Here is a 144,179-nt window from a genome sequence, read left to right as displayed (position 1 = left end):
CATTTTTGAACTCAGGTCAAAGTCTCACAGCCCTCTATCATAATCCAGAGTTTTGAGAAGATTGGAGAAACTTAATTTTTCGCCCAAAAATGAAAAAAAAAACAAAAGGGGTAACACTGTCGTTTTTTTTTCGGGTCGAAATTTTTAAATTCGATATCTCAGCTCTGGAAGGGTCTAGAGCCTCCATTTTTGAACTCAGGTCAAAGTCTCATAGCCCTCTATTATAATCCAGAGTTTTGAGAAGATTGGAGAAACTTATTTTTTTGCCCAAAAACTAAAAAAACAAAAGGGGTAACACTGTCGTTTTTTTTTCGGGTCGAAATTTTGAAATTCGATATCTCAGCTCTGGAAGGGTCTAGAGCCTCCATTTTTGCACTCAGGTCAAAGTCTCACAGCCCTCTATCATAATCCAGAGTTTTGAGAAGATTGGAGGAGCTTAATTTTTCGCCCAAAAATGAAAAAAAACAAAAGGGGTAACACTGTCGTTTTTTTTTCGGGTCGAAATTTTTAAATTCGATATCTCAGCTCTGGAAGGGTCTAGAGCCTCCATTTTTGAACTCAGGTCAAAGTCTCATAGCCCTCTATTATAATCCAGAGTTTTGAGAAGATTGGAGAAACTTATTTTTTTGCCCAAAAACTAAAAAAACAAAAGGGGTAACACTGTCGTTTTTTTTTTCGGGTCGAAATTTTGAAATTCGATATCTCAGCTCTGGAAGGGTCTAGAGCCTCCATTTTTGCACTCAGGTCAAAGTCTCACAGCCCTCTATCATAATCCAGAGTTTTGAGAAGATTGGAGAAACTTAATTTTTCGCCCAAAAATGAAAAAAAACAAAAGGGGTAACACTGTCGTTTTTTTTTTCGGGTCGAAATTTTGAAATTCGATATCTCAGCTCTGGAAGGGTCTAGAGCCTCCATTTTTGAACTCAGGTCAAAGTCTCACAGCCCTCTATCATAATCCAGAGTTTTGAGAAGATTGGAGAAACTTATTTTTTTGCCCAAAAACTAAAAAAAACAAAAGGGGTAACACTGTCGTTTTTTTTTTCGGGTCGAAATTTTGAAATTCGATATCTCAGCTCTGGAAGGGTCTAGAGCCTCCATTTTTGCACTCAGGTCAAAGTCTCACAGCCCTCTATCATAATCCAGAGTTTTGAGAAGATTGGAGAAACTTAATTTTTCGCCCAAAAATGAAAAAAAACAAAAGGGGTAACACTGTCGTTTTTTTTTCGGGTCGAAATTTTGAAATTCGATATCTCAGCTCTGGAAGGGTCTAGAGCCTCCATTTTTGCACTCAGGTCAAAGTCTCACAGCCCTCTATCATAATCCAGAGTTTTGAGAAGATTGGAGAAACTTATTTTTTCGCCCAAAAACGAAAAAAAACAAAAGGGGTAACACTGTCGTTTTTTTTTCGGGTCGAAATTTTGAAATTCGATATCTCAGCTCTGGAAGGGTCTAGAGCCTCCATTTTTGCACTCAGGTCAAAGTCTCACACCCCTCTATCATAATCCAGAGTTTTGAGAAGATTGGAGAAACTTAATTTTTCGTCCGAAAATGAAAAAAAAACAAAAGGGGTAACACTGTCGTTTTTTTTTTCGGGTCGAAATTTTGAAATTCGATATCTCAGCTCTGGAAGGGTCTAGAGCCTCCATTTTTGCACTCAGGTCAATCTCTCACAGCCCTCTATCATAATCCAGAGTTTTGAGAAGATTGGAGAAACTTAATTTTTCGCCCAAAAATGAAAAAAACGAAAGGGGTAACACTGTCGTTTTTTTTTTCGGGTCGAAATTTTGAAATTCGATATCTCAGCTCTGGAAGGGTCTAGAGCCTCCATTTTTGCACTCAGGTCAAAGTCTCACAGCCCTCTATCATAATCCAGAGTTTTGAGAAGATTGGAGAAACTTAATTTTTTGCCCAAAAAGAAAAAAAACAAAAGGGGTAACACTGTCGTTTTTTTTTTCGGGTCGATATTTTGAAATTATATATCTTAGCTCTGGAAGGGTCTAGAGCCTCCATTTTTGCACTCAGGTCAAAGTCTCACAGCCCTCTATCATAATCCAGAGTTTTGAGAAGATTGGAGAAACTTATTTTTTCGCCCAAAAACGAAAAAAAACGAAAGGGGTAACACTGTCGTTTTTTTTTTCGGGTCGAAATTTTGAAATTCGATATCTCAGCTCTGGAAGGGTCTAGAGCCTCCATTTTTGCACTCAGGTCAAAGTCTCACAGCCCTCTATCATAATCCAGAGTTTTGAGAAGATTGGACGAGCTTAATTTTTCGCCCAAAAACGAAAAAAAACGAAAGGGGTAACACTGTCGTTTTTTTTTCGGGTCGAAATTTTGAAATTCGATATCTCAGCTCTGGAAGGGTCTAGAGCCTCCATTTTTGCACTCAGGTCAAAGTCTCACAGCCCTCTATCATAATCCAGAGTTTTGAGAAGATTGGAGAAACTTAATTTTTCGCCAAAAAATGAAAAAAAACAAAAGAGGTAACACTGTCGTTTTTTTTTTCGGGTCGAAATTTTGAAATTCGATATCTCAGCTCTGGAAGGGTCTAGAGCCTCCATTTTTGCACTCAGGTCAAAGTCTCACAGCCCTCTATCATAATCCAGAGTTTTGAGAAGATTGGAGAAACTTAATTTTTCGCCCGAAAATGAAAAAAAACAAAAGGGGTAACACTGTCGTTTTTTTTTTCGGGTCGAAATTTTGAAATTCGATATCTCAGCTCTGGAAGGGTCTAGAGCCTCCATTTTTGCACTCAGGTCAAAGTCTCACAGCCCTCTATCATAATCCAGAGTTTTGAGAAGATTGGAGAAACTTAATTTTTCGCCCAAAAATGAAAAAAAACAAAAGGGGTAACACTGTCGTTTTTTTTTTCGGGTCGAAATTTTGAAATTCTATATCTCAGCTCTGGAAGGGTCTAGAGCCTCCATTTTTGCACTCAGGTCAAAGTCTCACAGCCCTCTATCATAATCCAGAGTTTTGAGAAGATTGGAGAAACTTAATTTTTCGCCCAAAAATGAAAAAAAACAAAAGGGGTAACACTGTCGTTTTTTTTTCGGGTCGAAATTTTTAAATTCGATATCTCAGCTCTGGAAGGGTCTAGAGCCTCCATTTTTGAACTCAGGTCAAAGTCTCACAGCCCTCTATCATAATCCAGAGTTTTGAGAAGATTGGAGAAACTTAATTTTTCGCCCAAAAATGAAAAAAAAACAAAAGGGGTAACACTGTCGTTTTTTTTTCGGGTCGAAATTTTTAAATTCGATATCTCAGCTCTGGAAGGGTCTAGAGCCTCCATTTTTGAACTCAGGTCAAAGTCTCATAGCCCTCTATTATAATCCAGAGTTTTGAGAAGATTGGAGAAACTTATTTTTTTGCCCAAAAACTAAAAAAACAAAAGGGGTAACACTGTCGTTTTTTTTTCGGGTCGAAATTTTGAAATTCGATATCTCAGCTCTGGAAGGGTCTAGAGCCTCCATTTTTGCACTCAGGTCAAAGTCTCACAGCCCTCTATCATAATCCAGAGTTTTGAGAAGATTGGAGAAACTTAATTTTTCGCCCAAAAATGAAAAAAAAACAAAAGGGGTAACACTGTCGTTTTTTTTTTCGGGTCGAAATTTTGAAATTCGATATCTCAGCTCTGGAAGGGTCTAGAGCCTCCATTTTTGAACTCAGGTCAAAGTCTCACAGCCCTCTATCATAATCCAGAGTTTTGAGAAGATTGGAGAAACTTATTTTTTTGCCCAAAAACTAAAAAAAACAAAAGGGGTAACACTGTCGTTTTTTTTTTCGGGTCGAAATTTTGAAATTCGATATCTCAGCTCTGGAAGGGTCTAGAGCCTCCATTTTTGCACTCAGGTCAAAGTCTCACAGCCCTCTATCATAATCCAGAGTTTTGAGATGATTGGAGAAACTTAATTTTTCGCCCAAAAATGAAAAAAAACAAAAGGGGTAACACTGTCGTTTTTTTTTCGGGTCGAAATTTTGAAATTCGATATCTCAGCTCTGGAAGGGTCTAGAGCCTCCATTTTTGCACTCAGGTCAAAGTCTCACAGCCCTCTATCATAATCCAGAGTTTTGAGAAGATTGGAGAAACTTATTTTTTCGCCCAAAAACGAAAAAAAACAAAAGGGGTAACACTGTCGTTTTTTTTTCGGGTCGAAATTTTGAAATTCGATATCTCAGCTCTGGAAGGGTCTAGAGCCTCCATTTTTGCACTCAGGTCAAAGTCTCACACCCCTCTATCATAATCCAGAGTTTTGAGAAGATTGGAGAAACTTAATTTTTCGTCCGAAAATGAAAAAAAAACAAAAGGGGTAACACTGTCGTTTTTTTTTTCGGGTCGAAATTTTGAAATTCGATATCTCAGCTCTGGAAGGGTCTAGAGCCTCCATTTTTGCACTCAGGTCAATCTCTCACAGCCCTCTATCATAATCCAGAGTTTTGAGAAGATTGGAGAAACTTAATTTTTCGCCCAAAAATGAAAAAAAACAAAAGGGGTAACACTGTCGTTTTTTTTTTTCGGGTCGAAATTTTGAAATTCGATATCTCAGCTCTGGAAGGGTCTAGAGCCTCCATTTTTGCACTCAGGTCAAAGTCTCACAGCCCTCTATCATAATCCAGAGTTTTGAGAAGATTGGAGAAACTTAATTTTTCGCCCAAAAATGAAAAAAAACAAAAGGGGTAACACTGTCGTTTTTTTTTCGGGTCGAAATTTTGAAATTCGATATCTCAGCTCTGGAAGGGTCTAGAGCCTCCATTTTTGCACTCAGGTCAAAGTCTCACAGCCCTCTATCATAATCCAGAGTTTTGAGAAGATTGGAGAAACTTAATTTTTCGCCCAAAAATGAAAAAAAACAAAAGGGGTAACACTGTCGTTTTTTTTTCGGGTCGAAATTTTTAAATTCGATATCTCAGCTCTGGAAGGGTCTAGAGCCTCCATTTTTGAACTCAGGTCAAAGTCTCACAGCCCTCTATCATAATCCAGAGTTTTGAGAAGATTGGAGAAACTTAATTTTTCGCCCGAAAATGAAAAAAAACAAAAGGGGTAACACTGTCGTTTTTTTTTTCGGGTCGAAATTTTGAAATTCGATATCTCAGCTCTGGAAGGGTCTAGAGCCTCCATTTTTGCACTCAGGTCAATCTCTCACAGCCCTCTATCATAATCCAGAGTTTTGAGAAGATTGGAGAAACTTAATTTTTCGCCCAAAAATGAAAAAAAACAAAAGGGGTAACACTGTCGTTTTTTTTTTTCGGGTCGAAATTTTGAAATTCGATATCTCAGCTCTGGAAGGGTCTAGAGCCTCCATTTTTGCACTCAGGTCAAAGTCTCACAGCCCTCTATCATAATCCAGAGTTTTGAGAAGATTGGAGAAACTTAATTTTTCGCCCAAAAACAAAAAAAAAAACAAAAGGGGTAACACTGTCGTTTTTTTTTCGGGTCGAACTTTTGAAATTCGATATCTCAGCTCTGGAAGGGTCTAGAGCCTCCATTTTTGCACTCAGGTCAAAGTCTCACAGCCCTCTATCATAATCCAGAGTTTTGAGAAGATTGGAGAAACTTAATTTTTCGCCCAAAAATGAAAAAAAACAAAAGGGGTAACACTGTCGTTTTTTTTTCGGGTCGAAATTTTTAAATTCGATATCTCAGCTCTGGAAGGGTCTAGAGCCTCCATTTTTGAACTCAGGTCAAAGTCTCATAGCCCTCTATTATAATCCAGAGTTTTGAGAAGATTGGAGAAACTTATTTTTTTGCCCAAAAACGAAAAAAACAAAAGGGGTAACACTGTCGTTTTTTTTTTTCGGGTCGAAATTTTGAAATTCGATATCTCAGCTCTGGAAGGGTCTAGAGCCTCCATTTTTGCACTCAGGTCAAAGTCTCACAGCCCTCTATCATAATCCAGAGTTTTGAGAAGATTGGAGAAACTTAATTTTTCGCCCAAAAACGAAAAAAAACAAAAGGGGTAACACTGTCGTTTTTTTTTCGGGTCGAAATTTTGAAATTCGATATCTCAGCTCTGGAAGGGTCTACAGCCTCCTTTTTTGCACTTAGGTCAAAGTCTCACAGCCCTCTATCATAATCCAGAGTTTTGAGAAGATTGGAGAAACTTAATTTTTCGCCCAAAAATGAAAAAAAACGAAAGGGGTAACACTGTTGTTTTTTTTTCGGGTCGAAATTTTGAAATTCGATATCTCAGCTCTGGAAGGGTCTAGAGCCTCCATTTTTGCACTCAGGTCAAAGTCTCACAGCCCTCTATCATAATCCAGAGTTTTGAGAAGATTGGAGAAACTTAATTTTTCGCCCAAAAACGAAAAAAAACAAAAGGGGTAACACTGTCGTTTTTTTTTCGGGTCGAAATTTTGAAATTCGATATCTCAGCTCTGGAAGGGTCTACAGCCTCCTTTTTTGCACTTAGGTCAAAGTCTCACAGCCCTCTATCATAATCCAGAGTTTTGAGAAGATTGGAGAAACTTAATTTTTCGCCCAAAAATGAAAAAAAACGAAAGGGGTAACACTGTTGTTTTTTTTTCGGGTCGAAATTTTGAAATTCGATATCTCAGCTCTGGAAGGGTCTAGAGCCTCCATTTTTGCACTCAGGTCAAAGTCTCACAGCCCTCTATCATAATCCAGAGTTTTGAGAAGATTGGAGAAACTTAATTTTTTGCCCAAAAAGAAAAAAAACAAAAGGGGTAACACTGTCGTTTTTTTTTTCGGGTCGATATTTTGAAATTCGATATCTCAGCTCTGGAAGGGTCTAGAGCCTCCATTTTTGAACTCAGGTCAAAGTCTCACAGCCCTCTATCATAATCCAGAGTTTTGAGAAGATTGGAGGAGCTTAATTTTTCGCCCAAAAACCAAAAAAAAAAAAACGAAAGGGGTAACACTGTGGTTTTTTTTTCGGGTCGAAATTTTGAAATTCGATATCTCAGCTCTGGAAGGGTCTAGAGCCTCCATTTTTGCACTCAGGTCAAAGTCTCACAGCCCTCTATCATAATCCAGAGTTTTGAGAAGATTGGAGAAACTTAATTTTTCGCCCGAAAATGAAAAAAAAACAAAAGTGGTAACACTGTCGTTTTTTTTTTCGGGTCGAAATTTTGAAATTCGATATCTCAGCTCTGGAAGGGTCTAGAGCCTCCATTTTTGCACTCAGGTCAATCTCTCACAGCCCTCTATCATAATCCAGAGTTTTGAGAAGATTGGAGAAACTTAATTTTTCGCCCGAAAATGAAAAAAAAACAAAAGGGGTAACACTGTCGTTTTTTTTTTCGGGTCGAAATTTTGAAATTCGATATCTCAGCTCTGGAAGGGTCTAGAGCCTCCATTTTTGCACTCAGGTCAAAGTCTCACAGCCCTCTATCATAATCCAGAGTTTTGAGAAGATTGGAGAAACTTAATTTTTCGCCCAAAAATGAAAAAAAACAAAAGGGGTAACACTGTCGTTTTTTTTTCGGGTCGAAATTTTGAAATTCGAAATCTCAGCTCTGGAAGGGTCTAGAGCCTCCATTTTTGCACTCAGGTCAAAGTCTCACAGCCCTCTATCATAATCCAGAGTTTTGAGAAGATTGGAGAAACTTAATTTTTCGCCCAAAAATGAAAAACAAAACAAAAGGGGTAACACTGTCGTTTTTTTTTCGGGTCGAAATTTTGAAATTCGATATCTCAGCTCTGGAAGGGTCTAGAGCCTCCATTTTTGCACTCAGGTCAAAGTCTCACAGCCCTCTATCATAATCCAGAGTTTTGAGAAGATTGGAGAAACTTAATTTTTCGCCCAAAAATGAAAAAAAACAAAAGGGGTAACACTGTCGTTTTTTTTTCGGGTCGAAATTTTGAAATTCGATATCTCAGCTCTGGAAGGGTCTAGAGCCTCCATTTTTGCACTCAGGTCAAAGTCTCACAGCCCTCTATCATAATCCAGAGTTTTGAGAAGATTGGAGAAACTTAATTTTTCGCCCAAAAATGAAAAAAAAACAAAAGGGGTAACACTGTCGTTTTTTTTCGGGTCGAAATTTTGAAATTCGAAATCTCAGCTCTGGAAGGGTCTAGAGCCTCCATTTTTGCACTCAGGTCAAAGTCTCACAGCCCTCTATCATAATCCAGAGTTTTGAGAAGATTGGAGAAACTTAATTTTTCGCCCAAAAATGAAAAAAAACAAAAGGGGTAACACTGTCGTTTTTTTTTCGGGTCGAAATTTTGAAATTCGATATCTCAGCTCTGGAAGGGTCTAGAGCCTCCATTTTTGCACTCAGGTCAAAGTCTCACAGCCCTCTATCATAATCCAGAGTTTTGAGAAGATAGGAGAAACTTAATTTTTCGCCCAAAAATGAAAAAAAAAACAAAAGGGGTAACACTGTCGTTTTTTTTTTCGGGTCGAAATTTAGAAATTCGATATCTCAGCTCTGGAAGGGTCTAGAGCCTCCATTTTTGCACTCAGGTCAAAGTCTCACAGCCCTCTATCATAATCCAGAGTTTTGAGAAGATTGGAGAAACTTAATTTTTCGCCCAAAAATGAAAAAAAAACAAAAGGGGTAACACTGTCGTTTTTTTTTCGGGTCGAAATTTTTAAATTCGATATCTCAGCTCTGGAAGGTTCTAGAGCCTCCATTTTTGCACTCAGGTCAAAGTCTCACAGCCCTCTATCATAATCCAGAGTTTTGAGAAGATTGGAGAAACTTAATTTTTCGCCCAAAAATGAAAAAAAACAAAAGGGGTAACACTGTCGTTTTTTTTTCGGGTCGAAATTTTGAAATTCGATATCTCAGCTCTGGAAGGGTCTAGAGCCTCCATTTTTGCACTCAGGTCAAAGTCTCACAGCCCTCTATCATAATCCAGAGTTTTGAGAAGATTGGAGAAACTTAATTTTTCGCCCAAAAATGAAAAAAAACAAAAGGGGTAACACTGTCGTTTTTTTTTCGGGTCGAAATTTTGAAATTCGATATCTCAGCTCTGGAAGGGTCTAGAGCCTCCATTTTTGAACTCAGGTCAAAGTCTCACAGCCCTCTATCATAATCCAGAGTTTTGAGAAGATTGGAGAAACTTAATTTTTCGCCCAAAAACGAAAAAAAACAAAAGGGGTAACACTGTCGTTTTTTTTGGGGTCGAAATTTTGAAATTTGATATCTCAGCTCTGGAAGGGTCTAGAGCCTCCATTTTTGCACTTAGGTCAAAGTCTCACAGCCCTCTATCATAATCCAGAGTTTTGAGAAGATTGGAGAAACTTAATTTTTCGCCCAAAAATGAAAAACAAAACAAAAGGGGTAACACTGTCGTTTTTTTTTCGGGTCGAAATTTTGAAATTCGATATCTCAGCTCTGGAAGGGTCTAGAGCCTCCATTTTTGCACTCAGGTCAAAGTCTCACAGCCCTCTATCATAATCCAGAGTTTTGAGAAGATTGGAGAAACTTAATTTTTCGCCCAAAAATGAAAAAAAACAAAAAGGGGTAACACTGTCGTTTTTTTTTCGGGTCGAAATTTTGAAATTCGATATCTCAGCTCTGGAAGGGTCTAGAGCCTCCATTTTTGCACTCAGGTCAAAGTCTCACAGCCCTCTATCATAATCCAGAGTTTTGAGAAGATTGGAGAAACTTAATTTTTCGCCCAAAAATGAAAAAAAAACAAAAGGGGTAACACTGTCGTTTTTTTTCGGGTCGAAATTTTGAAATTCGAAATCTCAGCTCTGGAAGGGTCTAGAGCCTCCATTTTTGCACTCAGGTCAAAGTCTCACAGCCCTCTATCATAATCCAGAGTTTTGAGAAGATTGGAGAAACTTAATTTTTCGCCCAAAAATGAAAAAAAACAAAAGGGGTAACACTGTCGTTTTTTTTTCGGGTCGAAATTTTGAAATTCGATATCTCAGCTCTGGAAGGGTCTAGAGCCTCCATTTTTGCACTCAGGTCAAAGTCTCACAGCCCTCTATCATAATCCAGAGTTTTGAGAAGATAGGAGAAACTTAATTTTTCGCCCAAAAATGAAAAAAAAACAAAAGGGGTAACACTGTCGTTTTTTTTTTCGGGTCGAAATTTAGAAATTCGATATCTCAGCTCTGGAAGGGTCTAGAGCCTCCATTTTTGCACTCAGGTCAAAGTCTCACAGCCCTCTATCATAATCCAGAGTTTTGAGAAGATTGGAGAAACTTAATTTTTCGCCCAAAAATGAAAAAAAAACAAAAGGGGTAACACTGTCGTTTTTTTTTCGGGTCGAAATTTTTAAATTCGATATCTCAGCTCTGGAAGGGTCTAGAGCCTCCATTTTTGCACTCAGGTCAAAGTCTCACTGCCCTCTATCATAATCCAGAGTTTTGAGAAGATTGGAGAAACTTAATTTTTCGCCCAAAAATGAAAAAAAACAAAAGGGGTAACACTGTCGTTTTTTTTTCGGGTCGAAATTTTGAAATTCGATATCTCAGCTCTGGAAGGGTCTAGAGCCTCCATTTTTGCACTCAGGTCAAAGTCTCACAGCCCTCTATCATAATCCAGAGTTTTGAGAAGATTGGAGAAACTTAATTTTTCGCCCAAAAATGAAAAAAAACAAAAGGGGTAACACTGTCGTTTTTTTTGGGGTCGAAATTTTGAAATTTGATATCTCAGCTCTGGAAGGGTCTAGAGCCTCCATTTTTGCACTCAGGTCAAAGTCTCACAGCCCTCTATCATAATCCAGAGTTTTGAGAAGATTGGAGAAACTTAATTTTTCGCCCAAAAACGAAAAAAAACAAAAGGGGTAACACTGTCGTTTTTTTTGGGGTCGAAATTTTGAAATTTGATATCTCAGCTCTGGAAGGGTCTAGAGCCTCCATTTTTGCACTTAGGTCAAAGTCTCACAGCCCTCTATCATAATCCAGAGTTTTGAGAAGATTGGAGAAACTTATTTTTTCGCCCAAAAACGAAAAAAAAACAAAAGGGGTAACACTGTCGTTTTTTTTTCGGGTCGAAATTTTGAAATTCGATATCTCAGCTCTGGAAGGGTCTAGAGCCTCCATTTTTGCACTCAGGTCAAAGTCTCACAGCCCTCTATCATAATCCAGAGTTTTGAGAAGATTGGAGAAACTTAATTTTTCGCCCAAAAATGAAAAAAAACAAAAGGGGTAACACTGTCGTTTTTTTTTCGGGTCGAAATTTTGAAATTCGATATCTCAGCTCTGGAAGGGTCTAGAGCCTCCATTTTTGAACTCAGGTCAAAGTCTCACAGCCCTCTATCATAATCCAGAGTTTTGAGAAGATTGGAGAAACTTATTTTTTTGCCCAAAAACTAAAAAAAACAAAAGGGGTAACACTGTCGTTTTTTTTTTCGGGTCGAAATTTTGAAATTCGATATCTCAGCTCTGGAAGGGTCTAGAGCCTCCATTTTTGCACTCAGGTCAAAGTCTCACAGCCCTCTATCATAATCCAGAGTTTTGAGAAGATTGGAGAAACTTAATTTTTCGCCAAAAAATTAAAAAAAACAAAAGGGGTAACACTGTCGTTTTTTTTTTCGGGTCGAAATTTTGAAATTCGATATCTCAGCTCTGGAAGGGTCTAGAGCCTCCATTTTTGCACTCAGGTCAAAGTCTCACAGCCCTCTATCATAATCCAGAGTTTTGAGAAGATTGGAGAAACTTAATTTTTCGCCCGAAAATGAAAAAAAAACAAAAGGGGTAACACTGTCGTTTTTTTTTTCGGGTCGAAATTTTGAAATTCGATATCTCAGCTCTGGAAGGGTCTAGAGCCTCCATTTTTGCACTCAGGTCAAAGTCTCACAGCCCTCTATCATAATCCAGCGTTTTGAGAAGATTGGAGAAACTTAATTTTTCGCCCCAAAAATGAAAAAAAAAAACAAAAGGGGTAACACTGTCGTTTTTTTTTCGGGTCGAAATTTTGAAATTCGATATCTCAGCTCTGGAAGGGTCTAGAGCCTCCATTTTTGCACTCAGGTCAAAGTCTCACAGCCCTCTATCATAATCCAGAGTTTTGAGAAGATAGGAGAAACTTAATTTTTCGCCCAAAAATGAAAAAAAAACAAAAGGGGTAACACTGTCGTTTTTTTTTTCGGGTCGAAATTTAGAAATTCGATATCTCAGCTCTGGAAGGGTCTAGAGCCTCCATTTTTGCACTCAGGTCAAAGTCTCACAGCCCTCTATCATAATCCAGAGTTTTGAGAAGATTGGAGAAACTTAATTTTTCGCCCAAAAATGAAAAAAAACAAAAGGGGTAACACTGTCGTTTTTTTTTCGGGTCGAAATTTTTAAATTCGATATCTCAGCTCTGGAAGGGTCTAGAGCCTCCATTTTTGCACTCAGGTCAAAGTCTCACAGCCCTCTATCATAATCCAGAGTTTTGAGAAGATTGGAGAAACTTAATTTTTCGCCCAAAAATGAAAAAAAACAAAAGGGGTAACACTGTCGTTTTTTTTTCGGGTCGAAATTTTGAAATTCGATATCTCAGCTCTGGAAGGGTCTAGAGCCTCAATTTTTGCACTCAGGTCAAAGTCTCACAGCCCTCTATCATAATCCAGAGTTTTGAGAAGATTGGAGAAACTTAATTTTTCGCCCAAAAATGAAAAAAAACAAAAGGGGTAACACTGTCGTTTTTTTTTCGGGTCGAAATTTTGAAATTCGATATCTCAGCTCTGGAAGGGTCTAGAGCCTCCATTTTTGAACTCAGGTCAAAGTCTCACAGCCCTCTATCATAATCCAGAGTTTTGAGAAGATTGGAGAAACTTAATTTTTCGCCCAAAAACGAAAAAAAAACAAAAGGGGTAACACTGTCGTTTTTTTTGGGGTCGAAATTTTGAAATTTGATATCTCAGCTCTGGAAGGGTCTAGAGCCTCCATTTTTGCACTTAGGTCAAAGTCTCACAGCCCTCTATCATAATCCAGAGTTTTGAGAAGATTGGAGAAACTTATTTTTTCGCCCAAAAACGAAAAAAAACAAAAGGGGTAACACTGTCGTTTTTTTTTCGGGTCGAAATTTTGAAATTCGATATCTCAGCTCTGGAAGGGTCTAGAGCCTCCATTTTTGCACTCAGGTCAAAGTCTCACAGCCCTCTATCATAATCCAGAGTTTTGAGAAGATTCGAGAAACTTAATTTTTCGCCCAAAAATGAAAAAAAACAAAAGGGGTAACACTGTCGTTTTTTTTCGGGTCGAAATTTTGAAATTCGATATCTCAGCTCTGGAAGGGTCTAGAGCCTCCATTTTTGAACTCAGGTCAAAGTCTCACAGCCCTCTATCATAATCCAGAGTTTTGAGAAGATTGGAGAAACTTATTTTTTTGCCCAAAAACTAAAAAAAACAAAAGGGGTAACACTGTCGTTTTTTTTTTCGGGTCGAAATTTTGAAATTCGATATCTCAGCTCTGGAAGGGTCTAGAGCCTCCATTTTTGCACTCAGGTCAAAGTCTCACAGCCCTCTATCATAATCCAGAGTTTTGAGAAGATTGGAGAAACTTAATTTTTCGCCCAAAAACGAAAAAAAACAAAAGGGGTAACACTGTCGTTTTTTTTTTCGGGTCGAAATTTTGAAATTCGATATCTCAGCTCTGGAAGGGTCTAGAGCCTCCTTTTTTGCACTTAGGTCAAAGTCTCACAGCCCTCTATCATAATCCAGAGTTTTGAGAAGATTGGAGAAACTTATTTTTTCGCCCAAAAACTAAAAAAAACAAAAGGGGTAACACTGTCGTTTTTTTTTTCGGGTCGAAATTTTGAAATTCGATATCTCAGCTCTGGAAGGGTCTAGAGCCTCCATTTTTGCACTCAGGTCAAAGTCTCACAGCCCTCTATCATAATCCAGAGTTTTGAGAAGATTGGAGAAACTTAATTTTTCGCCCAAAAATGAAAAAAAACAAAAGGGGTAACACTGTCGTTTTTTTTTCGGGTCGAAATTTTGAAATTCGATATCTCAGCTCTGGAAGGGTCTAGAGCCTCCATTTTTGCACTCAGGTCAAAGTCTCACAGCCCTCTATCATAATCCAGAGTTTTGAGAAGATTGGAGAAACTTTTTTTTCGCCCAAAAACGAAAAAAAACAAAAGGGGTAACACTGTCGTTTTTTTTTCGGGTCGAAATTTTGAAATTCGATATCTCAGCTCTGGAAGGGTCTAGAGCCTCCATTTTTGCACTCAGGTCAAAGTCTCACAGCCCTCTATCATAATCCAGAGTTTTGAGAAGATTGGAGAAACTTATTTTTTTGCCCAAAAACTAAAAAAAACGAAAGGGGTAACACTGTCGTTTTTTTTTTCGGGTCGAAATTTTTAAATTCGATATCTCAGCTCTGGAAGGGTCTAGAGCCTCCATTTTTGAACTCAGGTCAAAGTCTCATAGCCCTCTATTATAATCCAGAGTTTTGAGAAGATTGGAGAAACTTATTTTTTTGCCCAAAAACTAAAAAAAACAAAAGGGGTAACACTATCGTTTTTTTTTTCGGGTCGAAATTTTGAAATTCGATATCTCAGCTCTGGAAGGGTCTAGAGCCTCCATTTTTGCACTCAGGTCAAAGTCTCACAGCCCTCTATCATAATCCAGAGTTTTGAGAAGATTGGAGAAACTTAATTTTTCGCCCAAAAATGAAAAAAAACAAAAGGGGTAACACTGTCGTTTTTTTTTCGGGTCGAAATTTTGAAATTCGATATCTCAGCTCTGGAAGGGTCTAGAGCCTCCATTTTTGAACTCAGGTCAAAGTCTCACAGCCCTCTATCATAATCCAGAGTTTTAAAAAGATTGGAGAAACTTAATTTTTCGCCCAAAAATGAAAAAAAACAAAAGGGGTAACACTGTCGTTTTTTTTGGGTCGAAATTTTTAAATTCGATATCTCAGCTCTGGAAGGGTCTAGAGCCTCCATTTTTGAACTCAGGTCAAAGTCTCATAGCCCTCTATTATAATCCAGAGTTTTGAGAAGATTGGAGAAACTTATTTTTTTGCCCAAAAACTAAAAAAACAAAAGGGGTAACACTGTCGTTTTTTTTTCGGGTCGAAATTTTGAAATTCGATATCTCAGCTCTGGAAGGGTCTAGAGCCTCCATTTTTGCACTCAGGTCAAAGTCTCACAGCCCTCTATCATAATCCAGAGTTTTGAGAAGATCGGAGGAGCTTAATTTTTCGCCCAAAAATGAAAAAAAACAAAAGGGGTAACACTGTCGTTTTTTTTTCGGGTCGAAATTTTGAAATTCGATATCTCAGCTCTGGAAGGGTCTAGAGCCTCCATTTTTGAACTCAGGTCAAAGTCTCACAGCCCTCTATCATAATCCAGAGTTTTGAGAAGATTGGAGAAACTTATTTTTTTGCCCAAAAACTAAAAAAAACAAAAGGGGTAACACTGTCGTTTTTTTTTTCGGGTCGAAATTTTGAAATTCGTTATCTCAGCTCTGGAAGGGTCTAGAGCCTCCATTTTTGCACTCAGGTCAAAGTCTCACAGCCCTCTATCATAATCCAGAGTTTTGAGAAGATTGGAGAAACTTAATTTTTCGCCCAAAAATGAAAAAAAAAACAAAAGGGGTAACACTGTCGTTTTTTTTTCGGGTCGAAATTTTGAAATTCGATATCTCAGCTCTGGAAGGGTCTAGAGCCTCCATTTTTGCACTCAGGTCAAAGTCTCACAGCCCTCTATCATAATCCAGAGTTTTGAGAAGATTGGAGAAACTTATTTTTTCGCCCAAAAACGAAAAAAAACAAAAGGGGTAACACTGTCGTTTTTTTTTCGGGTCGAAATTTTGAAATTCGATATCTCAGCTCTGGAAGGGTCTAGAGCCTCCATTTTTGCACTCAGGTCAAAGTCTCACAGCCCTCTATCATAATCCAGAGTTTTGAGAAGATTGGAGAAACTTAATTTTTCGTCCGAAAATGAAAAAAAAACAAAAGGGGTAACACTGTCGTTTTTTTTTTCGGGTCGAAATTTTGAAATTCGATATCTCAGCTCTGGAAGGGTCTAGAGCCTCCATTTTTGCACTCAGGTCAATCTCTCACAGCCCTCTATCATAATCCAGAGTTTTGAGAAGATTGGAGAAACTTAATTTTTCGCCCAAAAATGAAAAAAAACAAAAGGGGTAACACTGTCGTTTTTTTTTTCGGGTCGAAATTTTGAAATTCGATATCTCAGCTCTGGAAGGGTCTAGAGCCTCCATTTTTGAACTCAGGTCAAAGTCTCACAGCCCTCTATCATAATCCAGAGTTTTGAGAAGATTGGAGGAGCTTAATTTTTCGCCCAAAAACCAAAAAAAAAAACGAAAGGGGTAACACTGTCGTTTTTTTTTCGGGTCGAAATTTTGAAATTCGATATCTCAGCTCTGGAAGGGTCTAGAGCCTCCATTTTTGCACTCAGGTCAAAGTCTCACAGCCCTCTATCATAATCCAGAGTTTTGAGAAGATTGGAGAAACTTAATTTTTCGCCCGAAAATGAAAAAAAACAAAAGTGGTAACACTGTCGTTTTTTTTTTCGGGTCGAAATTTTGAAATTCGATATCTCAGCTCTGGAAGGGTCTAGAGCCTCCATTTTTGCACTCAGGTCAATCTCTCACAGCCCTCTATCATAATCCAGAGTTTTGAGAAGATTGGAGAAACTTAATTTTTCGCCCGAAAATGAAAAAAAAACAAAAGGGGTAACACTGTCGTTTTTTTTTTCGGGTCGAAATTTTGAAATTCGATATCTCAGCTCTGGAAGGGTCTAGAGCCTCCATTTTTGCACTCAGGTCAAAGTCTCACAGCCCTCTATCATAATCCAGCGTTTTGAGAAGATTGGAGAAACTTAATTTTTCGCCCCAAAAATGAAAAAAAAAACAAAAGGGGTAACACTGTCGTTTTTTTTTCGGGTCGAAATTTTGAAATTCGATATCTCAGCTCTGGAAGGGTCTAGAGCCTCCATTTTTGCACTCAGGTCAAAGTCTCACAGCCCTCTATCATAATCCAGAGTTTTGAGAAGATAGGAGAAACTTAATTTTTCGCCCAAAAATGAAAAAAAAACAAAAGGGGTAACACTGTCGTTTTTTTTTTCGGGTCGAAATTTAGAAATTCGATATCTCAGCTCTGGAAGGGTCTAGAGCCTCCATTTTTGCACTCAGGTCAAAGTCTCACAGCCCTCTATCGTAATCCAGAGTTTTGAGAAGATTGGAGAAACTTAATTTTTCGCCCAAAAATGAAAAAAAACAAAAGGGGTAACACTGTCGTTTTTTTTTCGGGTCGAAATTTTTAAATTCGATATCTCAGCTCTGGAAGGGTCTAGAGCCTCCATTTTTGCACTCAGGTCAAAGTCTCACAGCCCTCTATCATAATCCAGAGTTTTGAGAAGATTGGAGAAACTTAATTTTTCGCCCAAAAATGAAAAAAAACAAAAGGGGTAACACTGTCGTTTTTTTTTCGGGTCGAAATTTTGAAATTCGATATCTCAGCTCTGGAAGGGTCTAGAGCCTCCATTTTTGCACTCAGGTCAAAGTCTCACAGCCCTCTATCATAATCCAGAGTTTTGAGAAGATTGGAGAAACTTAATTTTTCGCCCAAAAATGAAAAAAAACAAAAGGGGTAACACTGTCGTTTTTTTTTCGGGTCGAAATTTTGAAATTCGATATCTCAGCTCTGGAAGGGTCTAGAGCCTCCATTTTTGAACTCAGGTCAAAGTCTCACAGCCCTCTATCATAATCCAGAGTTTTGAGAAGATTGGAGAAACTTAATTTTTCGCCCAAAAACGAAAAAAAAACAAAAGGGGTAACACTGTCGTTTTTTTTGGGGTCGAAATTTTGAAATTTGATATCTCAGCTCTGGAAGGGTCTAGAGCCTCCATTTTTGCACTTAGGTCAAAGTCTCACAGCCCTCTATCATAATCCAGAGTTTTGAGAAGATTGGAGAAACTTATTTTTTCGCCCAAAAACGAAAAAAAACAAAAGGGGTAACACTGTCGTTTTTTTTTCGGGTCGAAATTTTGAAATTCGATATCTCAGCTCTGGAAGGGTCTAGAGCCTCCATTTTTGCACTCAGGTCAAAGTCTCACAGCCCTCTATCATAATCCAGAGTTTTGAGAAGATTCGAGAAACTTAATTTTTCGCCCAAAAATGAAAAAAAACAAAAGGGGTAACACTGTCGTTTTTTTTCGGGTCGAAATTTTGAAATTCGATATCTCAGCTCTGGAAGGGTCTAGAGCCTCCATTTTTGAACTCAGGTCAAAGTCTCACAGCCCTCTATCATAATCCAGAGTTTTGAGAAGATTGGAGAAACTTATTTTTTTGCCCAAAAACTAAAAAAAACAAAAGGGGTAACACTGTCGTTTTTTTTTTCGGGTCGAAATTTTGAAATTCGATATCTCAGCTCTGGAAGGGTCTAGAGCCTCCATTTTTGCACTCAGGTCAAAGTCTCACAGCCCTCTATCATAATCCAGAGTTTTGAGAAGATTGGAGAAACTTAATTTTTCGCCCAAAAACGAAAAAAAACAAAAGGGGTAACACTGTCGTTTTTTTTTTCGGGTCGAAATTTTGAAATTCGATATCTCAGCTCTGGAAGGGTCTAGAGCCTCCTTTTTTGCACTTAGGTCAAAGTCTCACAGCCCTCTATCATAATCCAGAGTTTTGAGAAGATTGGAGAAACTTATTTTTTCGCCCAAAAACTAAAAAAAACAAAAGGGGTAACACTGTCGTTTTTTTTTTCGGGTCGAAATTTTGAAATTCGATATCTCAGCTCTGGAAGGGTCTAGAGCCTCCATTTTTGCACTCAGGTCAAAGTCTCACAGCCCTCTATCATAATCCAGAGTTTTGAGAAGATTGGAGAAACTTAATTTTTCGCCCAAAAATGAAAAAAAACAAAAGGGGTAACACTGTCGTTTTTTTTTCGGGTCGAAATTTTGAAATTCGATATCTCAGCTCTGGAAGGGTCTAGAGCCTCCATTTTTGCACTCAGGTCAAAGTCTCACAGCCCTCTATCATAATCCAGAGTTTTGAGAAGATTGGAGAAACTTTTTTTTCGCCCAAAAACGAAAAAAAACAAAAGGGGTAACACTGTCGTTTTTTTTTCGGGTCGAAATTTTGAAATTCGATATCTCAGCTCTGGAAGGGTCTAGAGCCTCCATTTTTGCACTCAGGTCAAAGTCTCACAGCCCTCTATCATAATCCAGAGTTTTGAGAAGATTGGAGAAACTTATTTTTTTGCCCAAAAACTAAAAAAAACGAAAGGGGTAACACTGTCGGTTTTTTTTTCGGGTCGAAATTTTTAAATTCGATATCTCAGCTCTGGAAGGGTCTAGAGCCTCCATTTTTGAACTCAGGTCAAAGTCTCATAGCCCTCTATTATAATCCAGAGTTTTGAGAAGATTGGAGAAACTTATTTTTTTGCCCAAAAACTAAAAAAAACAAAAGGGGTAACACTATCGTTTTTTTTTTCGGGTCGAAATTTTGAAATTCGATATCTCAGCTCTGGAAGGGTCTAGAGCCTCCATTTTTGCACTCAGGTCAAAGTCTCACAGCCCTCTATCATAATCCAGAGTTTTGAGAAGATTGGAGAAACTTAATTTTTCGCCCAAAAATGAAAAAAAACAAAAGGGGTAACACTGTCGTTTTTTTTTCGGGTCGAAATTTTGAAATTCGATATCTCAGCTCTGGAAGGGTCTAGAGCCTCCATTTTTGAACTCAGGTCAAAGTCTCACAGCCCTCTATCATAATCCAGAGTTTTAAAAAGATTGGAGAAACTTAATTTTTCGCCCAAAAATGAAAAAAAACAAAAGGGGTAACACTGTCGTTTTTTTTTCGGGTCGAAATTTTTAAATTCGATATCTCAGCTCTGGAAGGGTCTAGAGCCTCCATTTTTGAACTCAGGTCAAAGTCTCATAGCCCTCTATTATAATCCAGAGTTTTGAGAAGATTGGAGAAACTTATTTTTTTGCCCAAAAACTAAAAAAACAAAAGGGGTAACACTGTCGTTTTTTTTTCGGGTCGAAATTTTGAAATTCGATATCTCAGCTCTGGAAGGGTCTAGAGCCTCCATTTTTGCACTCAGGTCAAAGTCTCACAGCCCTCTATCATAATCCAGAGTTTTGAGAAGATCGGAGGAGCTTAATTTTTCGCCCAAAAATGAAAAAAAACAAAAGGGGTAACACTGTCGTTTTTTTTTCGGGTCGAAATTTTGAAATTCGATATCTCAGCTCTGGAAGGGTCTAGAGCCTCCATTTTTGAACTCAGGTCAAAGTCTCACAGCCCTCTATCATAATCCAGAGTTTTGAGAAGATTGGAGAAACTTATTTTTTTGCCCAAAAACTAAAAAAAACAAAAGGGGTAACACTGTCGTTTTTTTTTTCGGGTCGAAATTTTGAAATTCGTTATCTCAGCTCTGGAAGGGTCTAGAGCCTCCATTTTTGCACTCAGGTCAAAGTCTCACAGCCCTCTATCATAATCCAGAGTTTTGAGAAGATTGGAGAAACTTAATTTTTCGCCCAAAAATGAAAAAAAAACAAAAGGGGTAACACTGTCGTTTTTTTTTCGGGTCGAAATTTTGAAATTCGATATCTCAGCTCTGGAAGGGTCTAGAGCCTCCATTTTTGCACTCAGGTCAAAGTCTCACAGCCCTCTATCATAATCCAGAGTTTTGAGAAGATTGGAGAAACTTATTTTTTCGCCCAAAAACGAAAAAAAACAAAAGGGGTAACACTGTCGTTTTTTTTTCGGGTCGAAATTTTGAAATTCGATATCTCAGCTCTGGAAGGGTCTAGAGCCTCCATTTTTGCACTCAGGTCAAAGTCTCACAGCCCTCTATCATAATCCAGAGTTTTGAGAAGATTGGAGAAACTTAATTTTTCGTCCGAAAATGAAAAAAAAACAAAAGGGGTAACACTGTCGTTTTTTTTTTCGGGTCGAAATTTTGAAATTCGATATCTCAGCTCTGGAAGGGTCTAGAGCCTCCATTTTTGCACTCAGGTCAATCTCTCACAGCCCTCTATCATAATCCAGAGTTTTGAGAAGATTGGAGAAACTTAATTTTTCGCCCAAAAATGAAAAAAAACAAAAGGGGTAACACTGTCGTTTTTTTTTTCGGGTCGAAATTTTGAAATTCGATATCTCAGCTCTGGAAGGGTCTAGAGCCTCCATTTTTGAACTCAGGTCAAAGTCTCACAGCCCTCTATCATAATCCAGAGTTTTGAGAAGATTGGAGGAGCTTAATTTTTCGCCCAAAAACCAAAAAAAAAAACGAAAGGGGTAACACTGTCGTTTTTTTTTCGGGTCGAAATTTTGAAATTCGATATCTCAGCTCTGGAAGGGTCTAGAGCCTCCATTTTTGCACTCAGGTCAAAGTCTCACAGCCCTCTATCATAATCCAGAGTTTTGAGAAGATTGGAGAAACTTAATTTTTCGCCCGAAAATGAAAAAAAACAAAAGTGGTAACACTGTCGTTTTTTTTTTCGGGTCGAAATTTTGAAATTCGATATCTCAGCTCTGGAAGGGTCTAGAGCCTCCATTTTTGCACTCAGGTCAATCTCTCACAGCCCTCTATCATAATCCAGAGTTTTGAGAAGATTGGAGAAACTTAATTTTTCGCCCGAAAATGAAAAAAAAACAAAAGGGGTAACACTGTCGTTTTTTTTTTCGGGTCGAAATTTTGAAATTCGATATCTCAGCTCTGGAAGGGTCTAGAGCCTCCATTTTTGCACTCAGGTCAAAGTCTCACAGCCCTCTATCATAATCCAGAGTTTTGAGAAGATTGGAGAAACTTAATTTTTCGCCCAAAAATGAAAAAAAACAAAAGGGGTAACACTGTCGTTTTTTTTTCGGGTCGAAATTTTGAAATTCGAAATCTCAGCTCTGGAAGGGTCTAGAGCCTCCATTTTTGCACTCAGGTCAAAGTCTCACAGCCCTCTATCATAATCCAGAGTTTTGAGAAGATTGGAGAAACTTAATTTTTCGCCCAAAAAATGAAAAACAAAACAAAAGGGGTAACACTGTCGTTTTTTTTTCGGGTCGAAATTTTGAAATTCGATATCTCAGCTCTGGAAGGGTCTAGAGCCTCCATTTTTGAACTCAGGTCAAAGTCTCACAGCCCTCTATCATAATCCAGAGTTTTGAGAAGATTGGAGGAGCTTAATTTTTCGCCCAAAAACGAAAAAAAACGAAAGGGGTAACACTGTCGTTTTTTTTTTCGGGTCGAAATTTTGAAATTCGATATCTCAGCTCTGGAAGGGTCTAGAGCCTCCATTTTTGCACTCAGGTCAAAGTCTCACAGCCCTCTATCATAATCCAGAGTTTTGAGAAGATTGGAGAAACTTAATTTTTCGCCCAAAAATGAAAAAAAAACAAAAGGGGTAACACTGTCGTTTTTTTTTTTCGGGTCGAAATTTAGAAATTCGATATCTCAGCTCTGGAAGGGTCTAGAGCCTCCATTTTTGCACTCAGGTCAAAGTCTCACAGCCCTCTATCATAATCCAGAGTTTTGAGAAGATTGGAGAAACTTAATTTTTCGCCCAAAAATGAAAAAAAAACAAATGGGGTAACACTGTCGTTTTTTTTTCGGGTCGAAATTTTGAAATTCGATATCTCAGCTCTGGAAGGGTCTAGAGCCTCCATTTTTGCACTCAGGTCAAAGTCTCACAGCCCTCTATCATAATCCAGAGTTTTGAGAAGATTGGAGAAACTTAATTTTTCGCCCAAAAATGAAAAAAAAACAAAAGGGGTAACACTGTCGTTTTTTTTTCGGGTCGAAATTTTGAAATTCGATATCTCAGCTCTGGAAGGGTCTAGAGCCTCCATTTTTGCACTCAGGTCAAAGTCTCACAGCCCTCTATCATAATCCAGAGTTTTGAGAAGATTGGAGAAACTTAATTTTTCGCCCAAAAATGAAAAAAAAACAAAAGGGGTAACACTGTCGTTTTTTTTTCGGGTCGAAATTTTGAAATTCGAAATCTCAGCTCTGGAAGGGTCTAGAGCCTCCATTTTTGCACTCAGGTCAAAGTCTCACAGCCCTCTATCATAATCCAGAGTTTTGAGAAGATTGGAGAAACTTAATTTTTCGCCCAAAAATGAAAAAAAACAAAAGGGGTAACACTGTCGTTTTTTTTTCGGGTCGAAATTTTGAAATTCGATATCTCAGCTCTGGAAGGGTCTAGAGCCTCCATTTTTGCACTCAGGTCAAAGTCTCACAGCCCTCTATCATAATCCAGAGTTTTGAGAAGATAGGAGAAACTTAATTTTTCGCCCAAAAATGAAAAAAAAACAAAAGGGGTAACACTGTCGTTTTTTTTTTCGGGTCGAAATTTAGAAATTCGATATCTCAGCTCTGGAAGGGTCTAGAGCCTCCATTTTTGCACTCAGGTCAAAGTCTCACAGCCCTCTATCATAATCCAGAGTTTTGAGAAGATTGGAGAAACTTAATTTTTCGCCCAAAAATGAAAAAAAACAAAAGGGGTAACACTGTCGTTTTTTTTTCGGGTCGAAATTTTTAAATTCGATATCTCAGCTCTGGAAGGGTCTAGAGCCTCCATTTTTGCACTCAGGTCAAAGTCTCACAGCCCTCTATCATAATCCAGAGTTTTGAGAAGATTGGAGAAACTTAATTTTTCGCCCAAAAATGAAAAAAAACAAAAGGGGTAACACTGTCGTTTTTTTTTCGGGTCGAAATTTTGAAATTCGATATCTCAGCTCTGGAAGGGTCTAGAGCCTCCATTTTTGCACTCAGGTCAAAGTCTCACAGCCCTCTATCATAATCCAGAGTTTTGAGAAGATTGGAGAAACTTAATTTTTCGCCCAAAAACGAAAAAAAACAAAAGGGGTAACACTGTCGTTTTTTTTGGGGTCGAAATTTTGAAATTTGATATCTCAGCTCTGGAAGGGTCTAGAGCCTCCATTTTTGCACTCAGGTCAAAGTCTCACAGCCCTCTATCATAATCCAGAGTTTTGAGAAGATTGGAGAAACTTAATTTTTCGCCCAAAAATGAAAAAAAACAAAAGGGGTAACACTGTCGTTTTTTTTTCGGGTCGAAATTTTGAAATTCGATATCTCAGCTCTGGAAGGGTCTAGAGCCTCCATTTTTGAACTCAGGTCAAAGTCTCACAGCCCTCTATCATAATCCAGAGTTTTGAGAAGATTGGAGAAACTTATTTTTTTGCCCAAAAACTAAAAAAAACAAAAGGGGTAACACTGTCGTTTTTTTTTCGGGTCGAAATTTTGAAATTCGATATCTCAGCTCTGGAAGGGTCTAGAGCCTCCATTTTTGCACTCAGGTCAAAGTCTCACAGCCCTCTATCATAATCCAGAGTTTTGAGAAGATTGGAGAAACTTAATTTTTCGCCCAAAAACGAAAAAAAACAAAAGGGGTAACACTGTCGTTTTTTTTTTCGGGTCGAAATTTTGAAATTCGATATCTCAGCTCTGGAAGGGTCTAGAGCCTTTTTTTTGCACTTAGGTCAAAGTCTCACAGCCCTCTATCATAATCCAGAGTTTTGAGAAGATTGGAGAAACTTAATTTTTCGCCCAAAAATGAAAAAAAACGAAAGGGGTAACACTGTCGTTTTTTTTTTCGGGTCGAAATTTTGAAATTCGATATCTCAGCTCTGGAAGGGTCTAGAGCCTCCATTTTTGCACTCAGGTCAAAGTCTCACAGCCCTCTATCATAATCCAGAGTTTTGAGAAGATTGGAGAAACTTAATTTTTTGCCCAAAAAGAAAAAAAACAAAAGGGGTAACACTGTCGTTTTTTTTTTCGGGTCGATATTTTGAAATTATATATCTTAGCTCTGGAAGGGTCTAGAGCCTCCATTTTTGCACTCAGGTCAAAGTCTCACAGCCCTCTATCATAATCCAGAGTTTTGAGAAGATTGGAGAAACTTATTTTTTCGCCCAAAAACTAAAAAAAACGAAAGGGGTAACACTGTCGTTTTTTTTTCGGGTCGAAATTTTGAAATTCGATATCTCAGCTCTGGAAGGGTCTAGAGCCTCCATTTTTGCACTCAGGTCAAAGTCTCACAGCCCTCTATCATAATCCAGAGTTTTGAGAAGATTGGACGAGCTTAATTTTTCGTCCAAAAACGAAAAAAAACGAAAGGGGTAACACTGTCGGTTTTTTTTCGGGTCGAAATTTTGAAATTCGATATCTCAGCTCTGGAAGGGTCTAGAGCCTCCATTTTTGCACTCAGGTCAAAGTCTCACAGCCCTCTATCATAATCCAGAGTTTTGAGAAGATTGGAGAAACTTAATTTTTCGCCAAAAAATTAAAAAAAACAAAAGGGGTAACACTGTCGTTTTTTTTTTTCGGGTCGAAATTTTGAAATTCGATATCTCAGCTCTGGAAGGGTCTAGATCCTCCATTTTTGCACTCAGGTCAAAGTCTCACAGCCCTCTATCATAATCCAGAGTTTTGAGAAGATTGGAGAAACTTAATTTTTCGCCCGAAAATGAAAAAAAAACAAAAGGGGTAACACTGTCGTTTTTTTTTTCGGGTCGAAATTTTGAAATTCGATATCTCAGCTCTGGAAGGGTCTAGAGCCTCCATTTTTGCACTCAGGTCAAAGTCTCACAGCCCTCTATCATAATCCAGCGTTTTGAGAAGATTGGAGAAACTTAATTTTTCGCCCAAAAATGAAAAAAAAACAAAAGGGGTAACACTGTCGTTTTTTTTTCGGGTCGAAATTTTGAAATTCGATATCTCAGCTCTGGAAGGGTCTAGAGCCTCCATTTTTGCACTCAGGTCAAAGTCTCACAGCCCTCTATCATAATCCAGAGTTTTGAGAAGATTGGAGAAACTTAATTTTTCGCCCAAAAATGAAAAAAAAACAAAAGGGGTAACACTGTCGTTTTTTTTTCGGGTCGAAATTTTGAAATTCGATATCTCAGCTCTGGAAGGGTCTAGAGCCTCCATTTTTGAACTCAGGTCAAAGTCTCACAGCCCTCTATCATAATCCAGAGTTTTGAGAAGATTGGAGAAACTTATTTTTTTGCCCAAAAACTAAAAAAAACAAAAGGGGTAACACTGTCGTTTTTTTTTTCGGGTCGAAATTTTGAAATTCGATATCTCAGCTCTGGAAGGGTCTAGAGCCTCCATTTTTGCACTCAGGTCAAAGTCTCACAGCCCTCTATCATAATCCAGAGTTTTGAGAAGATTGGAGAAACTTAATTTTTCGCCCAAAAATGAAAAAAAAAACAAAAGGGGTAACACTGTCGTTTTTTTTTCGGGTCGAAATTTTGAAATTCGATATCTCAGCTCTGGAAGGGTCTAGAGCCTCCATTTTTGCACTCAGGTCAAAGTCTCACAGCCCTCTATCATAATCCAGAGTTTTGAGAAGATTGGAGAAACTTAATTTTTCGCCCGAAAATGAAAAAAAACAAAAGGGGTAACACTGTCGTTTTTTTTTCGGGTCGAAATTTTGAAATTCGATATCTCAGCTCTGGAAGGGTCTAGAGCCTGCATTTTTGCACTCAGGTCAAAGTCTCACAGCCCTCTATCATAATCCAGAGTTTTGAGAAGATTGGAGAAACTTATTTTTTCGCCCAAAAACTAAAAAAAACGAAAGGGGTAACACTGTCGTTTTTTTTTCGGGTCGAAATTTTGAAATTCGATATCTCAGCTCTGGAAGGGTCTAGAGCCTCCATTCTTGCACTCAGGTCAAAGTCTCACAGCCCTCTATCATAATCCAGAGTTTTGAGAAGATTGGAGAAACTTAATTTTTCGCCCGAAAATGAAAAAAAACAAAAGGGGTAACACTGTCGTTTTTTTTTCGGGTCGAAATTTTGAAATTCGATATCTCAGCTCTGGAAGGGTCTAGAGCCTCCATTTTTGCACTCAGGTCAAAGTCTCACAGCCCTCTATCATAATCCAGAGTTTTGAGAAGATTGGAGAAACTTAATTTTTTGCCCAAAAAGAAAAAAAACAAAAGGGGTAACACTGTCGTTTTTTTTTTCGGGTCGATATTTTGAAATTCGATATCTCAGCTCTGGAAGGGTCTAGAGCCTCCATTTTTGCACTCAGGTCAAAGTCTCACAGCCCTCTATCATAATCCAGAGTTTTGAGAAGATTGGAGAAACTTATTTTTTTGCCCAAAAACTAAAAAAAACAAAAGGGGTAACACTGTCGTTTTTTTTTTCGGGTCGAAATTTTGAAATTCGATATCTCAGCTCTGGAAGGGTCTAGAGCCTCCATTTTTGCACTCAGGTCAAAGTCTCACAGCCCTCTATCATAATCCAGAGTTTTGAGAAGATTGGAGAAACTTAATTTTTCGCCCAAAAATGAAAAAAAACAAAAGGGGTAACACTGTCGTTTTTTTTTCGGGTCGAATATTTGAAATTCGATATCTCAGCTCTGGAAGGGTCTAGAGCCTCCTTTTTTGCACTCAGGTCAAAGTCTCACAGCCCTCTATCATAATCCAGAGTTTTGAGAAGATTTGAGAAACTTAATTTTTCGCCCAAAAATGAAAAAAAAACGAAAGGGGTAACACTGTCGTTTTTTTTTTCGGGTCGAAATTTTGAAATTCGATATCTCAGCTCTGGAAGGGTCTAGAGCCTCCATTTTTGCACTCAGGTCAAAGTCTCACAGCCCTCTATCATTATCCAGAGTTTTGAGAAGATTGGAGAAACTTAATTTTTCGCCCAAAAATGAAAAAAAAAACAAAAGGGGTAACACTGTCGTTTTTTTTTTCGGGTCGAAATTTTGAAATTCGATATCTCAGCTCTGGAAGGGTCTAGAGCCTCCATTTTTGCACTCAGGTCAAAGTCTCACAGCCCTCTATCATAATCCAGAGTTTTGAGAAGATTGGAGAAACTTAATTTTTCGCCCAAAAATGAAAAAAAACGAAAGGGGTAACACTGTCGTTTTTTTTTTCGGGTCGAAATTTTGAAATTCGATATCTCAGCTCTGGAAGGGTCTAGAGCCTCCATTTTTGCACTCAGGTCAAAGTCTCACAGCCCTCTATCATAATCCAGAGTTTTGAGAAGATTGGAGAAACTTAATTTTTTGCCCAAAAAGAAAAAAAACAAAAGGGGTAACACTGTCGTTTTTTTTTTCGGGTCGATATTTTGAAATTCGATATCTCAGCTCTGGAAGGGTCTAGAGCCTCCATTTTTGCACTCAGGTCAAAGTCTCACAGCCCTCTATCATAATCCAGAGTTTTGAGAAGATTGGAGAAACTTAATTTTTCGCCCAAAAATGAAAAAAAACAAAAGGGGTAACACTGTCGTTTTTTTTCTGGTCGAAATTTTGAAATTCGATATCTCAGCTCTGGAAGGGTCTAGAGCCTCCTTTTTTGCACTCAGGTCAAAGTCTCACAGCCCTCTATCATAATCCAGAGTTTTGAGAAGATTGGAGAAACTTAATTTTTCGCCCGAAAACGAAAAAAAACGAAAGGGGTAACACTGTCGTTTTTTTTTTTTCGGGTCGAAATTTTGAATTTCGATATCTCAGCTCTAGAATGGTCTAGAGCCTCCATTTTTGCACTCAGGTCAAAGTCTCGTAGCCCTCTATCAGAATCCAGAGTTTTGAGAAGATTGGAGAAACTTAATTTTTCGCCCAAAAACGAAAAAAAAAACGAAAGGGGTAACACTGTCGTTTTTTTTTTCGGGTCAAAATTTTTAATTTCGATATCTCAGCTCTGGAAGGGTCTAGAGCCTCCATTTTTGCACTCAGGTCAACGTCTCGTGGCCCTCTATAAGAATCCAGAGTTTTGAAAAGATTGGAGAAAATTAATTTTTCGCCCGAAAATGAACAAAAACGAAAGGGGTAACACTGTCGTTTTTTTTTTCGGGTCGAAATTTTGAATGGTCTAGAGCCTCCATTTTTGCACTCAGTCTCGTAGAGGGCCATGAGACTTAGACCTGAGTGCAAAAATTGAGGCTCTAGACCCTTCCAGAGCTGAGATATCGAAACTCAAAAATTCGACCCGAAAAAAAAAAAACGACAGTGGTACCCCTTTCGGGTTTTTTTTTTTCGGGCGAAAAAATACGTTTCTCCAATCTTCTCAAAACTCTGGATTCTGATAGAGGACCATGAGACTTAGACCTGAGTGCAAAAATGGAGGCTCTAGACCCTTCCAGAGCTGAGATATCGAAACTCAAAAATTTGACCCGAAAAAAAAACGAAAGTGGTACCCCTTTCGTTTTTTTTTCGGGCGAAAAATTAAGTTTCTCCAATCTTCTAAAAACCCTGGATTCTGATAGAGGGCCATGAGACTTAAACCTGAGTGCAAAAATGGAGGCTCTAGACCCTTCCAGAGCTGAGATATCGAAACTCAAAAATTCGACCCGAAAAAAACGACAGTGGTACCCCTTTCGTTTTGTTTTTTTCGGACGAAAAATTAAGTTTCTCCAATCATCTCAAAACTCTGGATTCTGATAGAGGGCCATGAAACTTAAACCTGAGTGCAAAAATGGAGGCTCTAGACCCTTCCAGAGCTGAGATATCGAAACTCAAAAATTTGACCCGAAAAAAAAAACGACAGTGGTACCCCTTTCGTTTTTTTTTTTCGGGCGAAAAATTAAGTTTCTCCAATCTTCTAAAAACTCTGGATTCTGATAGAGGGCCATGAGACTTAAACCTGAGTGCAAAAATGGAGGCTCTAGACCCTTCCAGAGCTGAGATATCGAAACTCAAAAATTTGACCCGAAAAAAAAAAACGACAGTGGTACCCCTTTCGTTTTTTTTTTCTAACGAAAAATTAAGTTTCTCCAATCTTTTAAAAACTCTGGATTCTGATAGAGGGCCATGAGACTTAAACCTGAGTGCAAAAATGGAGGCTCTAGACCCTTCCAGAGCTGAGATATCGAAACTCAAAAATTCGACCCGAAAAAAAAAACGACAGTGGTACCCCTTTCGGGGTTTTTTTTGGGCGAAAAATTAAGTTTCTCCAATCTTCTCAAAACTCTGGATTCTGATAGAGGGCCATGAGACTTAGACCTGAGTGCAAAAATGGAGGCTCTAGACCCTTCCAGAGCTGAGATATCGAAACTCAAAAATTCGACCCGAAAAAAACGACAGTGGTACCCCTTTCGGTTTTTTTTTTCGGACGAAAAATTAAGTTTCTCCAATCTTCTAAAAACTCTGGATTCTGATAGAGGGCCATGAGACTTAAACCTGAGTGCAAAAATGGAGGCTCTAGTACCTTCCAGAGCTGAGATATCGAAACTCAAAAATTTGACCCGAAAAAAAAAACGACAGTGGTACCCCTTTCGTTTTTTTTTTCTAGCGAAAAATTAAGTTTCTCCAATCTTTTAAAAACTCTGGATTCTGATAGAGGGCCATGAGATTTAAACCTGAGTGCAAAAAGGGAGGCTCTAGACCCTTCCAGAGCTGAGATATCGAAACTCAAAAATTCGACCCGAAAAAAAAAAAAACGACAGTGGTACCCCTTTCGGGGTTTTTTTTGGGCGAAAAATTAAGTTTCTCCAATCTTCTCAAAACTCTGGATTCTGATAGAGGGCCATGAGACTTAGACCTGAGTGCAAAAATGGAGGCTCTAGACCCTTCCAGAGCTGAGATATCAAAACTCAAAAATTCGACCCGAAAAAAACGACAGTGGTACCCCTTTCGGTTTTTTTTTTCGGGCGAAAAAATAAGTTTCTCCAATCTTCTCAAAACTCTGGATTCTGATAGAGGGCCATGAGACTTAGACCTGAGTGCAAAAATGGAGGCTCTAGACCCTTCCAGAGCTGAGATATCGAAACTCAAAAATTCGACCCGAAAAAAACGACAGTGGTACCCCTTTCGGTTTTTTTTTTTCGGACGAAAAATTAAGTTTCTCCAATCTTCTAAAAACTCTGGATTCTGATAGAGGGCCATGAGACTTAAACCTGAGTGCAAAAATGGAGGCTCTAGTACCTTCCAGAGCTGAGATATCGAAACTCAAAAATTTGACCCGAAAAAAAAAAAACGACAGTGGTACCCCTTTCGTTTTTTTTTTCTAGCGAAAAATTAAGTTTCTCCAATCTTTTAAAAACTCTGGATTCTGATAGAGGGCCATGAGATTTAAACCTGAGTGCAAAAAGGGAGGCTCTAGACCCTTCCAGAGCTGAGATATCGAAACTCAAAAATTCGACCCGAAAAAAAAAAACGACAGTGGTACCCCTTTCGGGGTTTTTTTTGGGCGAAAAATTAAGTTTCTCCAATCTTCTCAAAACTCTGGATTCTGATAGAGGGCCATGAGACTTAGACCTGAGTGCAAAAATGGAGGCTCTAGACCCTTCCAGAGCTGAGATATCAAAACTCAAAAATTCGACCCGAAAAAAACGACAGTGGTACCCCTTTCGGTTTTTTTTTTCGGGCGAAAAAATAAGTTTCTCCAATCTTCTCAAAACTCTGGATTCTGATAGAGGGCCATGAGACTTAGACCTGAGTGCAAAAATGGAGGCTCTAGACCCTTCCAGAGCTGAGATATAGAAACTCAAAAATTCGACCCGAAAAAAAAACGACAGTGGTACTCCTTTCGTTTTTTTTTTCGGGCGAAAAATTAAGTTTCTCCAATCTTCTCAAAACTCTGCATTCTGATAGAGGGCCATGAGACTTAGACCTGAGTGCAAAAATGGAGGCTCTAGACCCTTCCAGAGCTGAGATATCGAAACTCAAAAATTCGACCCGAAAAAAAAAACGACAGTGGTACCCCTTTCGTTTTTTGTTTTTTTTTGGGCGAAAAAATAAGTTTCTCTAATCTTCTAAAAACTCTGGATTCTGATAGAGGGCCATGAGACTTAGACCTGAGTGCAAAAATGGAGGCTCTAGACCGTTCCAGAGCCGAGATATCGAAACTCAAAAATTCGACCCGAAAAAAAAAACGACAGAAAAAAAACGAGTTTTTTTTTTTCGGGCGAAAAATTAAGTTTCTCCAATCTTCTCAAAACTTTGGATTCTGATAGAGGGCCATGAGACTTAGACCTGAGTGCAAAAATGGAGGCTCTAGACCTTTCCAGAGCTGAGATATCGAAACTCAAAAATTCGACCCGAAAAAAAAAACGACAGTGGTACCCCTTTCGTTTTTTTTTTCGGGCGAAAAATTAAGTTTCTCCAATCTTCTAAAAACCCTGGATTCTGATAGAGGGCGATGAGACTTAAACCTGAGTGCAAAAATGGAGGCTCTAGACCCTTCCAGAGCTGAGATATCGAAACTCAAAAATTCGACCCGAAAAAAAAACGACAGTGGTACCCCTTTCGTTTTTTTTTTTTTCGGGCGAAAAATTAAGTTTCTCCAATCATCTCAAAACTCTGGATTCTGATAGAGGGCCATGAGACTTAAACCTGAGTGCAAAAATGGAGGCTCTAGACCCTTCCAGAGCTGAGATATCGAAACTAAAAAAATTGATGCGAAAAAAAAAAACGACAGTGGTACCCCTTTCGTTTTTTTTTTCGGGCGAAAAATTAAGTTTCTCCAATCTTCTCAAAACTCTGGATTCTGATAGAGGGCCATGAGACTTAGACCTGAGTGCAAAAATGGAGGCTCTAGACCCTTCCAGAGCTGAGATATCGAAACTCAAAAATTCGACCCGAAAAAAACGACAGTGGTACCCCTTTCGGTTTTTTTTTTCGGACGAAAAATTAAGTTTCTCCAATCTTCTAAAAACTCTGGATTCTGATAGAGGGCCATGAGACTTAAACCTGAGTGCAAAAATGGAGGCTCTAGTACCTTCCAGAGCTGAGATATCGAAACTCAAAAATTTGACCCGAAAAAAAAAAACGACAGTGGTACCCCTTTCGTTTTTTTTTTCTAGCGAAAAATTAAGTTTCTCCAATCTTTTAAAAACTCTGGATTCTGATAGAGGGCCATGAGATTTAAACCTGAGTGCAAAAAGGGAGGCTCTAGACCCTTCCAGAGCTGAGATATCGAAACTCAAAAATTCGACCCGAAAAAAAAAAAACGACAGTGGTACCCCTTTCGGGGTTTTTTTTGGGCGAAAAATTAAGTTTCTCCAATCTTCTCAAAACTCTGGATTCTGATAGAGGGCCATGAGACTTAGACCTGAGTGCAAAAATGGAGGCTCTAGACCCTTCCAGAGCTGAGATATCAAAACTCAAAAATTCGACCCGAAAAAAACGACAGTGGTACCCCTTTCGGTTTTTTTTTTCGGGCGAAAAATTAAGTTTCTCCAATCTTCTCAAAACTCTGGATTCTGATAGAGGGCCATGAGACTTAGACCTGAGTGCAAAAATGGAGGCTCTAGACCCTTCCAGAGCTGAGATATAGAAACTCAAAAATTCGACCCGAAAAAAAAAACGACAGTGGTACTCCTTTCGTTTTTTTTTTTCGGGCGAAAAATTAAGTTTCTCCAATCTTCTCAAAACTCTGCATTCTGATAGAGGGCCATGAGACTTAGACCTGAGTGCAAAAATGGAGGCTCTAGACCCTTCCAGAGCTGAGATATCGAAACTCAAAAATTCGACCCGAAAAAAAAAACGACAGTGGTACCCCTTTCGTTTTTTGTTTTTTTTTGGGCGAAAAAATAAGTTTCTCCAATCTTCTAAAAACTCTGGATTCTGATAGAGGGCCATGAGACTTAGACCTGAGTGCAAAAATGGAGGCTCTAGACCGTTCCAGAGCCGAGATATCGAAACTCAAAAATTCGACCCGAAAAAAACGACAGTGGTACCCCTTTCGTTTTTTTTTTTTTCAGGTGAAAAATTAAGTTTCTCCAATCTTCTGAAAACTCTGGATTCTGATAGAGGGCCATGAGACTTAGACCTGAGTGCAAAAATGGAGGCTCTAGACCCTTCCAGAGCTGAGATATCAAAACTCAAAAATTCGACCTGAAAAAAACGACAGTGGTACCCCTTTCGGGTTTTTTTTTCAGGCGAAAAATTAAGTTTCTCCAATCTTCTCAAAACTCTGGATTCTGATAGAGGGCCATGAGACTTAGACCTGAGTGCAAAAATGGAGGCTCTAGACCCTTCCAGAGCTGAGATATCAAAACTCAAAAATTCGACCCGAAAAAAACGACAGTGCTACCCCTTTCTTTTTTTATTTCAGGTGAAAAAATAAGTTTCTCCAATCTTCTAAAAACTCTGGATTCTGATAGAGGGCCATGAGACTTAGACCTGAGTGCAAAAATGGAGGCTCTAGACCCTTCCAGAGCTGAGATATCGAAACTCAAAAAGTCGACTCGAAAAAAAAAAACGACAGTGGTACCCCTTTCGTTTTTTTTTTCGGGCGAAAAATTAATTTTCTCCAATCTTCTCAAAACTCTGGATTCTGATTGAGGGCCATGAGACTTAGATCTGAGTGCAAAAATGGAGGCTCTAGACCCTTCCAGAGCTGAGATATCGAAACTCAAAAATTCGACCCGAAAAAAAAACCGACAGTGGTACCCCTTTCGTTTTTTGTTTTGTTTTGGGCGAAAAAATAAGTTTCTCCAATCTTCTAAAAACTCTGGATTCTGATAGAGGGCCATGAGACTTAGACCTGAGTGCAAAAATGGAGGCTCTAGACCGTTCCAGAGCCGAGATATCGAAACTCAAAAATTCGACCCGAAAAAAAAAACGACAGAAAAAAAACGAGTTTTTTTTTTTCGGGCGAAAAATTAAGTTTCTCCAATCTTCTCAAAACTTTGGATTCTGATAGAGGGCCATGAGACTTAGACCTGAGTGCAAAAATGGAGGCTCTAGACCTTTCCAGAGCTGAGATATCGAAACTCAAAAATTCGACCCGAAAAAAAAAACGACAGTGGTACCCCTTTCGTTTTTTTTTTCGGGCGAAAAATTAAGTTTCTCCAATCTTCTAAAAACCCTGGATTCTGATAGAGGGCCATGAGACTTAAACCTGAGTGCAAAAATGGAGGCTCTAGACCCTTCCAGAGCTGAGATATCGAAACTCAAAAATTCGACCCGAAAAAAAAACGACAGTGGTACCCCTTTCGTTTTTTTTTTTTCGGGCGAAAAATTAAGTTTCTCCAATCATCTCAAAACTCTGGATTCTGATAGAGGGCCATGAGACTTAAACCTGAGTGCAAAAATGGAGGCTCTAGACCCTTCCAGAGCTGAGATATCGAAACTAAAAAAATTGATGCAAAAAAAAAAAACGACAGTGGTACCCCTTTCGTTTTTTTTTTCGGGCGAAAAATTAAGTTTCTCCAATCTTCTCAAAACTCTGGATTCTGATAGAGGGCCATGAGACTTGGACCTGAGTGCAAAAATGGAGGCTATAGACCCTTCCAGAGCTAAGATATTGAAACTCAAAAATTCAACCCGAAAAAAAAAACGACAGTGGTACCCCTTTCGTTTTTTTTTTCGTGCGAAAAAATAAGTTTCTCCAATCTTCTCAAAACTCTGGATTCTGATAGAGGGCCATGAGACTTAGACCTGAGTGCAAAAATGGAGGCTATAGACCCTTCCAGAGCTGAGATATCCAAACTCAAAAATTAGACCCGAAAAAAAAAACGACAGTGGTACCCTTTTCGTATTTATTTTTTTCGGGCGAAAAAATAAGTTTCTCCAATCTTCTCAAAACTCTAGATTCTGATAGAGGACCATGAGACTTAAACCTGGGTGCAAAAATGGAGGCTCTAGACCCTTCCAGACCTGAGATATCGAAACTCAAAAATTCGACCCGAAAAAAAAACGACAGTGGTACCCCTTTCGTTTTTTTTTTCGGGCGAAAAATTAAGTTTCTCCAATCTTCTCAAAACTCTGGATTCTGATAGAGGGCCATGAAACTTAGACCTGAGTGCAAAAATGGAGGCTCTAGACCCTTCCAGAGCTGAGATATCAAAACTCAAAAATTCGACCTGAAAAAAACGACAGTGGTACCCCTTTCGGTTTTTTTTTTCAGGCGAAAAATTAAGTTTCTCCAATCTTCTCAAAACTCTGGATTCTGATAGAGGGCCATGAGACTTAGACCTGAGTGCAAAAATGGAGGCTCTAGACCCTTCCAGAGCTGAGATATCAAAACTCAAAAATTCGACCCGAAAAAAACGACAGTGCTACCCCTTTCTTTTTTTATTTCAGGTGAAAAAATAAGTTTCTCCAATCTTCTAAAAACTCTGGATTCTGATAGAGGGCCATGAGACTTAGACCTGAGTGCAAAAATGGAGGCTCTAGACCCTTCCAGAGCTGAGATATCGAAACTCAAAAAGTCGACTCGAAAAAAAAAAAACGACAGTGGTACCCCTTTCGTTTTTTTTTTCGGGCGAAAAATTAATTTTCTCCAATCTTCTCAAAACTCTGGATTCTGATTGAGGGCCATGAGACTTAGATCTGAGTGCAAAAATGGAGGCTCTAGACCCTTCCAGAGCTGAGATATCGAAACTCAAAAATTCGACCCGAAAAAAAAACGACAGTGGTACCCCTTTCGGGTTTTTTTTTCGGGCGAAAAAATAAGTTTCTCCAATCTTCTCAAAACTCTAGATTCTGATAGAGGGCCATGAGACTTAGACCTGAGTGCAAAAATGGAGGCTCTAGACCCTTCCAGAGCTGAGATATAGAAACTCAAAAATTCGACCCGAAAAAAAAAACGACAGTGGTACTCCTTTCGTTTTTTTTTTCGGGCGAAAAATTAAGTTTCTCCAATCTTCTCAAAACTCTGCATTCTGATAGAGGGACATTAGACTTAGACCTGAGTGCAAAAATGGAGGCTCTAGACCCTTCCAGAGCTGAGATATCGAAACTCAAAAATTTGACCCGAAAAAAAACCCGACAGTGGTAGCCCTTTCGTTTTTTTTTTTTTGGGCGAAAAAATAAGTTTCTCCAATCTTCTCAAAACTCTAGATTCTGATAGAGGACCATGAGACTTAAACCTGGGTGCAAAAATGGAGGCTCTAGACCCTTCCAGACCTGAGATATCGAAACTCAAAAATTCGACCCGAAAAAAAAACGACAGTGGTACCCCTTTCGTTTTTTTTTTTCGGGCGAAAAATTAAGTTTCTCCAATCTTCTCAAAACTCTGGATTCTGATAGAGGGCCATGAAACTTAGACCTGAGTGCAAAAATGGAGGATCTAGACCCTTCCAGAGCTGAGATATCGAAACTCAAAAATTCGACCCGAAAAAAACGACAGTGGTACCCCTTTCGTTTTTTTTTTTTCAGGTGAAAAATTAAGTTTCTCCAATCTTCTGAAAACTCTGGATTCTGATAGAGGGCCATGAGACTTAGACCTGAGTGCAAAAATGGAGGCTCTAGACCCTTCCAGAGCTGAGATATCAAAACTCAAAAATTCGACCTGAAAAAAACGACAGTGGTACCCCTTTCGGTTTTTTTTTTCAGGCGAAAAATTAAGTTTCTCCAATCTTCTCAAAACTCTGGATTCTGATAGAGGGCCATGAGACTTAGACCTGAGTGCAAAAATGGAGGCTCTAGACCCTTCCAGAGCTGAGATATCAAAACTCAAAAATTCGACCCGAAAAAAACGACAGTGCTACCCCTTTCTTTTTTTATTTCAGGTGAAAAAATAAGTTTCTCCAATCTTCTAAAAACTCTGGATTCTGATAGAGGGCCATGAGACTTAGACCTGAGTGCAAAAATGGAGGCTCTAGACCCTTCCAGAGCTGAGATATCGAAACTCAAAAAGTCGACTCGAAAAAAAAAAAACGACAGTGGTACCCCTTTCGTTTTTTTTTTCGGGCGAAAAATTAATTTTCTCCAATCTTCTCAAAACTCTGGATTCTGATTGAGGGCCATGAGACTTAGATCTGAGTGCAAAAATGGAGGCTCTAGACCCTTCCAGAGCTGAGATATCGAAACTCAAAAATTCGACCCGAAAAAAAAACGACAGTGGTACCCCTTTCGGGTTTTTTTTTCGGGCGAAAAAATAAGTTTCTCCAATCTTCTCAAAACTCTAGATTCTGATAGAGGGCCATGAGACTTAGACCTGAGTGCAAAAATGGAGGCTCTAGACCCTTCCAGAGCTGAGATATAGAAACTCAAAAATTCGACCCGAAAAAAAAAACGACAGTGGTACTCCTTTCGTTTTTTTTTTCGGGCGAAAAATTAAGTTTCTCCAATCTTCTCAAAACTCTGCATTCTGATAGAGGGACATTAGACTTAGACCTGAGTGCAAAAATGGAGGCTCTAGACCCTTCCAGAGCTGAGATATCGAAACTCAAAAATTTGACCCGAAAAAAAACCCGACAGTGGTAGCCCTTTCGTTTTTTTTTTTTTTGGGCGAAAAAATAAGTTTCTCCAATCTTCTAAAAACTCCGGATTCTGATAGAGGGCCATGAGACTTAAACCTGGGTGCAAAAATGGAGGCTCTAGACTCTTCCAGAGCTGAGATATCGAAACTCAAAAATTCGACCCGAAAAAAAAAAACGACAGTGGTACCCCTTTCGTTTTTGTTTTCGGGCGAAAAATTAAGTTTCTCCAATCTTCTAAAAACCCTGGATTCTGATAGAGGGCCATGAGACTTAAACCTGAGTGCAAAAATGGAGGCTCTAGACCCTTCCAGAGCTGAGATATCGAAACTCAAAAATTCGACCCGAAAAAAAAACGACAGTGGTACCCCTTTCGTTTTTTTTTTTTCGGGCGAAAAATTAAGTTTCTCCAATCATCTCAAAACTCTGGATTCTGATAGAGGGCCATGAGACTTAAACCTGAGTGCAAAAATGGAGGCTCTGGACCCTTCCAGAGCTGAGTTATCGAAACTCAAAAATTTGACCGGAAAAAAAAAAACGACAGTGGTACCCCTTTCGTTTTTTTTTTTTCGGGCGAAAAATTAAGTTTCTCCAATCTTCTAAAAACTCTGGATTCTGATAGAGGGCCATGAGACTTAAACCTGAGTGCAAAAATGGAGGCTCTAGTACCTTCCAGAGCTGAGATATCGAAACTCAAAAATTTGACCCGAAAAAAAAAACGACAGTGGTACCCCTTTCGTTTTTTTTTTTCTAGCGAAAAATTAAGTTTCTCCAATCTTTTAAAAACTCTGGATTCTGATAGAGGGCCATGAGACTTAAACCTGAGTGCAAAAATGGAGGCTCTAGACCCTTCCAGAGCTGAGATATCGAAACTCAAAAATTTGACCCGAAAAAAAAAAACGACAGTGGTACCCCTTTCGGGGTTTTTTTTGGGCGAAAAATTAAGTTTCTCCAATCTTCTCAAAACTCTGGATTCTGATAGAGGGCCATGAGACTTAGACCTGAGTGCAAAAATGGAGGCTCTAGACCGTTCCAGAGCCGAGATATCGAAACTTAAAAATTCGACCCGAAAAAAAAAACGACAGAAAAAAAAACAAGGTTTTTTTTTTCGGGCGAAAAATTAAGTTTCTCCAATCTTCTCAAAACTCTGGATTCTGATAGAGGGCCATGAGACTTAGACCTGAGTGCAAAAATGGAGGCTCTAGACCCTTCCAGAGCTGAGATATCGAAACTCAAAAATTTGACCCGAAAAAAAACCCGACAGTGGTAGCCCTTTCGTTTTTTTTTTTTTGGGCGAAAAAATAAGTTTCTCAAATCTTCTAAAAACTCCGGATTCTGATAGAGGGCCATGAGACTTAAACCTGGGTGCAAAAATGGAGGCTCTAGACTCTTCCAGAGCTGAGATATCGAAACTCAAAAATTCGACCCGAAAAAAAAAAACGACAGTGGTACCCCTTTCGTTTTTGTTTTCGGGCGAAAAATTAAGTTTCTCCAATCTTCTAAAAACCCTGGATTCTGATAGAGGGCCATGAGACTTAAACCTGAGTGCAAAAATGGAGGCTCTAGACCCTTCCAGAGCTGAGATATCGAAACTCAAAAATTCGACCCGAAAAAAAAACGACAGTGGTACCCCTTTCGTTTTTTTTTTTCGGGCGAAAAATTAAGTTTCTCCAATCATCTCAAAACTCTGGATTCTGATAGAGGGCCATGAGACTTAAACCTGAGTGCAAAAATGGAGGCTCTAGACCCTTCCAGAGCTGAGTTATCGAAACTCAAAAATTTGACCCGAAAAAAAAAAACGACAGTGGTACCCCTTTCGTTTTTTTTTTTCTAGCGAAAAATTAAGTTTCTCCAATCTTTTAAAAACTCTGGATTCTGATAGAGGGCCATGAGACTTAAACCTGAGTGCAAAAATGGAGGCTCTAGACCCTTCCAGAGCTGAGATATCGAAACTCAAAAATTTGACCCGAAAAAAAAAAAACGACAGTGGTACCCCTTTCGGGGTTTTTTTTGGGCGAAAAATTAAGTTTCTCCAATCTTCTCAAAACTCTGGATTCTGATAGAGGGCCATGAGACTTAGACCTGAGTGCAAAAATGGAGGCTCTAGACCGTTCCAGAGCCGAGATATCGAAACTCAAAAATTCGACCCGAAAAAAAAAACGACAGAAAAAAAAACGAGGTTTTTTTTTTCGGGCGAAAAATTAAGTTTCTCCAATCTTCTCAAAACTTTGGATTCTGATAGAGGGCCATGAGACTTAAACCTGAGAGCAAAAATGGAGGCTCTAGACCCTTCCAGAGCTGAGATATCGAAACTCAAATATTTGACCCGAAAAAAAAAAACGACAGTGGTCCCCTTTTCGTTTATTTTTTCGGGCGAAAAATAAAGTTTCTCCAATCTTCTCAAAACTCTGGATTCTGATAGAGGGCCATGAGACTTAGACCTGAGTGCAAAAATGGAGGCTCTAGACCCTTCCAGAGCTGAGATATCGAAACTCAAAAATTCGACCCGAAAAAAAAAACGACAGTGGTACCCCTTTTGTTTTGTTTTTTTCGGGCGAAAAATTAAGTTTCTCCAATCGTCTCAAAACTCTGGATTCTGATAGAGGGCCATGAGACTTAGAACTGAGTGCAAAAATGGAGGCTCTAGACCCTTCCAGAGCTGACATATAGAAACTCAAAAATTCGACCAGAAAAAAAAAACGACAGAAAAAAAACCGAGTTGTTCTTTTTTCGGGCGAAAAAATAAGTTTCTCCAATCTTCTCAAAACTTTGGATTCTGATAGAGGGCCATGAGACTTAAACCTGAGTGCAAAAATGGAGGCTCTAGACCCTTCCAGAGCTGAGATATCGAAACTAACAAAATTGATGCGAAAAAAAAAACGACAGTGGTACCCCTTTTGGGTTTTTTTTCGGGCGAAAAATTAAGTTTCTCCAATCTTTTCAAAACTCTGGATTCTGATAGAGGGCCATGAGACTTGGACCTGAGTGCAAAAATTGAGGCTCTAGACCCTTCCAGAGCTGAGATATTGAAACTCAAAAATTCGACCCGAAAAAAAAAACGACAGTGGTACCCCTTTCGTTTTTTTTTTTCGTGCGAAAAAATAAGTTTCTCCAATCTTCTCAAAACTCTGGATTCTGATAGAGGGCCATGAGACTTAGACCTGAGTGCAAAAATAGAGGCTCTAGACCCTTCCAGAGCTGAGATATCCAAACTCAAAAATTAGACCCGAAAAAAAAACGACAGTGGTACCCCTTTCGTTTTTTTTTTTCAGGTGAAAAATTAAGTTTCTCCAATCTTCTCAAAACTCTGGATTCTGATAGATGGCCATGAGACTTAGACCTGAGTGCAAAAATGGAGGCTCTAGACCCTTCCAGAGCTGAGATATCGAAACTCAAAAATTAGACCCGAAAAAAAAAACGACAGTGGTACCCCTTTTGTTTTGTTTTTTTCGGGCGAAAAATTAAGTTTCTCCAATCGTCTCAAAACTCTGGATTCTGATAGAGGGCCATGAGACTTAGACCTGAGTGCAAAAATGGAGGCTCTAGACCCTTCCAGAGCTGACATATAGAAACTCAAAAATTCGACCAGAAAAAAAAAACGACAGAAAAAAAAACCAGTTGTTTTTTTTCGGGCGAAAAATTAAGTTTCTCCAATCTTCTCAAAACTTTGGATTCTGATAGAGGGCCATGAGACTTAAACCTGAGTGCAAAAATTGAGGCTCTAGACCCTTCCAGAGCTGAGATATCGAAACTCAAAAAGTCGACTCGAAAAAAAAAACGACAGTGGTACCCCTTTCGTTTTTTTTTTTCGGGCGAAAAATTAAGTTTCTCCAATCTTCTCAAAACTCTGGATTCTGATAGAGGGCCATGAGACTTAAACCTGAGTGCAAAAATGGAGGCTCTAGACCCTTCCAGAGCTGAAATATTGAGATCCCACATAGCATTTATGCCATTATAAAAATCTTAATATCTCAAAATGACTGCTTTTGTGTAATGTTTGTGCATTTTTGTAGGATCTGAAATGTCTGCAGACTGGTCTGAGCACTGAGGATGAGGAGCCCAGAGCTGAATCCTGGAAGTGGTCCCATGGATGAGACCCTTCATCTCTCCTTCTGCCCTTATGAGTCCCTCCATCTCTCCACCTGCCCTTACGAGAACCTCTATCGCTCCATCTGCCCTTATTGCCTCAGATTGTGAAGCGCTTGCAGTAGGATGTGGTGTTCAGCGCCTGTAAATACATGCTTGTAGTTTGAATAAAGCTTTGTTTCATGTTGTTGATATGCATTTGTTTGTGATGGTTACTTTTATTTGTTTTTTTTTGGACATTTTAATTAAAGTTTCCTTCATGAAAAAACTATTTTACTGCACTCAGCTGGGGCCCCTGAGTCCGTAGCACCAAGCGACATCCCATAATTCCACGAACCCACTATTTTTATAATGGCATAAATGCTACGTGGGATCTCAATATCTCAGCTCTGGAAGGGTCTACTCTAGAGCCTCCATTTTTGCACTCAGGTCTTAGTCCCATGGCCCATTTTGAGTTTCTCTGATCTTGAAACTCTGGATTCTGATAAAGGGCCATGGGATTTAGACCTGAGTGCAAAAATGGAGGCTCTAGACCTTTCCAGAGCTGAGATATTGAGATATTTATAAATTCATAAATGCTACGTGGGATCTCAATATCTCAGCTCTGGAAGGGTCCAGAGCCTCCATTTTTGCACTCAGGTCTAAATCCCATGGCCCTCTATCAGAATCCAGAGTTTCAAGAAGATCAGAGAAAGTCAAAATTTCGATCCCGGAAAAAAAAACGACAGTGGTACCCCTTTAGTTTTTTTTTAGTTTTTTGGTGCGAAAAAATAAGTCTCTCCAATCTTTTGAAAGTCCCATGGCCCTCTATCAGAAAACAGAGTTTCAAGAACATTGGAGAAACTTATTTTTTCGCACCAAAAAAAACGAAAGGGCCACTGTCGTTTTTTTTTTTTTTTGGGTCAAAATTTTGAGTTTCTCTGATCTTCTTGAAACTCTGGATTCTGATAGAGGGCCATGAGACTTAGACCTGGGTGCAAAAATGGAGGCTCTAGACCCTTCCAGAGCTGAGATATTGAGATCCCACATAGCATTTATCACATTACAAACATCTCAATATCTCAGCTCTGGAAGGGTCTAGAGCCTCCATTTTTGAACTCAGGTCTAAGTCTAGTGGCCCTCTATCAGAATCCTGAGTTTCAAGAAACTCAAAATTTAGAAAGGAAAATAAATTTTTTCAAAATTAAAGGATTGATTATCAATTAAAACAATATTTCCCTCCAAAACTTGAAACATTTGGAGAAAGTATAAAATGAGGAAACACATGGAATGAATACGTGCCATTTCATTTATTCATTCATTCCATTTCTTTCATTTATACTGTGAACTGTAATGAAAGAAAACTCCAATATGCTTTCCATCTTTAAAGACTGTATAAAGAGTCATAATATTCTAAATAGTCCTGCAGTGTGATGGAATGTTAAACCCTGCTTATAGGATGCCGCAGTCTGGAACATTACAACAATTTACACTGAGCTGAACAGTTACAAATCCCTGACATTTTTTGCTGGTAAATAGTACAAATTCTGGAAAGACAGATTTAAATTCGATACTGTCAGAACGTGTGCAGGAATTAACCTGTTTGAGCTGTCAGCTCATCCTTACATCCTCACAACAAGCCTGGTCCTTGTGAGAACCCCAAAAAGAAAATAAGATGAATTCTGATGAAATGATTCCTCATTGAATTTCTCATTTTCTGTTTTGAGATAAGACTACAGTTCATCAAATGACATTGACTGTTTAAGCTAGCTGTCTCCATGCAGGAGGAAGTATTCTGTCTAGTTGATCTAGTGCACTGTTGTTTTATCTCAGAGCTTGTGCACTCTCGTTCATTGCACACCCTAAAAGTTCAGGTTTTTTATCAATATTTTGAGATCTGGATACATTTATTCCATTGTTTCTATTCTCACTTGAATCAATAAAAAATTTATTTCCTAAAATGTATTATTTCCCGTCATACCGTACTGTCACATTATCAATGGAGCAGTTTGCTCAAATGCACAATGACGGTTAAAAAGAGACTGTTTGGGCTTTTCAAGGAATCATATTCCTCACACCACATTTTTTTCTAGCCCATTTTATAATGTTACATTTTTTGAAACCAGTACCCACTTTATCAATAGCTTAAAAACAAAACCAAATCTTTAAACTCTTTATCCATTTTTAATGAGAATGAGTCCTCTATGTGCCTACCTGGTAAAATAAAGGTTAAAAGAAAAAGAAAAAACACTAATCAGAGAACACCTGACTCTCCTGGCAAAATCAAACAATTGCCTCATAACAAAGACATGTCTGTCTTGGTTAATGTCAAGTTGTCATAATCAAGACATTTTTGTCTTGGTTAATGTCAAGTTGTCATATCAAAAACATTTTAAACAATGTCAACTTTGCATGAAAAGTGTCATAATTTACCGAATGACACTTAATGACATAAGTCATGAACATTCAGAAAGACTCCTTCATGTTCATGACAAGTGCTATGTCATGTTTATAATAACAGTGTCATGTCAGTCTTATGCACACCCCTTCAAATAAAGTGTTACCTTTCCACTGCACAAAAGATTAGTGAATAAAGGCACTTTAGATAAAAAGGTTATTCACACTGAGAAAAACAATATTTCTATTAAGAACGGTTCACTGAATGTTCTAAATATGGATCTTCTGTGGCATCACTGCAAAACCCCCCTTTTGGAATCTTTATTTGTAATTAATGTCCTAAAGTTATGGTTGAATAATGATTTCTTAAAACACCATTTTTTGTGTTTTTATCTGTCTAGGTAAAGAACTTTGCACTGTGAGATATTCCCCATTTAATACTTTTTTTTTAAATGGGACATTATTCATTTACAGCCCATTCTCACCCCCAAGGCGTCACCTAACTGACGCCTTGGGAAGCATTTGGACATGCTTCAATATCTGACGCTTTAGGCGCCCTTTAGCGTCAGTAAGATGACGCCCTAGGATCGCGTGTACCCTACCCCCACCCCACACCTAAAGCCTAGTTCACACTACGTGATTTTAAGCCCGATTTAAGCCCGATTTGCAAATCGTTGAGTCGCCGACAAGTCAGGGTGTTATCGCGTGCAAATCGCGGGCGATTAGCGGACGATTAACGCTCGCCAATCAGTTAGTGTGAAAGAGCCAACAACGCATCAAAGACAGCTCGCAGACAGCTCGCAGACAGGTCACAGAGCTCAGAAAAATATCTAGCCTGCTAGATATCTCGAGCAGTCGCGCGACTCAATCTCAGTGATGTCATGAGTACAGCCAATCATAGCAACGCGTGGGTTGAGGACACCAGGTAAATCTTACTTTTTCTTTTTTGCATTTTTTTTTCTCAGAGCAGATCGTTGAGCAAACAGTGTGCAGCACTAGTTTCTGTCTGACGTCCATATCCGCGTGTTGTGTTCTTCTCTGCAGTTTCGCGTCATTTCTGGTTCGTTTTATTGCGTGGTTTTTCGTTACAAAACATGGTTTCTAGACCAGATAGAATCGTGTTGTTGTCAACTCGTTATTTGTTTGATTATTTTCAGGATTTAGACCGTACTATAGTACTGAAACAGCTCTCATTGAGTCACAAATGATATGCTCTTATCATCCGATCGTGGTTGTATCTCTATGTAGTGCGTTGTTAACTCGTGTAGTGAGTTACCTCCTGTTGTGGATCAATCACGTTGTGTTGTGTGGTGTGAACAGCTAAACAACTTGAACACTCATGATTTCACTGAGAGCAAGTCATGTAGTGTGAACTGCACAGTTCAGCCCGACATTTTAAAATCATGTAGTGTGAACTAGGCTTAAACCTAACCGCGTCTTCTAACTGACGCTTTCCTTTAGCGTCAGTTAGATGACGCCGTAGGATCGCGTCATGTAAGTGACGCTAAAGGGCGCCTAAAACGTCAAATATTGAAGCATGGTCAAAGGTGACGCCTTGGGGTGAGAATGCGTTGTCACTTAAATGATAAGTGAAATGGTTCATATGATAGGGTTGACATACACTGGAACACTCATGAATGGTGGCAGCAGTGCCTATAAAGCTGAGCCATTTAAACAGTAAATATATGCACAGCAATATAACTAGACATTCAGACACCGACCCCCCCCCCCCCCCCCCAATAGTAAAAATCCAGACATGATAAAAATCCCTGAACATTGCAGTTGACAGAGCACCTCTCAAAGCCTTTTCCATGTGTTAGCTCCAACTCACCAGATGCCAGACATCAGACACGCTTCTTCACTGTCACAGCAACGGCCCTCATATGCGGTGTATAAGACAGGGGCTTCGTCGTTTTGTCTGCATCTCTGCTGCTGGGGACAGATTTGTGCAGGAAAGAACCCCTGTGACATCTGGCCCTTATGTCGACGGTGGGTCTGGCTGCCTAATGAAGGGACATGCTTGTGCTTGGCACTGCACTGCACATCATTTATTACCGTCAGAGAAAGTCACACAAGGGTCTGCTGCACACTTTAATGATGGCACACTCAAGCTCACAGTGTTCGCAAGCATTTGTGTGAGAAAGCTAGTCCTGTCAGACCAGCTTACACTTCATACATGCTCCCCTGTCCTTGAGTGCTTGTATAAATTTGTTCCTAGAAGATGTAGATCCTCAAAATATAGATCCAACGTAATATTTATCATTTTAATTGCAAAATTATTCATTATTTTCAATGAATAAACTATTCCAGAAGTGTTTAATTTTTTTTAAATGCTTTATAAGTCCAGCAGTTCTTTGCCTTGTTCTCAGTTAACAGTTATTGTGTACTATAGTATTCTTCCATGTTTTTGCATGTTAACCATTTCACTATTCAGAATTTCACTCCACTTTTAATAATTTTTGAAAGTAGAGGGCTGTGTGAATGCAAGTTTCACACAAATTGGCACACAAAACCCAGGCATACATTTTCTAAATATAAAATTTTGGATGAGGGGCATATTTTAAACATCTGTTAAATTTGTCTACACCCTTGGAAACAATTTTGATCCAAAATTGAAAGTACTGAAAACAGGCATTTGCTAATATTAAATAAGGCCTTGGGATCTGCTTTCATGCAGTTTACATCTTGCTCCTGCACACCTGCCAGTGATTTCCATGTGAACCTGTAAAGCCTGATGGGGTTCAGGTGTGTTTTATTAGTGTTGAAGCAGAACAATGCATGATGGGAACAGTTGCGTAAAGATCCCAGCCCAAAGCCCACGTCTAGGGGGCCATTAATTAAAAACGGAAATTGTATGGTTGTTAATTTGCACAACAAATTGGGGTTCAAAGTGGATGTTTTTTAAAACTATACTGTTATCGTGTAAACTACAAAACTGCATTTGTGAAAACTGTGACATGCTTATTACATGTTTAGTCTATAGGCGCTTGGTGTTTCTTTACAAAAGGACATCGCCAACAACTGGCATGGCATGCATTACACAACGCTTTTAGATGTTTTCAAGGATCCGTCTGAACAGGTGATGATTTTGACAAAGTTGTTGTCTGTATGTGAAAAAAAAAGCAAAATTTTTTGTACATTGTTGTCATGTAAACATACCATTGAACTGAAATAAAGACGTCATAAGACATACATTGGTGTGTTGTAACGTTTTATTAAATACTTTGACATATAAAAACTGTTTCTGGTGGTCAGGATCTTATCAACTTTACTTCTATGCATTACATTACATGAGAGAATTCACTTTTTAAAGGGGTGGTTGATTGCGATTTCACTTTTTTCATTTTTGCTGTTGGTGCATGAACAGTATCTGCAAAGTTGCAGCGCTGAAAGTTGTAAATGTAAGCAGAGATATCGTCTTTTAAAAATCAGGACGTTTAATGCCTACAAAATGACTCGATTGGGACTACAACTGGGTTTTACACGTCACTAACCCACACATTTACATCAACCCTCCCTCCGGAATATGCAAAAAAGGGCATGCGCATATTTCTTCGGTTCGTCGAAAGTGTGTTATTTTCATCCTTCTGTCAGGTCTTCTGTGTTCAGGCTTCCCACGGACGTTATAGTTCGTCAACAATGGATACAACTTGTGTTTTTGATTATGTTCCTGAAAATTATAATCGTAATTTAGCTCTCTGTGCTCCGCATTTAAGGAAGACAGCTTCCAGAATCTCCACGAATTCAACACTGGATTCAACAAGAAACTGTTACTAAAACATGAAGCAGTTCCAACTTTAAAACCAGAGGCAGCTGTTGTTGGGCCACAACCTGTAAGTAAGCTAAGACTTAATCATTTTAAATGTATTTCAGACGTAATGTTTTAGCGCTGGCTTTATAGCCACTTAGTTATGCTATTTTGTGTCTACGAAAAACACGTACAAACATTTTGGACCAGAATTTGTATATATAGTAATTTTGTAAATGTATTTTTCATGTATAACTTTATGACATTATTTTTCGATTTGATCAAGAACGTAAACCATTGCCAACGTTGTTTGTGTATATAGTTGCCAGTCAGTTCGATGCTATTGTGTAAAACAAATGTGTCTAAAGTTTGAAAAAATATAGGCAAATTACCATTCAGAAACGTTTTGTAAGAGCCGTGTTTAGGGAGGTTCCGCTTGACTCTCTTCATCGTCGCTTTCTCGGTCTGATGCTGGCTCATACTGATACTGCAGTATCAACACCACTATTTACATTTGACATGAACAACACATGTGAACAACACATGCAAATTCGCCCAAACTAACCAATCTGAGCCCACTGCCTGTTTCTGAGGGAGTGGTTTCATAGACTCAGGAAGTCAATTGGTCGTTCAAATGACAGAGGAGAAAGCAGCTTACAATAAAGGTGAAATTTATGAAAAATAAGACTTTAAAAAAGAAAAACCACGAATACATGTTATATTACACCCCATAAACACAATCATGCAAAGAAAAAAAGCAGTAAACCACCCCTTTAACAGGACATGTTCTCTTACTGTAGCATTAAGGAGTTTTAATTTGAATGTGGTTCATAGGAGTTCATATTATTGGTGGCAGAGTGACAGAATCTGATTACCCGGTCTGCTAAGTGATCGAAAAATAAATTAAATAAAATCATTTTGTCACTTTATTCTCTCCATCAGCACATAACAGAGAGATGATGACAGAGAGAACTGCTAGATTGGCTGACAACAGCTGAGTGAAATTGGCAGTAAAAAGACGAAAGAGATGTGTTTATGGACGACAATAAAAACAATTATAGTTTTATTGCATCAGTGGAAATGCATGTAAAATCTTAAGCCTATAGACGATTCTGCTTTCCCCGTTCTTCAAAATGATATTGTTTCATTCGTAGTCAATAAGAAAATTGAATTTTAAAATTCAGTCTGAGCTGTGCTGATAACCTCAAGGGGACTTAAGACGATGTTAAAATGCCACTCAGAAAAACATGATTGGATGTTTTGAAATTTTCATTGCAGGGAGAAACACATTCAGCGGAGGAACTTGAAGCATTAATGAGATGCGTTTGTCTTTAAAGAGTTGTTGTGTATTGTGTGAAAATAATTTACTGTACCTTTTGTTTAACTGTTAAATAATTTCTGAAGCCTCAGGCTTTGAAAGCACAGGTTCTGATGAGTAGCATTTCGACATTGCTAGAAGTGACATACGCAGAGCTAACAGAGTCATCTGCTCACAGATGTCACAATGGGAGAAAGCACAGAAACAAGCTGCTTCTATAACCCTAAAACAAGCAGAACTGTTTGTGTGGCATACAGATATTTATAAGTATATCGTTTCAAGTAGTTGTATATCTATCAAGATTTAATGCACCATGTTAAACCTTCCCATTTAGCTGTCATAGGGTAGACAAAATATACTCCATCTTCAACAGCCATTTAATCCAATTATGTCCTTTTTTTGTCCTGTGGGATTAAGCAAAAAGAGGATATATGACCAAAAAATGCAATAGCTTACAGCACAACATTATGCATGAGAAACGATTTAGCTGTTATTTAAACCTGAAAACAATGTTAGGATCAACACAGCCTTATATTCCACCACAATATGTGGCATGCCTTATGTTGCTAAATTAATCTTAACACTGTATTACCATATCTCTGAAGAATTCAAACTGGATTTTTAGATTTGATACAGCTTAAGAAATGTGTCTTCTTGGACCTTCTACGGTGGTCTGAATGAACCAATCCAGGAGTGAGGTCAGCATCATAAGATTCAGCTTTCATTTAGCTGAAAAAGACAATAAAAACATGCATCTTAACTTAGTATCACTCAAAAGACATATTTCTAAAAGAGAAAAATACGCGAAACACGAATAAATCAGTGCTGTATTCTATACCATTCTCTATCAATACATACCAGACATTACCTGTGCTTTTTATTTTACTATAATTTCTTAAAGCTCTCTCATGCCGTCCTTTCCCATCTGTCACAAACCAAGTGTGTCCATACAGTGACTTACACAAGATGGATACGCAGTGGTCATCTGTGCCCTGCAGTGATGTTCTGTCGAGATCAGCTCTATTGAAGGGCTCTGGGATCCATAGAAACACTGATGGGGAAGGAAAATAGAGAGAAGTAGTATATTTCAAGGATTCCAAACACCACTAATTCTGGTACACTTTTACACTCATGCTTTTTCACAGACAACTCCCGATAGAAGAACATTATCACATACAAGTAAGACAGCTCAAACATTGTGGGTGGAAACACATCTCGAGCAATGTTGGCAGTGACCTAGAGAAAGCACAGTTACATTGACAAACGTCTGTCAGTTGGAAGCTGTTGTCTACAGCCCTGCAATTATCTTTGGTTTCCAGAACAAATCCCTCAGTCGACTTGCCAAGTGTGTAGCGTTACCATAATGGCACAGAATAAGAGAGTGCAAGTGCACTCCTGCAAGCAGATGGTGTCATTGTATCACTGTCAAACCACTGAATTTTCAGTCTGACTGCATTAATTGACTCTTCAATCATAACAAAATCTTCACTGCTTTTGGTGCAAAAAAAAAAAAAGGAAGAAGAAAAAAAAAAACCTACATTAGACTTAATAAAATTAGTTAAAGTGAATCATGAAAATATAAATAGTTTTTAGAGCACATTATTCAAAGGGGCCATGGTTTGGCTGGTTAACATGCTAGGGATGCTGTAACTACCAAACCCGTGCCGGTTTGAAGTCACCATGAAATCAAAATGGACAATTATTTTTTTAAATGGAATATTGCAGTATTTATTCTAAGTATTTATGATATTGGTGGTTTTTGAGGAGATTCCCCCTTCCATGTAAAGCGCCATATAAATGTAACAAATTAATATTATTATTATAAATGATTTATCCATGCACATCACTTTATTTTGATGGTCCTCTTTAGACATTCTGTTGACTATGCAAGAGTATTAGTCTGCTTAAAATCTGCTAAAACTTTACTGTGATGGTCCTCCAACGACATTCTACTGGATGGTCAACGTATTCTACTAAACCTACCAGTCTACTAATACTCAACTAATAATGTAATGAGATTTTTATATATACCTGTAGGTGCGTTACTTATAGTCATCAGAATGTCTAAAGGAAACTAATCTTTAATTAAAATGACCTGTTTGTTGGAGTGAGGGCGACCTGTCACTCACATGAGATCACATGCAATAGCAAACAGCATTGATCCAACGATTTGATCAATTCCTGCTGGACATAATCGAGTCCTGTCCCGCATAGTTCTTGTTCGAGAAGCTGTAACACTTGGATATGTACGTAAAAATCTGAAAGCAACATATAGTATAGTATAACTTTATTATTGCACAGCACATGGAACTGCCTTTGAGATGCTAAATGGATCAATTTCTCTGGGTATTATAGATCTCCTTGATCATTTTCCACAAAGATTTCACTCAATTTTAAATTGATTACTTATTGTCTTGTTTTCAAATGTCCTTGAATCACTGCAGAACAATTCACTTCCCAGCTATAATTTGCAAAGAACTAAACGGATGAAGAAATGGGTAAGTGGTAAAATAATTACATGAAAACAGGTGAAAACGGCAAGGCTCGCTGCACTCTGAATTCGCAAACAGGCGCTAGGCACTCAGGGAATGTGGCCCCTGGCTCACACAGTTCTAAGCTCAGCATGAGAATGCCTCTGTGTAATGTGTCTGCCAAAACAGCACCAATAATGCTGGAATCCATTATACTCCTATAATACTAATCAGTTGAACACCAAAAATAAACAGAATCTATGCAAACATGGCTGTATTTTCCAGGTGCTGTGTTCAAAAGGGACTTCCGGAGTGTGATTTTCACTAACGAAGACAGGACAAGCCACAAATTCATGTCTTCCTAAAGCGCATGGAGTGTTTTATTAAATGAAGCGCAAAGTCCTCTATAATGAGAAGAGTGGGACTGCTGCTAATTGAGATTCATTAAAAATTAAAGGATAATTACTTTGTGTCTAGCATGCTGAATAGAATATTTCATTACGATCGAGAGTGCTGTGGTTTCGAAGCACAGCTGTGATTTGGTCATGGGTCGCGCTGATATTCAGACCGACAGAATGATTGAGGGTGTGATAGTTTTACAACAATGCATATTGTCGATGATAATATTTAGAAACTCACATTTTACACACAATATTGCCAGTTACTTTGACTTCTTTGTAACTCTTTTAGTTGTCGCAGGCAGCAAGAATAGACAAAGTAGTGTTTGAACTAATCATTTGAGTGAATGATTCAATGACATACTTAAAGACAGACACTTGTTTTCATCCTGAACCAATCAATTTAATGAATGATGCACTCCTATTGGTGTATCTATGAAACCTACGGTGAATAATTCACACCATTTTTGCACAGAATGACAATCTGTCTACCTGGAACATGGAAACATGGACAAGTCCGACGGCTGCTGGGATGTTTATTAGCCTTCTTGGAATGACTATTCAAATCTAATTCGAAGACCGTAACTGAAGGCGCATTTATGTCAAGGACAATAACTATAATGTTAATAATCATTCTAATTCTTTGAGACTCAATAATGAAAACGACACAGATGAACAATATTCATTGGAATCTCTTTCAGAACGATTTTTCCAGTTGATGAAAGATGAGAACTTTGACAATACCCCTGACTGAGTTTGAGCATTTAGCAGAACGTTATTGTGCATTGGTGTGGATGAGCACCATAAAAAATATATATACAGTAAACTGTTGTATAATATGAAATACACTACTAGACTATTACTACTGCTATTATCTATAAGTAAAGGCAGTCTACTTATTTTTCACTAAGCTTTCTGTACACTCATAAGAGGCAAGTATAAACAATACTAAACTTACCGGGCATACAGCATCTGCACACAGACTGTTTATAAGCACTTCCTCAGCCAAATGAGACGAAGCCCTCTCACTTCTCACTGATTGGTTTTATCAACATGCTCCATATACTGACTACAAAGTGCCTGCAATGACAAGGAAGAAAATAGATGTTACTCAGGTTAAAAAACATAATGTTTAAGGGAGGTTGAGAAGGGCTATCATACACTTGGCAGCATTAAAGGCAGAGAGCCAGATATGTGGGAGGACTCGGGTTGGGAAAGCAGCTCATGATAGTGATAACCTCAGCGATAATATTTCTGTCTAAAATCTTGCCTGAAGACAACAGGAATATGACCAGTGTATTCGGCCTGACATTCTGGTAGTTAGTAGCCTAAAACGCCTCAGAGGTCTCTTAGTCACCAACTACATCATGAGGTTGTTTCAGATGTATTGTTTGTAAAAGTTTTTGATACCCTGCTTATGATCTACTGAAGAAAAAGTATCTTCTTTCACTCTCCTCCCTGTTCGAAGGTTTAAAGTAGGTAATGATTACATCTCATAAAACGTTCCCAGGCTTAAAATAAAAGCTACAAGCTTCATTTAAAAGAATTTAGTGGATTTATTTTCAAATCTCTACATCGTCTGCACTGATCATTGATTATGGAAAAGTAATGGACGTTGGATTAACTGATCTTTTCCCATTATGCACGTTCATTCCAAAGGGATACTCTGAAGAGGCTTAGGCCGTGAGGCTCGCACACCCTTTTTCATTCTCGTACAATGGCTTTCATTGATGTTGTGGGATATTACCATCACAAGGGGATACAATAAAATAAGACCACATTTGAAAAGATGAAAGGCCCAACAGACTGCTCATCTAACATTTTTAAAGGTCTGAACACTGCTTAAAAATCAGAGCTTGTTGATTTCTCTTTTTGTACAGTTAAAAACTCTGTGTCCTTAACATTTGTTTGAGTTAAAAAACCCATAGGAATTGAATTGCAGGACCAGCACATCTTCAACATCTTCAAGCACCATACTGCCTGACAAAGTCATTTTAACTCATCCTTGTGTTTAAGATGGTTAAATCTGCATATTTATGTGTTAATGTTGATATTCTTGATATTTTTATCCTTATGCTATACTGATGGTTTATGTAGAACGCTAAAGGGCTACAGACAAGTTATAGAGGTTAATAAAATGTACTGTAGGTAGCTAATCTTTAAAAAAAAAATACATCTTAACAAAATTGCCAATAGCAAAGGAAGGTTTTATGGTAAAATGGTAAAATATAGCAATTACCATTTTTGTTTTTGGATTGTTGTGCAAATACCCTTAGTTTTTAATATCACCATGGCTGTTTGGGCCACAAATTTACCCTAACAACTATGCGAAAAGAAATGTGATGACAATTCTAAAGCCTTTTTGTTCAGATGACTCTCCATCTCAGTCTCTCTACATGATGACTAACTGTCACAGAAAACAACAGTGATTTTCAACAGTGATGGAAACTCCACTAGTATTTGACAGCAAATTGAATGTCTTGTGTGTGAATTACAGTCTCCCAGAAGAAAAAATACATTAATCTGTTATTGTCATCATAAACGCATTCTTCCTCATCACAGAAGAAAAAAATGTATTGTGCATCACATAAGACCAGATTAACAGAGAGCTTAAAAAGTCCTGATGCTTGTTACTTACACATGTCATTAATTCATTGGACTGCAGTCAAATTATCAGACCTACTGAACTCTCTTTCAGGACATGTACATCCAAGCTTCAAAATCCACTGCTGACATGTTCAAGCCGCAGGTAATACTGCACAATCGCCACCCGTGTGCCACTGATTAGAAGACACTTCCCATTTTAATCAGCAAGCCTAAAGCCATTCAGTCAAACCTGTCCACAAATCACAAAAAATAATGCATAATCCATTTTTCATTATATTTAATGACATGCTATTTTACACAAATTAAATGTACCAGCTGAATACTTTATTTCAAGCAGACCAAATCAAAAACCACAGCAGTGTTAATGCAGCTAAAACATCATCGTCATTGTTTCCGCTCCTATCACCTTTCCATTCTAAAGCAAGCCATCTGATAGGCGTCAGTGATTTAATCATCCTTTGCTGCTTTACAAATGGTTCTCGGAGTAAAAAACGCATCTGTTTGAGCATGTCTCTGTCTTGTCCTTAATTAGACTATAAAACATGGCTGACCTCTACAAACGACTTCCATCCATCAAGACAACCAAAATAGTGTAACGATGGTCAAAATTAATAGAATAACTATTTCCAAGCTTTGAATCTTCGAAAAAGCTAAAATTATCTTTTTTTTTGATGCACATAATTGCTCTTCTCTAGCAGAAAAAAAAAAACCCAAAACAAAATGAATCCTAAAGAACACTGTTTCAGTCTTTTGTTGCTGTTATGCTCCACATGTTGGGATCGCCTGCATCGTAATTAATACAAAAAGTTGTTAATTACCCAAATGTTCAAAGCATTGTTCCTGAAGGCCACATTTCACTCGAGGTCATAATATCACCCTTAATATTTTAATGGTGTGTGCAATTAATCTGTGCATAATTTCACAAGTCTATTTTATACTGAGAGGGATTCGGTCTTCAAGCTAACCTAAAGGGATGTTTACGTTACTTGCTAAATGGCTTATTAATTGTATAGTCACAACAAAACATTAATTCATGCTCCTAACTCTGAAATAAAATTGTTTGCATTATTGTTTTCTTTTGCTCTAAGACAGCTCTGCACTACATATACTGTAGGTACTGTCTTGGTGCTTCCGATGAAGCAAGCACGATGGAAAGCGGAACGTTGTGGACAGAACCTTGGGTACATAACCTGGTCTCTGCCTTAAAGTAACCTTGACCAGACCAGGAGTGAAGTCCAAGCATGACTCGCTAATAGAGAGAGCCTGTAAGCCCCCTATTCGCTTCGGAAGTTAAAGCTCACAAAAGAGCAATCTTAAGAGTCAGAATCCACCGGGTCTGACTCAGAATTCACCAGGGATGAGCCGGGTCACTCCTCCTAGTAGGGAACTCCACTCTATGAGAGGGGCGTTCTCAGGACTGAGAAGGGGAGGGGTTAGAAGATTCCCTAACCCTTCTACTGTAGGTTTAAAGTGTTTAAACACAGCCAACTGAGACTTAGCTGCTTTCTTAGCAAAACTTTCTCCTTGTCGCGGATCTCCGTGAGCTTGAGCCATAAATGGTGCTTCAGGAGTCCCTCCATTTCCCTCGTCCATGTCCTTCAGGATGTCCGCCTGGTAGGCCTGAAGAATGGCCATAGTGTGTAGGGCCATGTCTGCCTGACCAGGATGTAGGATTTCCCAATAAGGGAGGAAGGAAGGAGGGGACACGACTTCCAAGACGGCGCAGATGACGGAGCGAGGAAAAGGGCAGCTTTCTTTGCTCTGGCCTAGAATTAGAGCCACTAAGAAATCTCTCGTTGAGTTTAGACAACTGTGACTTGCGGGGCTCGTCAGGCCAGTCGATATAGCAAGCTTTTCCATAGCACCACGAAAACATGTCTATAAGTCTCCATCAACAGCAAGATGCTATCCTATCAATATGGGCCAACATTTCTAAAAAATGCTTTCAGCACCTTGTTGAATCAATGCCACATAGAATTAAGGCAGTTCTGGAGGCGAAAGGGGGTCAAACACAGTAGAAATGGTTGTGCATGAAAATCCCAGTAACTAAAGGGTTAGTTCACCCCAAAATGAAAATTCTGTCAGTATTTACTCACCCTCATGTTGTTCCAACCCCGTAAGACCTTCGTTCATCTTCGGAACACAAATTAAGATATTTAAGATATTAAGATCGCTACAGTCCGTCGGCTTCTTGAGGGACTGGCTCTTGCTGTCCCCGAAAAGTCATTAAAGACATCGTTAAAATAGTCCAAGTGACTACAGGGGCTCAATCTTAAGTTTATCAAACGACGAGAACACTTTTGTGCGCAAAAAAACAACAAAAATAACGACTTTATTTCAACTATTCACTTCCTTCTCCATGGGCCTGTAGTCAGTTAACGTAGTGTGATTGCGTAGAGCTACGTCACATGTAGGCTCACTATTGGCCGACGCTGGTCATGTGTGTGTGATGCGTGTGACGTACAATAACAGAAGCTTACGCTATTAAACTAGTAACCTGACTCGCGCAGAGGGAGAAATAAACGAATAGTTGAAATAAAGTCGTTATTTTTGTTGGTTTTTTTGCGCAAAAAAGTGTTCTCGTCGTTTGATAAACTTAAGATTGAGCCCCTGTAGTCACTTGGACTATTTTAACGATGTCTTTAATGACTTTTCGGGGACAGCAAGAGCCAGTCCCTCAAGAAGTCTACGGACTGTATGCAGGAGCGATCTTAATATCTTAAATATCTTAATTTGTGTTCCGAAGATGAACGAAGGTCTTACGGGGTTGGAACAACATGAGGGTGAGTAAATACTGACAGAATTTTCATTTTGGGGTGAACTAACCCTTAAGCAGATTGTGAAATACTCAGACCGGCCCGTCTGGCACCAACAATGCCATGCTCAAAATTGTTTAAATCACCTTTCTTTCCCATTCTGGCATCCAGTTTGAAATTCAGGAGATTGTCTTGACCAGGACAACACCTTATTGATTGATAATCTTACAACTTATAGGTTGATTAGATAATAGCAATAATGAGAATTTGAATCGGTGTTCCTGATAATCCTTTAGGAGAGTGTATATTTGAATGCACTTGTCCAGTAGAGAGACTTTTGCAGCTTACCTAGTCTGATTCAATCCAGTGCTTCTCAGCTCACAGAGAGACTGGTACCTATTGGAAGGATAAATCATATTTAAGATACAGATTTTAAGGTGCTATTAGTATAATAGACAAAATGAAGAAGAAACAATGAGTGAGACTACAAGTCAAAACAAACGTACACTGGCATGCACGATTAACAGATGGACTGAAAACAGTTTGACAAAGCATATGTTACTATCAAAAAAGTAAACCAATTTGTGGGGCTGGACAAAAGCTGTCAGAGCAGAATCTGATTTGAGAGCAACCATCTTTTTCAGCGTTTCTGGTTAAAAAGCTTAGTTTAGCTGGTCAGGTTTTATAGATCAGTTTTAGCTTGTTTTAAAAGATGGATTGTTAATTGCTTTTTCATTCTTTCTTTCTTTCTTTCTTTCTTATGTGTTAGTAAGTCATTTTTGGTGTCACTAGTTAACTTTATTAGCGGATTTAGAGGGCCGAGGCATTTATTTGGGGTTAGTGAGGGCAGGTTTACTTTTTGAAGTATAAATAACTTAATTTATGACTGGCATTCGCAACATTAGAGTTATTATTAGGGTTACCTGCTTAACGTTTAGTCATCCTTTCGAAGTCTTAATATGAGTCAGCATTCAGTTCTAATAGTCACAAAAAAGAGTTTAGGTCTCTATGGGGCCTTCAATGGTGCTGATATTTAAATGCATTGGTATTACAACAAAAATGATGTTCCTTAACATAAATAGCAGAAGAAAATATACTGTAGGTAGCAGAGATAAAGCAATTTAACTGGATCCCATTCACTCCAGTGAGTGATTAAATATGAGTGTTGCTACAGTGGTTAACACCAAAGGCTGAAGGCACTTAGAACATCTTATTGGAATATGGGGACGTTCTTACCTCCTGAATCTCCAAATCATTCTCAGAGTGACGTTAGTGCAGACAAGTCAGTCCGACTTATTGTTTAATAAGCTGAAGCTTAAAGAGTGTGTTAAAAAAGATTCAATTTATTGATCTAAACAGTTGATTTCCATTAACATGTTAAACATTTAAATGACTAATCAAGAGTCAATAAACAGTTTAGAGCTAATGTTAAAAATTATTTAACAAAGTTTAATTCTATTAATGTAGCTTATCTATTATTACACAAAATGACTTGACAACGTCTCTACGGTTCCTTTTTGTGGCTTTCTTGGTTAAATATAAAAACAACATATTAGCCATTTCAGGTCAAACAGGCATTTAGTACTAGAAACAAGTACGTACCTAATCTAATTTTACAAAAAATGATCTCATCCTTATTAACAAATTATAGCAACACAAGTTTAACAATTATAATCACCTATTTAGAGAAGCTTGCACAATGCGCTTTACATCCTTTTTATTACATGTTTATGTACAAATACAAGCTACACACAAAGCAAAGCACTTGGATGTGGCTACATACATAGCCAATTGCTTTCAAACCCAATACTGATATCAAAATTAAATATACAAACTCAGTATTTACCATCATCAAATCAAGTATTAAGAAAGATGTTATGTACAAAATGAGTCTTTTCACTGTGCCGATACACTTTCTCCTTAAGATTCCCAAAATCCGGGAAGCACAATGTGTAGCTAATTCCATGCTTTACATTTTGGGGACAAACAATGGAAAACTAAAGGAAGGAGCATTCAATGACAAAAGTACACTGCCAAATTCTGGTATTTTACATATGTATTTTACAAACAAGTCAACAGTTTCAGATAAGAAAAGAAGGGACCATGTATCTCCCATCCCTCCACCCAAGGTAAGAATGAGTTTAAAAACATGGTTGACCTGTCACTTAAAAATCCCTTTTTATATTATTTAAGCCTATAGTAAATGCGGTTTGCATTGTATGGAGGTCACATGATCTGGAGCACCTTTAATATCTACCATAGGGGTGATCTCTGTAGCCCCCTCGATTAAGTCTTGATGCTGGAGCTTTGAGGTTGGGCCGGGATGATGTCCAGTCCTCTTCAGCTACAAGTAAGATGATTAAAAAAAATGCAAAACCAATAATCAGGTAAAACAATCTTCATTTGAAAATGTAATTTAACACAAGTGATATGTAGAGAAGGAGAGAAACCTCCTTAAATGGCTGAAATGCAATGCTATGAAGATTCATCAAGGGATGGATATCCTAAGGCCATGTGATTCCATGTAACATTAGTCATTTTTAATGCTTTTTTGATCTAAGCAATACAAAATGATAAACTGAGCACCAGCTGATCATCTTACACATACATTTCAATAATTAGAGCTCCGTTCCCCACATCTCATCTTGGGCATGTTCGCCTCGGTCCATTATCATAGATTTCAGAAATATACAATGTCACATTGCCCTAATTATCAGTTACCAAAGGCTGAGCAGATGAGGCATGAAATCCTGGCTGAGCTCACAGCATGACCCTGCTGTCATTTAAATACAGTATGTGTTGGGACCCGATGCTCCATTAGGTTCTCGGAGTGTGATCGCTGGGCCATTGAAGAAACAATCAGCCTGCCTTCAGGGCAAAGAACCTTAACCTTCATTGTTGCTAACTACAGTTTCACCGAGACAGAAGGAAAAACCATTATAGATCATTACAAAATCCCTTGCATTCCAGTATTCTGTGTAATGATCACTACCACACAAACAGCCCTCCATTAACCACATTATACTTAATATGTTTTCCCCTTACATGCTCCTCACTGTGAAAAACTGATCTTGCCAACTTATGATGATACTATAGAAGCCTGCTTCTGCCTTTGAGTAATATATATATATATATATATATATATTTTATATAAAGACATCAAGAGACATCATATTGCAAATTAAGTTATATTATGAGATATAATAACACTGTAATATATAAGGTTGCAAACAATGTTACAATTGGGTAAAACTAAGGTGCAACTGTGAGACTTTTTGACACATTGTGCAACATGAAGTTACAAATGCAAGATGAATTCGCTATTATGAGATATAAAGTCACAAGTTGCCTTCTTTCCTTATTTTTTTTTTACTCTGGAAGCGGAAATCATCCCAGATAGCACAAGGCTATTTGATGTGCTATTTACATCTAGAAGACGTATTTTTAAGAGTGTTTGCTCATCTGCAAGACGTCTATAGGATGTTTCCTGTCAGATGTCAAATAGACGTTTAGATGATGTCTCTAAGATGTAATGATTTAGAATGCATGTTAAACTGACATCTTATAAACGTCTATTTGACATCGGACAGGAAACGTCCTATAGAAGTCTTGCAGATGAGCAAACACTCTAAAAAATACGTCTTCCAGATGTAAATAGCACATCAAATAGCCTTGTGCTATCTGAGATATGATCTTAAATGCCTAACAAACAAAACCTTTTGTAACACAATAAAATTGTGGTTTCAAGTCAAAAGGTGGTCAAATCATTATTTTCACAGAGACACTCCATTCCACAATTTGACCCAATGCAAAATGAATGAGCAGGTATGTATACAACGGGAAACTGGCATCAGAGGAACACAATAGTCTATGCCAAGAACAGAGGGAATCCTGCATCAAATATAATCCAGAGAGGGCACATATTCAAAGGCAAATGTATGGGCTGAAAGGCCATTCAGACTCTCTTGGTGGGCCTCAGCAATGCCTCCAGCTCTCTATTGGCTCTGGTCCATGATTTCAAGTGCAACTTAAAACCCAGCCCTGAAGCAGACTAGTAAGGTAAGATGGCAGCTGCTGTGCTCTGGGCCTCTGTGATTTAACAACTGGCGAATGCCGCTAGGTGTTTTTCCTTACCTTTAGCTCTAAAACATTTAACAGCAATATGGAAAATGAATGAGGCAAAGAGATTTCTCACTGGTGTGGGCAATGTGCCATGACTGAGTTTCAGCCCGCCTGCTAAGCGAACTACTGCTATGCAAAGAGGATGTTTCTCTTTGTGGTGCACCATTCAAAATGGTTGACCTAAAATGCTAATAGTTTCCCTAGTGAGCAAAAAAAAATAAATAAATAAAAAGTCATGATGCTTTAGATCAGATAAATTCCTTACCATAATTATTATAGGTTTCACCATTATTGCCGTGTCCATATTCATAGTATTCTGAGACACTGTAGGAGAAAAAAAATATTTCTTATGAGACATTTTGACAGATTCTTAGAGTGAAAATACACATTAATTAGCTCATTTTGCGACAAAATGTCTTTGAAGAAATGAAGTGTGCACCTTTTCGACTGGTTGCTGTAGTTGTCATCATAGCCCTCATAGCTCTCGTCATCATATTCCCCGTCATAACCATCATCATATCCCTGAACAGAAACACAAAAGAGTCATCACAAAGGGAGACGTAAACGGTCTGAATCCATCTCAAAGCAGTACTCTAATTGTTTAGGGTTGGAAAATCAATGTTTAATTACACTGGAATAGGATTTCTCTAATAAATATACTCCGAGAGTGGTGGACTGGCACAGCTGAATCTTGTCCAACAGAAAATATTGATCAGTAAGCGACAATTGTCTCATTTGCCATGTCTGAAGACAAGTGGATAATACCTAGGTCGATTCAATATTACAGACAAAAGAAACAAAAAACAGATTCAAACTTCATAATAACATGTCCAAGGGATCCTACACGAGTCATGACTGGTGTCATCCCATATATTCTTACTAATTTTTTTTTTATAACCACCTCTGATATTGAGAGGAATTATTATCATTCGCTTTCATATACTAAATGTGCAGATATTTTATGGTCTGACTGTGCTTTAATTCTGGCTTTATATTTTGGTATAATGGAAATCCAGAAACCCAGAATGAAGAGTTGTGTAGTAAAATAAATGATAAAACGATAATTCTGTTCCTTGTTTCTGATTCGTTAACACAGCATTTCATTCATGCTAAAAAATACACAATATTACAGCAATGACGCTATGACTGTTGGATTGATTACAGTAACTATCTTTTATATAAACTGCAAATTATTCATAAATGCAAACTCATACAGTTTTGTGTTTTTATTATGTTGTTCGACAGACTAACTGAAAATGCTTCCTTTTTTATTAGGCCTAATCTATCAGAAAATAACCTGGGCAAGCTATTTTGACCCTGCCTATTCCCTTTGGATTCAAATTCTGCACAACAGTCTGCCTTTATGAGTATGAAGAAGGATTAGACTAAATGAAAGTCATGGATTATGCCAGGGATTAAGTTGTTCAGGAGATCTAGCGCACAAGTTTCTTCTCCTGCTAATAGGGTCAGGGTTCTGTCTTCTTCTACTAATTGACCGGTTTGTTAACATTGCCTCTTGATAGAGTGCTATGCATATCTTAAGCAGCAGAGTATACAGCAAGAGGCGGCATGTTTTACTATTTAATAGCATATTTCAGAACATGTCAATCACACTAATACCAACAGCTCTCTGAGGAAATACATTTTAGCAGAAGAGTGAGAGGTAGTGGCTGACCTACCCGTTTAATAGGGTCATTTCATCAAGAGCAGAAGGCGTAGTTTTCATAACATTCATGAAAATGAAGATGTGTCCTTTTTGTCTGCTATGACATGACCAAACAGAATAGTTCACCCCAAAATTTAAATTAGATCATAATTTACTCATCCTCATGTCATGTTACGATCTGTGGAATGAATTTTTTGATCCAGAAAGAAAATCAGAAAAGTGAGTGAACTATTCCTTAAAACTATTCCTATAAAATATACACCAAAAATATTTTGACATACTACATTATGAACACATGAATACACCTACATGAAATTTCAGATATTAAAAATATTTTGGATCTTACAGTATGCAGAGGCCTTGCACATCTATGCAAACATTGTGTGACCAGGGTATAATTGCAGTATATTATTTAGTATAATAACAAAGTGCTGTTTAAAAGGTCCTTGTCTGACCTTCCCGACTTTACCATGCACTTACAAGCCACTGTGCATAATTTGAGCAAGCTCTAGTTAATGGTGCTTGATTGTTACATTTCAACAGTCATTTAAAAGAGCAATTAACTATGGACCTATTGAGCAAGCTAACAGGAAATAAATCAAGTGGTAGAGAGCACTGCAAGAGTAATTAATACAGCAGACTGCCAAAGGTCTTCAATACTCAGCTTCATTATCAATTGACAACCACCAACACCTCTTGACAGTGACTGATCTCTGTGTGGGACGGCAACTGAATATGATTCCTCACTGGAGAGCAGCAAAAGGAAATGAATGGTTGAAAACGCTTTTTGGCTGTGGCTCCGTCTGCTTATTGAATGAAGTCTCTTTGTCTACCCTTAATTTATTAACCAATTTTTCAGGCCAAATATTTTCCGTTTGAAATATGAGTAAACATTGGCTTCAGGCCAGACTGGATGAAGCAGTCTGAAATATACTCACATTCAACAGGCAATATATATATATTTAATAGTCTGTTATGATTGTTGCAAACGTTGAAAGGACACATAATTCTTTCAAACATTATCAAAAATGGATTTCATTGCACATCAATTTTATATTAAAGGGAAACTGCATTTCAAATCATGATGTTTATGATGACTAACAGGTTTAATGATAAAATAAGCAGGGTAGGCGATTTGTTCCAGATTTTTTTTTAGCTATGCTGGTTGAAAATCTCTTCACATCCTGACAGCTAAGTGGTCTAAATGTATCTTTATTTATATCGCTTGTGGAAGTCATAGGACCGCGCACCCAGCTCGCACAGACATCACACATCATCGGTGCGTTTCATGATATGCAGATTTAGACAGATGTCAGCGCAAACACCACAACTAAAACAGCCACCTGAACCAAAACAAAGAGCTTATGCTGCTTTCAGGCCATAACTACTGTAATTTGCAAGAGATGGAAACCCATGACGTTATACTTGGAGCAGTTTGTGATTCCAATTCATACGTTTCAATGGCTACACTACCAACAGTGAAATGAATCTGCAGCAGTCAGGTGATACAGGTCAGTGCTCTTTAAGTTGCTTCATTATTACTGTAAGGGCATGTGCTTTGAGATATGACTGAGGTAGTTTAAAGCAGTCTATCGAGACACTTTTGTTTGCCCCCTGCTGTATGAGTCTTGTTTTGAATGAGGCGTTACTTTGGAAAGCGGTCTAAAGGAAGGGTGGAATCTTGTGCTTTTATAGCTAAGTTGCTATTGCTAGCCTCTCTGAAAATTAGCCAACCCTACCTTTAAGTATATTCAGTCAACCACAGTTTTTACAAATAAGGAGAATGAATAGAGAAATACAATTTTCCTTCTATTAGCTTTTCTTCATCCTAATAGATCGTGTGTCCACCAAAGCGTTTTTCCACGCGCCTGGCATGTGTTTTCAATTGTTTTCAATGGAAGCGCTGCGTCTTTTAAACGCCATGAGTGTACCGAGGCACTGAGCGGTTTTTTTCACGCTGAAGCGCCGAGCGACCAGCGTTTTTTACTGGTCGCTGGGAGTTGAAAAATGTTCAACTCTGGAGTAAAACGCAGCGCTCATCACTGTCACATTTTACCCAGCCGTCCAATCACAGTGGAGGAGGGGCGAGACTAAACCACACCGACCAACTGTCACACCTTTCAAACTGCTGCATATATTCTGCATCATAGCAACGAAACGTCTCAACAGAAAAAACGTTGCGCTGCCAAAATGCTCTCAAGCGCCCAAAGCACGTCTAGCGTTTTTAGCCAGCTGAAAACACCTCCTTTGGTGGACACACGGCCATAGGGTCAGGTGTCTGTCTTCTTCCACTAACTGACCGGTTTGTTAAAATTGACCCTTTGCATAGAGTTCTATGCAAATCCTAAGCAGCAGAGTATACAGTAGAAGAGGCAGCATGTTTTAATATACAATGACTCAACTAGAGCTTTGGTATTTGCTCTTATCATTGGTGTCAAATTGTGTTTGGATTCATGGCATTAAGGTAAGCATTCGCTAGTCAAAACAGCACGATCAACCTTAAGGAAATATTAAGTAGTGTAGGCCTAATAAATAAACTTGGATCATGAGTATCATTGGAATTTATTAATTCTAATAAAAGTCAATTCTCTGGTAATAACTATTATTTGAACATGTACAATGTTAAATTTAATAGTTTTTTTGTAAACAGCTGCTCTTTGAGTTCCCCCATACATTTCCATGCAAATATAACCATGTGTTGATCCATATGTGGATAAATCATTATATATTCAAGAGCATAAGAGGACCCCCCCCCCCCCACACACACACACACACACAAATTTCTTACTGCTTACCACCTGGAAAGTATAATTGATATGTCTATTTATATATGATAACTCAACTCACCAACTCAAGAACAACCACATGAATATTTATAGAGCTAAAATCACAATTTAGAGAAGCCTGAAAGCACAGGATTTGCCTGAAAGCACAGTCGTTTGCCAGTACTAAGAAGGTGGTAGCACAAATGTATGCAGGGAGCTCTGCAATAAACTAAGACTGTTTATTGCCAAAGATCTCACAGTAGAAATATAGGAGTACTTATTACTTGTTACATAAACTTTTACAATCACCCACATAAAATACCTAATTCAGTAAGCTGATGACAGACAAGTAGGCTATTACTTCTAACCTTCAGATGCTGCATGTGTAAAAGAGCAATCTATTTCACATTTGAATCATGTCGAAATCATTTTTAATAGGAGTTATTTATGCACGACAAGGAGCTCTAATTCAGTAATCACTGACCAGTAAATATACCATTGCTCATAGAAAGCATAAGGCCTGGTATTTGCATGCACTATACACAAAAAATTGACTGCCACTGCAAGCCACATAGCTCTTGATATTTTCAGCAAAAGCAGAAGTTCTACTTTTCTGTGCTATTTTATATGCAGCTCTTAGACCTGAAATAATATGCAGAGCCTCTAGGCATTTCACATGCTTCTCTTCAGCAGGAAATTATTAAACTTCTTCTCGAGGTGTATGTCGTACATCTGTTTTATTAAACGAGGGAGTTCTGCATGAAGAATTCCATTTCAATAATTAGTTCACCTCAAAAATGTCAAGTCAGCGGTGTAAGCGAGTCCATTGTTAAAAAACAATTACAGCCATGGTGAGAACCTTGTGAGAATTGTGAGAGCGAAGCCGTTGAATCGGCTCTTGTCATGTGAAGTGGTGTGTGATTGTGCATTTACTGTGATATCAGAGACACTCAATGTCTTCTTTTACAGTCATTGACCCTTTTCATTTATTTATCCACACTAAGCAGTCGTGCGTTTCCCGTACAACGACATAGTTCGCTGCTTCACTACCATAGTACGATGTATCGTTGGAGAAATCAACTAGCTAGTCACGCCTGTCTCCCGAAACCCATTGCTGCAAAGTATCGTTCGACCATGTTGGTTTCGCACGTGGTGGAGTATAACTACTTTTAATGAAACTGATTGAGATCCAATTAACGCTAGATTTAGATTAATTTGAGGACTATTTCTAATTGTTCTCAGTTGTTTTGCTTTATTACCAGACTTAATATTTGGCTCGTTCTTACATAGTAGAGCACATTCGCACATGCGCACTCTTCAAACACGTTACTTTAAATCTTTCAACAAACTAAAAGACGTAAATACCATTTGTATGTATTCTAAGGCCACGTTTACACAAAGCCGGGTATTTATCGAAACGAATATTTTCCCCCTCTCCGTTTTCCAAAATAACATCGTTCACACACCTGCATAAATACGCCGTCGAGCGCAAACATAACTATGCCAAACCTATTGACGGCAGTGTAGGGAGATAAAGCCATGCAAGCCAATCAGAATCCTTGGAATCGACAAGAGAGAACCTAAAACGCCGTTTCTCCCAGTTCACACGACAACACATAACCGGCGTTTTTTGAAATCTCCACTTTGGCCGGAGTTTTTAGAAATAATCGTTTTCTGTGATAAAAACGTGATTTTTGTGTAAACGAGAGGCCAAACCTCAGGGAAATATCTGTGTTTTCCCTTCGTGTAAACGGGGCCTAAATAAAAGGCACTGGTTGTACTGAATGTCAGCTTGCTTATTTTGCTCAAGATTAGGATTTATTACCTAACTTTGCAATGCTGTTGCGAATGTTCGCTGGAACGATGGTTTCGGGAAACACTGACTCGTTGAACTATACTGATAACGACGGAACATACGACCATAGTTGGCTAACGATGCTTTCAGGAAACGCACCCCTGGTTGTGACCTTAGAATACAGTGATAGTGATTTCACAGTGATAGTCCCTATTTTAAAGGGTTATTTTAAATGAAACAAAAAATAAATATATATCATCATTTATACTGGCCGTCACGTCATTCCATGTATATCCAAATAATGGTAAACGGCCGATCAAACATGCTTGCTTGACTTCAAAACACTTAGATTAAACAGCTTGATGTGGATATCTTTTAAGTTATTAAAAGTTAGCCTATTCGCATGTGTGCATGGAAAATTGGGAAGGTGCTTGGTCAGGAAAAAGTCAAAATCAAAGAAATGAAAAATTCAAATAAAGGCACCCTGCTCTATCTGCTCCCAGGAAACTATGTTAATGTTTCAATCAAACAAGGTCTTCGTCAGGCAATAAGAACAACTTATCAAGGGATTTTAAATTCACATAAACCCTAAACCCTCACACCTGATAAAAGATAAGGGCAATCAGCCAACTTACCAAACTATCCCTTTAAACACTAGTGTTATCCAACCAAATTGAAAAAGTAATTATTTTGTTATGAAACCGTTTTCCCCATCTGCCATTAATCAAGATACAGTAAGCAGATAGCTCCACCCCCAATCTAACACCATTGGTTTAGACGCTGTTGCTATGCTGGGCTGGCCAGAATAATCAAACAAACAAAACAATGTTTGATAATGCCACTGATCCAACACTTTTCAGCATACTCACCTACAAATGACTTATTGCCACTCTGCATATTAAGATGGGATAGGAAAAAGTAATTTAACATCAAATAACATGCAAACACAGATAACAGATAAGAAACACTGGATAATTGCAAATCAACAAGCAACTTTGAACATTATTTTAAATTGTTAGAGCACAGATATCCCAATAGTTTTCTACTAAGCCACATTCAGAGGTTTGTTTATTTTGTGGTAAGAAAAGGGGCGTCAGACGAGGAGCGTCGGACTGGTTGGTGGAAGAGTGAAGAGCCCTCTGAGAAAGCACTTGTGATCTTTGAGTAAAGCTGTTGTGCTAAGAGGGAGATGATGTCTGGCACAGCTCGGGTGATGCATAAGAGCTTATTAACTGGATTCAAATGCTCACCAACAAAAAAAAAAGGGGGAGAACACTGACACACAGCAGTGGATATTCATGTGTCTTTCAATTTATACATTTTAAACCTGGATCGTAGCAAAGTGTGTATAAAAGCAGACAGCAAATCCATAAAAACTGCCAGCAAATCCATAAAAAAAATGCCTGACTCTATCTATTGAACAGACAGTAGTACACACATACACACAAACACACACACACATCCAATTATATTATTTTCTCAACCTTATAAGTAATTTTTAGTCTATTAAGCTAGTGAATAAATTTCTATTTCATTAAAGAATATAACTGGCAGTGCATATTATTTTAAGGGTTTGGATAAATATCATAGTTCACAGATTTAGACATTATTCTATAATACAGTTTTTTAATTTATCAAACAAAAAATACTCTCCAAGTTTACCAAGCTTATTATGTATATATTACAATAATTATTAACATAATGTTATTTTTATTTATTTAATATTAAAATAAAATACAGCAGAAAGTATTTATCAATGCCACAAATTTTGAATGGCATTCAAAACAAAACTTAACTTAAGATTTAAAACAGGTTGGGTCTTTGTAAATTTAGCTTAGAAGAATTTTCATTATTATGATTATGCAATCAACAGTGTTTTCATTATCTAATTAGTATATCAGAACCAAACCCTTTTTGTGATTGTTTGATCTTACAGTAATATAACTTTTCTGCTGTTATATTAATCTTGCACATTTAATAAGATTCATAAAGATATTGAATCCTATAAAAAGATTCTTATCAATGAAATGTGAAAAGCTAATACAAGATGCAATTGTGTGTATTATGTATAGAAAATTATAGAAGACATGAAGATATGCATACTATTAAACACATATATCCACAAATAACTATTGCAAATCTCAAATTTGAGTTTGAAGATTGGCAAGGTTAGATTTTGAATGGTGTTCCTAGGGAACTACTCATTTCCTGGTCTACTTTCGTCCACCTGCCTACCCAAGACCCAATTACTCAGAAATATTTCCACATTTTCCATGTCTCCAGTAATACAGAGGCTCTCCAGCAGAACTCAATTCACGTTGGTAATGAGTCTGTACTCTAACATTTCCCCATGCAGACAGACCAATCTCCCCCAGTGTTGCACATATAGGACTTTTGCATTAGGCAAAAGCTCAGAGGGAATCGAATCCATGCGATATTGCTTTTTTCATTAGGTTGGAGTTTGACGTTCACTTGGCTGAGAATTCTGAAAAATAACCTTGTGCACACCTGAGTGCAAAAAAGTCTGCAATGTGGAGGTGTCCTATAATGTCGAAAAGGATCCACATTTTGTTAATAATAATAATCATAATTAAAATAATGAAAGTGAAAGTCAAACCCATTGCCACCCTTAAATAATAGTCAAAGGAGTAAGCAGATGCTTTTCGTTTTGCACCACATGGCTGTTCTTTACAATATGTAAACATGTGGACTCACATCTTAAGACATTCAATCTGTCAAAATGGGTTCTGTCTCCACTGATTCATCAACTTTTGGTAAAGAGAAAGGCCATTCCTGTTGCCCATTTTTTGCCTATTTACCTAAGTGGATTTGATTTAAGGATTCATAAACCTTTCTTCTGCCAAGCCTTTTATTTTATGAGTGTGTTTATATGTCTTTGTGTGGGTGTATAAGCAATAGTTTCAGTAATAAACATCAACTCAACTCTGGTCATATACAGTGGAACATCAGCAAATGTTCACCAGCTTCTTGGTGTAGAAAACGCATATTTAACTAAAACACTTAAGCACTCCAAAAAAACCTACATTAAAAACACTGAATCTTCACTTACGTAGTCATCATATGATTTGTGTGTGGCCTGTAGTACAGATGCTCTGTATCCAGGAGTCCCTGTAGTTCCTCTGGTCCGGGGTGCAGATACTCCTCTGGCTAGTGTTGGTGTGGTGACGGAGGAGCGCGTGCTCACAGTTCCTCTGGGTGCTGCTGCTCCTCGTCCAGGAGGAGTGGGTGCAGCGGCCCCTCCTCGACCTCTAAAAACAAAGTAAATGGAACGATATGATTTTAAGCACAAAATAGTATAAAAATATGTATTAGTATTATATATATATAAATATTCACATATCATCATATATTAGAGCTGTCAAACGATTAATCGGATCCAAAAATAAAAGTTTGTGTTTACATAATATATGTGGGTGCACTGTGTATAATTATTTTATATTTATATATAAATACACACACATGCTTGTATATATTTAAGAAATATCTTCATGTATATACTGTATAAAGATGTATATATAATTTATATTAAATATAATATTTTATATATAAATAATATTTTTTTCTTAAATATACATGCATGTGTGTGTATTTATATATATATATATATATATAGACAAAATAATTATACACTGTGCACCCATATATATTATGTAAACACAAACTTTTATTTTGAATGCGATTAATCGCGATTAATCGTTTGACAGCCCTAATAAATATATATATGTGTATTTAATATTGAGCTAAAATAGAACAAAAATGATTCATAAACCAATTTTCCAATAAGTGAATGGCATTAAAAAAAATCTCAAAACAGTTTATCTATGTACAATTAATACATGCTCAAAGTGTAACCATTTTGATTCAGCTGAATCTACAATTTACAGTGTAGCCATTATCTTAGGCATTCCAGTAAAATTGTTAATTTGACTCTAGTCTATCACCAAATTTACCCATAATTGTTTGACATTACCGCAATATAACCGTAACACAGCACCACATGCAGTGACAGCACTATGCAAAATTAGTGCAGAACAACTCCAGTGTTTACAGATGAAAAATGTGCAGTTATTTGCTGCAGTGCTATAATAGTGGGTTGCTGTTGGCTAGTGTTTTTTTTTTTATCACAGACAGCCTATTAAAGCCCTGTGAACCATGCGTTTTAAAAGCTATTGCAATATTCACTGCCTCAGCTCTTTTCTTTTACAGCACTGCTCTGGTTACACACTATAACAGTGGCAGTGAAGCATGACATCAAAAACCGACCTGTAGAACACATTGTTTCATTCACTAAGAGAGACAGCTTTATTTTGACCTGCTACTGTTTTTAGGATGAATCAAGGGGTAGAGTTGTTTGTTTCTAGAGTAATATTCAACCCGATTACAGATGCAACATGGCAGATGGAGTCGGCAACTCTGGTGAATAGCAGATGTTTCGGTCTGTCCAGATCCACATTCAGTCTATCCAATTCCAAAGACCCTACTGAGACTAATGGCCTCATCAGTATTGTTTTTGCCATGCTGATGTGTGGTAATGACTTCTCAGGGCACCACAAGGAGCACATCAAGTGGAAGAGGCACTTTATAGCTTTATCCGCCAGGAACGGTAAACAGAAATATCATATTTTGAATCTATTATTACTACCTGAGGTAACGCAAGCTGTCGTTGTTGTGGGAGAATCCTAAAGGGATCTTCAGAGGCTCCAGCAAGCCAAAACAAGTGAAGTGTGGAATTTATGAAATAAACATTAAAGACGGTGTAAATAATGTATGATGGTATATATAAGTTATGCTTTTGAAGACAACAATTAAAGCTTCACCTGCTAACCTGATTAATAACACTGAGCCTCAGGGCACTTTCATGATCCAACAGAGCGCAGATGTTTGGGAGTCAAAATTGGGCGTCTGTTAGAGTTGTTAACAGTCAGAGCTAAAGCGGTTAGAATACATTTGGATGGCTTTGGTTTCATCAGAAACACTGATTGAGATTCTTTTTTTTAATGATATTTTATCATATTATTTTAAATGAAATCAGATTGTTATATCTTTAAGAATCTCCAAAACGTAGTTCCTTGGAGGAAATAAAGTCATACATTTTTTTGGAACGACATGAAGGTGAATAATTTGGGTGAGCTATTCCTTTAAGGTTTAAGGAGGGGTTATGAGGTGAAGCGACTGTACCGGGTGGAGGCTGTGGAGGTTAGACGTAAGCCACGTCCTCGCGTGGTTCTTCCTCGGCTTGGGTCATCAGAACCATTTAAATAGGAGAGCTCACGAAGCTGCTCCTGCCTGATCTCATCATTGTAATCCTGTGGGAGGAAAAAACAAACCTGCCATAAAAAACACATTTATATACCAAGGCAAAAGTGTTGTAGGTGAATCTCATCTGACATGCTTCTCTTCAACCACTGCGAAAAGAAATGATCCAGTTGGATGCACATCTTGCAGACACCAGCGTCAAAGCAACTGAGCTTTAAATGCATTGCTCGACTACCAGAACGTTGGCCGGGAATATTAAATATACTGCCAGAAAGTTTAGCTGACTTCAAACAAAAAAATATGGGTAACATGTTTTAATCTGTTTTACCATGTTTTTCAAATGTGGAGGACAAGAAATATTTTAGCATACATACTGACAAAACGGCACCATATGACACGCACTCCAATACACACTGAAAATATGGTGTAGAATGAGGTACCGTGATGCACACATATCTTTCATTTAGAGTAAGAGGCAGGAGAAAAATAGAGCACTGGCTTATTAACTTTGTTTGACATCAGCTATCAGTGCATTGTTGTGAAAGAATAATTCCACTTTCTGCATTTATAGTCCCTCTCTCATTTGATTGAACATGACAGGGCCCTGAATCACAAGGACGATTACAGAGTGGATAGCGCTTATTTTATTATCATGTCGCTGCCACAGGCAGATCAACGGAGCCTCATTTCCACCAGCCACTTATTTCCCTTCCTGTTTGGCACAACAGCTGTGTACAGGCAAATATCAGACATGGCAGCTAAAGGAGAAAGGCCTTTCCACAGAGATATGCTCAACAATCAATAAAAACTGCATTAGAGATGCTCCTGTATCCACTAAATGGACATGCTCGTACATTGTAATATTAAGAGTATCGTTTAATAGAGTTTAATAGATAAAATATCTAGGCTACTAAATACTCGATAACATTGCAATGGTCGGAAGATCAAACTTTTGATTGCTTTGTTAGGATTTTTTGTATAAGTTTGTGGTCAGTAGGATTTTTTACTTATGCTCTTAATGGCTGCCTTTATTTGATAATAAATACAGTCAACACAGCTTTATTGTGTGAATATTACTACAATTTCAAATGGATGATGTCTATTTTAATATATTTTAAAATGTAATTTATTCCTTTGGTGGAAATCTGAGCAGCAGTGTCACATGATCCTGCAGAAATCATTCTAATATGCTAATTTGATGCTCTAAAAACATTTCTTATTATTAACAATAATGAAAACAGCTGTGCTGCTTAATATTTATGTATGATATGTGCGATGATACCAGATTTCCAGGATTCTTTGATAAATAAAAGAACAGCATCTCTTGTCCCGTTGCTGTAACTTTTGATTAATTTAATGCATCCTTGCTGAATAAACCTTATTTTCTTTCATAAAAAAAAAAAATCTTACTGACCCCACACTTTTAAACAGTAGTGCTGTAGTGTCTGACGCGCGTCTACATTTGAAATAACGAACTTGAACACGATATGTGAACGGGCCATTGACGAGCTGCCTCCAATCAGGCCACGAGCTACTGGCAGAAAGAAGAAACTCTAGTAAAGGGTAACTAAACCCCTGTTCAGAGCCTGACTCCACCCACTGGCAATATTTGAAAATGCTGAAAAAGTGGGCTGACCCCAGCGGAGATTGAGGGGACGAAATAGATGCTAAAACACTCTATCCTGGTCGTTTTCAATACTCACATTTCCAATTCCTGACTCCCTACAGTGGTTTTGACGACACAACATGATTTTTATACTGCCAAGGGCGTAGCTCGCGTGGTGAGCTGAAACCTGCGTACGTCACGAAGTGCGGAACATCCAATAGGAAAATTCAACTGCAGTAGCCACCGTTCAACCTGAAGAGGGCAGCACTAAGACGTTTTTACACCATACATTGTAGAAATAGAACACTTTATAAACAAATGTCAAAAAAGTTACTTGAATCAATGACTGGTATTAATAAAGATCCATTCTTACAGATCATTAACTAAAAAAAGTTGGTTTAATGTTTAGTTACTCTTTAAGCGCGCAGTGTTATGATTTCCTACTTGTTTGGTGGAGGCAATCCAGAATTACTGTTGGTGAAATTATAATCAGACCTGCTAATTGGTAAAACAGGACAAATGAGAATGTTTTTTTAAGGGGGTGATTCGTCCACAGTCCTCTGAAGACTCTCTTAGTCGCTACAGAGACGATCACCAAAGAAATCCAAGACCAAGTGTTAGGAATTTTGATAGTTTCTATACCAGGTTGAAAGGTGAGAGGCGTGGGTAAGTGTGGTGGATTTTGTGCTTGGATCAGCATTAGCTGTTGCCAGGGCAGTCCATTTTGTAGCACCTCAACAGTCTGACTGCATTCTTTGCAACACACGGACTGACAGAAATGTATTGTATACTGATCAGATGTAGTGAGCATTCTGGTGGATTCCTTATGGAGAGTGTCTCGTGGTGAAGCTAAGTATGCTCTGAATCAGATTTAATAATAGCGGTAATGTATTGATTCAGGATATAAACAGTGAGTCTTAGAAACACTGGGTAAAATTGCACACAGTCAGCAAGTCAAGCTTTATAAAAAAAAAATAGAATTAACTTGTTTTTGCTTCTAAGTCTCTGTATGAGTGTCTACATCCACTCATGTATTAATGGTAAATGAAGAAGTCTTCCTCCTACAAAATCAGTTACCCAGTTTCCTTCTTAATGAGACTACAGTCAATAGACGTACAGTGCGCTGCCGCTGAGGAGAACCCACTCACGCCTACTAAAGATGCTGTGTTTTGCATGATTCACTCTTTTTCTGAGGCAATGCGTAATCCTATTCACATAATGGGCTTTCTGTAGGCCTTATCAACAAAGGTTTGGGCCTATCAGTAGTCCAGGCTGCAAAGGTATTTTGCTTGTTTGGTTTTTAAAGACATATTTATATTATGTTAACCATTTCTTAACTGGAATTATAAAATTCATTAAATGGAACTTCACATTTCATAATTCAATTTAATCCAGAGCTACGGGTAATCTGTGTGCGGCTTTATTTTATGAGAATGATATAGATTTACAAACAAATTCGAGAAATTCAAGAAAAGTTCTTCTCTAGTGTCAATATTGAGGATGGCGTCAATTTCAAACCAATCCGAGCCGATTCAGACCCTGACATCGTTAACGAACAAGAGGATCATGCAGAACGGATTTAATGCAAAGACTTTGCAAGTAAGGATTTCATAGGACGTTTCAAAGTGGTATGTGTTTTTTTTTTGTAATTTTGTTATACATTTTAGATACAATGTTATTCACCATTTAATCGTGATATTTGTCAAAAATCGAAGGTAATACAAAAAGTAATTGATCACAAAAACATGGTTAATTGTCTTTACAAAATCGAGAGCTTACAAAAGCAACAGAAAACAAGCTGTTCTCCATAAAATTAATGTTGGGGTTATAATGTTCGGGAAATAAGTTAACCAATCAAGTGCGTCGGCCTTGGGAAGGTAAAAAAAAAAATCATTTTGGAAAAAACAGTTTCTCTTTGAACAATGTCTTCTCTAATGCAGCTCAACCAGGCCTCATCCAGTTTTTTGTGTATTTTGTGGGCGGGGATTGTTTAAATTAGTACAATTGTGACTTCATAAGATCCGGAAAAATCGCTTTTTAGTTCTTAAAAAGGGTATTCTGTTAATATAATAATGTTTCCCTTTGGAGTGGACTTTGAGCTTTGTAACCTTGCAGATCTTTTTCATGCTTAAACAGCAACATTACACACTAACTAAAGTTTAAAAAGTGGAAAAGTGGTTTAATCTCCACTTGCTAAAAGCTTCCATTTTGGGAAGGTTTTCCAGCAGATGTTAAAACATGGATGTTGTGATTTTCTCCAATCCAGACACCAATGGCAGCTAATAATGTTGAGTGAGGTTCTGGCTCACAGTCTGTGTTCTAATTTATCCCAGTCACAATGGAGAAGTGTTCAGGTCTGAGCTTGGTGCAGGTCAGCTAAATTCTCTCACACATTTCTTAATAGACTGTGCTTTGTGTACAAGGGCGTTGTTGAAACTATTGCAACAAAACTAAGTCAGAAACTAAGTCAGAAGCACACAATTCCTGAAACTAAGTCAGAAGCACACAATTCACTAGAATGTCATGTGTCCCATAGCATTGGGAAAGTTTTTTTTTTTAGTGGAATTAAGGGCATAGCAAAATAGTTAATTACAAATTTGCCATAGTGAATTTGTAATGATATGTTTCTTTAAAACAAATGCTGTGAAATATCAAGAAATGTTTTAATTCTCATGGCTGCCTAGAAAATATTAACACTTCAAAGTGCACTATCTTGAGATGCCAGCACATCCTTTAATCCTGACAGGAATCAAGCTTTCTGACAAAGATAAATGTATAAACACATTCAAAGAAGGAAAGACATCAAGACATTAGCTTCAAACCGTAATGAGCTGCCTACATACGCAACTGCTTTTATTGCAGCATGCTCACTGAAATGGATACACGCTTGCAGTACCCTTTTTTCAGAATTAGTCTAAAATAAGGAGGCATCATAATTATGTCAGAAGCGTGCCTACAGAGTTAGCTCATTATGTTTTGGAACAGAGCTATTGAGATTAAAAACTTATTTCAATTGGAATTCCACAGTGGGAATAAAGATAAAACATGGTTCACCACTGACAGAAATACATATGGAGTAAGTAACCAGATCAGTGCGGATGATACCAAGATGTGGCTCAAGAGGCGAATAGGGAATCTCTCCTTGAGCACTTCCCTCCTGAGGCAAACACTTCATACTGCTTCATTAATATTTATAGTTTAGACTTTATAGGAGTGGTATTCACTTGGCGAAAAGGACCCCGGCTTGGATCCATCTGGACCGTGGGACATAACTGCGTCATTTTACCATTTCAACAGTTTAAAGTGAGCAGCGTGTCAAAACAATGGAGCGGTTGACACCACAAGTGCTCAGGGTCGTTAAGGGTCATGATCTTCCAGCGCTACATCCTCTGATATTTTTATCTAAAGCCTCATTCATGCCCTTTCCGTTCTATGCTCGTTGCTTCCCTCTCTCGCTTAAGATGTAAAGCGGCACAATAAGACCTGCAGATGACGTGGTTATTTTAACAACAGCAGCAGAATCTCAGGGTGCGGCAAAATAGATATTTTTACTCAAACACTGCAGAAAACAAAAGTACGGCAAATACAATTACTTTAATCATAATTGTATTATTATGTATAATAAATAGTATGTATTATATTCATAAAGATGACCACGACCTTTTAACAAAATCATGTTCTAAGAGCATTTCATAATAAACAATGCAAGAATTTGGAATTAAAGATGACCAAGGAAGACAAAAAACTTTGCAATTACTAGTTAACTTTGTTTTGTGCTCATGATGAGAGTTTTGATAATTAGTTCGGTATGTACAGTGCGGTCCATACTTTTCTTAAGATCTTAGACATCACTATTTTGGCTCTCAGGGCCCAAAATTATCATCTTTGATGACTTTGAGTGTTTAATATTTTTTTCTTTAACAAAGTACTACGGCTGCCCTGGTGGAAATGTATAACTCTTCCAAAAAAGAATCGTCCAGACCTCAGCTGCATGGGAAAGATGGAGACCAGACCCCTTTGAACTTTAGAAAACCCCTGCTTATAGTGCATTGACAAGGTCAGTCCCGGAGCTCTCAAATATGATTAATGTGTCAAATGAATATGACTAATAATCATTAATATTACTAACAAATAAGCTAGTGAGTATACACTACTGTTCAAATGTTTTTTATTGTTTTAGAAAGAAGTCTCAAGCTCCCCATTTTTGGATTGCATTTATTTGATCAAAAATACAGTAAAACAATGATATTGTGAAATATTTTTACAATTTAAAAAAATGTTCTATTTCAATACATGTTTCCTGTGATGGCAAAGCTGAATTTTCAGCAACTCCTTCAAAAATCATTCTAATATTCTGATTTGGGGCTCAAGAAACATTTCTTATTATTATCATGGTGGAAAACGGTTGCGCTGCTTAATATTTTTGTGGAAACCGTGATATAATTTTATCACGGATAAGCAGAAAGTACAAAAGAACTGCACTTATTTATTAGTAAAAATCTTTTGGAAAAATCTTCAGTAAATGTCTTAACTGTCCTTTTTGAAAAATTGAATGCTCCCTTGAAGAATAGAAATATTAATTATATAAAAAAAGAAAAAAAAATCTTTTTTTTTTCAATCAAAGCATTTCCAGCCAATTCCAACATATTAAACATCCAAATCTTTCATATATAATCATATGCATAACTCCATAATCTCCAATTGCCCTTCCATTAAACATAGGCAAATGTATGCAGGAGAGTACTAGAGTTCAGCTTTGGTTAGTGTACTCATCTCATCCTGGCTTCTAGCTCACAGTCTCTTTCAAAGAATTCAAGTATAAACTTACTGGAACAAGGAATTTCTTAATCTCCTCCAGGGCATGGCTCATGCGGGAATAGGCTTCTCCAGGTGGTGCGAAAACTTCAATTAAAACATGAAGATCGTTGCTCAAATGGCCGTATTTCGCCTCGCCACTTTTTCTCAGCTCTTCCTCCTAGAGATGGAAAAATATCAAGTCAGGAATTCTGTGTGAAGAATTTATCATATCATTAATGAATTAGATAAAGAGAGCTTTTCTTCCTCCAAACCGTATTATGCATATTTTGAACTGAGAGTGAACTGGAAAGGCATTAAAGGGACAGTTCACCTAAAAATGAAAATTCTGCCATCATTTACTTATACCTTTATGTCTTTTCAAACCTGTATGACATTTGTGCAACAATTATTGCCTGACTGACTGACTTATTATTACTTACTGAAATCATATAGGTTTGGCACAACACAAAAGTGACAGTGGAAATTTTTTTATATTTTTATAAATATACCTTATGAAAGAAGCTCTTTCTAAGATGGTGATGTTCTTGTAATGTACAAAATGTCACAAAGTCTTTTTTTTTTTGTGAACAATGGAACCTATCGACACCTTTACTCTGTAACACAGATAATGGGTACGTAGATTCGAATCATTATGCTTAAATGTGCCCGAGGGCTTTTTGTCAGAAATAAATTGACACGGTCACCTTTCTGATTAAATCCAGCCATTGGAAAAGCTAAAAAGGGTGATATTTCACAGAGGTATTGGGTTTTTCAATTCTCTCTGATTGCTGAAGGTGTTCTGTGGCTCTTCACAAAACTTGAAACTTCAGAAAGCTTGTAATTACGGCAGACAGCGTTTCTGTTTTATGTTGATTACCACTCAGCTGTGGCTTCTTAAAGACAGAAGGGCTTTGATGACATAGAAGCCTGATCACTGATATGGCCCCTTGTAGCCCCTTCAGCGTTAATAAACACTTACCGATGCCATCTCAGTATCATGTCAAAGTGACCCAAGCACTTTTTCCATCATGCTCTGCATGGACAAAAGGTCAGGAGACACTTAAGCTTTTACAACATTTCTGAGAGGCGTAATCATATTTTGTTGGTCTTCGGTATACGCCAGCTGACGAATTGTGCAGATGAGATGGTTCAGACGGTAATTTTGTGACTAGACACAAATATACAGTATGTGTGTAGGCGTTGGCACTGTGGGTGTCTCCAGTCCAGATTGACTTAAAAATGGACAGACAGGCAGAAGTGGAGGCAGGAGACGGAGAAAAGGCTGCCGCCTCATTTCCAGTCCTGGAAAACTGCTCGTCAAATGACAATTGTTCGGTTTCAAGTCAGAAAGCTTTAATTTTCCTTTCATGTCAATCCATGAAGAAAATGTTCAGTTGTTTCAAAAGGTAGGCCTGTCTCCCAGGATGCATTTCAAAAGGCACGCAAGTAAGCATGTCTAAGCATAGCAGAATCCTCTTCAAATATGACAAAATGAAGGGTTCCTCATCTTTATTCCCAGTAAAGTACAAATAGTGAATCTGACACTTATAAGCTTGACAGTTATCCAGTACCCCTACGGAGTTAAAGAGCTCAGTTTTGAAACATTCAAACAAAATCTCATAGAGCTAAATAAAATCGACTCCTAAAAGGCATGGAAAAGCAATGTTGGCCATAAACACTGGCCTTTGGATATGAGAATGTTTCTGCTAAAACATTTGTGTCTATCCCCAGATTAAGATTTGTGATACACAGATGTCTTTTTGCAAGGTGGTGCAATGTCCAAATTCCTGCCAATTTGCTGCACTCAGACACATGCTGTTCATTTACCTGCCCAGGGAATCATTCCAAATGCAATATGTTTTGCTTTATTAAACTCTGGATGAGGACAGTCTTTTGTACGAAGACCTCAGTAGGACTCTCAAATACTGCACAGACAATGGGCCATAAAGATGCAAGGCAGACTCTTACTGTAATTTCATATGTATAACAAACCTGTACAAGCTCAAGGTGACTCTTTATAATGGAATATGTTTGCATTAATGATTGCCTTTGGGATTTAAAACAATCCAACAGGCTCTTGTTTGAGTTCTGCCATAAATTTAAATAGATTTCAGACCATGGTTCATCTGCCTTGTTAAGAGTGAAATTCCAGTGAAAAGTGTGTTTATAAAGCTTAACAAAAGAACACCCTGTCTGCTTGTAGAAACCCCACACAGCTATTTGGGGAAAAAACAATGTATATTCCTGTCTCATTTGTTTCTTTCACCGGCTTTCAATTCACCTTTTTAGCATTTAACGATATACGACATTTGTCAATAAGACCATAAGACATTGGTCTTGTTTATTTCTATGAAGTTATTGCAATGACGACAGATTTTATGAAAAGAATCGTTTATTTGCATGCTATCTGTATTGCTTGAGGACACAATTCACTTAAGGAATTATGTAAATCAGATAATGGTAAACTTGGGGCAGCATGCACAACGTGATTGCAGTTTGTGACTGATTTAAAAAACAAAAAAAAAAAACAAATTGGCACATTTTGTAGAGCTTAATATAAATAGAAAGGAGTTTTTGGAGCTGAAAAGAATCACAGCGCTAAAGCATACTTGTAGCACCTGGTTAAAATAGATTGCAGGTGGTGTGTGAACAAGACACAGGGTTTTGCACTGTATTCTTAATGAGGACAAAGCAGATTTTGTGTAAATAATTCATCTCAGGTCACTGTAAATGCACAAACAAAAATTTACTGGTGACTTTGTAGAAATCTTCAGAAAACATTTCTTATGTTTTTTTATATATTAGGTTAATACTTATCTTTGCGTCATTAAAAAAATAGTTTTGTTCTTGGTTGAACAACCTTCAACATGCATACATCAACCGAATTCTATAATAATATGCCACGACTCCATGCTTCAGTTGTGCCTATAACTACACCCCTTAAAGGAGTAGTTCACTTTTGCTGATAATTTACTCACCCCCATGTCATCCAAGATGTCCATGTCTTTCTTTCTTCAGTCGAAAAGAAATTAAGGTTTTTGATGAAAACATTCCAACATTTTTCTCCATATAATGCACTTCAGTGGGAACCAAACGATTCAAGGTCCAAAAGCAGTTTCAGTGCAAACTGCAAACTGTTCAAAGGGCCATAAACGATTCCAGACGATGAATAAAGGTCTTATCAAGCGAAACGATTGCTCATTTAATAAATAAATAATATTTTAATAATCTCGATTAATAATCGAGGCATTTTGTTCATTCAACGAACAAAACGAATGAATTGACTCGGAAAAAGATTCGTTCATTTTGATGAACGAGTTCGAGCAGGAGAGTCACACAGAACAGAGCAAGGCGACCATTTGAGCTTATAAAACTTAACCTTTTTTTTTTTTAAATGAGTGATCATTTCGCTTGATAAAACCCTTATTCATCGTCTGGAATCGTTTAAAGCCCTTTGAACAGTTTGCAGTTTGTACTGAAACTGTCTTTTGGACCTTGAACCGTTTGGCTCCCACTAAAGTGCATTATATGGAAAAAAAAATACTGGATTGTTCATCAATAACCTTAATTTCTTTTCGACTGAAGAAAAAAAGACATGGACATCTTGGATGACATGGGGGTGAGTAAATTATGAGCAAAAGTTTTTTAAAAAGTGAACTACTCCTTTAACAGCTGGAAAAATCGATGTAGCACTGCACATCCTTGCTTTGCTTATTGAATCATTCTATTTCATACACTATGGAAGAAAACTAATATTTGCTTGATATGAATGTTTTTAATTCAGATTTACATTCAATAAAAATTTAATTAAAATGAAAAATGTATTGAACTGGGGAATTTAGGAAGGCCTATTATGAGATGATAGGAGCAGCAAACCGAGAAATATTAAATTTGGAACGATTCTCTGGCTAGGTAAATGACCAGCAGCTGTTTGGCTGAACATTTCACTCACCACCGCTCAATCCAAAGCACGTATAAAAAAGTTCCACTGAGAAAGATCCATATAGTGAATAGCCTCAACAGCTCCTTTATAACAGGGATTTACTTGATCCTCCAAACAAACACTGATCATTTTTTTCCAAAACATAAAACACAAGTCTGTTAGGGTGTTAACATGATTATAAATGATCATGATTTTAATCCATGAGTATTTGAGTAATCTAGTAAAATGCACAGGAAAATCTTTAAAAAAAATCTATGTTCCACTAACAGGCATATATCCTCATTATATCTTCATCAGCCTATCACACACCTCACTGCAATGTCCGAACTAAAGCCCTTCTATATGTCCCCAACTTGTTTCAATAGGAAATATGTCAACACAAGAAAGACGTGTGCTCATGACAGCTTTTGAACTGAATAAAAGAGAAAAGGCTTTATTTTCAGTCAAATTACAGTCAGTGCGCTATTATTTGTGATGTATACTTCTCTTTTCAAGAATGTGTACAACGTCAGTAAATGCTAAAACAGCAGTTCCTCCTCTATCTAGGGGCATATGCGCAGGTAATGATCTTCAGTCTCAGCGTCCTCTCACACTTTGCTCTGTCAGCTCTGATGCTTGTTACACTCACAGAAATGAAAGGTTTACAGGATTTAAGGGATAAAGCACTCTTCTCTGGAATAAATGCAGTGTGCATGGCATGTAAAAGCTTCCAGAAGCCCATTTCCTCCACATAAGGAAATAAAAAATGCTTTATTAAATCATCATGACATAAAATTTAATAAATTATGACAAACAAGGTAATAATTATAAATAGTCACAATTACGAGATAAAAAAGTCAGCATGAGATTTAAAAAAAAAAAATCACAATTTTGACTTTTTAATAAATTTTAAATCTTATAATTATAACTTTTTAGCTCATAATTCTGATTTACCAAAGTAAGATTTATTTTTCCTCATGTGGTGGAAATAGGCTTCCATTTTAGTTTCTCATAGACAAAAAACAACAAATGGTTTAACCCAGCTCTTATCAAATGCAGGTAATTTGCCTTTGTAGTTAGTTTAGATATTTAGGGCCAGATTACTAAACAGGGCAAATTAGCGTGAGAGCGCAATCCCATAAAAGCGCAGATGGGAATGGAAAGATGTGCACGAGATCAACTGGTGACGCACAAACTAAAGAACAGAGACATAGCCGGATCATTTTCATAATGACCAACGCAATCTATCAACAGCAGCACAAAGTAGCGTCTAGACATGCTTCTTTGGTCAGTAAATAATTGATGCAAATACTAGTAAACTGACCAGAAAACGTCTCGGGTTATGACTATAACCCTTGTTCCCTGAGAAGGGAACGAGACACTGCGTCGATAAAATCGACTCTTTGGGGACGCTCCCTAAGCGTGCGCCTCTGAAGTATGAATGAAACTAATCCAATCCTGATTGGTGTTGCGTCGTGACGTAACATGTGACGGCATACCCGGAAGTATAAAAGTGACGCTGTCACAACACACACTAGCCTCGCGATGAAGCAAGACGCTCAAGGGTCTGAAAAAGGGGGCGTGGCAACACGACGCAGTGTCTCGTTCCCTTCTCAGGGAACAAGGGTTATAGTCATAACCCGAGACGTTCCCTATCGAGGGAACTCAACACTGCGTCGATAAAATCGACTCTTTGGGGAACGAGTACCCACTAGGCCACGCACCGAACAGACCCGCCCCAGAGTGAAACTGATTAGGCACTCAGCAAGGGCCGAGTACGTGTGCACCGGGCGTACTGGGAAGGCTGAGACTGTAAAACCTGATGAAAGTATGCGGGGTAGCCCAGCCGGCTGCCTCACAAATCTCCTGCAGAGGTACTCCCGACAGAAGGGCCCTAGAGGAAGCCATGCCTCTAGTCGAGTGAGCCCTTAAGGCCAAAGGTGAAGGAACTTTAGGCACGTAGCCCGGACTCGGGTGCAAAAAGGCCTTTACTTTGCCAGGGGCAAACTCCAAGCAAGCTGGCGTTACCGCCAGGGCCTGGAGATCTCCCACCCTCTTAAGAGAGGTAATCGCTAAGAGAAAGACCATTTTCAGCGTTAAGTCCTTAGGCGAAGCCGACTCTAAAGGTTCGAAGGGAGCGAGGGACAACCCTTCCAGAACTATTGCCAGATCCCAGGCAGGCACCCTGGACCTGATCGCCGGCCTCATCCTCCAAGCACCACGGAGAAACCTAATGACCAATTGGTGCCTCCCCAGAGGTCCACCATCTACTGGCGCGTGGAAAGCCGAAACGGCAGCCACGTACACCTTAAGAGTGGACGGGGAGAGACCCGCAGAGAAACGATCCTGAAGGAATTCCAGAACTGAAGCCACTGGGCAGTTTACTGGATCCAACCTTCGTTCTCCACACCAAGTGTGAAACACCTTCCACTTGAGGCCATATAATCTCCTGGTAGATGGGGCCCTAGAGCTAAGTATGGTTTCAACCACCTCAGCTGATAAGCCAGCATTTAGGTACTGAACCCCCTCAGAGGCCAGACCCACAGCTTCCACAACTCTGGGCGAGGGTGGAAGATTGTGCCCTCCGCCTGAGACAATAGATCCCTCCTCAGAGGAATCGGCCATGGCGGAGCTATGAGGAGTGATATTATATCCGAGAACCATACTCGTGTCGGCCATCTCGGGGCAACCAGAAGTAGACTGATGCCCTCTTGACGGACCCTCTCCAGGACCCCTGGGAGCAGAGCGATCGGGGGGAAAGCATACAGGCGAAGCCTCGGCCAAGCCTGTACCATGGCATCCAACCCCAGCGGGGCTGGATGTGAGAGGGAGAACCAAAGTGGACAGTGGGACGTCTCTCGAGACGCAACAGATCCACTTCCATCGGTCCGAACCTCTCCCATATTGACTTCACCACATCCGGATGAAGTCTCCATTCCCCGGGCCTCAGCCCCTGCCTCGACAGGATGTCTGCTCCCCGATTCTGAACCCCTGGGATATACATTGCCCTTATTGACAATATCTTTCCCTGGGACCAAAGGATAATCTGATGCGCCAGTTTGCACAGAGGGCGCGATCTGAGTCCCCCCTGTCGGTTCAGATAGGCCACCACTGACGTATTGTCCGTCCGTATAAGGACGTGGCGACCCTCGATGACTGGGAGGAAGCTCCTCAAAGCCTTGAATACCGCCATCATCTCCAGGCAATTTATATGCCAAGTGCGATGATGGTCCTGCCACAGACCCCTGGTAAAGCGGCCGTCCATGACCGCGCCCCAGCCCGTAAGGGAGGCGTCTGTCGAAACGGTTTCCCGGCGACATGACACCCCCAACACTGGCCCTTGGGATAGGAACCAAGGCTTCTTCCATATTTGCAGAGACTGAAGGCACTTGCGCGTTACTCTGATCATACGGAACGGATTTCCTTTGGGTGAGAACCCCTTGGTCTTCAACCACCACTGGAGGGGCCTCATGTGAAGGAGGCCCAGAGGAATAATGTTGGATGCCGCTGCCATGAGGCCCAGCATCCTTTGAAAGTGTTTCACTATGACGGCCTGACCTAGCCACACCCTGGACACCATCACCAGAATTAACTCGATACGTGCGGGAGACATACGTGCCTGCATTGTAATCGAGTTCCACACGACTCCCAAAAAGGTCGTGCCCTGGGACGGTTCTAGCACACTCTTCTTCAAATTGAGTCTTAACCCCAATTTTTGAATATGGCCAAGAACGACATCTCGATGCCGAACTGCCATCTCCCGAGACTGGGCCAAAATAAGCCAGTCGTCGAGATAATTCAATACGCGAATCCCCTGAAGTCTCAGTGGAGCAAGGGCCACGTCCATACACTTGGTAAATGTGCGGGGAGAGAGTGCTAGGCCGAACGGAAGAACCCGATATTGGTATGCTTCGCCCCCGAAAGCGAACCTCAGGTACCTCCTGTGACAAGGAAGGATGGAGATGTGAAAATAGGCGTCTTTCAGATCTATCGTGACAAACCAGTCCTCGGATCTGATTTGACTCACGATTGTTGGAATGGTCAACATTCTGAATTTGAACCTTCTCAGAGACCGGTTCAACACCCTGAGATCCAAAATTGGCCTTAACCCCCCATCCTTCTTTGGAACTATAAAGTACCGGCTGTAAAACCCGGACTCCCTGTCTACCGGAAGAACACGTTCTATGGCTCCTTTCGACAGCAGAGTCTGTACTTCTTGTTCCAACACCTGAGCCTGCTCTGGGACCACCGCAGTGAGCACCACCCCAGAGAACTTGGGGGGGCGGTGCGCGAACTGCAGTCTGTACCCAACTCGTATTATCTGCAGGACCCATGGAGATATGTTGGGAAGATGATACCATCCCTCTACAAAATCTGCTAAGGGTACCAGCCTCTCGAGGCTGGCCTCTGGTGTCTTTTCGCTGGAAATTGATGCGGCCCGAAGCGCTGTTAACGGCGGACCTGCATCTTTTCCTAGAGGGCCCCGTTGTGAGAACAACCTCGGTTGTCTCACTGCGGAGGGGGCAGCCCTCTGAAGTCCTGCCTTGGCTAGGACCTCTTTTCCGAAGTCCTCTTAGCCTGAATGACGTCCCTCAGGTCGCCCCTCTGGCTGGAGGACTTCGGTTTTTGGGAGCGTTTCCTCTGTTGCCAAGACCCCGGAGGGGGGGCTCTAGAGGAAACGCTCTCCTTCTGCTCTGCCCTGTGGGAGGAGCTGGCTGATGGCTGGGGCTGATTGCTTTGCCCCCCCCCTACTAGATTTGGCCTTCGCTTTCCGGGGGAGGTACTGCTGGAACGCCGCAGATTGTTTTCTCGACTCCTGAAACCTGTCGAAAACCGAATTAACGGCGTCGCCGAACAGGCCAGAAGCCGAAAGCGGCGCATCCAGCAGGAAGGACCTATCCTTTTCTTTAATACCGGATAAGTTCAGCCACAGATGCCTCTCCGTGGCCACCATGGCCGCGACATCTTCAGGAGTAGGCCCCTCCCCCTCATCCAAATCTTTCAGGAGGTCGGCCTGGTATGCCTGCAAAATCGCCATTGAGTGCAGACACGAACCAGCCCGACCCGCCGCCATGTAAGCCCTGCCCACCAATGCAGATGTCTCTCTGCAGGGCTTACTAGGCAACACCGGGGTCTTTAGGGAAGACGCCGATTCGGGAGAGAGATAGCTCGCTAAAGCCTCCTCCACCTTCGGCATCTTCCCATATCCCATATCTCGAGCCCCCATAACATTGCTGTAATCTATTACATTGGGACTCGAAATACGGGACGAATGCGGTCTTTCCCACGTTCTCGAGATCTCTTTATGGAGATCAGGGAAAAACGGCAGACCCCGGCGGTGAGGCTGTGACCTGCGCTGCAGGTAACGCTCGTCCATTTTACTGGTGACTTGCGTTTCCTGCTCATGTTGTGGCCAGCTGATGTTTAGTCTGGCCACAGCGCGTGTCACAACCTCCACCAGCTCCTCATAACCCAGGCCGCGTGATGGCGTGCTGAGATCACGGTCGTCCGCATCGATGCTGAGCACGTCCCCTTCCTCAGAAGTAGACAGCTCAAGCACCGGGACCTGATCGCGGGTAGGAGAAACCGCAGCGCGGGCTCCCACACCACTCTCAGAGGCTGCGGGATCAGCCGATGGCGAGCGAGAAAATGCCTCAGCATTCTCACTCTCCTCCGCCAGATCCCGCTGCGAACCCCAGGATCTCAGTCGCCGCATCGCCTCGACATATGCGGGACCGGAACCCTGGGGAACGCGAGCCTGACCGTGCTCGTCAAAGCACGCCAGCCGGGAGCGCAGCACTCTAATAGGCAAAGCCTCACACATTTCACAAGCAGCCCCCTCGAGAGCTGCCCGTGCGTGCTGCACTCCCAAACAATACACACAGAGAGAGTGTGCGTCCCCACCCGTGATGAAACGAGGGCAGGGATGCACACACCTCTTGAATTGTTCACTGGCCATACTTTCTTTCAATAATAAGACAAACAACACCAAATAAGACAGACAGTTTCAACATAAAGCGCTTGCTGAAGAGCGAAAGCTAGTGTGTGTTGTGACAGCGTCACTTTTATACTTCCGGGTATGCCGTCACATGTTACGTCACGACGCAACACCAATCAGGATTGGATTAGTTTCATTCATACTTCAGAGGCGCACGCTTAGGGAGCGTCCCCAAAGAGTCGATTTTATCGACGCAGTGTTGAGTTCCCTCGATAGGGAACCAGGAAATCACATTGAGTCATCCATTTAAATACACTCCCATAAATTTAGTGTCTAAATGGAAACTCTTACAAATGCATATGCAATAAGGTCAGCCGCAAAAAACAACTGTATTGCTGAAAGTAAATCCTGACAGTAGTTTTAAAAGCCAAAAAAAGAAGGTTTGCACTGGCACAAGCTGTTAGTAAATCTGGCCCTTAATATCTGAAAATATGCTGATTTAGTTATGGCATTTATGTTTACAAAGAAATCAATGTCAATAACAGCTATTCTCAAAACAGTAATGAAACAATACATTTCTACAGTACACATGCTGAAAAAATAGAGTTGTTGCCAGTCATCTTACCTTGCCTTTATCCCTCATTGAACCCTTGCCGAGGATGGACATCTTTGCTCCCGTTTCCTCTTGTAATCTTTTCATGGAATTGCCCCTGGGCCCCAGCAGTTTCCCAACAAAATTAAACTGTAATAAGGAGAGAAAAGGCAATAGGTTGGTCTCTCGCACTGCCTGCTTCTGCCTCAGTTACCTCACAGTCAATAATAAAAAAAAACATTCAGTTTTTTCTCATCATGCACAAAACCAGTTAGAGTGAGAGAATGAAAAATTCTTTTTTTGCTTTAAATTAAATCTGTGGCAGTCATCGTTCAAAAGTTTTTTTTGTGCCGTTTTAACCTTTATTTTTTTTAAAGTTTGTCAGAAACGATTTAAAAAGATGTGAGAGTCTACACCTGTTTCTGTAGGGCACTGTAGCCACTCATGTGTCTAATCGATGTTTGGGGTCAGTGGTTAGACTCCACTGATTTCAGAGATATTATAACATGTACCAAATGCCAAAAGGGATCTTCAAAATGATCCAGGAGTCCATGCTTGAATGAGGCATAACGTAATGAGTTGATTTCCAATGGGGATTCAAGTAATACTACCCAGATGATGAGCTATCCAGCAACCGCCTTGGGGCAGCAACTAACATTCCGGTTGCACAGCAGATCAGCGGTCATTGAGAACACTTGGTCATCACAATTTTTTTTTTTTTTTCACTCAAATCTGTGCATCATAACTGTATCTTCAAGGATTTACAGAGTCTTACACATTGCAATCAGATTCGGGCTGCTGAGGATTGTCTAATGCCGATGATAACAACAAATCGTAAGTAGTCAATAAATGTTGCCATTGTAAGAAAAAGTGCCCTTGTATAAAATGCCGCATCAAATTCCCTTTATAACAGTGTCACTTCATCACTGTCTGCTCATGTTCAGTGTTCATCATTTTTTCTGATGTGTCGCCACAATCCCCTTAGCCAGCAGCCACTCTAAATTCACTTTAGATTTAATATGTTTTTGAGAAACCTTTTAAAAAGGCATTTTTTGGGCAGTCTTTACCAAGGACAATAAAACAGAATAAGATTTTTTGGATGTTGAGAATGCATCTAAACACATTGTTGTTTCTGGTCATCAGATTCTGATCACTACAGTATATCATGTATCTTAGGCATAAAACTCTAGATGGCACACAATGATAGGCACTGGAAGCAATCACATTATTACCACATGGCACAAACTGATTGGCCTCTGCTGATCCTGGCTGCAGCCAATGAGATTGTTTGCTCAACATTTAAATAGTCAAATAGAGCAGAGTTTCGCTGAAACACTCCACCACCCCCAGCTCCACCTGTCTAGATCTGCTATGGGATTTATGTATGCATATTCATGCAGCAACAGCATTACATACTCACAGCAGTGTGTCAGTGTATCTTTTGGCAGTAGCAAGTCCATTGCTCTGCAGCAGCATGATGACCTCAGACCAAATAGATTAACACTCATATTCATTAACATGCTAAGCCTATTGTTGTCATGATTTAAATACACATCACAGATATTCATAGAGAGAGTGTGAGAGAGAGAGAGAATTAACACTCTCACTACTTTTCACCAAATTTTAACTTGACTTCCCTTTTAGCGTGTGCTTTGTCAAATGGTGTAAAAAAATGAAGAAACAGGATAAAAAAAAATGTCCAGAAATGGGCAAAATGTCTTCATGTGCATGGCTGTTGTAGTGGGGATGTATTTTAAGGATGCAAGAGTTTACTCACTTTTATAGTGAATAATGTGTAAATAAATAAATATAGGCTGTGTGTGACTAGTCAATAATTGTGACAATCCATGCCTATAACATACATGAAGCATTATGTGTGGAACACATGCTTAGTTGCATTATTTTGGAGAAATAGAAGTCAGACATTACTAAGGGAAGTGAATTTGCCCTTCAATATTTGCAAAGGTTAGATGATTTGTGGCGGCCAAAATGAAACAGTTGGGTATAACACATGTTGACATACCCTGCCTAGCACATGGCTGGAAACTCCTCAACACATGCTCTTCCCAGCCAGGCTGTAGAAGCAGCTGTAGGGAACTCTAGCTGGTGGAACGCAGAAGAACTGTCACAAAATTTGGCTGGAGCCACATAACAAATGCAAGCCGTTTCAGGTGAAAGGGTGAGGTGTGGGTAGGGCAGTATATTTAGCAACACCGCAGCACTGCGCCAAAGCGTGCTGACCGACTCTCTCGGAGTGGAGGTGTGCTGTTTGCTTCCCCTCCAGTGGGGTGTGTGTATGACAGGAATACTCTGCAGCTGGCTGGGTGCCTCGGAGCAGATGGTTGCCTCAGCTACAGTGTGAAGATGCTCACTGGGCGGCTGCAGTGGAGTGGCCTGTTTTCATTAAGCTAATGAATGTCTGGAGTCACTCTCCTGCTCCATGGTGGGCAATTTAGGCTTTATTAGGGGGCACAGTTCAGTCTTGGATGAGGTTTGAAGCGATCCAAGCTGTCCCTCGCAGTCCCCGGCAGAGGCAGGCTGCAGAATGATGGGCATTATGCAGCACTGACAGGCTGAGGATGATAAACCTGACAACCGGAGGCATAAGTGTCAAACCGCATTGGCTTATTATGAGCAAATGTGACTTTTAAAAAAAGTACACATGGTGTGCTGTTGTGATGGAGAATAGATCACTAACCCACACTTCTAGAGCGTGGATCAGTGTGTATGTCTAAAATCACTGCAAAAATCCTGGGAAAGCATTGCAGTGTTTATTGATAACTTAAAAAGCCCGGCTGGCTATTCACTGTGCTTTCATGCAGAATCACTTATATTTGGAGCCTGCAATGAGTTTAGAGTGTGTGTGTGTGGCTGGCTGAACAAATGACTTTTCACACTTGAGTCCCTTTGACAGGGACCTTCACCTGCGCTCAGTGCTCACTGATGTGCATTACATTGATTTCTCTGTCAAAATCTTTTCAGAAGCCATTCAAGACCACTGAGCTCTTGATCAGCTTCATATTTATGGGGTGAGAATGGTTGCATTGTTCCAAATAAATAGATTGTTGTGATCCATAAATATAAGAAAAGAAATTCACAAAAATATATCAAATATATACCCACCGTTTCCTCAAGCCAATCAGATTGAGTTGACCAATACAATCTAATGGTCTAACTCTAAAAAATGGGTCACAGACCTAAAAGGTTCCCTGAATCCCTGCACTAAGACCAGCTTTGCTTGTTAATTCAAATTTCCTCAGAAAGAGTCTTGAGAGTTTAAAATCCATCTCCTACCCTCTATGAACTTAAATCTGAATTTCATTTTGTGGTGCGCTGTTCTTGAACATTTCTCTTCTGCTGTCCCAATCTCAACAGATGCAAAATGATGCAAATTGCTCCTCTATAGTTAAAGTCTTTTTAATCTGGACTTTCAGTCAGCAAAGGTGCATATTCTTATATGTCATGAAAAAACAATAGTATACTAATTTATTTTTCATGATCCTCATCACATCAAAAAAAAAAAAATGGAAAAGGTACAGTTTCAATCTGCTGCCAATTTACAGTGACAGAATATGATCAATTGAGATAAAGAGAGATTAAAGGGGTCCAATTTTACAGGTTCATAAATTTTGAATATGTTTGTGTTATTTAATGTTTTGGTTTCTTTAAAACCTGCCTTCCGGAAAGAAGTCTGCTGTGACTGGTAGACTGGCCCCAGTCTGTTGTGATTGGTCAACTACCATTTACAGTGTGCGTTACTGAAATGTAACGGCCCTTATTTCAGCCCTGTAAACACTACTGTAACCATGCTAATATGGTATTAGTTTTGCCATATCAGTTCGAGTGATTTTTTTTTTTTTTTTTAAAGCATAATTGGACCCCTTTAAGAACAAGACACATGCCATCTCATGTTATTTACAGATAGGGTTTCAGACTGTGGCAATTAAACCTTATAGACTCTGCAGAAACAGCTATAGTCTACATCATATCCACTATAAATGACTTTGATGTCTAGAGCCAAAAACTTCTAAATATCCTCAAGACTGTTTCAGCAAAAAATGGCACAAAAGTCCTCAGGCTTCACAACAAAATGTGCTGCCAGACAAAGCTGGCGAAGTGAACACTAATCATAACCATTAGTGCAGTTTGAGCTGGAGGTTGAAACACAGCACCCTTTCCATAAGCTGTGAAACCATATAAGATCCGCAGATAGAGTTAGATGACTACTGCCAGCCTAGCCAGCTGTGCTGCTAGCGAGGTCTAGCACTGGCTGATAGCAGGATTATTATTGGGGACTAGGACTGGGAGAGATGTAATAATGGCCAGGAGAGATGGCTTGGCCACAGTCAATGGACACAGATTAGCAGAGAATGGTTTAAACAGTGGCAGAGTGCTATGGTGTTAAATAGAGATGAGAGTCATAGAGCCAGTGTTGGCTGTTAGTGGAGGCTAATGAGCTAGCAGAAAGAGCCAGAGCTTTAATACTGGGCAATATTCGCCTCTAACAACAGAATAAGCCAAAGAGCTTTGCAAAATTATTTTTACACTAATGTTCAAATGTTTGGGATTTTTCAAATAAGGCTCATTCTCACCAAGGCTGCATGTATTTGATCAAAAATACAAACGTTTTCTATTCAACAATTTAATTTACTCTCGTGATGGCAAAGCTGAATTTTCCGCATCATTCCTCCAGTCATCGGTGTCACATGATCCTTCATAAATCATTCTAATATGCTGATTTGATGCAAGAAACACTTCTTATTATTATCAATTTAGGAAATAATTCTGCTGCTTCAAAAGTTTAAAACAAGCAGTAGTTTATAGAATTTTCTCTTTTGATTAATTCAATGTGCTCTTGCTTAAACTATAAATATTTGCCTGAAAGCAGAAAACTATATCTGACTTACTTACTTTATTAATTAAATGCACATTAACAGAATACATAACAAATATGTATGATATCATACTAGAAATGCATGTTCCAACATACTGAACTTTGTGTTCAGTGCAGCTCTGGAAAAGGTAACAGCCTGAGGTAAAGTTGATGATGGATCCCCTGCATTAAAGAACCCATATTGAGCTCTGACACTCTGGGGCTGACAGCACAGATGCGGGGTAAACAAACAGCGCATTAAGACCATCTCAGAGTCAGGAGGCTGACAGGTTAAAACACTGCTACCCATACAAATGAGGAGCATCCACTCTCTTCCCCAGACTACATTTCCCATGTTCCTTTGGTGTTAGCTCTTAAAAACAAACATAATGCCCTGGAAAGGTCAAAAAATTGGAAAGTCACACATTTACAAGTTTTCAAAGTGCAAAAATATTTGTTTGCTAAAGATTATGGCACCAACATCATTCCGCTGGCTGCTTAGTGAGTGTGTTATCCCATGGGGTGCTGGTCATTTGAAACATACTGGGATAAGCCTTATAAACCGATTAGGAAAGAAGCCATATTTCCATAGGCTCAGTGTTTCCTTCCATGACTTCTTGTCTCTCCAAATCTTGAACCAACAACTGTGCACAGCAAGAAAACCATTTTATCTGAGCTCATGCTTACAATTATATAACCTTCCTGAAAACAAATAAACGTGCCTCAGCAGGCTTCTAATTCATTAAGAAGATACAACTTCCTCGCTATTGTAGATTTTTATTTTTCCCCTTTGTATTCAGTTTGATTTTGAATCTGTTCAGCAGCTTATCTATGTTAAACACCTTTGACAAGGTTGGTCGGCCTTTGGGACAAGGGAATTCTTTAACAAGACAACAATTCGATTATCTTTGTGTGCAGAGCTTGCCTACACCTCCATGTAAAGGTCATAAATCTGGAGACAGATAAGCTACAATCTATAGGGACAACAACCACCGGCGTTACTACTCAATGGATTAGTTGCGTTTTCAGAAATATAAAGGCAAACCTTAGTCGTAGATCTGTCTTTTCTTGTTGCTGCTTGGTATTGACGAAAGGTTTAGGTAAAGCTGGAAGTTTACCACAACAATAAAAAGCAAAATTGTGAATTCGGAATGCAAGATTTCAATGTAATAATGCGGAAACACACTACAATTCTTGCTGTTTAATGCTTAAAAACAGAATCTCATGTGTTCACGACACGTTATTTACAACACTGTAAATGATAAGCAAAGTACTGTGTAGAATTAATGTAAAATAGATACAAAGCCTCGAAACCTAACACTAACACTAATTAATAGAAATAACAACATCTAATTTAGCATATTATTATTATTACCATAGTATTATGCTAAATTATATATCCAATAGTCATTGTTACAAGATATGTGATGCCCATATCCCCGTGCAGATCCTTTGAAAGAGAGACGTTCCTGTTCGCTCTAGACAGAGTGATAGTTACTACGCTCTTTTTTTCATTTGATTTATAGTCTAGTTAGTTTTGTATCATATACAACGTGATTTTCATTGATCAAAATCTAGCAGCAACAGCACATTTTACCTCTTGGGTGAGCGATTCACAAGGACAACTTTCCCTGCACATGAAATCCCCCATTTTCCAGTAAACCAATGAGAACGCAACAAGAAATGGTGACAATACATATTGTAACAACAGAGCATGTATTAGGCGCCAAAGCAGCTGTGGATCTGCTAACATAAAACCCTCCGTAACTGTCAGAATTGGAAAAAAAAATGACCACAGTTCAGCAAATAAATAAACAGTTTACATACAGTTGCATATGTATTACCAACATTCTACAATGTAAGGTTTATGGTACACCTCAAATGGATTTTAGTAATTTAAAGTGTTAAAATTAATTAGCAAATATTAATGGCTTGGGTATGAAGAGCATCCGCGGCATATGGACCGCACTCCCCCACACATACACACACATACATATGTATACACACACACACACACACACACACACATAATATATCTGTAATTATGTATATGTAAACATTATTATATCCTATATCCCATATATATTACCTATAATATTTCTTTAGATATGTGTCATTTTATTTCTAGCTTACGATTTGGCATGAGTTTGAAATAATGCAGCATGAAAATCAGAAAGCAGCTGTAAGTATGGGCAATGCAGCAACTGCCTAGTTTCTTTTTGCACCACTAGCATGTGCTGCTGCCCGGACATGTGTTTGTCAATTTAACGTTCAGCCCAATGGAATCAGGTGACTGATAGCATAGATTACTACACAACTCACACTCCGTACCATTTTGATTCATCAGTGTGCACTGCACCAAATAAGCATAGCATCTAATGAGTCTCTGCACAAACAGATGTACCCAAAGGACATTTGCTAAGTCTTAATTACAATCCTCTGACAAATCAGACGCCAAGGCGGTCTGGCTACCTTATAAACCCTTGCAAACACAATGAAGAAGACTACAGTGTAAAGCAAGATTCCCCAAATGTTTATGCACATGTTCCAGTTATACCTTCTGAATACTGTTGATCAAAAAACACTATTACCTATGGGGAAAAAACCCATGGACACTCATAAAACAAATTGGCAGCGATGCTCAGATGTGCAGATATGCCCTTTGATAGATTGCCCAAATCCATCTCTTAAATCTAAATACAGTGGTTTCCATGACGACAGTGTCTTTGACTTTAACAGATGGTGAGGCAGGTACCCCATTCATCTCTTGGGCCTTCTTTTTGGTCTCTCTCTCTCTCTCTCTGTGTGCGTGTGTGTGTGTGTGTGTGTGTGTGTGTGTGTGTGTGTGTGTGAGAGAGAGAGAGAGAGAGAGAGCGTGTGACACTCTCTTGATTTCTATCAATGCTCACAGGTATCAGAGGTCTATGTCAGCAGGGACTATATTTCATAGAAAACCACTGACTGTGCTTTTGTGCAAACTTAAAGTATGGTAAATCAAATACTTTTGCATTCAGATAACTGATGAAAAATGAAAACAGTGTGTAGTTTTGTGATGTCACAATGAAATATATACAGATCTGTGCAAAGAGATATAAAAAAGAGTTGTATGAGTAATAGTAGCCAGGATAAAACTATCCATTGATTCAACATTTGGTGGACACCATCCACATCAACTAAGCATATTTGCTGACTTTTCCAATACAGTAGCAGAATCTATCTATCTATCTATCTATCTATCTATCTATCTATCTATCTATCTATCTATCTATCTATCTATCTATCTATCTATCTATCTATCTATCGACAGACCCAAGTTGTACTCTCCTTTTATGATCATGATGCCTCTAAATTGTGTAATTCATCAAGGGCATTGTGGACAATATGGCTGCAAATCATAGAAAACAAACAGCATTCTTTTATTAGAATTAAGTTTTAGTTCCCCTGTCTTCTCTAACCTTGTCAAACTCTCTCAGCTCAGAGAAGCCTGTGAATTTAATATTCCCCGAATAAAATCATTTAAACAGAGTCTGCTGTCAGTGCTGCTGTCAGAGCTACTGTAAATGAATTGTTCTTTCATATTTCTTAATAGTTAAATAAAGTGATATGTGATCATTTGGGGGGAAAAATAATGTGTCATGAATATTGAACACGCCATTGCATTATAGCACAACAGTGATGTGCAATTAATATCTTGTCAAGTAAATCAAAAGTCTTCAAAGCAATGGAGCAACGCATAAAAAGTCTCAATCTGAAACGATGCAGAGGAGTAATTACTCATAACAAGCACTTTACGTCAAGGTCAATATAAACATTTGAGCAAATACGAAAAAAGGACACAAAACAAATTGCCATTCAAGGTCCACAAGGCCTATTCTTCATTATGCAAATATTTAAACTAAAGTTAGCCTGATTTAATGAGAGGATCAAAAGAAACCCAATATCGACTTCAGCTCACTTATTCTGAGCTGCAGCAAAGATGCTCTTCCTTGGAGTCTCATCAAGCATGATTAACAAAACTCAGAGACAGAGCTGTCGTCACACACGGATTAATTAACCGCACATAGATAAATCCTGGGGATTTGTAACAGAGAGCATAACATAAAGTCTAGACTCTATAAGCTATCATTTGTTATGGTCCACAAGTTCATTGATCAACTTATTTGAGTGTTAAGCTAACCTTTTTTTTTTTTTGGGTAGTGTCTACACCAGAGAAATAGCTTGTATATCCAAGCTCTGTATCAAGTACATTGACAAGTAAGTTTTCTAAGCAGGACTTATTTTAAGGGATGAGCCGATATTACAGTAAATACGCTGAAAAAATAAGCTGATAATTATTTTGTTGTGTATTTTATTTTGTTATGGCAGATAACTGATATATGGCTGAAATTAAAATTCTATATTTTTTAATTTATACAATTTTTTCTAAATAAATAGAAAAATAAATAGTACACATTAAAATAAAACACATTTTTATGAATTAACTGCAAGTGAATTTAGTATCAAAACATGATATACAGTAAGAAAAAAGTTATTTAATCTGAGATTTGCTCAAAATAAAATAAAGTGTTATTAAATTATTAGTGTTTTTAATGATTATGTAACTATGTGAGTTATAAAGCAAAGGTCATCTAAATGTAACAATATAAAACAGAAAATTTACACATATAAATAAAAAACATATACTGGCCGATATGATACCGATATGATACCGATATATTGTCATGTCTCAGATCAATAATAACCTAAACTGCTAAGATTAGATTCCAAAAAAAAAACATCTTGAATGCATTGACTCTATTTTATGCAGTCAAGCTTCACAACAAAACTTGCATCAGAAAATTATAACAATTTACACATCTTTTATCTGCTTATATGTGCGAGAAAAATACACCCTCTTATCTTGTAACAAAAAACGAAAAATAAAGTAAAATCCTAAAAAAATATATAAACTTCACTTAATATTAATAAATGCTATGACATTTTACATTTCTCACATTCCAAGAATTTCACAAGAGAACTTTCCCATTAAATTACCATAACTACAAAGCAGCCAAGATCCTCAGGATTTGGGAAAATTCCATTGTTACATTTCGAACAAGACATGTAAAACCTAAACCTAAGGCGTGTTCTTTGTACTCTTTTTCGACAGCACAAATCTACTAAACCCATCAAACAGGCAGAGCATTGTAGTGCTCCAGGGATTCATTTCCTAAAGCAGAAACAGTAAAAAACCAGGCAACATATGAGAAGCTCTGAAGCTTTATGAATCCGTCCGTGTGATGCTCATGGGCTTTTTCCACTCATTTTCAAAGCATCATTTTAAAGTAACACAATGCCGAATAATACAGTGCCGTGTGCACCGAACGTGATAACGAACGAGTACTCTGAATTAAATAACCAGTTACCTAAAAAATAAAAAACTTTGTTTCCATTTAAAATAATGGCAAAACTGTGATGTGCAACATGTAACATTGTTTCCAGATGAATCAAACCAGGCAGTTCTGGAACTTTAATGACTGAATCACTAATTAAACTATCAGCGGAAATCAAACTTAACCACCAAGCGCCAAATACACTTCATGTCTTATTTTATGGCACATTTAAATACCCTCAGCTGTTAAATGTGAATAAAACTGATCAACATAAATACAATTGGTACAAAGTCAAAGCCCCGCAGGATGTTCAATAAATAAAAAGACTTGGTCCAAAACTTACCATGTTGCTAAATAAAATGCAACTCTATTGGCACTGAGAAGCTGAAATTTCCTGCTGGTAATACGTAAAAAAATAAATAAATAAATAAATAAAAAAATTAAAAAAAAATAAAGATTAATTTCCCGATTACAAGATGAGGCAGCTAGACAGTTGTGGCGTGCCTGTTACTCTGAGAAAGCCAGGAACCAGGACACAAATATTAGGTGTAAATAACAGCATATCTGCAGTGCAGCACAAATCAGATTCTGACACCATCTAGTTTGCTCCTGCCAGACACAGAACGCATTTAAGTCATTACCAAGAGCACAGCGATCCCATAAAGCTAATGAATTGCTTTCGATCCTCTCTGATCTCCATGACTATTACATTGACTTGGCACTCACGTCATCACTCCTTACGTTGCATGGAACACTGAGGTCTTACCTTAGGATACTGCTGCACCGGGATCAGGACGCGCTCCGATAGCTTGATGTTTTTGTTGCTGATGATATCCAAGTATTTCTTCACCTCACCATCTTTCCTCAACTCGTCTCCTTCGAACTTTTCAATCTCTAAATGAAAGAAAAACAGTGTTGAGGTCAAATAATGTCCCAGAAAATCAGGAAAAAAAAAACTCCAAAAAAGGCCTTCAGATCTTCTCAGCTTCCAGTGGAACATTTATTAACAACAATTAAACACTCAGCGTAGAACGCATCAACGTAACTTGACGGCGTAAGCCTACTAAGCCCTCATTCGCATGACAAACACAAATTGAAAAGCTGCCGCGCACAACTGTAATATTTTGTGCTTGAGGAATTTATGGTGCTTTTGAGAATTGAGCCGGAGACTTAGCAGCCACACAACATTAAAGGGGCTTGAAATGAAGCTGTCACCTGGCTTCCTCCAGGGAACCCCTTCTGTCGCAGCTAAATTAATGCTCAGCAGAATTGAGAATTATGAACCTGTACAACTTGTGTAAAACATGGAGCGAGAAAAGGAAGGGAAGTCAGCAGGTGAAGGGAGACCATTATATTTCACCTCCCCACTTGTGAGACTCTCAGCTGCTTATACCTGCAGAAAACCATATTGTTTCACTCTCACTTCTATGCATGTAGCAGCGGGGAATCGGTCTGAATTTCATCCCAATGCCTTTTTTCAAGTACTGGAGGGTTTGGTGGTCTGATTGTGTCTAGTCTCGCGTAGCCAGACCTTCAGACTGACGGCTGAAGGTCTGGAATTCATAGCAGCTTTCTTTGGTCAAGGCCCGCCCATAAGGGCGTTAGACCGACATGTCAAACAACCAATTACAGTTCGTTTCGTTCAGCGTCATGTTTCGGGGCGTGGAAATGTCCCCACAACAACAGACCGGTGTGCAACAAGTCAGTCAGCAGTCACCGGAGGCGCTAACAACGCTCCGTGTTATTAAATTCACCCACGAACTCGCTCATGTCCATCTTATGTCCGCTTTGTCACACGAATGTAAGTTACGTCCCCGCCCCAGTGCGCTCACGCCTACTAAATAAACGCCTCACCTCCGGCGCCGCGCACTCGCTACATTCCCTTTAGCCTTTAGCACATCTAGTGGATGCATAACGCAAACCCAGTCAAACGTTTGACTCTGCAGTATCTTATGTGCCTTATAATCCAGTGTGCGCGACCTATATATGAATACTGAATCGGCCAGCTGCGATGTCAGCGTCTGTTTCATGTTTGTCCACAAACGCAGCTGATATCCTTCGCAATTAAGTACTTCACTTGATCTTCCATAATAGATTGTAGGGGACATACAACTACGTTTAGCTGATCTTGAGAAATGCTCATTGTCACTCACATAGGCCACTCATATAAACACAACAGTTTTTCTTCCGCAATCACACATCTGCGCTTGTTTCCCGGCGGACCGAAAATAAACGCGACACTGACGCCCCCCGGAAATCCGATAAAATTCAACCAATCAGATGACGACTTCGACATTCCTGAAGTGTTTCCAGTTAAGTGTACCATATGCATCAGACGTTTAGCCAACGTTCCGTGGGCGTGACGTCTGAGGCTGAGACTAGATTGTGTCTGACAATGAAATTTTCTCTCTGTATGGTTCCTCTGTAATGATCGCAGAATGTTTTTTTTTTTTTTCTAAATAAACTGCTTATTGTCTTAACAAAGCTTTGTAATACACAGCTAGAAAACAATTATTTGCCGGTTATAATATAATCTTTTGGAATTTTGTGCAAAAACAGAGGATTAACCTAGGCGTCCTATCAGAGTAACCACAAGTGTAGGCCTAGTTCAGCACATTAATGAAAATCAGAAGGTAAGCCAACTCTGTGTCGTTTAAAAATTCAATTTTCAGCATATCGATACGATAGATATCTCAACTTTTTTTACTCAAATGTCTCATGTCGTCCAACCTAATATTCAAATTTCAGTATTGAAAGATATATTCCAATTTTAAGACAAAGTTGCTTGTTTTTAATCGTTTTATTGATGTATCAAAATTAATTAACCAAGATTAATTTGTGGTTCCCGAAGATGCTCCACAACCTGCTATGTTCGTCTTAAGGTGTGCCCCTAAATTTTCTACTTGCGCTTCTAAAATTTTCAGTCAGGGGCTACAGTGCTCCAAGTAAAAAAAGTTAGTCGGGAGCCCTGCACCCTTTCTTGCTGTTGTCCTTTTGCTGATTCTTTGCTATTAGTCACTTCCAGCTGCCTGAGAGTAAGTGTAAGGGCAAGTTTAAAGCAGTGGTTCAGTGGAAAACAGGAAACCGGGTTTCACTTGGGGGCCTTAGCAAAATTCCAAGTAGGCCGTGCAGATATTTAAATTTATAAAAAAAAAATTAATATCTTCAAATAATAAATCTAATCTAAAAGTCAGAATTGTGAGATGTACACTAAAATTGCCACTTTTCTATATATAAATTTATAAATTATTTTTAATATCTTCAAATAATAAATCTAATCTAAAAGTCAGAATTGTGAGATGTATACTAAAATTGCCATTTTTATAGGCCGTGCAGATATTTAAATTTATAAATTAATTGATTGATTGATTGATTGAAAATGTATTAATCCCGGTAGGGAAACTGGTTTGCCACCAACCGTACAATCATAAACACAGTACACAACTAACAGACAAATAAATAAATAAATATGCATTAAAAGAATGACAAAAACCTGATTATAAGACACAACTAAAAGAAATATTCAATTTCACACTGCACTATTAAACACTAACACTATCAAAGGCCTTTTTAATATCTTCAAATGATAAATCTAATCTAAAAGTCAGAATTGTGAGATAAAAGTGGCAATTAGCTTTTAAAAAGTTTTATTCTGTCTGTGACGGAAACAAGCTTCCATAAAAGGGAGACCTTACAATATGAAATGCAAAGAAACGATTTAACGGAAAGTCCCTATGGACACATCCTGAAATAATATTTGTTTCTGCAAAAATAGACATAAACTGTAGCTTAGGAACGTGAGGAAAGTATAACCTCTTTGTCCTCTTGCTTATGAATATGCATTTGATACATGAAAAGCACTTCAGCACAGACTTAGTAACTGCAAATGTATCTCATTGTAATGCACAGGGAATGCTATTTTATTTGCACAGAAAAGATCTGATCACTCAAAATACAAAGCTGCTGTATTCCTTTGACTTTTTGCATCAGACGAACTGCCAGTGAGCTGAAAAACAAACAAATTCAACATGAAACTAACAACAGTGTTGTAAGACCTCATGTGTTTTTGGATCTCATTGATTTCGGATGCCCTTAAAAACTACGAAAAGTCATCTCTTGAGTATACCACGCAAGCATGCATGACAACCCTTACTAACAAAAGTCTCTGGGTGCTATTTAAGAGATGGACATCTGATCTTATTGAGTGAGTAAAAGACCAAAAAGTCCACAAATGGGCCTTTTAGTTTATCCATTTAACAATTTCAAGGGTGAGTGGCCTTGTGGAATGACTATCACAGCATAATAGGAAAGATTCAGGCTTAAATTCTGGTCTGGCATCTTTCTCTGTCATCTGTTGTTACACACTTCCAAAAACAATTCACCCCAGCTTGTTTAAGGAGTGCCCTATACGGTCACCGGCGCAAAAAAAAAAAAACTTCAAGCATTCAAATCCATTGACATTTCAATAAGCAGGAAAAATAATGGGCATATCACAGAATGAAACAAATTTATTCACTCATCTAAGGGCTCTGTGAAGTTTCTCTATGGTTGTAGTTCACAAGAAGATTCTAGACTGAATTATATGATCCTTGTTCAGCTTGAACCAATTTTTGAATGCTTGATCCATCCAAATAATGTTCTCAAAAACAAACAAAAATGTGAAAAAACCTTTGGGCCTAAACAATCTGAGGTCGATCCATTACCACAAATTGACCAAAAAACAGGCTGGTGTGGTTTTTCAAATATTACCGTTATTATTGCCATAGCCCGCAGTATTGTTCCCTAATATATTATATATTTTTCACCCCTTGATTCACCTTTTTCAAACAATCCATCAAAAAGACAACCAAAGTGAACCCTGAAAATCTGAAGATATCATCCTACTGGCTGGAAAATAAAAATTTTAACTGAAAATGACTTTCACATTGTAAAATACATCATCTGAGCCTGTGGAACATGGAAATTCAAAATCAACCATATTAGGATAATACTGCGATGAAAAAGGGAGGTAAATCACCCTTTTGTTCTAGTAAAATGCATTTTTCAACCTAAAATCATTTCAAGGTTATTCATTACAATTCCTTTGTGTTCACTTTTTCCTCTGTGATCTGTAACAGAATCAGTGCACAATTGCTTCGCTCTCCTGACACACTCACACAAAGCTGCAAAGTTATATTTTAAGAAAGATTAAATCTAGCTAAAAGTGATGACTGACGGAGGACGCAACTAGTTTGGGCTAATTGTATGTTACTCAAACCAGCCCTTTTAAGAATGTACCATGGAAAATAATCACAGTACCAATCCCATTCAGAAAAGACAACATATGTTTATAATGAAAATCCCACATTGAAGGATATGCTTGATCTGTAATAAAAAACCCAATTTGGACACTTTCAGTCATGGAGCTGTAAAAAGTCTTTAGCCGACAAATAAACTGGGAGATATGTGTGCAGGTAACATGGAAAAGTGTACACAGATCTACCGTAACGACACAAAGCTGGTTGAAAAATGTCAAAATAGGATCAAATTCTGATTGATTTCAATATTCTTGTGCATGTAAATGCAGTCATATTCAAAGAGTGAGATCTTCATGTAATACTTTGCCATTTAACAGTTTATAATTTGACATGTTTGAACATGTCGCTTCCCAGCACAATGATTTTACAATGGGCATCATAATATTTGTTTCAGACGAGTTAGGGAAACTTGTTTCAGTTTCTGAATATTATGATGGTTCCATCTTCTGCCGATCTCAAACCCAAGACATTACTAGAAAGCTCTTCTCTTTTCATTTCTTTCCCCATCATACATCACCTTGCACCATCCATCACCCTAATTTACATTACTTAATTAACCTTACTGGCCCAGCGGGAATGTGGATATTTCTTTATAGTTTAGCCAGAGGTAATATTTACATTTCGTACAGCTCAACACACTGGACCATTAATCTTTTACACAAAAACTTCTACACAATTAGATGCTTCTAAATCAAATATTAACGCTGGCTTTAAGCATTCATGTCTCCTAAACAAATTTGTTGTAATGGTTGAACAACAATTCAGTGTGAATGATAATGGTTTTTCCCAGAGGTTTCTTAGGGGGCAGGAAAAGACACCAAATAGTAATGTTTAACCTCCACAGTAAAGAACATCCTGTCTTCATAATTATAATAAAAGTGAGCCTGACGTGTGCTGCATCACTCCTCTCCCCTGCTCTCTTAACTTCGAATAAGTAGGGAAATAAACTGTCAGGTCAAAAGGATAGCTGGTTGACAGATGCCAGCACAGTTGGTTTCTGCACATTTCGGGGGGGGGGCATAACAAAGTTAGAGTTCTGCTAAACGAATCAGGAGATTTAATGTATTACAAAGGGTTTTTAAAATGTATTTATCATCTAATCGTGTTTTTAAAATATCAGCTATAATAAACAGACCTGTTTACACCAGAATGTCAAATTTCACCCAGCAGGTAGAATATATTTTATATTGATATACTCCAGCGTTCAGTATCACATGATCCTTCAGGGCTCAACGCTAAGGATTTTTTATACTGGCCCGATTGTTTTTTGCATCTGTCAATTTAAGAAAATGCCATACTGATACTGTACAAGTTCACTTTGAAATTAATTTTTGATATGTTTTAGCTTACCTTAAGGGCATCCAAGATGTAGGTGTCTTTGTTTCCACAGTATTTTCAATTTTGATATTTTTAGGTCAAACCGTTCTTGTCTGTCAATCATATAATGGAGGCATATGGGGTCCACCTCAAAGAGCATGCACAGAGTCCAAATTAAACATGATTTAATGACTCGTAAATGTAAGGACACATTGATGGCCTAAGACACGAAAAGAGCGGTTTGTGTATGAAAACAAACAGTATTTATATCGTTTTTATCTCTTGTAATCAAAGCAACGTCCAAGTACTCTGAAGGCGAGGGCGCTTCTGTCTGAGCAAGCGCCGGAAAGCCCCGGAAGTGATCTCTCGCGCGTGTACGTCACTCAATGTTTACACAGAGATTTCAGAAGTGTTCCCCTTTACTGTGAAGATCTAAACATAATTCGATATACAGGAAATTGCAATGGAAGACTATTTCGATATATCAACAGCGGTGTCGGTTTTTTTTTTTTTTCGCAACCGCACAAGAGATCACTTCCGGTGCTTTCCAGCGCTTGCACAGACCGAAGCGCCCTTGCCTTGGTCGTTAACGATATAAATACTGTTCATTTTCTCACACAAACCGCTCGTTTCGTGTCTTAGGCCATCAATGTCTACTTATATTTACGAGTCATTAAATCATGTTTAATTTGGACTTCTATCTGCATGCTCTTTGAGGTGGCCCCTATATGCCTCCATTATATGACTGACAGACAAGAACGGTTTGACCTAAAAATATCAAAATTGAAACTACTGCCGAAACAAAGACACCTACATCTTGGATGCCCTTCAGGTAAGCTAAAACATATCAAAAATTAATTTCAAAGTGAACTATCCCTTTAAGACATAACCACCTAGGTTTCCTAGAATACTTTTAATTTTGACAATTTCGTGTGAATGTGTCTGTTCAAGTGCAAGACGACATGAAAAAGAACAATTTTTAAAGAACAAGAACAATATTTGCTCGCACAGCCAACGCGTGCTACTGTAAATTGAGTTCTCTTTTGCCTCTCTCTTTTAAGGCTTAAAAACACATGAAAATTATAAACTGATTAAATGTTTATCAAGGATTCATCGAAAGTTGAAAAGAACAGCATTTATTTGAATTCTTTTGTAACATTATAAATGGCTTACTGTGACTTTTGAGCAATGTAATACTCCCTTGCTGAATACGACCATTAATTTCTTCCAAAAACAAAAATCTTACTGACCCCAAACTTTTTAATGATATACTGCACACACATACACACACACACGGAACCAAAGTGTTTTGATGTTCATTAATTTGAGACAGCCTCTTTTGTTCATTAAACATACATGTATGCACATATTACAGACTGCAGACAGTTGGGCTGTATTCATGCAGCTTTGGACATCTCAATAACAGTAACACAGAGACAAAAACACAAACATGCCTAAAATCATTCTGACATGCTTTTTTAGCAAATCTCTTTTCTCCATTACAATTTAAATGGCTCCCTTAAATCACAAGAAGATTCCTTAATTGAACTTGTGCCGGGGGGATCATATTATGCATGAATAAGAAAATGAGTGTGTGGTTGTCATGCACTAAAAGGACAAAATTCTGTCTGCTCCAGCTTTGCTCAGTCTCCTTTCACACAGCGCTACAGATGAGCATCGAGAAGAGCACAGCGACAGAGACTGAAAGCTTTTAGATCCCACACATTTGCCTCACCAGTGTAAAGCCTAGGGGTGGGCGATATAGCCTAAAAATTATATCACGATATTTCAAGAATATTTGCGATAATGATATTTATCACGATATAGAAAAAATATATATGAAACAATGTTTTATTGGTGATTGCAGCTGGCTGGCAGCAGCATTAGTGCAAAAAAAAAAAAAAGTATAACATAACTCCTTATCATTTTATTTTAACAATAACTACAGTAATACATTAACAATATTAACAATAACTTCAGAAGCCTGCACAATATTGTCACCTAATAAAATTTACCTAAACTTTGAAGTACAAAAATAATAGTCTAATAGTCTGCCTGCATAGTTTTTGGATTAGCATCAAATGAGGTATACAATACCTAATTTATACAATAATTGTATAAAATTGGAACATTTAGGGAAAAAAACATTTAGTGGGGAATAAATAAGAGACAATTGTAACACTAAATCTGGTAAAACTTTACACATTGCTCTTTGTATTGTACATTCATGAAAAAAAAACAAGGTAATAAATCAAAAGGATTAATTATTATATAGCATAGTCTACTATAAAATTGAGGCATGTTTAAAATGTATAGCACAGCTGTTTAATGAGGCAGCAACATATGATCGATAGGACAGAACAAAGGCTATTAATAATCTTTTATTGCGCAAAAGTATTATGATATGAAAGGCTCCAATATATCGCACAGCGCTTATGCGCATCCCGAGCGCTGAATGATGCGCTTGAAGCAACACGGAGTCACAGCGCGCACGCGCAGCGCGTCGAATACTCCGCACTGAACAGTTCAAAGCACAAAGTAAATAAATATTGATGCGTAGCGTCGTGTATAATATACAGCATCTAGCTGTGCAATCGTTTATCGAGTCCTTTCTTTTAACAGTTTTACATTTCAGTTACTGTGCGCGTGATGAACAACAGTGCTCTGACTCTAGTGTTTTGCTCTAGTCTAACAGACACCCGGCCGGTAGAAAGTAACATGATGATTTAGTTAACGTTACAGCAATAAAGTCCAGCAAGATAAAGTTGTTTTATGCGAAACCATAGACCTTTTATTTACAAATATAATAATAGTAACATTGAATCATCTTAGAAAGAGTTTAATCGTGTTGACTGTTGTACCCGAACTGCGGAAACTCTGAAGGAAGATTAGGCGAATGCAAAATGTACGCTAGTAGGGAAGTGGTGAAACGAGTTTTCATGCATATTTGATAAAAAAAAATAAAAATAAATTGTGTTGTTGGAGATCTGACCTCTTGTACTCAAACAACTTCCATACTATTGAAGTAGCGCCCTTTTTAGGAACTAAATCTTGATCTGATCCGGAGGCTTACATGCTGCTGTGTTGTTGTGCACGCGCTAAGTAACGTAAATACGCCATACGTCATCATATCATCAATATCGCGATATGACAATTTTTTATCATGTAAAATTTTATACCGGTATTATCGTGGACGGTATGATATGGCACAGCCCTAGTAAAGCCCCCAATATATTTCAAAATGAAATCACATACTTAATCCATTTTCATTTGCTGAAGTGCACATTAACATCTGTCATATGTATAATATTTAGCAAACACATGCAAATTATTCCAGGACCACAAGGACAAGTCCATTCGAACTGCTGTCAGCCTTCTCCTATTCTCCCCGAAGAATAGTGTTTCATCACATACCCGAACACACTCGCATGAGACTGCTCTCAGAGCAAGTGTAAAGGCATCCCATTTTTAGAATGTGTTGCTGCAACAGCAAGAAGAAAAAGAAACCTACCATCCAGCCAGAGAAACAAAGGCACTTGGGAACCCTTTGTTCCAGCTGGAGTTTCAGGCACAATCTATAGAATGCACTTCACTGTACGTATACATCTCCCAGCAAACACAAGTTGCCTGTGCCAGTTATGCTGAGAAAACCAAGGAAAAATAAAATTAATGGTAAAAATATCCTGGTGGAATTTATAAATGAGACCATAGCCTATACCTTTCATAAGTAATACTTAAAATGTGAGCTTTGTACCTTCTTCCCTGAAGAAATGAAGTGTTCAAACATTGAAAAAAAATTGTAAAATGAAAAATTCTGAACTATTTACAGCAACTCCATTATTCTTTCCAACAACCGTGAACTGCACAAGATAGTGGGATATTTTAGACAGCAAAGGATCTAAATCTACATTGGCTTCAAAAAACAACTTGGAACAATGAGTAACAGTGCCTTTATCCTTGATGCCTTCTGAACTCCAAATACTGCCTCCGAAGGCATCATTATTCAGTTTTCACAGCCAACCACTCCAGGAAGGCAACATGCTAAAGAAACATGATGCTGAGGCACAAATATACAGTGAGGTGGCTAGCAATCGTCTGTTCCATCAATAAGCCTGAGAGAAGGTATCAAAAATAAAAACAATTCTAGTAGCTCACAGCTCACTAGGTCTTCCTGTGGCCTCCAATCAGTGTTGCAGTTGAGACCCGCTCACTCGAGTCTGAGTCGAGGCCGAGAAAATAAGAGGGTCAAGTCCGAGTCGAGACCGAGTCCAAAGAGAGTCAAGTCCGAGTCGAGACCGAGACCAAAGACAGTCAAGTCTGAGTCGAGACCGAGACCATAGAGGGTCGAGTCCAAGTCGAGTCCGAGACCAAAGACAGTTGAGTCCGAGTCGAGACCGAGAAAATAAGAGGGTCAAGTCCAAGTCGAGACCGAGTCTAAAGAGAGTCGAGTCTGAGTCGAGACCGAGACCATAGAGGGTGGAGTCCGAGCCGAGACCGAGACCAAAGACAGTCGAGTCTGAGTCGAGACCGAGACCATAGAGGGTCGAGTCCAAGTCGGGTCCGAGACCAAAGACAGTTGAGTCCGAGTCGAGGCCGAGACCATAGAGAGTCGAGTCCGAGTCGAGACCAAATCCAAAGAGAGTCGAGTAAGAGTCGAGACTGAGACCAAAGACAACCAAGTCCGAGTCGAGACCATAGGGTCGAGTCCAAGTCGAGACCGAGTCCAAAGAGAGTCGAGTCGAGACCGAGACCAAAGACAGTCGAGTCCGAGTCGAGACCAGAGAGGTTGGATAACCTAAGGTTGGTCTCATTCCAGACTTAAAAATATCTTCAAGAATATGTCAAATATTTGGTGGTAACAATAAAATTGGCACCAAGCTCAAACAGTAAACCAAATATACCATGGAATCATGTACACTGTAATGGTAAAAAGGCCACATAGTGGTGTAAAGGTAATTTTATCAAAATTATGACTTATGAATTATTACAGTCAGTAAGTACTTTTTCACATAACATTACTGCACATGAATTCTTTATATGCAAACTGAATTATGGATGATAAGGCAGACATTTTCAATACATAGTTGAGCCAGAGGCTCCACATCACATCTGAACTGGGTCCAGCTGCATTTGCGTGCCGCAAATGTTATAGTCTCAAGTCATCCGCAGTTGCGCACAAGAAAGTCAGCAATCATTGGATTTTTGTTTCAATCAAACAACAATTTAAAGAAATATTAACACACAGTAATAATCATGACATATTTTGAATGGGACTCGAGTGGACTTGGGAATAAGTCTGAGTCCTAATATGTTCGAATACGAGTCAATTCCGAGTCAAAATGCGCACAAGTCCATGACAAGACCGAGACCATGAGACCGAGTGCGAATCTTGAGTACACAACACTGCCTCCAATGCCTACAAACTATAAAGACTAGGCACGTCCCTTATTATTTAGAACAGGGTATCAAGCCATCTATCAATTTCAGCTGTGGAACAACATCAACATATTTATCAAAATATTAAGGTAGCTGACATTAACCTATTAGCCTGCACATGATTACTCTGTGATAGAGAGCTGTGGCTTGATAAGGTTTTAAATGGGAAGCTGTTAAGAACAGCTGATCCTATCAACATATCCATTTTAAATAGCTCGCACTCTACATACTAATGTCCGGAAGATTGCGATAGTTTAATGTCTGTGACTATGCGATCCGCAGGTCATATTTATTCTGCAGGAGGACTAAATCAAGTTAAAAGGCTGCTTATGAAAGTAGAAACATATCATTAAACATTCATTTTATCTTTAGACACGTTCTCTGGCCTAATGATTTCATTTTGGCGGTACAAGGCTACAGCTAGATCACACATTTGATCAACTGCATTCATTATCAGTCATTTAAGACATCTGGAAGCATTTGACCTACAATAGACATGTGTATTCAACCTCAAACAGACTGCAAAAATGTGCAGTTATTCTACAAACACTAAACTCAAAGCAATGGGTTATGAATCTCTGTTAGTCAGAAGCAAAAATGGTTTATAAATTGTTGATTAACAAATAGTCCCATTAGCCTATGCTGGTAGATTTTGTAACTACACCATCTGGCATTAAAAAACACCAAAAAAAAAAAATGCAAACACATTTAAACCCCAAATCGCTTTAGTATATTTAGTACTTTTTGAGGGCTCTTGAAAGCATTCTTTGACATCACGTTTCTGCAAAATCCTGCCTCATCTTTAAAACCACCTTGTAATATGCATTCCTAAAATGTGTTGCTAAGCAGATTTTTTTTTTGTGCCTCACTTTTTGTCCCTATGAGGCAAAAGGCTCTATTTTATAAAAACGGACTCTGAAGTGGATGCAGTGGCAGTCTGTCCTTTTCTAAAGTAAGTAGTTTGCATCAAGTCACCTCTATAAAAGCAATTCAGCAATGTGCTTTACAAGATCAAAATGATAGACTGGAATTTGAAGCATTCTCTTTGTTCCCCCAAGAGGAACAGCTTATTCCAGGTTGGTGGTTCTCTGAAGAGGACTGTCTAACCTGGAAATCAAAGCATCAGGACGGAGACGATGCAAAACAGTCTCCTTCAGTTAAACTTCCCCTGTCTCTCTGCAGTTTCTAAGACAAACCTGTCAACCCATTATATATCACTTTAATGGGTATTATATACCCATTATATATCACTTATAGATCATGATATACCATGAACTTAAAAGGGTTACGACACATATTTTTTTTATTATTATAATAAGTTACGTGAGGTTCATTTATAATGTTAATAAAGTTTTTAGCACCAAGAAAAATAAATAGACATATGCAGGAAAAAAATATATTTTCAACCTTCATTCTAACCCTCAGTCTGAAATGATCCGTTTTTAACTGTTATGATTGGCTAACGTCATTGCAAAGTATGAATGCTTTAAAAACATTATTCACTATTTACAGAATTTACAGAAATCATTTACAGAAATTCTCGATCCAGAATTGTTGGAGAGAGAATAAAAAACACAATATCACATACATTAAAAATGAATTGTTCTTTCCTGTATGCCAGACCTACAGTATATGCGTAGCGGGCCAAGTTGATGCATGATCTTGCAGACTGCTTTTCTCTCGTGTGTCATATTACCAAGCTGCAATTACAAAATCGCGTTTCATCATATCGCGAAATTATTGCAAAATGCAATTAATCGTTCAGCCCAACAGTGGACGTCGTGGCCTATGGTACGATGATGTCACACTATAACTATTGCCCTTTATTTGCCCACCTCACATCACAGACCACACAATTTTAAAACAAGCCATTTTTGGAGCTTGATTAAATTTTTTTTTTTTAATAATGGGTAGGACATTTTAATTTTAACTACTGTATTAGATACCAATATACAGATAAACTGAAAAAAAAGTCATTCCATTATGTAATCCACAGATTATCAAAAGCTTCCCTTTATCATCTCATTTTTTTGTAGCTCTGAAAAATTACTTTGCTTTGTTGCACTAAAATATATGCTGATAAATATCCATTCTTTTTTCACATTGTAAAAAAAATCTAAAAATTAAGTATTCTAATCATTTGTGCAAGTTCTTTCGCAATGAATACTGCACTGGAATTGTGTCTTTTCAGAGAGGTCTAGACATTAGAGTTACACAGCAGGCACGGGCCATTAGCTAAAGTGCTTAGTCGTCAGTTGTTTCCAGGCCGCCTGGTGTTTAGGATAAGTTACGCTTGTATTGATCGCCGTTGTAATATTAATCACTTCCCTCTTAAAGGGTGTGACAAATTTTGTACCAATATAACTAAACTGTGAGAGACTCCTTGCCTGAACTCTTCTTAAACCCAGAAACTTCAGGAGTGAAAGTATTCGATATAAATTCCTTTAATATCCCAAAATGTACAGCAAACAAAACAATGTAGTTTTAAATCTTTTTTAAAACATAAGTTAAAATGTTCCCTGAGCATGAGCCAGAATACCTAAAGGTACATGCAGTGCCAAGAGGCCTGACTACCATTCGACATTCTGAAATAAATAAAATATGTGCTTGGGTAAATAAACACTGGCTTGCTACCAGAGGCTCAGCATGAAATTTAGTGAATCACAAGGTTTGCTTTTTTAATCCTTGTCACTATTGAAAGAGTCTCACTAATGTGCTACCAAGGTGAGAGATACTACAATAAAAAAAAATCTGTATTTTGGAGTAAATAGCATATATATTACGACGTAATTATAGAACCCTGAACGTGACAATAGCTAAATATAACAAATATAATCAGATTCAAATAAATACACAAACTCTTTTTTTTTGTCTGTCTTAGGGCACTAAAAGTTATAGTCTTTTAAGAAAGTGGGTGTCTACTTAGATTAAATATGACCCACAGAAGTTTAAGTATCTTTACTAGGCTGCCACTAATTACCATTAATTTCAGTTCAATACGCCTTTTTGTGCAGAGGCAAAATATTCAGATTGAATAGGTGACTTAAGGCTATATGCAGGCTTTCCCAACCATGGCCATTTAGTTCATTTGAAAGATTGCATACAAACGACTTATTATCCCTTTTGTGAAGAGACATATCTTGATTTGTTTTTAAGATTACGGCTAATTATTTTGCACCATTTTGAGGTTGTTACTGGACACGTGTTACAGAAACCCATAGCATTCCCCTTCTTGAGAATGCACAGCCAGATTTAGTTTCCAATTTTTCAGAAACTGAATTATCAGCTCACTCTTTTTCTAACTCTCAGATGGAATAGATTACTGATCAAATTCGTTTGAATGATATGAAAAATCTTTTAGCCATTTCATGAGCTTGAATAATGTTTTTTTGTTTCTGAAAGCAGATGAATCTAATCTTCATGAATTAATACAACACAACAGATGCATGTGCTGCAGGTACATTTCTAAGAAACAAACTAAAGTTTATAGTTTAAAAAATGTTTACAATTTACTGATAACCTGGACCAGTTAAAATGATTGTCGTTTAATTATATGCATGCTTATTCAACAGCACGCACCCCATTGTGCTTCCCTGCACTTGAGATAATCTGAGCCAGTGTGAGTACTTTGTAATAGCCGTAATTGCCTCTTAATTACTCTGCTTATTATCTGATGAGCTGTCAAGGACTGCTTTTATCTTACACAACTATAATATTTTCAGATCATATCAATGCTATACCATGTTTGGTTGTTGTCATAACCTTACACTCATGAAAAATTGGGTTGGTAATGCAATATTTAAGCAACTTCCCTGTGCTGGACATTAAATCAATAGAGATAGGCTAACCTAACATTTGATCAACCGAGCAGCTATTTATAACCTAAGAAGTGAATTAAAGCCAGAATTACCCCAAGGAGAGTAAACATTCCTTTTCATACAAGTTCATAGTGTTTTCATCAGAGGAAAATTGGTTTTCAAACGAATCAGTAGCTAATGATCAGAGTTTGAATAAAATTAGGCATTAAGCCAAATACAACGTTAACAACAACAACAAAAAAAGCTCGGAGGTATTATAAAAAACGCCGGTTTGGGCGGTACGTGTAAAGCATTACAAGTCGATAACTTTGTGATTGTGTTTTGTATTTAATTTTTTGATCAAATTGTATTTAAGATGTGAAGATTTTGGTCGAGATGAACATCCAAATTACTTTTATATTTAATCATTTAGCACGTTTCAATTCATTCAAAAAACCTAATTGCTTTAAAATACCAGACTTTCCTGAAAGTCATGTATATAATTAGCATATTGATTAGCCTATTCAATGAAGATGAAAGATAACATCAGATAAATTGTAAAAAATAATTAGCATTAGGTTACATTACACTACCTATTCATGCACAATAGCCTAAACCAGAAAAATATGAGGCGGTTGTTCTTCAGTTCATGCCGTTCAAAAAGTTATGTGCTTCTTCCTATTTTACACGTTTGCCTTTGCTTGAAATCAGGGTTTAATTTCTGTGATAAATTAAGACTCGACACACCGTTGAAGCAAATTAACTTTTTAAACGGCACGGACAGAACAAACAAACAAATACATTTTGTGGTTCGTGGTGCTTGAAAAGGTGTTGCTACATTTCTGATCGGACGAAGTTGAGCATAGCCTACCAATAACTGGAAAACACTAACACCCCCCACACACACACACAAAATATTTATAATGACCAAGCCTGTCTGTGAACAATTCCCGTATTTAACCAACTAAATGATCACCTGAAACGTAAATAAAACACCTGGCACGCCTGATTCATGCGTAGCCTACATGGTTCAAGAACGGGTGTCCACATGATTAATGAATATTGTATACGCGATAGCGACACAAACATGTACAGCAAATGTACAGCAGCGACACCACAGCAAACAGATACGAGGCTAAAAATGATGGCAGAAGGCGGCATACTTTACCTTCCGCGAGAAGGCGCATCGCGTGCACGAACGACGTGTCCAAGCCCTCCTTCTCGGCAATGAGCTCTGGCAGGTACTTGTCTTGATCCATCACTGGATTCCTCTCCTGAACACCGCGAGTGCAGGTGAGACGAGCACAGAGGTGAGTGATGGAATGGGCGTGTGGTGGTTGCGTTTAAATAGACTGCGTAATATCGGGGAGGGATCGTGTGGTTTTCGCGCACAACGTGGAAGATATCAATGCAGTGTACCCATCTCCTCGAGTCTCTCATATAAAACCTCCCACCTCAGACTCCGAATCTGTACTCTCACTCCGCCCATCTACATCTGGATTGGTCATGGCAGAGAGCAAACTGCATGCAAATGTCAGATATTGTGTAGGATTGAATTTGGGGGCATTCTGTAAACTAACCGCTGATCTGTCACCCCTGTCCATGGTTCTGAACACCTAATCTTCTGTGCAAATCTGTATTGTTTTTTGACTCTCCGTCAGTATCCTTTGCATATTTGCTTTGGAAAGACATCAGACAACAAATGTATGTGATTGTGAACAGGTAAATATAATGGCAAAACTTTTTTTATTATTACTATTAATTGGAAATGCAAAATAATAAATATCCATAACATATATAAGTTTTCCATTCCAGACGGCAGAGTTGGAAGGGACATTTGGTAACGGCCATGAATACTGATTAGTGGATTTCCCATTTGCCTCAGTTTGCCAACATGGATTAAGCTGTTGTGACAGACAGTCACAGATAGTGCAAACACTCACAAACACACACACTAACACTTAGACAAGCAGCTAGGCACATATGAGGGGGAAGGAGAGATTGCCACAGAGGAGAAGGGTAGAGAAGACGCAGAGAGAGAGAGAGAGAGAGAGAGAGAGAGAAAGAGAGTAAGAGGGGCACTGAAGGAGGAAGAGGGACAGGACCAGCTTGCCTAATTAATAACTGAATGGATTACAGTGCTGTTGGCAAACATCTGCACCCAAAGTGTCATATTTACTGTCTGCCTGTGAACTGTGAACATAATTACAGAATCCCAGTCCACGGTGCTGAGCGGTTGTGCTACAAATAAAATAAAAATACATTTGGAATAAGTAATCGAAATACTGATTTATCCAAAATAATTCATAATGTAAAATGTGTTTAATTAAAGCGACCTCATGCATATATAAAATATTTTTTTATGCAAAAATAATATAGTGTAATGTGTCACAAAAAAACAAGAAACGCAAGTTTAAAAAAATATGTGGTCACAAAATATATATAAATATATATATTGGGTTCCCATATTTTAGTATCCTCAAGTGACTTCCAATTCATGTATAGCTGACCGATCCATGTTGTATTTTACGATTTAACACTCTGGAGGGAATCAGCTTGGTAATAGGATAATCAAATGGATTTGGGGGTTATATTGATTCTGATGGTAGTGAATGAGAAGAGATTGAGGAAAAAGAAATTAGGGTTTGTGGAGGATCAACACCTTCCATACATCACTCACCACCACTCAACATAATGAAACGCTTCTGGAGGGCAAAAGCTATCAGTTGCAATTATATACGCTTCTTTTGTCGCATTTCTACAAGATGAAAGAGTTTATTGCTTCATCAAAAGATCGTGATACATCAATAGTCTCTCACTTAGGCTAATTTGTTGATTGTGTGTCCTAACTTTTTCAAAATGAGAGTCTTTATTTTGATATATGTCGTGGAGAACATCAGCAGGATGTCAATTTATGATGATAATGTGGTATTTATTATACAACACACCACACCACTCATTTCCTATCACTTTTATGTTCATACCAGACACTGAGGAAATAAATAAATAAATGCTGATAATATTGAACTTCTGATGCAACTGGTCAAGAAAATGATCTTTCTTTTATTATTGTTAGATTTTTGTTTTATTCTTAGTTTTGTGTGTGAAAAAACAATCTGGAGCTGCAAATTAGCCTTCAGTTAAAAGCCTGTGTGTGGAGCATCGGCTGCTTGAATTTATAGCAATGTTTCTGTATTGTCCCTGTTTAAAAAAACTAATAAATATATAAAATCAAATACAATCAGAGCAACCTCTGTAGGTTCATTTAAGAGTTTGGCATAATTTACTCTTGCATCATGTATTGAACTAAGAATGGCTTTCTGCAGCACTCTAGTGGCCAAGAATAACACAACAGGAGATAAAACTGCTTCGAAACTTGTTTGGCTTCAAGACCCAGAATTTACATTGGATGAGCAGTGACTCAACACAGCACCAAATGTTAATCATAAAAAAGTAAAAGTAAAAAATGAAATAAAAACATTTATGCAAATGTATTAAACTTGGCGTAAGCTGAACAGGAATCTGATCATTTCGGTCCTGTTGGCAGACAATAATTTACAGCACAAAACAAACTGGCCACCAGTGCACAATTTGTTGTTTGCAATTTTGTTTTTTGTTCCCTGCCATCACTTTGCCTTGTGTATCATCAACACTAGATGGGACAGTTTTTAATTGGCTGTGATGCAATTAACAAATATTAGCCGTCATAAATAATCTTTTCAAAAACAAAATAAAAACATCTGTAATTAAAACTTTAGAGAAAGCCTTTAATATTCAAAATATGACAGTCAACCATCAAATATGTATCCCGTGTTGTTTTTCAAGCAAAAAAAATTTTAACGATCCAGTCATTCATTATGGATTGATGACACATTAAGCACTGAAGGATAATTAGACTTTAAAAATGCAAGGGAAAATTCATGATGAATTGCAAGGCTGTGACAGCACCATGTGTTAGGAATAATCAATCTTTATTATATAGTCAAAATAAGTAGAGCTATGGTACATTGCCTTTACACCTCAGAGCAAGCTCCCCAACAACTAGTAAAAACAATTCACATTCAGTAGTGAGCCGCACTTTCATGAAGCACTTTTGTGCTTCTCAAACACTCGTGAGTGAACGTAACCAGCTAGCAGAGTCTCCGATTGTGGAAATGCAATAGCCCACAGTGTGAATTATTAAGCAGCACTATTGGGAGAGAAATCGGGAGAGGGGAGGAAACGGGGTAATGGGATATTAAGTTTTGCTCAATTTGAGGACTAAGGGTTCACATGACATCTCAGGCCCTTGTGTCACATCAACCTCCTGCTTCATCGCTTGAGATTTATCTATTTATTTATTTTTACAAGCTCTCTGTTTCACACAAAGCAATTCATACTTCGCAGATCCATGGAGAGAGCTATAGAGACAATGCTATAAACAGCATATGCTGGTAAGTGTCTTAGTTTGTAGGACATTCTGTTTGTAGTATAAAACTTTGTTGCCACTGAAATTAATAGAGGTCAGGTGACCTAATCTTAATAGGAGTCAATGAAATCAAACATTCATAAACATTCTAAAATTTACATTTTGCTAAGAAAAGATCTCATGACAATCTAAGACACAAGACCAATAACTCAAGTTGAATATAAATTATTTGTATAAAATATTTTAACATAATAAAGTTTGTTTATTGTTTATTACCACAATTCCAAATGTTAATGTGCGGCCATATTTACTGTTACAAATCTGCCAACCGTGAGTTTCACGTGAGGACTCGTGTTCAAGTTAGTCATGCAAATTCAACAAAAAAAGATGCTGGGTTTAAACGTGACTTCAGTGTGAGAGTTGCTTCATACATCTCTATGCTATTGTTTCTTTCTTTCTTTAGTCAAGCGGCTGATAAAACTCAAATTAATGCAGGACTGAATGTTAACAACATATTCAAGCACTTTTTTGTCTGTCAATTTTACTAAACTTTGTTTTCCCAGGTCAAAGCCTGCACTATAAAAATGAATATGCTTTATCTAATCAAAAAAATGTGGCAACAGATTACAAGCAATATTATTAATTAAATGTAACAAATTAGAATTGAGTAATAATTAATCCAATTAATTCCTTAAAAGTTAACCGTTTAAAATGAGTAAAACTTACAACAACAAAAAAAAAAACATAAATTTAAGTCGGTATTTGATTTAGGTTTGTTTTAAAATGACGGTTTTCTCCCTCAGTGATTCTGCTTGTTAACATCAGGTGTCTGCAATGTTGGCAATATAAAATAAATCGTTCTTAATTAATCTTTGACGTCTGTCTGTTCGTGAGATATTTTTGTTAATTTTTTTTTTTTTTGGTGTATTTTAAATGGTTAACTATTAAGGAATAATTTGCTTAATTATTACTCAATTCTAATTTGTTAAATTTAATTAATAATATTGCTTGTAATCTGTTGCCACAATTCTATTGATTAGATAAAGCCTATTCATTTTTACAGTGTGTGGCAGTCAGGGGCCTAAAGGCACTGGTCATGTTGGTTTTTCATTCATTTACAGCACAATGTACGTTAGGCCTAAATCGGGCGGTAGAACACGTGGTGTGGTGGGCACAGTTGTTCGGTAGAGTTCATTTGAAGATTATGATTCATTAAGTCCAGCATTCAGGCAAAACGTGTTAAGGAAATGTTAGGACAGCGCATACGGGCTTGTGATCGTGAAGGACAGAGCAGATAATGCCTGACACTGCCCCTGGCCACAAGAGTCCACGCAGCCAGCAAGGTTAAAAAGTGAATCTGCAGTATCCTGACAAGCCCAAACCCTCTGTCATCCACAATAATTTCCCTTATAAAGGAAAGTTTAATAAGAGCCTCTGGGCAACAAAAAAAGTGGATATAAAAGACCTTACATTACTAATTGAAATAGCTTTTTTGACCCACAGGGCATCCTGATATGAGCAGTTATTACAGTTTGCCTATTCTACTGAGGGCGCTCTCCATGATCAATTAAGATGAACTCATTTTATTGCTCCTCAGGCTACTTGTAAACAATGCTGGATGTCTCGTCTTTTGAGGACCACTACTGAGAAAAAGAAAAATAGTACCCCAAGAGCTGAAAGTATACAAAACAATTTGTGTTTTCAAAGAGTGCTAATCATCTGTCATGGAAAAAAAGGATATACACTACCATTCAATTATTTGTTGCTGGTGTGATTTTTAAATAGAAGTCTTTTGCAAGGTTACAAATGTCTTTACTGTCACTCTTGATAAATTGAATCCATCTTGATTGATTTATTTATTTAAAAAATTCAAAATGTAAATTCATTTACAATAGAAAAATATTAAAACATAAAAGGACTGATCTAGCTTTGAGTATATTTACAAAATGATATAGAAAAACATTTCCTAATAATGTTAGATGTTATATAATTGAGGCTGTAATAGTTCATACCTTAATAATACCTGTTAAGATGAATGCTAGAATTAATGATAAAAGTGATTATAAAATGTATATGAACTCCATCAGACCCTTCAGCTGAGGCTTCATCATCACACTAGTCATAAGTACAGTTTGTGACATATTGGGTCCTACACATCGAATAATGCCCAGGGAAAATGACGAATGGACTATATTGTAAAATCACAGTGGAATTTACTGCATGAAGAGGTCGAAAAAATGATGAATGGACATCATCAATGCAACGACATTACAAATCACAGCAGCTTTAACCACTGGAGACAAGAAATAGTACAGTCAGACATTTTTCTTATTCACATGTGGGGGGGGGGGGGATCTAATACATTTAATTGCCACAAATGCACAACATACAGAATGTTTGTAGATATATATAATATATCCCTCCCTATACATCATAGTGCAAGTCATTGGGAGTGTCTCACATTAGTTTTGCAGTGTGGAAAGAAAATTAGCTTTCTCAGGGACAAACAACAGCTAGTATTTCCCTACTCATTAGTTGCAAACCACATCTAAATAAAGAATCCACAGCTTAAGTGTTTGATCTCCCAGTTGTCTTCTTAAATGCATGAGCAATGCTCAGATCAATATGCAAGGCCCACTAGGAGAAATATGATGCGTTAATTCATCATTAACCCAATGAGATTGGGTTAATACGTGCCCTTTGGCTCTAAAATGCATTTTCTTGAATTTTTTGTCAAGCTCAATCTGAAAGACGTGAATTGCCTGATGATTCACTTCTTGACATGAAAAATAGATCACAATAATCTTTTAGTTTTCCTCATGCCACTGCTTGTAATGAACATATTTGTTCAACTCAGTCACCATTTGTTATCAATAATCTTGGAGTCTTGAAGAATATTTCAGTCAGTTAAGAAATGAGTTATGGTGTATATTGTATTTGTTGAGAGATTAAATTATTACATTGAGTTCTATGTAGTAAAATACTAAAAATTCACTCTTTACAATAAAATGACAGGATTGATTAACCTATAGCGTCTAGACATCGGATCAAATCCAAATAATGCTGCAAGGGTAAATCAGGTGATGCGACTCTTAAGGTCTACACATAAGCATATATTTATATGATATAGGAAAGGTTCAGCTACATACAATGAAACATTAATGTACCTAACAGATGAAAACATAATATTTCCTGCTGGACGAGATTTAACAGAAAAGACATCAAATATGAGGGGATAGTTATTTTCCGTTAACACAAACTCTTATCCTTTTATCACTGGATATGTTTAAATGCCTGATCTATGGGTTATTTCATGCCTCCTTACAGTATGTTAACTTTTACTTTCCAAATTTTTAAACGTATGTAGGCCTTCTAGTCTTCACCAATCATGGTGTGTGTGTCCCAAATAGAAACTCATGAATTAACACAGTATTAAATAGATAAATAATTTACACCAGCCCTTTAATGAATGTCTCAAACCAGACTTGGCCTTTGTCCAATATTATATAACACAACATAAAAGACAAGCAGATAACGTTAAATCTGCTTGTTCGTCCTAATACAAAAGACTTGCAGCCAAGAAGAACCAAACAGTGAGTATACATTTAATTTCAATGTTTATATGTTCATAGTCAGTAAAAAGAAAGAAAAAACATTTGACAGCACCGCACAATTAATTCAGATTAGCCAATAGCCTATTTGAAAGGAAACTGTCCAGAACCGGTTGTTACATAACGAGTCAGCGGTAGCCTGCATTTCTTTCGTTTTAAAGACAACGACTGTTGAACTTTGAAGTATCGTAAATACGTTTTTTTTTTCTAGTGTGCTTGGTCTAGTTGAAAGTGCTATTTGACTGATTATTTGCAGTCAAATGAATTGAATGCATATTTTGTTTGAGTAAAAGCTTTTATAAAAATACAGTATACAAAGCTATAAGCCTATTTTTCCTGCTCTACCAAAGGAAAACACAGTGTAACCTAAAATAAAATGTTGAGAAAAAAAATGTGGGGAAAAAAGAGACAATTTTAATTATTTTAAACACTTTGCCTTGCATGAAAGTGCACAGGTGCAGTTTAGACTGTTTCCACATGGCTGTAGGCTACAGTCTTACCGGTTACGCCAGTTGAGGACCCGCATCCCATGTGACACTCAGACACTGGTGGAAAACTAAACATGTCTTGATTAAAGCATCTTCATAGCAGGGCTCTTCACACAGAACGTGTTTTCCATTCCACTCTGATACTTATCGATTTTTTTTTCTGTTAACCGCTAGAGTTTAACTTTTGCGCAGGAGTCGACGCAGTGTACAAATAAGTTCAACTAAATACGCGCCCGACCTTGCATTTTTTCCGTGTTGCACTGCCAGCTAGCGTCTTGCGTTTTTGCTTTAAAAGTTTTTGCTTTCTGACTCTGAGCGAATATAAGGTAAGAAGCGGATTTTTGTGCCGTGTTTTTAAAATGTATCATGAGTTCTGAGCATTCTCAAATAACTGTCCTCATTCATTTGCAGTCCATTTTTGTTATTGACATTTATACATCACATGAAAGCTGAATAAATAAGCTTTCCATTGATGTAGGCTCTGGTATGTTTGTTAGAATAGGACAATTTTTGGCTGAGATACAACTATTTGAAATCGGGAATCTGAGGGTGCAAAAAATATAAAAATATTGATAACATCACCTTTGGTTTCCATTTCTGTTGGCGATTGTGCTGCATCCCCTTAAATAAAATTGATATATTTAAGGTAGGAAATGTACTAAATATCTTAATGGATCGTGATCTTTACTTATTCTAATGATTTTTGGCATAAACAAATCGATAATTTTGACCCCTACAGTGCACGTACGTCACCCGACATGGCTTAGAGTGCCGAAGTAATGACGTCACTTTGTAGGACAACCCGGAAGCTAGCGGCGCATGGGTTCAGTAGCACCTCAATGCAGAACATGAGATCCACGGGGAGGAGTCGGATCACGATCCAAGGGGTGGAGATGGGTAAGATTAGGGTTGGGTTTAGGGATTAGGGGTGGGTTTAGGGATCAGGGGGCGGAGTTGGTTAGGTTTAGGTGTATGTAAGGTGGGAGGAGTTGGATCTGGATCCAAAGCAATGGATTTTCCCCATAGACTTTTGGAAAATCGCAAAAAATAAGATCTGTGTTTAACAAAGGGTTGTTGTGACCCTTACACGTTTTGTCTAGCAAGATAATCTTTACAAGTTAATCCAAAATTTATACATTTTGAAGCCTATATAAAGATTTTAAAAAACACAATCAGACACAATAAAGTTTTAAAAAAAACCACAAGCAGGTTATAACTGTGTGTTCTATGTCATAGATCAAAACGTGAAAATATTTAGAGGCTCTGTTCACCAGAGACCTTATTTCAGGCGATTTAGCAAAAACCCATTCAAAAATCCCATAGGCTTTAGAGCGAGGGAACTGTAATGCTAAAATGCTAACTCACTTCCGCGTTTTGGCCTACAGAGTGATGTTGTAACTTCGGCACTCTATACTTTACCGCAATATCAAGCCCCGCCCGAAGCACCCCCTGATAAAACATGCTAACTTATGTGCTTACCTTTATGTTTCCTTATTCCGCGACGGCCTTTTGCTTCAGGCGAACTGAAAGAACTGCAGTTTTCCCTTCCAATTTGGCCTTAAATCATAGACTGTAAAAAGCCTTAAACACTGTGTTTGTGGTAATGTTAATCCAGTTTGAAATGTTGACTAGAAACACGGCCTTCACGACAAGCTGACTACAACTCGCTGGATAGCCTACTTCACTGGAAACCCGTTTACTTTATGAATTCTTACAACCAGGAACAATACAAATCGACTCATTTATGACTAAAGTTTGCTAAAAGGCATTTCCTACTAAAGTTTCTTCTTCTTCTTCTTCTTATAATGGCTTTTTATGGCGGTTGGCAAACCAAGTTTCGGTGCATTACCGCCACCAACTGGACTGGAGTGTGAAGCACTGATAAGCGTGTGGAATTTAACTTTTTTTTCAACTCAATTAACTCAAATTCTCCAGTCTATTCCTATTGCATTTACAAATTTTATAATAGCACTAAATATTTTATCTTGATCTTTATGTACTTTCAAAATGCTTTCCTTATTAAAATATTCAACACCCAATTTCCTTACTTCCTTCATAAATTCTAACCTTTCCTTTACATATTTTTCACATTTTATTAAAACAAGTTCAATTGTTTCAGCCTGATCACAATAATTACATTTACCTATTCAAGTTTGGCAGACAGGTGGGAGGGGCTTTGGGCGGCAACATTCCCAGTGCATTATGAGTGTTGAAGTTTTCAACAACTAACTGTTATTAGTCTTTTTATTATAGGCCTAATTAAAGGGTTATTCATATATCTAATAGTAATATTGTCTCTTCACATTCAGTTATTAATTACGCACTAAATTTGCTGACCAGAGCTAGTTGTGAATTTGTGCTATTAATAAAAAAACAATATAAGAATTAATGTTTTCTTCCACATTCCTCAATTAAGTCTATGGGAGTGTTGTAACAGCTTTAACAGTGGCATTTTGGCAAAGACCCTGGTACATTTTTGTAGTGGTGTTCATTTTAGTCATGGCATAGTTTTGGTTAGTAGAACATAATGAAAGTTGTTTCAGGTAAACCAACCAGAATTGCTCCTTTCATCTCACAGAGTCCTCCCTTTAATAGAGCTTGAGTAAACATGACAGGAGCCTGAGAACCTGGTTCCTGTAAATAACCCCAGACACCCTTCTCATGGAGATGAGCTTTGAAAGTTGCATTTACCCTCCGTCAGTGTTCATCTGAATAAATTACACAGCTCAGTAAAGTTCAAGGGCAATATATTAAACTGTTAGTACTCTCAGTACTATCCTCTCTCCTGACACCACACATGTTTGTTTCCTTTGGGCTAGAGGAAGACCCCAGATTGTGATGAAGACTGTGATTGTGGTACATGGTGGTGCGTGGGCCATCCCAGATGAGTTAGCCGAAGCATCAATGGCTGGAGTCAAGAATGCTGTGCGGGCAGGGGATACTGTTCTGAAGAATGGGGGAAGTGCACTTGATGCTGTAGAAAAAGCTGTGAGGTCTTTGGAAGATGACCCAGTGTTTGATGCAGGTACACATATACACACACTGCCCGGCCCAAAAAAAAAAAACTGTTTTGATTTAAAGTCTATGACTGGATCATTATGGCAGTGCTTATTATGTTTCTAGAATGTTACATATGTGGCAACAGTCCTTCTGACCCTAACGGATGAAGTGCGTAGCTTTTCATTTCTTAAACAACCACGTAGGAAGACACATCATGGCCACATTCCAGGATGACAATATGAAGATTCATCAGGCTCAAATTGTGAAAGAATGGTTGGAAGAGAGCATGAAGAATATCTTTCACACATGAATTGGCACCTCTGGGTCCAGACCTTAAAGGATTAGTTTGGTATTTTACACTTGATCAGTGTCACATGATCCTTAAAAAATCATGCTGATTTGGTTATATTATGTGTGTGGGATAAGTAAGAATTATAAAAAGATATTAAAAATAAATAGATAAGAAATTAATACTTTTATCGAGCAAGGATGCATTAAATGGATCAAAAGTAGATGATTTTAGAATGATTTCTTAAGGACCATCCATGTGAGCCTGAAGACTGAGGAATGATGCTGCAATTACATTCAGCTTTGATAAGACAGAAGTAAATTACAGATAGGACAATGTAAAATGTGTATTTGTAATCAAATAAACGCAGTATTTGTGAACATAAGAGACTTCTTTCAAAAACATTATTCCAAACTTTTGACTGGTAGTGTTTTTTTTTTTATTTTTTTTTTACCTTGACTGACTTTTTCTATTCAAGACTTCAAGCAGAGGAAGTCGAGATTCAGTAGTTCGTGAGAGACTTCATCTAGACTCTGAATGGGACAGTATTTCAGCACATACCCTTGACACTTTGCTAATGATCATCTCGAGAGTAAGGTGAGAGGTTCTCCAATAATTATCAGATTACAAAGAGGAAAGCGGGGTAAAACAAGACACTTCATTAACACACCCGGCCTGTCGGTGCCAATCTCATTTGTGATGGCTAACTGTCACCATGAGTGAAATGGCTAATCCTCTTCATATCAGAGCTGCACATTCAGCGGCTCATCAGGATCATTTTATACACTGGGGTAGCCAGAGGCACAGTCTGATCAATAGATGACTAATGCAATCCTGTTTAGAGAACTGAGAGCTAGACTTAAGAGTGGATAACAGTCTGGAGTATGTCAGGGTGCCATGACAGAGATAAAAATAAGAGATGTGTGTGAGAATGAGAACATGTTGTATTAAACGGGTATCCAATCTTGCCCTTGGAGGGCCACTGTCCTGCTGAGTTCAGCTCCAACCCAAATAAAACACACATAAAATGGGTAATCAAGCTCTTCCTGGGCATATTAGAAACTTCTAGGAAGTTGTGTTGAGGCTGGAGCTAAACTTTCCAAACTTTTGGGAGGACAGGACAGTGGGGAAAAAAACATTCACAAAGTCAAAAGTTTTTTTTTTTTTTTATAAAGATCATACTTAATATTTTCTTTAGACAAATATCCATTTTTTAGACCAAAAATGTTATTTAATGTAGGTCAATGTAATATTTTTCTTGGCTTCAAAAAAAAAAAAAAATTCACCAGAAACAAATGCTAAATCAACTTAAAAAGAACATATAATTAAAATCTGACTTTTTTTGTGTGTAAATGCTATAATTGGGATACCCTGTGCATCTACCAATCCATAAAACGGGAAAAGTGACAACCCACTGAACCCAATGACTTTCTCTATGTCAAAAAATAAGCCGATCAGATTTCGCACCCCTTCTGACATATCTATCCATCCATCTATTCATCCATCTATCTATCCATCCATCCATCCATCCATCCATCCATCCATCCATCCATCCATCCATCCATCCATCCATCCATCCATCCATCTATCTATCTATCTATCTATCTATCTATCTATCTATCTTTTTCTTTCTTTCTATCTTTATGGGAAATGTGGTCTTTATAAAGGGACTGTAAAATGTTTCATGTGCAGGTCATGGTGCAGTGCTGAATGTTGATGGAGAGGTGGAGCTGGACAGTATCATCATGGATGGGGAAACACTTGCCGCTGGAGCTGTGTCCTGTGTTAGAAACATTGCTAATCCTGTTAGTCTTGCTCGTGCTGTGATGGAAAAGGTATGTTTTCTTCTCAAAATGCTTCGCTTCACAATTTGTCATCAACTATTAAATCTCAAATTCAAATATCACTTCATTTGAGTATAGTGTTCTCTCTGGTGAATATCTCTCATCCAACCCATTTAATTCAAGACGGGTTTCATATACAAAAGTGAAAATTTACTGATGTGTTATGTACACTAAAAAAAGTAGGGGATGTGATACAAAAACTGAATTTCACACACAATTTACAGATGTTCAATACTTAAATGGCACTGCAAAACATAAATTCAAATTCAACAACCATTTCTCAATCATAAAGATTTGTTTCATTTCATTTTTTTCCGTCATAAAGACTCGTCAAAATCACTAATCTTCCGGTGTAAGAGAATATCATATAGTTGCTATAAAACATGTCCGATATATATAATTGGTATTCAACATTATTAAGATTTAGGGAATGATCTGAGAGCTAGTTCTTAATGCCTGCCCTTATCAAGGTCTATATGTGGATCATTTTGAAGATTATTGTAAAACCCAGAATAGGGCAATTTGAATTGGACCCAATTTTTTTATATTCTTGTAAAAGGATTTAAATGACCCCCAAAAAATTAGCCATTGTGTTGACTTCACAGGTGAAATTATATGACACCGTAAATTCAGGATTTTCCAATGACTGCAGAGCTTTAATTTGTCATTTCATCAGCAGCCTTGTAATGACAGGCTCAAAGGGAAATGCATGCTAGCTGATTTTCAGATTGATTTCAATCAGTGCTCTTTGTAATGACATAGTAGTCTTATACAATGATTTACCTTTATATGTCTAAAAGACAAAAGCCTAGCCAGTAAGGTAGGTTTATTTTTAAAAATGAACATAGGCATAAACCTTAAAATCTAAGCTATAATAAACATATCCTATATTAAACATTAAATAACTATTATTGCCCAAATAAGGTATAGGTTATTGAACATTAACCTACTATACATGGGACACGTTATCACATTGAAATCGACATCCAATAATCCATTCAATTTTCTAAATCCATTCATTCAATTTCGACAAAATCAGGTCCTGCATATTTTCTTGTTTTGAGAAGCTGTTTTACATATATCGACGATCGCAACTTCCACCCAATGCTGAATTTAGTCCTGAACACATCAATAGGCATACTTTACCAGCCAAAAGTCAACTACAACCTTAATACAGATATGAGCAAGATACCTTTTTGACTATGTTTTAAGGTCAAAACAGAGCAAGGCGAGAATTTGTGTTTATAAAACGTAAAACTTTATTTTTTTATTCATCGTCTGGTAGCGTTTTGAAGCTGCACTGAAACGGTCATTTGGACCTTAAAACTGTTGTCATGGATTAAAGTCCATTATATGGAGAAAAATCCTGTAATGTTTTCATCAAAAACCTTAATTTCTTTTCGACTTGAAGAAAGAAAGACATGGGCATATTGCTACACCGCTCTAAAGTAATTTTAAAGTGATTGCAGTACCAGTTTTGGCCACAATATTACATATGGCTCCTTTAAAGGAACACACCGACTTTTTGGGACTTTAGCTTATTCACCAAATCCCCCAGAATTAGATAAGTTCATACATACTCTTCTCTTCTCTGTACATGCCGTAACTCTGTCTGATGCTCCCACCGCTAGCTTAGCTTAGCACAAATACTGGAGGTAAACAGCTCCATCTAGCTTACTGCTCCCAATAAGTGACAAAATAACGGCAACATGAGAAATGAGAAGGTTATGTGTGGACTTATCTTACTCTGGGAGATACGGCGGGCGAATAAGCTAAAGTCACAAAAGGTCAGCATGTTCCTTTAAACAGGCCTTTAGACACCTCGACTGGATCATGCAAAAGATTATTACTTGCACCATCAAGTTGAGCAAAAGCTGCAATAAAACTCGCTGTGAACATGCAAAATGTTTAACAGAAATCCCCCCCCCCCCAAAAGGCCTCTGATTGGTTTAACAATAACAACAATTACAAAAAAATATTTATTTAACTTAGAGAATGAGGCTGTCACTGAGATCGGTCTGATATGGGTCAGTTATTTTAGAGATATCAATATACCATACCATTACATAAAGAAATCTCTTACAGCACATTTAACTAACAGCATCAGATTTAAATAATGATCCACACAAAGAAAGAAATATTAATAAACACATAGCTTATTATGTCCCTTTCACACTGTTCACCTTGCAAGGCGTTGGACATGGAGGAAACGAAACCCAAAGAGAATACATGATAATCGATTAGCTGCAGCACCTGTCTTGACTGCCCCAAAAGACCTTGGCCTTACAGATTGGCAGATCTCTTTAATAGCCAGTATTAAAAATTCATCAGGTCTTGATCAATGCTGCGATCAAGCTTCACTGACCTCATGCTCTTGCTTTGTAATCTAAAATGCACTGTATTTGACAAAGAAAAATGACATTAATAACGTGTTAATATTTAAAAGTTTCCTAAGTCAGAGTTATGGTTTAATCCATAGCGATGTTGTTCAGAAAGTTACACAGAGAAATAAAATTGTATTAGAGACAGCAGGGTATTGTCTCAATATATTATAGCAGTTCCTCATGGAGATGTGCACAGTAAATATGGAAATAATGCAAAAGTGTACAGGTTGTAGTGTAGTTGTAAGCATATCACCATATTTATCATTTTTTGGTGGCGTTTATGTGGGAGATTTACACATGATGGCACACCCAAGGAAATCAGAATACAACTAAAAGACTAGAACCGATTTAGTTAGCACAACCATGTCAAAACATGTCACACAATCTCAAACAAGGGTAAATTCAATTTGTATCAGGTGCATTAAGGCACTGCTGGACACTTGCTATAAAGATGTTTTGTAGGTCAACCCTAAGGGTAATTTGCCTTGGGTTTCTGAATGGATTTTTATACTCAATTATGCCTTCTAAACATCATTTTTATGAGTAAATTAAGGTGCGTAGTACCATTATATGATGACATGAAAGTTACATTATATGACAATGTTTCTTCTTATGACGAGAAGCCCTGTTCTACAACATAAGTCAAACCTCAAACATGAATTTTTTATGGCGAACCCATTTATTGAAAAAGCTAGTATGTAAGCTGCTTTCTAAGTCATGACTTATTGAATACTCAAGCCTCTATTCCAGTGGTTCTCAACTCTGTCCCCCGAGGTCCACTTTCCTGCAGAGTTTATCTCTAACCCTAATCAAACACACATGAACAAGCTAATCAACGTCTTCAGGACAGGTAGATGAGTTCAGTCAAGGTTTGATCTAAACTCTGCAGGAAAGTGTATTTCAAGAACCCCTGCTCTCCTCTGTTTCAACCGAGAATAATAACCCATTAACTGTTTATGAGCAGAAGCTTTTAAAACTCGTGGCTTCCCTGACACCAAGATTTAAACTATTCATAAAAAAATTCATCATTGCCTGTCCAGCTGAGATTTAAGTAAGGAGATAAAGGTTAGGATCATGATTCTTCAGTAATACAGAACACTGTGAGTGCATATTAGCACCAATTGTTGTATGCTTTTGGGATCTGATGCAGCGTTTGGACTTGGAAAAATGGTGACATGTGATGTAAAGTAAACGTTTAGACTACTAATTATCTTTTTGAAACCATTTTTTGCTCTTTTTATTCAGACAGATCATGTCATGTTGACAGACAGAGGCGCGAGCATGTTTGCAGAGCGCATTGGGACTCCAGTAGCTCATGATTTGGTGACTCAGCCAGAACGTAAAGAGTGGGAACACAGCAAAAGCTATCAAGCCGGAGTCAAAACGCTCTTCAACACACATTGGTGGGTAATTTCATGTTTCTTGCCAAATTGAGTCGCTTAATGCGCCAAAATGGTTTTAATTTCCTGATTTCATGACATACTTTATTTCATAGATTTTGATGACCATATAGTTACAGAGAGGTCACATTAGTACAATTTTAGTGAGATTGCACAGGCAATTAATAGTCTGTTTTCCATGGATGAATGAAGCACTGCTCACACAGCAGTCACTCTAAAAAACACAGCTTTCAGTTGGTAACAATAGATAACATTTAAACCTATAACATTTTTACCTCGCAATTTTGACTTTTTTTCCCCCCCCCGCACAAGTGCAAGTTTATATCTCAGACTTCAGACTTTATAACTTACAATCGAGAGTTTGTATCACAAATATGAGGAAAAAGTCAGAATTACAGGAGACTTTGCTGCCAACATAACACTTCATCATTGTTTGCAAACACCCAAATGGTCTATTGACAACAGCATCTTTGGAAAGAAGTGTTTTGTGCGCTTGGAGAGAAAAATAAAATGACAGTTTCTCTTGAATGGTTGCTCTCTTGAAAACACTAAAGTCGGCATGAAACGAAAGTTGCGATAGCCTTTTCTTTCCTATTTTGAAACTGCTTCTCAAACAAGAAAACAAGTAGCTTGGGACTTGATTTTGTCTAACAGGAGTTGATCGTTGAGTGACAGGTTGTCCCGCCCTCGTGCCAGTAAACACATCATCACAGAAGAAATGAGGATGTTGTTGCAGGAAGGAGGGGAAGTTATTAGGATTACAAGGGCATATGAATTAAAAAAAATAATGATGTGCATGGATAGACGATGTATAATAAATCCAGCAATATTCCATGAAAAAAAAATTAAGAATAGTAGATTTTGATTTCATGGTGATTTTGAATGATGATTCACGAGTTTGCCTGTCCATCCAGTCTTAATAGTTAATGGTAAACGAACTTGACTTGGTGTCCAATTTACCTAATTTTGTGACCATTTTGCATGAATATATTGTGGAATGTATACTGTGATAAATCATTATCTACCCTCTTTATTCTTTTACCTTAGTATACTGATTCTAACGATGTCTTCATATAACGTTCTTAATCGTTTAGTTTTAAAGGGACAGTGATTGTCCTTGGCATTGAGGCCATGAGTTGATAATGGCAGCATATTCTCATGCTGGCCTGCACAGAGCTCGGGTCATTCGCTGAGACCTTCTGGCAGTGCAGATATAGCTGTGTGGGCTCCAGCAAAGCAGCCTTACCTGCCACCTCCACTTCCCCAGGCTGAGTGCTGAGTAGTAGTGGAGTCAGGGCCATGGCGGGGTGTAACCTCAGCCCCCGAGGGAGTCTGTAAAAATAGTGCTGTGGAGGTGCTAAGTGACAGTTGGCTGAGCTACTGCCTTTCATCCCACCCCGCTGTGGCTTCATTATTGATAGCCTCCCTCTGCTCGCCCTGTACCACCATCATCACTGGGCTTTTTAACACACAGGCCCTAGAATTCAATTACCCCATGGCCAAACCACCCTCTACCTTTATTTAGTTTTACTACTGCCCTGCTGGTTTGACCAGGCTTTTATAAAACCACAGATGTGTCAGTACTTCCTATTCACGCTATGGTGATCACATGGTGGTTACAAATGTAAAAAAAGGTGCAAATTTCTACACTTAAAGGGATAGTTCACTTTGAAATTAATTTTTGATATGTTTTAGCTTACCTCAAGGGCATCCAAGATGTAGGTGTCTTTGTTTCCATTATATTTTAAATTTGGATATCTTTAGGTCAAACCGTTCTTGTCTGTCAGACATATAATGGAGGTATATGGGGTCCACCTCAAAGAGCATGCACAGAAAAGTCCAAATTAAACATGATTTAATGACTCGTAAATGTAAGTACACATTGATGGCCTAAGACACGAAACGAGCGGTTTGTGTGAGAAAACGAACAGCATTTATATCGTTTTTACCTCTTGTAACCACAGCCATGTCCAAGTGATCTGAAGTCACGGGCGCTCCGATCTCTTGCGCGGTTGATATATCGAAATCGTCTTCCATTGCGATTTCCTGTATATCTAAATATGATTAGATCTTCACAGTGAAGGGTAACACTTCTGAAATCTCTGTGTAAACATTGAGTGACGTACACATGCGAGAGATCACTTCCAGGACTTTCCGACGCTTGCTCAGACCGAAGCGCCCTCAGAGTACTTGGAAGTGACTGTGATTACAATAGGTAAAAACGATAAAAATACTGTTCGTTTTCTCACACAAACCGCTCATTTCGTGTCTTAGGCCATCAATGTGTCCTTACATTTACGAGTCATTAAATCATGTTTAATTTGGACTTTTCTGTGCATGCTCTTTGAGGTGAACCCCATATACCTCCATTATATGACTGACAGACAAGAATGGTTTGACCTAAAAATATCAAAATTGAAAATACAATGGAAACAAAGACACCTACATCTTGGATGCCCTTGAGGTAAGCTAAAACATCCCTTTGACTTCAGGAAGATGGAACTGGAAGTGCTAAAATGCTAAATCTGATATCTCTGAATATTAACATGGGATAGATAGAATTTTAATATTCAAAAACTGCCAAATCAATTCAATCTACAAATGTATTCTGTCATTTAGTGTTACTGATTAGTATGTAGAAAATACATCTGCAACAAAAAGTTGAGACAACCACTTGTTCTTCATAATGAGAACTCTGGTGGAACTTTTGTTCCAATATCTGCACACTTCATTAGGCTGTTTATGGATGTGTGAAGATTTACTGCCAAACTCTGTGATAACTTGGAAGTGTGAAATACATTCCACCGTCAAGCTGCTTTTAAAAGACATTTTCACCTGAACCGATGAGCAAGATCCAGCCATCGCCGGTGATTTAAAAGAGCAATCAAGCGCCTGCCAAAAATGATTGATGGCTCGAATCTGGAGCCTGACAAGTGATTCTTCGCCATCTGCTTCAGACAAATATTCTCCAAGAGCACCATGTTTGCTCTCCCATTTCTGGGGAGAACGACATGGAGGCAGTTTTCTTTCATTTCACCTTGAAGCATTGTGACTTCAAACTCATAGAACACGCTTGTTTTCCACAGCCCTGCTGCCTTAATCAGAGTTTCATGGGATATAAAGCCTGTGAAATACAAGGGCCTCTGTTCATCCCACTTTCTGCATGCTCTCTATTCTATTTCTTTTAAAGTGATGTGCACATCATACGAATTTATTTTTGTTGTTTTTTTGAAAAAGAAGAACGCATACTTTCTCGTGCGTCTACAGAAATATAACGACTGATATAACACTTTCCCTGCAATCTCTCTGAGTGTACTTTGCTAGACTAGCGGCTGTGATTCAGAGTGGCGAAGGGCACTTATTGTCACTCTCTTCCTTTGTTGACAGGCAGATGATGATGAGTCATTTTCAGGTGTGCTGGCACTCTTAAAAGCATGTGAGAGATTGTCATTAGCACGCTCCCTTTCAGACATCTCACATCACCAGAACAGAACTACATGCATTTTTTTTCCCACGACTGAAGTTCACATAGGAAACAATAGTAATTGCACAGAGGCTAAATTTAAAAGGGAATGTAGCATATTAAGTTGAATTCTGGGACAAAAGTCTTTCTGATGAAGAGGATCTAGAGGCACATTTCGAGTATGATGAATAATAATGCTCTCTCTTCAAAGCACCTTTTGAAAATACCATATCTGAAACCATCAAATTAAAGATCTGAGAAAAGAAAATCTCAGAGCTAATCTTTATTATTTACCTTTTTTTTTTTTTTTTGAATAATTGTAGGGGCCATGATACTGTTGGAGCGGTGGCTCTGGATTCTTTCGGTAATGTGGCGTGCGCTACATCCACTGGAGGAATCAGAAACAAAATGGTGGGAAGAGTTGGAGATTCTCCTATTATAGGTGAGTCCGATCAGAGATGGAGGACAGAGATAATCTCAGTGTCACACCAACATTCATTTTGAAGCAGTGTCTCGATTGAATGAGAAACCGATTCGGTTTGAAAGTGTCAGCTCTGATCAATACTCAATTGTCAGAGTGGGTAACACACATTAACGTCCGACTCTCTCTCTCTGCTGCTGTCTTTTCCTGTGTGATAAGGATCTGGTGGATATGCAGACAATAGAAGTGGCGCGGTCTCCTGCACTGGTCATGGAGAGTCTATTCTCAAAGTCACCTTAGCCAGATTAATCCTCTTTCATATGGAGCAAGGTATGAGACTTTTACACTATAATCCTGGTGAGTGTGTGAGTGTGCATGCGTGCTCGTTTACTTACAAGGGCTACAAAAGTGTACATATTTGCTTAATTAAATTTGTGCCTAATCCATTTTGCAAAAGAGAAAATTCAATATGCACTACCTTTCAGAAGCTTGAGGTCAGTGTGATTTAAAAAAAAAAATAGAACTTTTATTCAGTCAGGATAAATTACAAGAAGGATATGTATAATTATACAAAAAAATAATAATTTCCAACCAAAGAATCCTGAAAATCCTTTTTTTGAGCACTTAATCAGCGTTAGGATTATTTTTCAAGGATCATGTGACACTGAAGACTGGAGTAATGATGCTGAAAATTTAGCTTTGCCATCATAGGAATAAATGACATTTGTAGACAACATTTATTTGAAATTGTAATATTACTGTTTTTATTGTATTTTTGGTCAACTAAAGGAAGTCTTCTGTGCATATGAGACTTCTTTCAAAAACATGAACAAATCTTACAGACCTCAAACATAAAAAATCATTATACAACGATGGCAAAATAAGTTGAATTAATTGAATATGAATTTGAATTAAAAATCTTTTACCCCAGCTACATGTCATTTCCCTTTTCTTTTTTTTTCCTATAATGCAATTTGTTCATATTGTTTAGTCTTGCAAGGTCTCGATCATCTCTACTCCTTTACCCTCACCCACATGTTGCTATTATTATCAGATTTTTGTATAACCAAGCAGAATGAATGTCCAAACACACAAAAACTAGATACTGCTGTTGCCAGTCATTTTAATTGGTGTGTATGTGTGTCTGAGAGAGAGAGAGAGAGAGAGAGAGAGAGAGAGAGAGACAGGAAGGATTGGATGCGCTGCCACAGTAAGCAGATGCTAATGAGGTGTGTGTTTGTCTGTGGAAAAAGTGTGAAGGGTCAGCAGACTATCGTTCGCTTCGGCATTCTGTGGTAATGATACTGCAAGTACAGCCACTCTATTTATTATATTCATTATTTTATCAATTATAGGGTCTTGACTTGTTGCCCAACATTTCTGCAACATTTGAAGAACAAAGAGTGAGGTGAATGAAATATAGAACTAAAAACTAAAAATAGTTTCACTGTAGCTAACAGTTATTTCTAGTCCATATATAGAAAAAGTAATGTGCTAAATAATAATGCTAGTAAAAATGATATAATATGTTAATACTGTCGCAGGGTTGTTGTAGTCTTGTTGCTAGAGTGATGTTTTCTACTGTATGTTAGTTTTTTTTTACCGCATAGTTGCAACACTAAGACTGATGGAATGAGCAAACCATGAGAGAAACATATATTTTTCACTGTGTGACCTGGCCAGGGTCACCAAGGACACATACACTGTGGGTGCAGTGTTTCATTAACGGCACACAGTGATCAAATGCTCTTGATTTAGTTTTGTTCCTGTTCTGCTGGAAAATACCAGGAAAATTTTAAAATTATTATTTTTTATTTCTGTAAAAAAAATTATAGTTGGTTTGTTGTCATTGTTGTCTTAAAATTTAGATAAAACTTCCAATGGAGATTGGTTTAATAAACAGAAACTGAAATTTTATGATATCTGAACCACATTTAATTATCTAAGTTGATTTGACAAAAGAAAAAAGTTGTGATAAATCATGAAAATATTTTTTTACAGTGATGGCAAAGCTGAATTTCCAGCAGCCATTACTCAAAAACCATTCTAATATGCTGATTTGATGCTCAGAAACATTTATTTGTATTATCAATATTGAAAAATATTGCTCAATATTTTTGTGGAAATCACAATATATTAATTATTTTAGGATTCTTTGATGAATTTAGAAAGTTCAAATGAAAAGCATCTATTTGAAATATATATATATATTTAATCACGTGAAAGTCCATCTTTTTTTTTTTTTTTTTTTTAGCAATTTAATGCGTTTATGCTGAAAACAGGTATTGATCCTTTTTTCCCAAAACATATTTGATTTACCCCAAACTTTAGAACGGTAGTGTAAGTGTCAGAGAATATAGTCAAACATTACAGGGATGGAACTTGAAAAATAATACATTGTGTTTATGATAATAGCAGGTGTTAGATTAATAGATGTTCACAGACTTGGGTAACCTTGAAGATTGTACAGTTCATCCTATTAATGCAATTCACATTGTATGACATTGACAAAATAAGCTTCTGATGAAGTACAGTGAAAATAACTGTTCAGCTGATACCAGCTAGATAAACCTTACTTTTATGGAAGAAATTTAATATGTTCTAATCTATATAGTATGTTTGGCATGGACTGTGTTAGCATTAGCAAACAGTACTGAGAATGCTTTGATAATGATTAATACTGAAATGAAACAAATCAGAGATTTTGTATTAGAATAGAATAGATTACTGTTAGAGAAGTTAACTGCTGAGAAAGGAGTGTGTAAAACGTTGGGATATATCATGTTGTTTTTACATTCCAGACTATAGTGACAACATAACCAATATTATTGAGAACTTGATAATAACTGTGATAACTAATTGGTTTGAATGGTTCACCAACCACTGGGGAGGGTGGGAATATTGGATATGACATACGGTGCTGATAGAGATAGGAGGTTTGGTGTTGATGTCCCTGCCATGTGTAATACAATGTTTTTCCAGCTTTAGTGGAGATAATTGTGAAAAACAATCTCATAGTAAATGGTTCAAATGTCTAATTATGAAGATCAATTTAATGATGTATGTCCAAAACCAATGCAATTTGATGATAACAAAACCAGCGGGAGTTACAGTGAAATGTATTAATTGAGTTAAGATGTGTTTTTTTATTCTGAACATCTATTCTATTTTCTTGTTTATACTGAGGGTCTGATTTTTTGTCAGATATGCAATAACAGTGTTTATTCATTTAGTCCGGCTTCAGATAAAAATCTTTACTTGCTTGCTAAATACTTAAAGGACTATCCCCATAAGAAAAAACAGCCTAAGCTTTCTTCTTTTAAAATCTTAAAGAGAGTGATCATTAATATGAAAATCAGAGATCAAGAGTATAAATGATATGTTTTAGCTTACCTCAAGGGCATCCAAGATGTAGGTGTCTTTGTTTCCACAGTATTTTCAATTTTGATATTTTTAGGGTCAAACCGTTCTTGTCTGTCAGTCATATAATGGAGGTATATGGGGTCCACCTCAAAGGGCATGCACAGAGAAGTCCAAATTAAACATGATTTAATGACTCGTAAATGTAAGTACACATTGATGGCCTAAGACACGAAACGAGCGGTTTGTGTGAGATCTCACGTACGAGAGATCACTTCCGGGACTTTCCGACGCTTGCGCAGACAGAAGCACCCCCGCCCTCAGAGTACTTGGACGTGGCTGTGATTACAAGAGCGATACAAATACTGTTCGTTTTCTCACACAAACCGCTCGTTTCGTGTCTTAGGCCATCAATGTGTACTTACATTTACGAGTCATTAAATCATGTTTAATCTGGACTTCTCTGTGCATGCTCTTTGAGGTGGTGACCATAGACCTCCATTATATGACTGACAGACAAGAACGGTTTGACCTAAAAATATCAAAATTGAAAATACTGTGGAAACAAAGACACCTACATCTTGGATGCCCTTGAGGTAAGCTAAAACATATCAAAAATTAATTTCAAAGTGAACTCTCCCTTTAAATTTGCTGTATTATTATTTTAGTTATCGATGAACGGTACAAATAGGGGAATTGTGGAAGAAATGTAATATGTTCTATATGTTTGCATTTTCTTATATTCATGGAATCTCAGAAACATGACGGTAATTAGATTAAGGTAATGAAAAGAACCCTTATGAATGTAGGTATGACCTTTGTATACGTGGCTGGACAATAAGAAATGTGTGACTAATGTACGACCGAGACAGAGGGCCTCCTCTCGTGGGTAGCATAAACAAGTCTAACAATGTGTTAGTTATGGCTGAGACATGTTCATTTAGCCTAGAGAAATAACCTTGGGGGAGTCAGGACTATAAAGAAGGAAGGATGCCGTCCTCGGCTGCTGGCATTTTCTAGCAAGAAAATAAACCTCATCAAAGACAACTGGAAATGTTTGTCTCTGGTTCAGTGATATAGAATTTTGTTTTCCACTACACTTTGCTGACTCTGCCTCATACTTGAGTGTTGTGTTGTGTGATGCAGGGAAATCCTCCACGGCGGCCGCCACCGCCTCACTCCAGTACATGTGTGAGAGAGTGAAGGGATGTGGAGGTGCCATTGTTCTGTCCTCTACCGGGGACTGGGCCACCAGCTTCACCACACCACGCATGGCTTGGGCCACCATTAAAGAGGACGTCCTGCACTATGGGTTGAATCCGAAAGAAGAGTTTACAGAGATGCTGAAATAATAACGCGTTTTCTTTTTTGTTTTGTATTTCAATTCTATTTGGAATTGAATTGACATTCAGCTAGTTCATTCATTTGTCTTGTTAGTTTTGATCAGTTAGTCTGGTTTAATTTCATTTATCCTTTAAATAAACCTAAAAGTTATTTTACCTCACTAGTAATGAGAAACAAATAGTCCTTGAGTCATTGATTTAAAAAAAAAAAAAGTTATCTTTGACTACTGACGTATGAAAACGTTTTAGTACCATTTAGCTCTCAGGGATAATTCACCCAAAAATGAAAATTCGGTCATCCTTTACTCCCCCTCAAGTTTCAAGCCTGTATAAATTTCTTTTTGTTCTGCTGAACAAAAAAAGAATATATTTGGGAGAATGTTGGTAACCAAGCTGATCTCTTTTTTTATTATTATTTGTATACAGCAGACAATAAGATATTTGTACAGGCTTGGAACAACTTGAGGAGGAGTAAAGGTTGGCAGAAGTTTCATTTTTTGAGTGAACTATCCCTTTAATAACATTTATACAAACTGTCACCTACTTTTATAACAGTATCCGTATGAACAAACAATAGAAATATTATATAGTGTTGAAACATCTATAGTGTAAGTGACTACATGTAGAAATTATCTTTGTGTTCTGATAAGCTTAACCCACATTTAATGAATAATGATATGAGTTCTCATTAGTCATTACAAATTAGTCCATAGACATATATTGTGAAAAATATAACAGACAAATGTACTGCAAACAGTCAGTGTTAGGGAAAGTTACTTTTAAAATAAATGTGGTACAATATTGCATCACTGTCCCTTGAAAAGTATACAATTGGATTACTTAGTTACATTTTATGGAAAGTATGTAAAACATTTACTTTTGACTTATTGTAAAGGCCATTTTCCTCCAAAAGTGAAATAAAGTGAAATGAAGGAAACGCACGCCTGAACAGGAGAGGGCACAACTTTACTCAAACAAACCTTTCAGCTGTGCTCCTCTTCTGGATCTCAATAAGAGAACACAATTCAACACTGTTATGTCAGCAATGAAAAATAATAACAATAAAATAAAACACAAATGTGTTTGAGTAAAAGTCATTTTTCTTATTGGTATGATTGAATTGGATCATCAAATGCCAGCAGCAAAGACATCGGTTAATAAAGTAAGAAAAAAATACAAGTAGACTATTTGTTTTATTTGACATAATTATTGCAAATTTTCTTAATATTCTGAGTTTGCATTTCACTGTTTTTATTAATTCTAAGGAATACTGAATCTGTTTTTTGTGCAAGTGAGATGAGTAAATGCATGCTCACATTATTGTAGTCTACAATAAGCACCGTGATAACATAACTCATGTTACTTGTAATGCATACCCACAACATAGCTGTATTTGGTTAATTTAATGTTGATTGTGCTGTTTTTACTTTATTAAAGCTGAATATTAGGTATACCCCTTCATGTCTTCATTTCAGATTTTGTATGTGAAGGGTAATTGGAGGATCTTGAAGATAAAACAAATATACATATTTACCGGTATGTTTTAAAAAGTTCACAATACTCCCACTGAATTTGTGAATAATATGCTTGAATTTTTGTTTGCTTCTCTTTTGTTTGTGAATAAAGTAGCGGGTGATATTATGAAATGGAAATGAGGCGGAAGCTGTTAAATTACTCCAGCCAAGGGAATTGATGCATGACATGAGTAATAACATTTGAAAAGTTTTTGCAACTGATCAGTTAGTCTCACTGTCTCCTAGTTGTCCTCTTCTCCTTTATATATATATATATATTTATTTTTACATTTTGTTTCAAATTAAGGTCTGGCTGCATAGGCCTACTCTTTACAGTGTAAAAACAAAAACAGATGCTATCCACCTTATTTTCTCAACACGGAAGTAC

General features: G+C 38.0%; 2 protein-coding genes across 11 annotated transcripts; one reads left to right on the top strand and one right to left on the bottom strand.

The window, feature by feature from the left end:
• Positions 1-47,596: 47,596 nt before the first annotated feature.
• Positions 47,597-117,568, bottom strand: khdrbs2 (KH domain containing, RNA binding, signal transduction associated 2). 7 transcript variants are annotated; one of them, XM_039672259.2, is made up of 14 exons: positions 117,435-117,568; positions 101,186-101,313; positions 90,208-90,324; positions 79,754-79,900; positions 73,242-73,369; positions 71,113-71,311; positions 62,256-62,338; positions 62,082-62,140; positions 59,952-60,038; positions 58,043-58,090; positions 53,290-53,411; positions 50,424-50,513; positions 50,123-50,191; positions 47,597-49,866 (listed from the first exon to the last, which is right to left on the bottom strand). In XM_039672259.2, exons 1-10 carry the CDS (start codon positions 117,523-117,525, stop codon positions 58,068-58,070), a joined length of 1,062 nt encoding a protein of 353 aa, XP_039528193.2. In that variant the 5' UTR covers positions 117,526-117,568; the 3' UTR covers positions 47,597-49,866; positions 50,123-50,191; positions 50,424-50,513; positions 53,290-53,411; positions 58,043-58,067. The 7 variants fall into 7 exon arrangements, with proteins under 7 accessions (XP_039528193.2, XP_039528196.2, XP_039528192.2 ...); XM_039672262.2 differs by lacking the exon at positions 47,597-49,866 and adding an exon at positions 54,970-55,167 and having other exon boundaries at positions 50,054-50,191; positions 59,939-60,038; XM_039672258.2 differs by lacking the exon at positions 47,597-49,866 and adding an exon at positions 54,970-55,167 and having other exon boundaries at positions 50,054-50,191.
• LOC120479601 (isoaspartyl peptidase/L-asparaginase) lies at positions 117,465-143,730 on the top strand. 4 transcript variants are annotated; one of them, XM_089116988.1, is made up of 7 exons: positions 117,465-117,559; positions 127,593-127,798; positions 129,755-129,897; positions 133,536-133,693; positions 137,477-137,595; positions 137,794-137,904; positions 142,081-143,730. In XM_089116988.1, exons 2-7 carry the CDS (start codon positions 127,612-127,614, stop codon positions 142,284-142,286), a joined length of 924 nt encoding a protein of 307 aa, XP_088973114.1. In that variant the 5' UTR covers positions 117,465-117,559; positions 127,593-127,611; the 3' UTR covers positions 142,287-143,730. The 4 variants fall into 4 exon arrangements, with proteins under 4 accessions (XP_088973114.1, XP_088973113.1, XP_039528197.2 ...); XM_089116987.1 differs by having other exon boundaries at positions 117,554-117,576; XM_039672263.2 differs by lacking the exon at positions 117,465-117,559 and adding an exon at positions 124,185-124,267.
• The last annotated feature ends 449 nt before the right edge of the window (positions 143,731-144,179 follow it).

This window comes from Pimephales promelas, chromosome 11 (genome assembly GCF_988280905.1).
Source record: "Pimephales promelas chromosome 11, fPimPro1.hap1.1, whole genome shotgun sequence".
Classification (NCBI taxonomy): Eukaryota; Metazoa; Chordata; class Actinopteri; order Cypriniformes; family Leuciscidae; genus Pimephales; species Pimephales promelas.
Note: the sequence above shows the minus strand (reverse complement) of the source record. Positions and strands in the feature narration are given on the sequence as shown.

What these genes read in the sequence shown, in the direction of transcription:
- khdrbs2 (XM_039672259.2), bottom strand. Translation starts at nt 117,525, where the DNA reads ATGGATCAAGACAAGTACCTGCCAGAGCTCATTGCCGAGAAGGAGGGC. An exon ending in TTAAGAAATTCCTTGTTCCA is followed by an intron (nt 73,370 to 79,753) that starts GTAAGTTTATAC and finishes TTCCTCCCACAG; the next exon opens with GATTACAATGATGAGATCAG. An exon ending in TACAGCAACCAGTCGAAAAG is followed by an intron (nt 62,141 to 62,255) that starts GTGCACACTTCA and finishes TTTCTCCTACAG; the next exon opens with TGTCTCAGAATACTATGAAT.
- LOC120479601 (XM_089116988.1), top strand. Translation starts at nt 127,612, where the DNA reads ATGAAGACTGTGATTGTGGTACATGGTGGTGCGTGGGCCATCCCAGAT. An exon ending in TGACCCAGTGTTTGATGCAG is followed by an intron (nt 127,799 to 129,754) that starts GTACACATATAC and finishes TTTCATGTGCAG; the next exon opens with GTCATGGTGCAGTGCTGAAT. An exon ending in CTCGTGCTGTGATGGAAAAG is followed by an intron (nt 129,898 to 133,535) that starts GTATGTTTTCTT and finishes CTTTTTATTCAG; the next exon opens with ACAGATCATGTCATGTTGAC.